The following is a 137086-nucleotide window of genomic DNA, read 5'->3' as shown; positions in this document are numbered from 1 at the left end:
GGGCTCCCGGCGGGGCCCGGATCTTGTCTGTAGGCGGCCGTTCCAGCTCCGTGTTTGTAGGGCGCGGTGGTCAGTTTCTCCACAGCCTCGCTGAACACCCGCGAGTGGATCCCGCTTTTGCCGCGCCTGGGGGAAGCGCCGCCCTCTTCCCGCGGACCGGCTCTGCACTCAGCCCCGGGCTCCCGTGCGCTGCCCCTGCGTCTGCGACCCCCGCGAGAGCTCGGCCGGCCCCGGGGAAGGCTCCCGCGGGCACCGTCGTGGCCTTCGCGTTTGCCCTGGGTGAGAATCGCGTTGCGCTCCGAAACTCAGCCCGCTGGCCGAGTCCTGCGGGGAGGCGTCGGCCGTGTGCTCAGATTTGCGGCTGATGACAGAAACCACCGCCCTGGCCGCGGGAGCCCGACCCGGACCGGCGCCTGAAGACCGGCGGCCTGCGCTGCCCGTCTCGCCTGCGCGGAACCAGGGCTTCCCTGGGTTGGGGTGCGCGTGTTCTGCAGGAAGCCGGCCCGTGTCTGCTGGGTCATTTCCACTGATGAAGTAAAAGATGTGTTTTTTAAAAACGTCATTTTAAACATTAGGTTGTTTAAAACATCATAAAATGAAGTTGGAAGATTATGTTACTGGAGTAAACTTAACTAACTTGATACCTCATAAATTATCATCTAGTGACGTTTTAAAAATAGAACTGATGTTGACATCAGGGAAACTAAGCAATAATTGTTCATTTCTAGTTAGAGGATTGAAGGAAATTGTGCAAAATCCTAAGTATTTAGGCTGCTTTCTTAATAAAGGCTCTATTGGTGTTGTCTGTTTTTTAAAGACTGATAAATACCATGCGATTTGGAAGTGGAAGATGTTCAGGTTTAGTTTTCAGAAGGATGCTTAACCACAATCAACAAGCTGTGGGTTTTCTGAATGGAGGTAAAAGGCGCGCAGAGATAAAGTGCCGTGCCTCCTGGGTGTGCTCTCGGTAGCACAGTGCCTCCCCAGGTGGATGATAAATGAGCCCCGCTGTGCTACCCCAACGCCAACCCAAGGACCCAGGTGGGGCCAGAACACTTACAGGTGAAACATGGCCCATGGACGTGGCCCCCCGAAACAGGCATTGCCTCTGCTCCCCAGAAGACCCTAGCTGTCAGGACTGACACATCTCAGGAAACCACCAGGGCAAATTTCGTGCAGCAGGAGCTCCAGTTGGATTCACTTGGTACTATTTTACAAGGAACAACTTCAGTATGCTGGAGACTGGAGAAAGCTTCATTTATAATGAAAAGATACCTAAAAGCCATCTGACAAACACACTTCCACTTAAGTCGGCAAAAACTATTTCTGTCCACACAGGTGTGGAATCTGCCTGACAGGATACATTGATGGTGTCCGTTCCAACATCAACATACGTGGGTATTTGCAGCACTTATTCCCTGTTTCCTTAATTTTTAACTTTCAATTTTAAATGTCTATTAATAGATTAGAAGGGGAACTCTAGTGGAATGAATGGAGCCAACTGTACTGCTGTGTGCAGCTCCGGTAAAGGAATTTAAAGGAGGTAGGGTACATCCGCTTCATAGTCTTAGTGGCAGAAAGAGATGGAGAGTCAAGACCTGGTATAACTCCGACGTTGAGTGGCCTTCCTTTACCGACTTCTTGCCTCTGCCAGCTGCAGCTTGAAGCACTTCCTGTGTTGACTGATTTAGCTGGTGACAGCAGTGAGGGGCAGGTCTTGTACAGCTGAGGAAACAGGAGCTCTGGGAGGTCTGGCCCTTCCGCATACTCACCAAGGCAGTCTGTTTTTCACAACCCATACTGCCTGGCACAGGACTGCCCAGGGCAGGGGTTGGGCAAGTGCAGACCTGGTCAGTTCACTTCAGACCCGCAGAACCTGAAGCTCTGAGCCAATCCCTGGCAACGAGGAAGGCGGTGGCAGCATTAGTGATCTCTCTTCATGGATTTGCATTCTAGAACAAAGGCTACAGTCGCTCCAACACACAGCAGGTGTGTTCCCAAAGTTGAAGACTCCAGGTGTGGTGGCCAAGCTGCAGAAGCCAGCAGAGAGGTGGCCAGGGCCTCAGGGAGAAGAGGCGTGCTGCTGCGTCTCAGTGGGCACCCAGCTGTACCTCAGGTCAACCTTGCTAGTTCCCTCGGTGTGTTTTGTTATTTTGTGAAAACTCTTTTACTAGCTGTAGAACCTGTGTATTCTTAAAACATCAAAAGAAATTCATTTGCTTTTTATTTTGATATTATAATAAACAATTTTAAAGGTTAAGGAAGTTTAGACTGAATGAGGCCACACCCTCGGGAAGTACAGCATGAACAAAGCCTTGCTCTGGTGGAGGTTTTCCTCACACCATGGGTTCTCAGGAGGTCCCTGCCTTGGCAGAGAGTCAAATGCACAAGTGTCCGAGCCTTGTTACACTCCTTTCCACCAGCTGAAGAAGGCGCAGGATGAGCATTAGAATTACCAAGCTGTAGGGACTGGGGATATAGCTCAGTGGCATAAGCACCTGCCTGGCAAGGGCAAGGTCCTAAGTTTGATTCCCGGTACCAAAAAAAATAAATAAAAATAAAATGGATAAATAAATAAGAATTACCAGGTTGCGATTCTGAGGGCCACAAGTCCGAGTTTTTTCTTCATGGTACTTGGCACATAGTAGGTGACTATTTGTTGAATCCATTGATTTGTTCATTGATTGAGAGGGGCAATTCTAAGATTGTTCAAGGATTTGACGCAAAGTGAACCACGTAAAGACTAGCTAGCCAGAGTGATGACCCATAATCAGAAATACCGTGAGAAAAACATCAATATTGTTCTGCTCTAGCAAGAGATTCCGTCGCTTTGCTGAGATGCCCAGTGGTCAGGGATGTGACATCCTGCATTACAGCCCTTTAATGGCATGCAAAGACCCCATCTCCTCTGTGGAGCAGAGACAAAACGCGTGCCTATCCTAGGGTAACTAAGAATGAATGCAATTATTCATGTTGGAACTCAGTATAACGTCATTCTATCTCAAATTCATTGTTGTCATTTTAAATCAGGATAAATAGATGTTAACAAAGGTTTTATGCATTTGTTTTTATCTAATTCCTTTGACTCTCCTGTAGCACACTTGTAAATATCAACCCAGATCTGTCTTTTTGCCCCTGAGTTCACCTTTTTGCAATGCTGGGGCTGTAACCCAGGGCCTGGGACTGCTAGGCTAGCGTTGGCCACTGAGCTGCCCCACCAGGCTTCATGAATTAATCTGAAAATATAAAAGTCCTTTCACTGCTCAAGAAGTAATTATTATACTTTTAACATTTGATTAACACATTAACTTTTAACATTTGATTTGCTTTAAAATTAGCCCAAAATTTGTGTGTAAATATTTTAGGTGTCTTATGGGGGAAAGTTCCAGTTGCACAGCTGAGAGGTCTTGAGCAGTTTCTGCCTTGTGACCCTTAGGGGCTCAGGTCCACCTGCCTCTTCTCTGCTAATGACCCTTCCCATCTTCTCCGCCCTCCAGCCCTACAGAGTTCCTGACTTCCAGACAGCCCTCTCTTTCCTTCGCTTAGAGAACTGTTCTTTCCAGAGGTTTCATCTCCAGCAGAAGCTCAAAGGGTACTGCTTCCCACCTGGTCACCACAAACGTACAGGACAAGGAGGACATTTTTATGCCTTGTGTACCCATACCCATTATGATTCCTTGATTGTAAAAGTGGCCCTATGTGTTCTTAAAAGCCAGGCTGTGGGAAGCTTTCCCCTGAGGCCTGGGTACCCAGCTCCCAGAAAGTGGACTGGGCCTGAGGCATCAGAGTCTGCTCTGCCTCTCCTGTGGATGCCTTCCCACCCTCTGTGACTCTGATCCTCGGCTGGTCCTGGGGTCTGTGGGGTGCGGCATGTCTGCCTTTCTAGAGACTCAGAGCATTCACTTCAGGGAGTGAGGGAAGAGCTGCTATCTGTGTGCTGTCTATACTGAGTACCCAGTGTGATCCAATCTGTTTAAAACACATGGAGGGTGGTGATATAAAATGTTTGAGGTAAATATTTAGAGTCATACTTGTATAATTGTTCTTCATTTATATTCCTTCATTTTGCTTGCATAAGAACCTCCTGACTAAGGCAGCGTGAAACCCACATGGAGCATAGTGGAGTACCCAGTTGTACTGCTCACAGCATGGCTGCAACGCGGACAAGCGTCCCCAAGGCCACATGTGGAAGGCTGGTTCCCAGCTGGGTGTTGTGGGGAGGTTTGGTACCTTTGAGGGTGAGCCCAGCAGGATGTTAGGTCATGGAGCACATGTCCTTGAAGGGAGCTCAGGGACCACAGACATCTCCCCATCCTTTTCACATTCAGCCCTGAGGTGAGAGGTTTTGCTGGACCACACACTCCCCACTATTGTGCATGGCCTCAGCCTGGGTAAGAAACAGCAGGGCAAATGACCAGGACTGGACATCCAGCATGTAAACCAGAAGAACCTTTGTAAGAAATGAATTTATCTTGTGTGTTCATCCCCATAAATGACTACAAATGTATATGAATGTTGCCTTTCAAAATAGGTAAAATAGAGTTGCAACATAGATTTGTGTTATGGTTCATAGCTAGGTGTCTCCCCAGGAACCCTCATGCACTCGTAGGTGGGCTTTGAGGGTGACTGGACCATTCAGGTTTATAGCTGAGTTGGTCTTAGGAGGTAGGCCACTGTGGGAATGACCTGGAAGGTTTCTCTGTCTCTTCCTGGCTCCTCCCTTATTGTGTCAGGGTTCACAAGGGAAAAGATGTAATCAGGACACATAATTTGTAGGATTACTTTATAATATTCACCCAAAGAGTCAAATGCAAAAGAGTACAGGAGATCTGTCCACACACTAGAAACTCAAAGAATCTAGCTGAGGGCCTGGCTCCCATGGCAATGTCCTGCACAAGTCCAGGTGAAGACCTAGAGTCTATGGCAATGTTCTCCACAAGTCCAGCTGAAGGCCTAGAGCCCACGACTATGTCTCGTGCAAGTCTGTACCAAGGATCTGCACAGGGAAGGCCCAAAGGTCAGTGGCGGAAGCTAAAAAGTGTGTGCCAGCAGGATGAAGGAGCTGTGGCAGCAGGCTGAGGGATCTGCACTGGAGCCAGGAAGCGACACTCAAGGTAAGGACCAGAGCTCCTCCAAAGAGTACCACAGCCACAATGAGAACAGCTGAGCTCCTATCAGGAAAATCAGCATGGCAAGCTTCTCCAGGAGAATCAACAGCACCATCTTCCCCTCCAGTTCTCTTTTTATGTTATTGGCAACAATCCTGAGGTGGGCCTTCCACACTCAGCACCACTCCGACCCAGTTCAGCTGGGTGTTCCAAGTTGACCATCAGTTAATCCACTACATCTCTTCTTTCTCTACTTCCCTCTGCCATTGCTGTGAGCAGCACTCCTCCACCAGGCCCCTCTGCCATGCTGACTTCCCTTGGAGCCAGCTGACTACAGACTGAAACATGAACCAAAATAAAGCTCTCCTCCTTAAGTTGTAGGTGTCAGGTATTGTATCTCAGGGACAAACAAAGTAAGACAATTTATTTGAAAGTGGTACAGAGTTGGCTAGCCTATGAGCATAAGGCTTCCTTTTAAAAACAATTTTCCACTTTTTTTTCCATTTTACTTTTCCAGTATTCCACGGATTGATCTTCCAATTAGCAATGACCGAATACGTGAGGAAGGACGCCTGAACCCGTATCTCTATACCTTGATGTTCTGTCTCACCTTGGGTCCAAGACGCTGGAGCTGTCAACCAGGGACCAAAGCTTGTGAAATGGGAGCCAACATGCTTTTTTCTTGCCTCAAGTTGTCTTTCTCAGGTATTTCTTTTGGGGGGGGCGGTTTCCGGTAGCAGGAATCAAACTCACCACGTCACGCTTGCCGGGCAGGCGCTGTGCCACTGAGCTAAATCCCCAGCCCCTTTCTCAGGTATTGCTCACATAAATGAAAGGCAAATACCCTATTAACAGGCCTTTATTACAGTCAAAGGGCAATGTGAGTTCTTGTCAGTTGAATACTTGGCTTATGAAAACCTACTCAGGGGCACCCCCCACGTGTCAGCAACATTTCCTCAGCTCGCCTCTGCCCCAGTCCTGGCAGGGCCTTACCATGCCAGAAAGCTTGCAGAATTGTGGGGAGTTCAGGGGTGCAGCCGGGGCTCAGCTGCTGCCAGGGATGGGTTCCATCATCAATCCCCCGCACCAGAAAACAAACAAACATGAAAAACCTGGCACAAACACAAATGTGGCTTCTGAAAGCCCAAGGCCGCTTCCTGGGATGATCCTGTCCCTCGACAGTGGCCGCCTGAGCCAGCACAGGGATGACCTGCTGCACCGTCTCCACTGGGCGCGTGGCCCGGCCCCTGGAGCACCAGGCGTTAGCACATTCACTGAGCAGCCTCTCTCCTGGCGTTCGCAGGGTTCTGCTTCCCTGTGTCTCCAGGGCTCCTGCCCATGCCCCTCCTTCCCTCGTACAGGTTAGAGTTGGGGGTCCATCCTCTCCAGGCTCACCTCTTTGCTGCAGTGTATTCTGATTAAAATCTTTTCTTACCACTTATCATAGTTACTTTCTCATTGCTAAAATAAAATACCTGACATCCAAAATTATACGAGAAGTGGTTTATTTTGGCTCACAGTTTGTAGATGTTTCAGTCCATAGTTGGCTGGATCTAAGGCAGGGCCACATGGCAGAAGAGAAACAGCTTCTGGAATGGCAGGCAGAAAGAACTGAGCCTTCTGCAAAAGTAAAACAAGAGAGAGAGGAAAGAAAGAATAGAAGCAAAGCTTTTGTAAATGGAGAAGGGAGGAGGAGTAGAAGGGAGAGTAGGGAAATGGGAAAAAAATCAAGTTATATTACGTACAGATACAAATTCTCTATAATGACTATGATCATATGGATATCTAAAATGTACCAATAAAATCTGATTGAAAAAGGAAAAAAAAATTGAGCCTTCCTTCTTACGCTTTTTGTTCCATCCAAGCTATAAGCCTATTGGACGGTACCACCCACAGCCAGTGTGGGTTTTCCCTCGTTAGTAAGTGCTAAACCAATCAGTGGATGGACTCAGTATCACACACCCATGACCTAGTCACTCCCAAAAGCCCCACCTAGGAGCACATGAGGCTTTGAAGGACAGCTAGATAGCAGCCATAACATTACTTTAGTGTCTGACCTTATTTTGGACACTACCAATCTTCATTTAAATAAAGAAACATTGTAAATGTGTTTCAGTCAACCGGTGCTAAACACAGAGCCCATGGAAAGTTGGCTTTCGGATGTGCTCGTTAGATTTAGAATATTGCTCTAAGAGACCAAGTGGTATTTGTGTGGCGCATTTCTTTAGTGTCACACAAAGTGCCTTGGTGTGCATCATTGCTCCAAGTTTTGCCAGTTTCCTTACACTGAGGCCAAGGCCATGAAAAGTACCAGCAGTAAGGAAAGAGCTCTTTCAGTTCCTAAAGAAATTATGGTTTTAGGGGCTGGGGATTTAGCTCAGCGGCACAGCGCCTGCCTGGCAACCACAAGGTCATGAGTTCGATTTCCGGTACCGGAAAAAAACAACAAAAAAAGAAATTATGGCTTGGGGAAAGCTTAAACAGATGTCAACAAGAGTAATTTAATACAGAGGCAAACCACTATCTAAAGTTGCTTTCATCTCTGCATAATTCACAGTAGGAGGGATGAGTTTTGAAGTGTTTTCTCTTCATGCATTTTCCTTCGCAAATCAAAAACGTCCACCCACCTCACCCCCAGTGCTTGTGTTTGCAAATGCCAGTGACCATGACGCCATCATCAACCCCTCAGGGCCTCTGAGCAGGAAGAGAAGGTTCAACTCTGGTGCCTGTGCTCTGGCGAGGGAAGCGTTTCAGACTCAGCAGCATTCACAGGACAGCACCCCTCTCCCTCTGGAATTCTCAGGAGAGAAGACAACAAAAGGAGTTCCTGGAAGCTGTGATTGAAGAGGGAGGGCCGCAGACTTGCAGAACCCGTGACAGAAGTGTGTCAGGGATACCAGTGTCCTGGGACCCTATCTATCAGGTGGAAGATTAAAACCTGTGGTGAGGCTTCTGACAATAAGTGATGAATAAACAGTTGTAACTCCCAGATTTAGTCACTGATTTAGCACGTATGTGAAGAATAGCAGTGAAAGAAATCTGAGTTTTTAAACTTAGGCCTGCTGGGATATTTGTGATTAATGTTGGCCTGGGGCTGTGAGTGAGTGAAGACGGGGACCCTTTGCCTCCGGGGAGTCGCTCAGCACCCCACAGGCAGGGCTGGCGGCGGAGTGAAGCCGGCAGGCCACCTACAGAAGCACACAGGGTGAGCGCTGTTGCGGGACAGCTCTGCCCTGAGACTGACCTGAAGGCAGCGTATTAACTACCTCACAGCGAGGGAAGTCTTTGGCATGTTCCACTATAATGTTCCACTATATCTATGTGTCATGTGATCGCAACCTGCAAGCCTGGTGGGCAGGGTGTCCTTCAAATCCTTGAGTGTGCTCTGCCCACTGGCCACCATGGTCAGCCCTTCCCCAGGTGGGCAGAGTGCTGGACCTTTTCACCCCCAGCGTGGCTGAGGAGGGGCCAGGTTGGTCCCCCAAGGCTCTCTTGCCACCCACACTCACAGTGAGGCCGTTGCACTTTGTGTCACGAGCTCAGGAGTGCTGTGACACAATTTTCCCTGCTGCTCAATTCGGCTTACTTTCCAGCACCAGGGCGGTTGCTCTTGTGCCACAAGTGTGAACCTCTGACACGACATCACCAGGAGGTAACATGGTGCTGTGCCAGTGGCTGCAGCAGGGAGTCTTCCATCTCTTGAAGAAAAAAACAATTTGCAATCCATAGACAGGGGGGCGGGGGGAGGAGGGGCGCAAAGCAAAGCGGTGAAGAGCAGAGGGTTTCTAAGAGGGAGGCAGCAGGCATCTCCAACCTCTTCCGCCAGGCAGGGGAAGCTGAAAGCAAGACCAGAGACATCCCGTGGCTCTGGCCTAGGAGCAGCTCAGCTTGGAAATACAGTGTCTGGCCTTCATTTTTTCTGTTCCAAGTTTCCACACAGGAAGCAGGGGGTGCGATTCGCATGGGGGCAGGCAGAGGTGGGGGCATCTTCATCCCAACCCTGACTGTCCAGGAGGCCACCCCAAGGTGTCCACAGTGGCTCTGGGTCCTCATCGCCGCAGATCTGTGAGGCAGATCCAATCTTAACCACAGGGGTGAACAGGGAAGAGTAGGAGAAAAGCAGCGCAGAGGCTAAGCCCTGTAATGTCTGCTTTGGGGACACCAACAGGCTGTGGGCGACAGGGCATGGATCAAGTCCGCCATCCTCATGGGGTAGGTGACAGAGTGAAGCCAGCAGGCCACTTACAGAAGCACATAGGGAGACATGCTGTCACCCAGCTCAACTCTGGAACGACACTTGCGGACAGATCCAAGACCAGGAGCGAGGTGGGCCTGGCCCCACCTTGAGGCCAGAGTTGGGGACATGGGGCAGGATTTTAGCAGGTCCTCCCACCCCCTGCCGTGGGGACAAGGGTCCTGTCCTGGGGGGCGGAGGCTGTGAGTCTGGCCCGGCCAACACGTGGGGACAGGGCGCAGTCAGGCTGGGGAAGCACAGCAGCCACCCCAGCCGCTGACTGTCCAGCCGCTCCGCTGCTGCTTCCATGCTTCTGCCAGGCTCAGGGCCAGAGCCTGGTAACCACGGCCTTCACCACCGTGGAGTGCTGGCAGGCCAGCGCAGCACCCCTGCACCTGTCCGTCAGGACACCAGAAAGAAATGGAGCTCCACTCCAGGGTGTTGACTGCAGCCGCTGGCTGAGCTCCCGCCCAGGTTCTCCTGAGACTTCGGGCCTGGGCTGCACACCCTCCAAGGAGGGAAACAGACAGCAGTCAGTGTTGTCAGGTGACGCCTAATGCAGGCCGCACTGTGCGTGCAAGGCAAGCACTCACCCGAGCCGTCCTCGGGGATCACCCTAGTTTTACTCCTCAGACTTGGGGTACAGAGTGATCAGCATGGGGTGGGGGCCACACTGTCAGGCTTTGCCTTTAACTTCAGTCCTGAGAGACACAAGGAGCACAGAGAATCCAGGACTTAGGCACTGCCAAGAAGCTGGCCTCACTGGAGGCTGAGGCAGGATAGCCCTGGAGCCCTCACTGTGGGTGGGTGGGGCAGCTCCTTGTCTTCTGCTGGTAGCATCCAGGTCCCTGAAAAGTAACGGTGCCATCAAAGTGTGACATAGACTGTTTACAAGATTTTGATCAAAGATAAAATTTGATGCCTCTCATTGTTTTTTGGATTTTTGAGATGGGGTCTCACTATTTAGCCCAGGTTGGCCTTGAACTCAAGATGATTCTCCTACCTCAGCCTCCTATGGGCTGAGATTACAGGTGTGCACCACCATGTCTGGGTAGAATTTCACTTTCTCTTAGAAATGCACGCCCCCCTTCCCCCCCCGCATTTAAACTCAGCCGAAACGTGATCAGGCAAGCCAGCCCAATGGTGATGGAGAGGCAGCGCCCTTCTCTCAGGCCCAGGATGTTTGGAAGCAGCCCTGCTCCTGCCTACCTTGCTGTTGATCTGTGCAGGGGAAATGTTTGGGGAAAAATTGCTTGGATAGGAGCCTTCGGGGCGCTGGGCCAAAATCTGCTGCCAAGGACAGCGAAAGCGTGAACAATGCAACAGTGCGTGAAGGTCACTTCAGGGCCCCAGGCGCAGGGAGGGCTGTATCCTTGCTGCCAAGGCATCTGCACATCTGAGTCCCGCCTGTCCCCTGTCCTCCCGGGCTTTCCAGTCCTTCAGGAGCCCAGGACCAGGCGGGCTCCTCATGCTGTGGGGACTTGGTGGTATGGGTGCTGGGGGAGCGTGCTGGCTGGTACCTAAGGCTGGCATAGGGACTGTCCCAGCTCTGTCAGCGCCTGGGCCCACAGGGTGAGCTCCAGAGCCACTTTGATCTTAATGACATGCCTGAGAAGTAAACACCTACCGCCAGGGCGGGGAGGAGCTAGCGTCCCAGACCCTGCGGCTGCCCTCTGCCGGCAGTGCAGAGCCCTGGGGGCCCGGAGCAGGGACCCTGGTTATGCGGCCCTAGGCCTAGACCTGCGGAGGGTCCAATGGGTATCTGGGGCCTGCTGGGGCCTGTGACAGAGGCCCAGGGCACACAGAGGAAGAAGTCACAGCAGACCCTCTGGGAGGCCGAGGGGTCCAGACCTCAGGGGTCATCTTGCGCTGCTCCCGTCCTCTGCCAACCAATCCTGTCCCTCACTCAGACCCTCGAGCTGCCTCCCTCTTCCATGAGGGTACCACAAGGCACGGCATCAACAGCTGTCTGCAGGCCTTGGTTCCTCACTGGGGACTGCACAGAGACATGGCGCAGGGCATCAGCCCCGCCCAGCCCATCAGGGTGCCCCAGTACCAGGCTCAGGTCTGCCCTCCTCAGGAAGCCTGGGACACTTGGGTTAGCTTGGAGTCAAGACTCGGTGACAGCTGTGACCTCATGTGAGGAGACCACTGACAGCAGGAAGACGCAGAAGCAGAGGGAACCTGGGGTTGGCACAGCTGGGTATCATCCACATGTGTCCTCTGCCCAAACCCCCACCTGATCTGTGCCTGTCCAGGCAGGAAGAGGGGAGGGGCCATGGGTGCACCTGGGCTGCCATATTTTCTGTCCCAGTGGCACAGCCCACAGGGCACAGCTGCAGACAGGGACACCCAGGGTCGTAGGAGTATCCCTGTTGAAGCCACTGTGGACTGGGGACTGCTCCAGACAGTGCTGGTAGCCACACCAGGGCTGCAGGCCAAGGAGGAGCACTTGGATAATTCTTGTCACTCCTCTCTGTGTGGAGCTGGGTGTCTGGGATGCAGCTGCCACCAGGGCTAGGCTCAGGGCAGCTCTTCAGCTGGCCCAGCACCGCCCTTCCTGTTCTGACCTAGCTTAGGCATGTGGACTGGGTCTGCACTGTCATGTGATGTGGGCAGAGTCAGAGGCCACAGGTGATGTGAGTGACTGTCCCTCCTGGAGGAGGAGTGAGGTCTTGGGCCTCTGCTCTGGGGACAGCATCGTTCCACTGCCTTCTCCTACTCTTTCTGACAAGAAGAAACAGACATGTGCTCTGGTGACTTTGTGACCTGTGGGGCCTCCCAGAGCTGTGGGGACAAGAGCAGAGGTGAAAAGAACGTTGGGCCACAGCTGCTGGACCTACAGAATGAAGGATCAGGACGCAGAAGGCATCCCCAGGGATGTGGGGGTTTCTCAAGGTCTGCACCTTTGCCTACCTGGAACTGAAGCTGCTCACAGTTGTGGCACCAGAGGGCCACTTGGGCCTAGACCTCAGCTGCCCATCAGCAAAGGCATTGTACCTGCAGCCCTGAGGCTCCTGGCTCCGAGCCAGGGTCATGGTTGAACCCCATACCAGGCAGAGAATCCAGGGTGAGATGGAGCAGGGCCCAAGTCCACACTGACCTCTGCAGGTCTCCAGCCACAGCCTCCTAAGGCCCTCATGGACACTTCTGCCCAGAGCTGCCTACTCCTAGATGCCAGCAGAAAGCTTCGTCCTGAGAAAGGAGTCATCAGTGTTTCTATGTCCCTTGCGATATCTGAGAAATGCTTAATACCAAGCAAATGATTTGTTGTTGTTCTGAAACTTAGATGTAATTGGGAATCCTGGGTTTTGTGTTTGTGAGGCTTTTGTTTGTTTTTGGTGCTGAGGATTTATGTCTGAGCCTTGTGCGTGGCAAGTGTTGCAAATTGGCACAACTCTTGCTGGTCCCAGGAAAAAAACGGCCAGGGGATTTAGAAAATACAGATGAGATGAAAGCCGAGGTTGGGAGGAGTGGCCTCTTTCTGGATGGGAAAAGACGACTGCACAGTCACCATAGGGACGTTTATTTATACTTTTGCAAAGTTAGTATCATGAGACACAGGGTTGCCTAGCAACTAATGACTGCGATTGTCTCAGGCAAGATGTTTTTCTCAGAACTGAAGTATTTCCAGCTTCAGCTACTTTCTACAGGCAAGCACATGGCCTGCTACCAACCAACCCAAATGAAAATTTACATTTTATTTATGTATTTAATTTAGGAGACAAGGTCTCACTATGTTGCCCAGGCTGGCCTCAAGCTCCTGGGCTCAAGTGTCCTCCTGCCTCAGCATCCAAGCACATGGGATCACAGGTGCCCAGCTGGTCCTACATTTTTGTTTGCTAAATCTGCAACCGTGATCCAGTGGGGCTCCCTGTGCTCCAGCCCCTGACTACGGCCCATGTCAGCAGAGGTCTCCAGGTGGCAGACAGGGCCACCTCTGTCCACTCCCAGAAAAACTTAAGGCCAAAGGTGGCCCAGGTGTTCAGGGTGAGTCCCCTTCTGGCATTCCTGAGTGTTGCAGAGGACAGCGAAGGGGAACCTGCGGGCTCTGTTGTCCCTGGCTAGCTTTCTTTTCCAGATACCTAGGGTAATTCTGGGCACCAGATACCACCCCAGGGCACCAACCTAGGATACCCACACAGGACATCCATACACAGGACATGGCCACAGGATACCCCCATAGGACACCCCACAGAACACTGCCACCCAGAAGCTGCTTCACAGAACCCTAGGATGCCTGCCTGGGTCACAGGTGTATGTTATGGACACTGGAACAGAAGACAAAGTCCCTGCAGGTCAGGCAGAGCTCTGTGCCGCTTCCCTGAGGACTGTAGCTCCTAACCCCATGAACACAGGCTCCATGGCAAGATGATCTTTCTCAGCCATCCTGCCTCAATTTCTCCACTGTGACCAGGCAGAGTCAGTCCCCCAGGCCAAGACCCAGGACACATTGCACCAGTAGAAGGTGCTAGTGGGCTGGACACACTGCCAACACCACTAGGTTCAGGGGTGGTGGTGACCCTGGTGGGACTGGGTGGTGACCAGCTCACCTTGCCCCCATAGTCCTAGCTGCCCCTCCCAATGGCCCAGGTGGGGATGGGGATAGTGGCTGAGCCCTATGGGAACCCCCTTCCCCTTGGGGACAGGATGGGAATGACCTCTTCCTGTTGGAAAGGTGGCTGAAGGTCCCTTCCGCCTGGTGGGGCTGTGGGGCTAGTGCTCTGGTCTGGTGTTTGCCAGGCTCTGGCCTCAGGGATGGTCACAGTGCAGGTGATGCAGTGTCCCCTGAACTGGCCCAGGGTGTCCACACATGTGGGCAGATATCACTTTGACCACCTCGGTGAGGTGTGACAGAAGAGGTAGCCTGAGAGTGGGTTGAGGCAGGTGGGTCTCCCAATCAGGGCTGTATCCCTTTGCATCCCATGCAGAGCTGGGCCCCCATCTACCTCCCAGATGGAGGACAGACTGGAGGAGTGGGCTCTGGCTGGAGATGTGGTGTCTGAGCTGCCTGGCTGGGTGGATGCAGCTGGGCAGAAGGCACACATGAGGCCCAGTGCAGTGAGAGGACACAGTGCTCCAGGGGAACATCGCTGGGAAGCTCCTCCCACAGCCAGCAAATAGCATGCTTGACCTTGAGTTGTTCTGTAGTTTTCCTTCCAGCGCTGGGAACAGAGCCTGGGGCCTCACTGCATGCTGCACCACAGAGCAACCCAGCCCCACTTGGGCTATGTCACCACCATCGTTCAGCTTTGGACAGCTTTGGAGAAGGATGTTATTCAGCGTCCACCTCTTTCCACATTGCACAGGCTGTCCCAGGCCCCTGATACGCATCGCTGGGGCTGTCTGATAACAGTTTTGATCCCATAAGCATCCTGACCTGGTGCTACATGTTGTGCCATCTGTCACAAGGGGGCAACTGTCAGCACACAAGCCTGTGTCCCAACGCACATGTCCTCTGCAACTCTGCTGGGCCTGACCTGGCCTTGGGTGCTACTGAGGCTCTGGGAACCACCTGTCTTCCACTGTGACCTCAAGCCCTTGCTTGGCAGCAGGACAGCAGGATGGGCCTTGGAGAGAGGATCCTCTGGGTGCTGATGCGTGGCACGAGGTCTGAGAGGCAGCCTGGGGGCCAGGGACAGATCTTCCTCCCTGGAAACAAAGGGAGCACAGCACAAGGAGGACATCTCCTCTCCAAGTGGTGCCATGGCTGGGCCCTTACGGGGGATCCAAGGCTGCACAATAAGGCGACTCTGGACCCCCTTGCATCTGTGTTCATAGTCACGAGATCCCTGGCCCCTCCTTCATCTGCGTTGGTCATCATGGGAATCCTGAACCCTCCTGCATCCCTGTTTGTCATCATGGGAACCCTGGATTGTATCTGTGTTGGTCGTCATGGAAATCCAGCACCCTCCTCCATCAGTGTGTTGTCATGGCAACCTTGACTCTCCTGCATCTCAGTTTGTTGTTATAGGGACTCATAAACCTGTAGTGTAAGATCTAAAACTGAGACTGATACTTTGTTGCCTTAACATTGGGTGAACTCCAGAGAACCCGCAGGGCCCCTGCTCACTCAGCCCCATGGACAGGGACCTTGACACAGAGGAACAGAGGAACTTTTGCTTCCCTCCACCTCTAGCCTGTGGAATGCTTCACTCAGCTAGTGGTACACTTCCATGGAATAGAGCCCACCCTCTTGAGTGCTGCTGGTTTGTCCTGTTCCTAAGCACAGTCCACGCTGCCCCTGATGGTGCAAGTACAGGGGACCAGCAAACCACTGTCCATTGCTCTGTCCAGGGTTGGGCCATTGGCCCCAGCCCAGAGTGGAGTCACTAGTAGGACGGAGGAGCCAGCTCATCATGACTTCTGGCCAGTGTTTAGCCCCAGTGCCCCATGATGCCAGTGACCCTTGGTTTGATTGTCTCTCGTGGGACTCACTCCACATGGACTCAGGACAGCAGCAGGCTGAGGAGTTGACTATTCCTGGCATCCATAGTGAGAAAGGTCCCAGCCTGGTCTTACCTCACTGATGTCACTGCTCTGACTGCTGCCTTGGGAGAGAGGCCACTTTCCCTCCTGAAGGACCATGTGTGGGCTCCCATCTCCCCATCAACACACTTTGGATGGAAGACTTTCAAATGGTCAGGCTGTTTTCCACAAGGGATCTGCACAGTGGAAGAATGTGGACCCAGATGCCACTGAGGCTTCTGGCAGACAAGGACTGTCACTCATTGTTTGTCTTCTATCCTCGAGCCCTGCCGTCTATGTAAACCAGAACCAATTTGGGTCTCTCCTTAGGACTTCTGGCCGTGCTGGAAACTGTAAGTACAGATCAGTTTGCGCCCGGTTTCAGAGGAAAGAGCAAGTGGCCACGAGTCCTTCCCACCCTCTCGGGCCCTCGTCACACCACCCAGAGGCTCCTGCACCACCCTCGCACCTTCCCAGCCTCTTGCACCCCAGGCCCACAGGTGGTGGTCTCTGCAGAAGTCCCCATGACCTTGCTCTTTCTGGAGCTGACCCTGCAGGTTTCTGAGGGACTGGGTCTCTACTGTCCTGATCAGCGATGCTGTTTCTTCAACACTTTCTGTACCCTGCATGCCATGTGTTGGACTTGCAATGCAAGTTCTGTTTGTAAACTAATAAAAGCCAACCCATCCTTTGCTCCTCTCCCCAGCCCACACTTCAGAAACTTACAGGCAGGGGCAAAGTAGTAAGTGCTTTTCCTTCTCCCACTTCAGGCAAGGATGAGTGAGAAGGATCAGGAGGGTGCTGCTTCCAGAAACTTGGCCCCATATCCCCTATAACCAGCACTCCAATCTCAGTCACCTTGATGAGGCGAGGTGCCCACAGCTCATACCCCTCTGGCTTGCCTTTGCCTGCACATCTCCAGCCGCCCTGAGGTTTCATGTCTCTATCATGTCCCTTGTGTAGCTCTGGCTCCAAGGCATCCAGGCTGCAATGAAAAGCATCCACACCCCTGAGTGCAGGTCAGCGTGTGTCCTACCTGCACTGTGGCCCCATCAGTGCCATGTGGTATGATCTGAGTGTTCCTAAATTGGGTCTAAAAGTTTGGTTCCCAAATTGCTAGAGCCCAGTGGGAGTAAGGAGAGTCTCTGGGGCGCCCTGGAAGGGGATTTAGGACCCTGCCCCTTCCTCTCCTCTTGCTTCCTGGTCACCATGAGGGGAACTGGCCTCCAGCAAGTGCTCTGCCATGATGTTGCCACAGATCCAAAGCCAGGGTCCCAGTGACCATGGGCTGATACCTCTGAAACCATGACCAGCGTGAACCTCCCTTCTTGTAAATGGGCTACCTTGGGTGTTTCATCATTGTGACAGGAAGCTAACTTTCAGCTGTTTAGAAATGTGGCTGGTAAAAAGGAAACAACTCAAGTTCCTCTCTGTCAGCCTATGAGCAGGGCCCAAGCCTCCCGCCTGCCTGCCTTCAGCTCAAGCAAGCAAAGACGCCCCGCAGAAATTTAAGTGAAGCCTTTAGGACGGCCACATCCTTCATGTTCACATGCCAGCCAAATCCTCACAGACCAGGCTCGTGGTGGCTTCTCTGACAGGTGTCTGGGGAAGGCTGGTCCCCTGGCCCCATGCCTGGTGTGGCTCTGTAGGCACAGCGCTGGGTCAGGAACACTTGGCAGTGGGGAGACTTTCCTGTCTTCTGTGAGGACAGTGCTGGGCTCCCATGCATGGTCTGGCACAGGGGAGCAAAGCAGTGTGTGTGACCCACTTGGGATGGCAGTGGGAACACAGAAGATCACCTGGCAAGCTTTAGAACCAGGCCCATTCTAACATCCAAATCAGTCAAGGGGACCGTCATAGCATAAACCTGAGGCATTCCCCAGACTCAGGCACCGAGGGCTTGATCCCAGGTGCAGCAGCGTGCAGAGCTGACCACACCCAGTGGTGCTGGTTCACAAGAAACAGCAATAAGCACTAGGTGCTGTTAGCCTTGAAAAGCTAACCAGCAACCTACAAAGACCAGTAGCACAACCCAGCACTGCACTTTTTTTTTGAGACAGGTTCACTCATGCAATTTAGACTGACCTTGAACCATGTAGCCCAGGTACGCCTTGAACTCATGGCAATCCTCCTGCCTCAGCCTCCCAAGTGCTGGGATTACAGGTGTGCAGCACCACAGCAGAGCGGCACTTCGCCAATTCATGATTTACATCTGATCAAGGGAAAGAATCCTAGCAATATCTTTTTTTTTTTTTGTCTTTTTGAGATAGGGTCTTGCTATGCAGTTCAGGCTAGCCTTGAGCTCACTTTGTGGCTCAGGCTGGTCTTGAACTTGCAATGATCCGCCCCAGCCTCCCGAGTGCTGGGATTACAGGCGTGCACCATCACGCCCAGCCCCTAGGCAATATCATATTCCTTTGGTAAATGAAGAACAACTACTAAAATGACTGTACCTCTCCTTGAATCAAGTACTTAATCTTTTTATTTCAAAAGAAGCAAGGACACCAAGAAGCAGAATGAAGTAGCTAAGATCAGCAAAGCTGCCAAGCAGAAAGATGGACTGGATTTCAGTGAAAGTTGTTCAGTGCAAACTCAGTGTTCTGCAGCTGCACACCTACATCACACTGAGCCCACCAGTGACGGGGTCAGCCCGATGAGAGCGGGTTACACGCCCAGACGTCAGGTACGCGAGGCTCACTCAGAGCTGCGGGAAGCCCTGCGCTGGGAATAGGCACAGCTGCTCTGGCAACTCCCCCTTGGCTGGCTCCCAATGGTGCCTGCTTCTCATTCACTTGTACTTGAAACACGGTTTGAAGCTTCAGTGCCAGCTCGTCCTACTCTGCCAACTACCTTGGCTTCACATCTGGCCCTTTGCCACTTGCCGTCTTCCAAGCAGATGTCAGTTTCAATGGTGCCTCCTGTGAGCTCCTGCTTTATTTACAGTATGTTGATTTAGCCCAAGTTTTGACCAGTTTCCTTGCTTCTGAATTCAGCAGGGCCTATGATTCACAAATTCCCTGAGATAAGCTATGTGTTGGGCACCTGTTATGATTTCTAATTATCAATAAACACAGCTTTGTGCACATTCTATGTCAACTGCTACTATGTGACTCCAGTGTGCCCTGTGGACAGAGGGCCACCCCAGTGCACAGGGCTGTAATACTTATCACCTTTAGCTGAGAAAACAGCCCTGCTCAATCTTTCAAGGATATGCATGTGGATTTCTAACTTTACAGTTGGAACAAAGCAGGATTACATGAGATTCTACATCCAAAGTATGTGACAGGTCACAGGCCCCATCATTTGGACCATTAGAAATGTCCCCTTTAAGTTTTATGTAGTGTTACTCTAGAGCATGTTTTTGGCCTATTAACTTAGTATGTGTAAAGATAGAAATATAACGAACTTTTCCTAACTATGTATGTGGTTCTTCAGCCAGAAAGGGTCATCACTGACTCCCTCAGCCCTCAGAAAATAAAAACACCAACCAAGCTTTCCTCCCATTCATTTCTGTGCTCACCCTGATCCCAGAAGGGATCTATGAAAAAGTTAATAATATACTGTAATATACTACACTAAGTATATTAGAAAAACATTACCAACTACAGAGATCTCAAGAATTTTCTTTCCTGCTCATTCTCATTAGAAATATTTGATTTACCCTTCAAAAGAAAAACACGTCACAAAAAGCGTGTCTTCCTGCTAAAAAAAAGCCCAAACACATACACTTTCAAGAACCAAACTAAGGTGGTCAGCAGAATAGGACCCAGCTTACCAGGCTCCCATTCCGGTCTCAGCCTTGTCCAGCCATCGTCTGAGAAGGAACTGCTGGCCTAGCACAAGGACAGAGGAACCACATTTGCAGACAAGGGCAGCAGCAGCACCGTCCCTTGCTCCTCTGAGGATGACAGGAGAGCAAAAACAGGGAAGGCTTAGAGACCCAATGCTGCTGAGCTACACTACCCAGAAGGGACCTCACGGGGCTGAGAAGGAAGCCGCGCCCCAACCTGAGCCCGACGACCTTCTGTCCTTGACACTTCCGGACTGCAGTGGTCTCATGTGACCCTACTGCTCCGAGACTGGTCTTGTGCCCCACACAGTCACCACCATTGAGCTGTCACATCCTTCACCGAGGCTGCACACACTCCAGCCTCAACATCATCCCCCGCCGGCTGGGACCTGCTCGAACTCACACCCAGTACAGGGAGGCAGGGTCAGCCCAGCACAGGGCCGTCATGTTCTGCCGTGCATGCCAGCAACACAACAGCCCCGGTAAGCACAGGGCTCAGCCAGGGAGTAGGAATGAGATCTGAAGCTGGTTTCTCACCTAAAACAGTGAAAACTGGTTTTTAGAAAGTGACTTATACTTGATTCCCAGTAACAAAAAAAGAAAAAAAAAGTGCCTTACATTAAAAAGGTGTGTGTGAGGGGGCAGGCTCAGAGGTTCTACAGATGCAAACGCAGAATATGGAACGCCAGACGTAGTAAGGGAACATGTTTTTAAAAGACTTCTGTAGTGTATTTATTTCACTGGTTACAACAGAATTTAAAATATTTTGTGGTGCTGGGCTCAAACATAGGGCCTTGTGCTACATTACTAGCCCTAGAGTATATTTTAAGTGTAAGGCAAGAACCTACTTTGTTTCTGTCCCCTTGAAGGGAAACTTTTGGATTGTACAGAGAATTAAACATCCCTCAATACAAACACCTATCAATGTAAATTTCCTTCTGGTTGCTATTTCTTGTGCAATCTAAGTGCATGTCCACCAGTATATTCTAACACTTCTTGGAAGAACCTACCCATAACTTTATTCACTACCTTACATTAGTCTCTCTCTCTCACACATGCCTTTTAGAATATAGAAAATCTGCTAACAAAGCCTTTCTGAGACTCAAACCAGGTGAAACAGACTTACAACAGGATAAGCTGTTAGAACGCCACTTATATGAACTTGCTGTGGGACAGATGCAGGCCAGCAAACAGCTAATGAAATATATGGTTTTCTAGTATTTTGCATTAAAATGAAAAGCTGTCTTCTCTCAGAACTTAATTTTGGTGAGAAAAGCTGGGTTTAGTAACTGGTTCCTGGGCACACCTGCAAGTCTGCACCCTTAAACCCAGGCATGCAGAGGGTACTCTGGGCACTCTGAGCTCAGCAGCTCAACAGGCAGGGCCTGCAGGGGTTCTGTGAATAGTCTTCCCGTTCCAGCATGGTGAGCTCAACAGAGAACATCTGTAACCAAGGAAGGGCTTTTCCCTTTCTGTGATCTTCACACACAGCACTCCTTCTGATTTCCAGAGAAAAATCAATAAATTAGCAAATTCTTGTAAATTTAAGCCATCATGACCAAATCACTCCTACAGTTACTTTTTAAAAAAATCCTAGAAATTATTTATTCTTAGCAGTTTTCATATCTACCTCCTTTGCAAATGTGTTTTTCCTTCTCCACTGACTTGACCTTTACACCCCACTAGTGCCTATCTGTGAAGAACAGAATGACTGCAACCCGCATGTATTCGTGCTGTGGATGCAGCATACCTGCATCAGAGCTCAGCAACACTGGGCTCAGTGGTGCATTTTCTTGAGGTCGCTCACTTTCCAGACAGGCTCACACTCAAGGAAAACTCACTCTTACACATAAGTACTCTCTACTATGTCTTTATGCAGTCAGAGGTGCCCACAACAGTTTTGTTGACTGTCACGGAGATTCCTTATCAATGCCTCAAATTTTGACTTCAAAAGCATCTGATACATGGCTTTCAGTAAAAAGGTCAAAAGTATTAATTATCAGTGGTTTCTTCTCATTTTCTTATGAGTTTTAGGGAGGTATACAGATACTAATTCACCTTTCTACTAAAAACATAAAAAACACTGCGAGGAGCATGCTTAAAGTAAAAGTGAATGCTATTTAGGAGCGAGGATTTTACTACAGCTAAAAGGATTCAGGAGCTCCTACAGCATTCCTCATACTTTGCTTTATCTAGTGTCATTTTTTTATGCATACAATGAACAGGGTTTAAGGAGGAACGGGGCTACAAAGTATGATGGTTACATAAAGAAAAAGAGCTCACACCTTTTTAATGGTCCGTCATTCTCCAGTGGCACTGAAAGTATACATACAACTTAAAGACATAAAATTCGCAGCTAGGAAAATTTAAAAGGTTAGCATCTGTTGCTTTTTATTTTTTAGTACTGAAGACCGAATCCAGGGCCTCAAGCACGTTAGGCAAGCACCCTGCCACAGCTATATACTTCAGCCTGCATAATCCTTTTTAGTTTGTAACAAACGTTCTGACCAATATGTGAAGAGAAGCGCAAACCTAAGCAGGAGAGAGAAAAATCACTTGGTATTTTAAAAACCATATGTTCCACAATATCTGCAAATGTGAGTAACTGGGTAGGAACAGTCCATGCAAGTGGAGAAGGTAATGAAAGGGAAGAGAGGAAAGCTTAGGTCTGGTAAAAAACAAAGAAGTGGCGGCATTTCTAATGAAGACATTAGATTTTTAAAATGGAACTCTAAATTAATACTATATAATGAAGTACAGCTGCTCATTAGGTAGAACTGGTTTTAAGACCTCAGCATAATGTACAAACACTATATAGATTTTACATTTACAATTACTTGATAATACCCTTTACAAGTCCTTTACCTTGCAAACTATATGAAGAAAACTTAACTGCGTAAACAAAGTATCTGAAATGTTATAGAACAAATATGGTGTAAAATAAACATTCACACCTATCTTGAGTCTAAAAGACACTGTGTTAAGTTGTGCTGAGAGGTACAACAGGTAGGGAACTTCAGTTAGGGAACACCTTACAGTTACTTCAAACAAGCAGTAGATGTATTATTCCCTATGTGCCTTAATTAGTATTCTTAACTTTTACAAAATCTTTAAATAGTAATGTTGTATGTAAACTTTAAGTACAGAAGTCTTGGTTTAAGAGGGTTTTTTTTTCCTCTATGTACAATATGACTTATTTCAGAACAAGTTATTTCAGAAGATCATGTCAGTATCACAAACAAGCAACACGTACACACTGTAATTTTATTTCAATCTCACAAATGAAGTTAGCATGTAGGAAATTTAAATGAAACAGTAACAGTAAAAACAGCAGAGAACTGAAAAACCTACAAAGGAAAGTATACCTAAAGCATGAGAAGTCAACATTCATTAGTGTTTCATCTTCAGTTTTGATTGACATTTGATGCTTGCGAATTTTTAAACAAACTTTTAAATCATGATGACTATTCTGAAGAGATTTCAGCACCAGCACTAAGATTTATACATTCAGTTTGCAGCTGACTTGTTAGCCGTTTACAGAGTGTATAGTACAGATGTGTCACAGGTCAGATCACAGTGTTGAGGACAGCAGTACCTTCCTGTAACTAGACGGGATCCCCGAAACTGTACTCAGCTGAAGACATTCAACTACAACAGCACAAAGCCATCACAATAATGTAGTTCTAGGAACACAGTTTGACAGGAAAATAACTTAAGCATTTGTTTCTCATTTTCATTACTGAAATCTCTAATGACATCACTGTCATGTATGTCAGCAACATGGCAAGTGTGTAGAGTAATTTCAAACTTCCTGGAAGGAACACACTTAGTGTCTGGTAGAATGTAGAATGATGTACAATGTGTAGCATGACTCAACACGGGTTCTCTTTGTCATTTTACACAGATATCATGTTAATATCAGACCAAGGCACAAACGTTTAGTGCATAAACTGGCTTCTCTTAAGATTTAGCATTTTATTTTAGTTTTTTATCTCACTTTGGACCACTTGTACCCAGTACTCTACTTAGTGTAGACTACCTAATTTATCTAAGAAAACCTGGAGTGATTTCTCGCCAGATTTATAAAGAACATAAATGTTTATATTGTCAAAAGTGTCTACATAACCCCAAGTACAATAATAAAGATGAAAATGCCTCCCATTTCTTTTAGAGAACAGTAATTTATGAGCTTGCTGCATCCACAAAGCCTTTTCTACAACTGAATGACAGTGAGTACCTGATGGAAAGAGGAGCTGCACACTTGAGCTACGATACTTCACCCATCAGTTTTGCCTAACATGAAGTTCCTACAAAAACCAGTTATCTTAACACGGAAGAAAACCCTGACCCTGTCAAATAAACTTCTCTGTAGTGGAAATGACTGCACAGGTGCATCATTTAGAAAAGAATGCTATCAACAAGCTTTGTCTTAGGCCTGGGATTTATAAAATCTAGAAAGCAGATGAAAATGGATTATTTCACAAGAATTTTAGTAAAAGTTCCAATAATCAAAGATTTGAAAACAAATATGGCACATAACAACTCAAGCATAAATCAAGATGGAGAACTTGAAGAATTTCTGATTTCTTAAAATTTTCTAAAAAGCTATCATTGCAACATAAAGGACTTCTCCCCTATTTTAATCTTACCAGTTTCAGAGAAAACGGAGTGTATCACACACAGCACACATACTAGCGCTCACCCACCCACACAACACAGGGTGGGAACAGTATTTGACTCTTCCTTTCCACCTATGCCTGGCTTCATGTATCGAAACTGCAGGCTCCTCCTTGGTTTCCCTTTACCCAGCGATTTCTGTGACCTTAATTGCTGTCAACATTGTCATTTCTTGTATTTCAACATAAAATTCAAAAGCACTCTCATGCCAGACTATGTGTCTGAATACCTGTGTCACTGCCAGTGATGGTGACACCGGACTGAGTGTCACAGTAAGATACATTTCAGGTGAAGCTCAGATTCATGTTTCAAACTGTTGGAATTACTGGTTAAAATACAAATAGCTAAAGACATGATGTAGAAGATACATACTTGGTTTTAACATGTTTACCAATTAAAGTCACAAAATAGTCCTCATTACTATTCATGCAGGTAATTGAGAAAAAAGTGCAGAAATTAACTTCAAATAAAAAGTTATTCCTTCCCTTCCTCCCACTCCCCTATTCTCTACAAAATGTTTTCCCTGGGACTAGGCCTTAAAAAAGCCACTATATGTTAGTGTGACATGCATTACTGTCTGCAATTAAAAAAGCTAACTTTGTGGTGACTGTAATTACATTATAAAAATGCCCACATGCATAATCTAAAAAAGGTTGTAAACCTACAGTAAATCTACAATATACTGTTTTACATTTGACCACTGGTTTGTGTTATGTAGAAGTCATAGATTTGGTAAAGCATTGTAACAATTTAGGAAGGCATCTAAATCTTTAAATTCTGGATGAATTTTATGTTTTAAACTACAAAATTGCATGAAGGCTAACTCGATAGACTTCCTATCATTCTAAAATTCCTTAAGCTGGACCAATCATCTTTAGGACACTTTCTTATAAATGTCATTCTTTGAAAGCATATACAATCCTGTTTGTTCCACATTTTATGATCTTAACCTACACAGGCTGATCTCAATTATTCATGGAATATCAAATATGATAGGAAGACAGACCTGAGAGAAACATTTACAACAGCAGAACTTGCGAAATTCTTCATTACCATTCTCTGAAAAAGAACTCCATAAGCCTTTCTCTTTATTTTAGCAATGGGCTGTGTAAAATGTGCAGCTTTATCTCAACATGAAAATATTTCAATGCACGGTGTTCTTATCTGATGGACGGGCTTCGTATTTTCTGTGCAACTGTTGGAGGAACTCATCCACTGCTCTTCCATTCTTTTCAGTCAGGGAAAAGCAGCCAGTGGGGAGGGACAGCGACCACTGAATCACAGTGTCAGGCTTTCAGAGGATGTTGGCTGCTTCCTTCCAACTGCTTGTCTCTGTTTCCTTCTCACAGTCACAAAATCATATGGGTTGTTTTAGATGGTTACTGTTTGTAGGATTTTTTTTCCTCTCCAGATTAAAGTTCTCTCTTTCTCTCCTTTTGCTTTTCTATGCCATATTTGACTTGCTCAGTTCCTGCCTAATTGCTGGGAAGAAAAAGTATTGAAAATAAATAAAGTGATATACATTCATGATTTATGTGTAAGCAATCTTAAGGACTATGTTCAAATTCACAGTAATAAAGAGACATAGATTTTGCATCTTTCATTGTGCAGATCTGTTTTGATATTACAGTGATACCGATCCTTACATGTGTTTATAGTTGGTATTTTCTCCCTTTGCACACAGAAAGAGCACACTGGTTCTTGAGGGCTTAAGAACAAGGGGGCCTCCAGAGAGATGGATGAGTACAGGTGACTGAGATTGTTCCCATTTTTCCATCTAGTAACAGGCCACACTTGAATCCTAGGGACCCTGTTTATCCCTATCTCTACAAGCAATTTCCACTAATAAGGGAAACTTCCTCTCTGACCTCCTAAGGCAAACCAAGCGCAGAATAATGTAGAAAACTAATTGCCCTCAAGTAATAAAATGAGTATTTCCTATGTGCATTTTCTTAAAAATGACAATTCAAAAAGCAGTGTTTTAAAAGGGTAGCAAATTTGTTCACACACTTACCATCAATGAGCTCTTCCTTTAGTTTTGTCAATTCTTTTCTCATTTCATCTAAAATGTCCTAAAATATCAGAGAAAAATATCAGGAAACAAACAGTTTCTCAGTCAGATAAAATTTTAAGCTGGGCATGGTGGCACATGCTGTAATCTCAGCACTCAAGAGGCTGAGGCAGGAGGATTGCCACAAGTTTAAGCCCAGCCTGAGTTACACAGTGAGTTCAAGGTAAGCCTGAACTATATAGCGAGACCCTGTCTCAAAAAATAAAAAAAATTTAAGAATGCTGTAAAATACGATGAGCAGTATTGGGTTTCCAGGGTCCCAATTCTCCTTCTCAGAAGACTGGCTTGTTTTAATATTTTTCTCTTCCCAATCTTTGCTTATTGTAGCCTGGCGAGCTATGAAACAGACACTTTCTAAAACTATAGTAACTATTCTGCTGTCCAGTGCAAGGTATGCCGCAGAGTTTCTAGGAAAGGTAACAGCTCTGCTGTAAACCCTGTCCTCTGGCAGCAGCTGAGAGGTGATGGGGAGATAGTTCCAGGAGGCAAATGCTGCTGGACAGCTGGCTCTAGCAAATGTGCCCCTGATGGGGACCACTATGAAGTGGCTCTGAGCAGGATTTAAAATTAACTATTTAGCTTTCCATGTTTACATGTGAGTCTGTCCAGGGCCTAGGCCCCTTGTCTGGAGATAGGCAGCAGACTCGTAGTAAGTGAACCTCTATGAACTGGTCCCTGCTGTACTGGCCTGTCAAGCTGTGATACCTCCAACCCCAATTAATTGAAAGGAGACTACAGCTGCAGACTCCACATGCCTACAATAAATGTCAACCTGGAGATAAGACAGTCTCCCAGTACTTTACCACCTGAGGAAACCTTTGAACTGTCTCCCAAGATCTGCTCAGGTTCTTGTGTTTTCTTCAGTATCCCCCTCCTTTGTTGGAAAACCAAATTAATACAAATATGGACTGTAGAGAAGTTCTTTGCCTTAGCACATAGAGAATCTCAAATTCTATTAAAGGGTTTTGAACGTCCTGCAGCCCTAAAATTATACCACTTGACTCATTTCTTTAAGCCTTTGCCACACACTCTTTTGGGAGACTGTGGGCCTGATCAGTCTTCAATAACTAAGGGGTATTAACCCGCTATTCCCCTGGCTCAAGGTGTAGGGTTTCTTAGGAGCCACTGCTGCCACCAAACTATAGCTCAAAGAGCACAGGTTGCCCCACAGGGCCTCAGGGCTCCCAGGGGGCTGAGACAGATGTGGAGGGGTAGGAGCACCTGACAGCAGCTGCTTCAAAACAGGGTATGCTACACAGATTGCAAAGACAGCATAAAGAAAACACAAAATAACCCACTACAATTCCAAAACATTCGCTTTACATTGAAGTAATTTTATCGAAATTAATTTCTTCTCTTTAGTTTTTTAAAAATGTGACTACTACAAAAATTTAAGATACATCTGCGACCCATATTATATTTCTACTTAGTGATGCTCTGGACCTCCTTCAAGAAGGGTGGGTTCTGAGGAGACAGGGCCTTTACAAAGTGATCAGCTTCCTTTTTTCGTGGTGCTAAGGATGAACTCAGGTGTCTTATGCTTGCTAGATAAGTTCTTAGCTCAAGACATACAATTTTAAGGGTTAAAAAAATACAGCCACCTTTGGAAGGATTAGGTTTAAACTGTGTGCCTTTCTGTAACATTGTATAGCTTAATTAAGCTGCTGTGTGAAGGTGAAAAGAAAAAGCTATCAAATTGCAAATTCCTCCACTTATCAGGCAGGTGCTGTGCCGCTGAGCTAAATCCCCAGCCCCCTCCACTTATCAATGAAAACATTGAGGCATGTAAGTTATTACGTGAAGTAATCTTTCGGTTATTCCAAAAGCCAAATCTATTCCTCTTTCTACTTCCTGAGTTAAGGTAACAAAGAAGTTACCATAAATTCAAATGTGAGTTTTTGTTTTAAAGTGTTCTCAAGACTGAGTGTGGTGGTCCCAGCATTTGGGAGCCTGAGGCAGGAGGACTGATTTGAATTCGAGGCCACTCTGGGTGACATAGTGAGTTCAGGCCCAACCCGAACTGCATAGAGAGAAACTCTGTCTCACAAAGCAGGTGTTCGTGGGTTGGGGATGTAGCTCAGTGAAACAGCACTTGCCTGGCAAGTGTGAGGTACTGAGTTCGATTCCCAGCACCAACAAAAAAAAAAGCAAGTGTTCTCAAGAAAACCCATCATTAGTACATGTAAAACAAGAGTTAATTATCAATGACCACATGATCCCTTTATAAATTATATAACAATTTTTCAAATAGTTTTGCAATATAAAAATTAGATTTATCTAAAAAAATTATGTCAATACTTGTAGAAAAAGATTTTTTAAAAAATCTGTAACCTTATCAACTCTTCCTGAGTATTTATGTATAAAATATAATGCACATACAACCAAAATATGATCAGTATCTTTTTATTTTACGAAACTGAGACAACTTCATGCACTTGTTTCATTACCTGTTTCACTTATTTGGGCAAGTGTGCACAGGTCACTGTTAAAATACAGTATTATAATTTCTCAGTGGCTGCAGAACCTCTGCTCCTCACTGTATATTTGTATGCATTTACAATATTTTGTATACATTTATTTGCACAAGTTCCTTGAAGTGCAATCTCTGAAGCCAAAGGCTTTTGATCTGTATTCCTAAACTGTTTTTTGGAAGGCAGAAGTATATGAGGTGCCAATTCCCTCTCATTTGTGCCAAAATCAGATCTGTTGGGTCCATTTTACCACCGCAGTAAGGGAAAAGTGGAAGCTGCTGTCTCCCTACAAGGGCACACCTTGCTCTTGTAGACGCCACACTCGACCTCCCCACTGGACCTTGGTGTGAACTCACTGGGCAGAAATGAGGGTGTGAAAAGAGTAATATAGTACAAGTGTTCTGTACTGTTCAACTTGTGTAGAAATATTTTAACTGTGGTCTTTTATTTTTAAGTTCTGGGGACTGAACTCAGGGCCTTCTCACAGAGCTGCACCCCCACCCCTTTCTTACTTTGGGACGGAATCTTGCTAAATTGACAAGTCTCAAAGGCAAGGCTTGAACTTGTAATCCTCCTGCCTCACCTGGGATTACAGGTGTGTAACACCATGCATGGGTGACTCCATGGTCTTTTAAAGTACATTCAAGAGCCATGACCAACACATGCATGAGGCATTTTTAAAAGAGCAACATGTAAAATGCGGAGAAGCTGTACTGCACGCCTACCTGCTTCAGCCTGTCATAGTCGAGCCCTTCTGTCTGGACGCCATTGGCACTGGGCTGTGACGCAGGGGTGGATTTTGGTCTGTACAAATGAAATTGTAGGACAGGTAAACAACACTGATGATATATTTAATGAGTTCATACTTATAAATTTACCAACCCAACACCAGACTTAAATAATTTCTTAAATGAAACAAATTTTGTTAAAAAGTAAACTGCCACAGTTGTTAAGACTGACTGGAACAGAAAACAAAATATTTTTCACTTATCTCATTATTTTAAATTATTTATAAAGAAACTAGAAAAGGTGACAAGATGGTGAGACTTCTTCGGCTAAGAGTCAAAGACGGCATTCTTTGGGCCTGAGGCAGGTGACCAGGTAATGCGGCTTGTTGACCATACTGCAGTGGAGCGCCCAGCAGACCCTTCCAACACCCAAATAACACAACTTGTTTTTTCCCTCTTCTGAAATTTTACATTGTCTACCAAGTACCAGCAAATCAGAGGAAGGAAAGAATAAAGACCTAGATATTTTACCCTAACATAAATTAGTTTACAAATTTCTATGTATTGGAAGAAAACATTTTAGTAAGCATGATTTCTCTGTATGTATTTTATTCTATGCCAAACATTAAAATAAGAAAGAATGTTGAAAAACAATTATTAGGCAGAACTACACTAGTATCTAATTGGCTCTTTCCCTATGAAGGTTTCATGGAAACATAGTATGAACGGTATGCGTCAGGCTAACTGCTCCAGAAACTTGCTTTGTTTTAAAAAATAAACAGGACATGCAGATGCAGATGCAGATAGAAGGAGACTGTAAGTTATTATTACACTTCCAACAACTGAGCTTCTCTTAAAAATTTTATACAATGAAATGTCTTAGGGAGTAAGTTTTTGTTTAGAGACAGGGTCTTGCTCTGTAGCCCAGTCTGGCTTTGAAAGACATATCCTCTGGCTTCAGCCTCCCAAGTGATGGGGTAACAGCTGTGGGTCACCTGGGTCAAAGATTAGGTGTATTTCATGATTGTTTTGTTTGTTTCATTTTGAGACACTGTCTCTCTATGTAGTCCAGGCTGGCCTTGAATTCATTATATAGCCCAGGATGGTCTTGAACTCTCAGCAATCTTCCTGCCTCAGCCTCCCATGTGCTGGGACTACAGGCATGTGCCGCTACTCCTGGCTAGGGTTAGGCACATTTTAAACAAACATTTCAAACTAAATAAATTAGTAATGGCTTCCCTCCAATTCTGCAATAAAAGCAAATCCTCAATGGAAAACCTAGAGTTTTATTTGGGTTCTCCTCTATTTTCTGGTTTAGGATACTAAGTGGCTACTCTTTAAGGGCAACAAATCAATATAATTTTAAACTATTAATTAAATAGCAGATATAATACTGAGCTGATCTGCTTTAACAGTAAAACATCATTGTTTAAGATTATTAAGCAAGCCAACCAGTGTTATTTTGTTAGGTGTACGCGTGTATGAAAACTGAAGAAGTTATAAACTTTCAGAAATCATTGCTGTAGTGCTGAGTGGGGTGCTGGAGGCCAGGGGAGGTTTTTGCAGGAGCCTCCTCCTTACTGAGGAGCCCGCAAGCAGCTGCGGCCCAGTGTCTGGGGTGCAGGTCTGCAGCAGTTCTGCAGGTCTACCCTGTGCATCTCACATACTCATATCTCTATCCCTGTTTTCCAAAATTAAATTTGAATTACTTTCTTTTACTTCTCACATTTAAATGATGTAACTATTTTTTCCTATGCTAGATGATGAATACTTCTGAAATTCATGATACAATCACCTATAATCTGCTCCTTAACTGTGTAGTATGCACTGAATATATCTATATTTACTAAGCAATTAAAGACTGTGATGTATAATTAACAACTGTAGAGACATGCAAAATTTTAAAAATTTAATTCATGCTAACATGCAATCCATCATCACCACCACCACCACCACAAGAATTGATTCAAGGGGGGAACTTTTCATACTGAAGGAAAGAAGTAATCACCACTTTTTAAAAAGGAGGTTTTCAACATTACCCCAGGGATGCTAAGTGTGAAAGCAGGAAGATAATTGTGAAGATGTTGTTGTTAAATACTATTTTTCTCTATGTTCTACCAAGTTTTCTTAATAAATCTTTCATTCACAACAATTAATCTACTTCAAAGAAAGCAGTATTAACATTTTCACTAGTGCAATATTAACATTTTATGGAGACTTAACTGGCTAGCAAAAGAATAGCTAATCACTAGCATAAAAAAAACTTTTAACAAATTTGACCAGTCTGGTGACAGAACTCCTACTCAGTGGCACACATACCCCTCTATACACTTGTTTAATTCAAATGATCAGTAGACATGATGTGTATTTTACAAAATAGATGCATATGAGACCATAACTATATTTTAGTTATTTTTAAACTATGGGTTTTTAGCATAATTGGCAACAAAATATGTGTGTTTCTCAGAGGTTTTTACTCCTTTATGAAGTGAAGACTGCTTCTAGGTACCTGTCTATAAAACAACTGTGCTATACTGTTCAAGTTCCTATTTTGCCAAATTCTGTAAGTAGCTGAGCAGCACTCAGGGTTTTTTTGGTCTTTTTTTTAATTGAGAGAGGAAAAGATGGTTTATACTTCTTGGTAGGACGGGTGGTGCGCTAGGACAGAATCCAGGCCTTAAGCGTGCTGTGCACACACTCTGTCACAGAGCTGCACCTGAGCCCTGGACAACTGTCATCCTATTTCCTTAATTAAAAATGGTACAATGGGACTCATCCTAAAAAAAACCTAGTGAAGACGGACTGAGGTTGTTTAAGGTACTCAATAATACTACAATGTATCTAGGAAGCAGATTTTCTTCAAATAATACCCAAACTTGGCTAAGAGACTGTCTCCTGTTCCAGGAACAACCAGCACAGGATCTTCTATTGCACCTTTTAAAGGCTAAGGCTTTGTCTCAGAACCACGAAGAGAACAACCTTTAAAGGAAAATGCCAAAGCTACCAACAGCCCTAGACAATACACAGAGCCCTGCATTCCATCCTAGTATTCTGTGGTTTACTACATATATGGATCTTAATCCAACTATAAGGTGAGGGTAGGTTTTTGTTTTTATGTAAATGTTCAAGATAAAGCTAAAAATGACTCAACCTACATAACCAGCTCCCTCGTGGTGATTACCAGTCCAGGTAGAAAAGCTCAGCCCTGTCCTGAACATGTTATTAGAGTCTCAAACCACAAAGCCACAGCAGGGTGATACCTGTGTAATGAATCATAGGACCTGTTGTCAAAAACAATCTGATTTTTCCTTGAAGAATCCCGTCTATGAAGGGGAAAGACCATTTAAAGGGGTATACAATAGAACTTTAAAATTAATTCTCATGATGTTATTTACTGTTTCACAAGTTTCTAGTTATAGCAGACAAAACAAGAATTAAAGGATTTCATTATCCTTATAATAACCATTTCTCCAATAAAGAGAGGATATTTTGAAGCTAATTTTAGTTATGTAAATATACTTTTACTTGAAAGTTACAGAGAATTTTTAAAAAGTCATTATACAATGACTGACCCCTATAGGCTACAGGCACAGTAAAACTCACCAACAGTATCAAATACACATTTCTGTTACAGTGACTATGAGGCAACAGACTCAAAATTATTGTAGCCTGAAGTATACAAAATTATCCCCAGGCATGGGAAGAATATTTTTCTCCTATCAGGAATAGAGTATCTATAAGCTCTTAATAATTTTAGTCCCGATTCAGAGAATTTTTACAACTTTCTTGCTTTTCCTTTCCTGACATCCTCCCTATAATACAGCATAACGCAGTATCTTGTGGACGCCATAATTCTGAAATGGACGGTCTGCAAAGAAATGGTGCCAAGGCTACAGCAGGGCAAGACAAAGTGTGCCTAGTAAGAACAGAAGGCATCAATGTACTTGCTTCTCTTAAGAAACAGGGGAGATACTTAGGAAGAGTTGTTTAAATATGTTTTAAAAATCTTTTATGGTTTAAAACTGCCTCCCCCCCAATACATATGTATTAAAATTTACGGCATATACATTGGTGGTTGGATTAAACCTATCAAAAGATGTGCAAGTGGTCAGAAACAAGTGTTTCAGAAGTTCTAACTTGAGGGGGCTGGGGATTTAGCTCAGCGGCAAAGCGCCTGCCTGGCAAGCGCAAGGTCGTGAGTTCGGTTCCCGGTACCGGAGAAAAAACCAAAAAAAAAAAAGAAGTTCTAACTTGGGAAAGGTGAGGGAAACCATCTAACAGAGTTGGAACATGATTACAAGATTCAACAGATCTGTACGAAATTATTTTCAAAATGGTGACCATTAAAGCACTTATTCAACTTCCTTTAGAAGTCTGAAAAATCTTTCAAAGAACACGGTTCCTTTCCTAAATGAGACCAACAAATCACAGGACAAACTCCTTTGGGTGGACGCTCTCAGGTCTCTCCCTGCATCAGTGCAGCCCTAGCTTTAGGCAAGGCACTGTGGAGTTCCTCCCGATGAAGTCAGGATACAGGGCAGAAAGAACTTCCCTTTATTTGAACTCACACCCTCAAAGGGAAAAGGCACATCACAGTTCTGTTGTTGTACACAGTACTTGACAAATGAGGGTTCCTAATGTGCTACTCAAGAAAATCTGTAACTACAGAGGAGTGTCAGGAGGTCACTTCAGTTATGTGTCTGAGAAAAAGGAACAATTTTTGTGCTCTACTGAAAGGTCATGTCCACCAAAAACAAATCCCTTCATTTTCTTCTGATGTCATACATAATCATCCTATAGTCAGAAATTGAGAGCTTTATACATTCTACAAAGTCAGGCATGGTGGTGCATGCCTGTAGACCCAACACTCAGGAGGCTGAGGCAGGAGGATCGCCACAAGTTCAAGACCAGCCTGGATTACACAGTGAGTTTAAGGCCACTCTGAGCTACACAAGCCTGGCTTCTTTGTAGAACTTAATTGTCATCAAATCTTCTTTATTCTTTACAGAAAAAAAAAAACAAAACACACAGAAGCCAAATCCAAATGTGAACTTGGGCTAACACAGAAGAGGTCTGTGATCATATGAAGTCTATTTGTACTCTTTTTAAAAAATTAGGTTTCTATAGAGAGTCAAGTTTTCTTCTTATGAGGCAAACATAAGGTAAATATCTCAGAAAGAAAAGCCAGCAACCCCTAATAGACTTTAAATGCATACCATTTTCCCCCTTGGGAAAATACATGCCTTTTAAACTGTCCCATAAACCAGGAAAAGGTTCCACCTATGTCAAAGACCTGTGGCATAAACTCAGTTATGATGATGAAGTACACCTCACAGAGGACAGAGAACTTGTCTGACTGTGTCCATGTCCTAGCCTTGATTATGATTAGAAGTTTCAACTGAGAAAGAGCAAATTCCTACCTTGTAAATTCAAGGTTTTAAGCTTTATTTTGCTTTCTGAGATTACAGCCTTTTTCTCCAGCTGACTTTCAGTTTAAAATATGAAACTTCTGTCATTCAGACAAGTGAGGAAATATGACTATATACTGTTTAAATAATATCACTGTTCAATGCTAAATTCCTTGGGAGTTGTAATGCCATTCTGGTATGCCAGAGATGACCCCATTCTTTGAAAAAATGTTCTAATATTTAGAGTGAAGCAGCATTTTGTTTGAAAACTACTTTCAAATTATTCAGAAGGGAAAACGCTTTGATATATGGATGGTCAAGACACATGTGGCAAATGCTAACAACTGGGGAGCCCAGGGCGAGTGTTTCCTGTACTATTCTCTCAACTCTTCTCTAGTTTGCATTATTCCAAAATATTGGGAGGTATAAAGCTGCCCTAAAATTTCAGACAATCTGGCTAAACAAATGTAGGATGAGTTTACCAGATACAACTAGTAAAATACAATGGGCTCAGCAGTGACTGTCCAATAGTAGGCGGATTACAGGTATTCTGTAAGCTCATTTGTACAATTTATAATCTACAACTGGATATTTTCCTTTTTAGATACACATGTCATATAAAATTTAGGAAAAACATTGGTACCTGGAGATGACAGGGGACTTGCTGCCATTCACTGCATTTGTTCTTTCCCAAGGCTTTCTGGTTGGTTCTTCAAACACAGAGAACAAATGTATTAAGTGTCCCATATATTTCCAGAGGTGCCATAAAACAAACAACAAAATACTAGAGCCAGAGCAAAATACTGGTTTATATTGTGGTAACACAGATAAATAAAAAAACTGTGATTTAAATTTTGCACATTAAAGATTCTAATTTGTACATTTTCAGACCTTTAAGTGAGAAACTAATAAGCACATTACTGTTTCCTTTAAAAAGTCCTTGAGTCTTAATTGTGGGGACTTGCAGATAACGCAGTTAAATATAAATAAGCTCCCTCCAAGCTCTTACTACGAAGGACATGCAGCAACCCACTGGAGAGCCATCGACTGCTCATTTGAATTGTTTATGTATTTTGGGAGGCTTGGCTGATGTGTCACTGGCCTAAGTGGATGACTGGACTGGATGACATCAGAAGTGGAATCCTGTCCAGGAGGAAAACCTTTTGTGCCACATGAAGTTTAAGTGAGGTATGAGCTGTGATGTGATCTCACCAGTTTTTTTTTTTTTTTGAGGCAGGGCATCACTGTGTAGTTTAGGCTGGCCTTGAGTTCACTATGTTGCCCAGGCTGGCCTCAAACTTGCAGTGATTCTCCTGTCTCAGCCTCCCAAGTGCTGGGTCACCATATAGTTTTAACTAAGAAACTGCTCTGAGTATTGATGAAACCCCTTAATGGGCCTCTGCATGTTCAAAGGTATCTTTACAGTCTCCTTAAAATATACACATGCAGAACTAAATTCAAACTACTACTTGAAGCACCACCCTGTTTCTGCATTTCTGCTTCAAGTCAACATCCAGATACGAACCTTAAAGTTGCCACTGATCTTTCTTGACTCATCACTCACGGAATTCTTTCTTTTTTCATTAAATGTTTTTATTTACTCTTGTGTACTCTTAACAACTAATACATGCTCTCATTGACACCACAGTGGTGTGAAGTTCCAGAGTTGGCTGGGGACCACCAAATAATCACACCGTGCCCTGATGGGCGAAATCACAGACCCAACCACACATCATCCAGGCAGCTGAAGAGGGAAGTCCTGAATAAAATTAGGGATTACTGGGCAGACATGGGACCAGTCATCAGGACACTGTCACCAAAGAAGAGGCAAGTGGAAAGATGGGGAGTACTTCCAAAGTGGACCAGGTGTAGCAAGTGCTACCTAGTGGTGGCTGAGGTCCTTTGTCGATTAGACAAATGTGAATGCTGTTCATCTTTGAAGGGCAGAGGGCTGACCACCGTGCCTCAGGAGGAAGAGCAGAGCAGACTGCTCTATGGGGCCCAGGAATGAGGCCATTCTGGGCAAAAGTGCGTACCTTAGGAGGAAAGGCTGTGGCTGGTTCTCCACAGAGGTTCTCTGAAAACACACTGGTTGCCTGCAATAGAGCTTCCTCACTGATTTCCCTGAGTCAGCCCTCCCTGATTCCACATCACTCTGCTCACAAGTGACATCTTTATGTGCCTCCAGCAATTCTGGCTGATGAAGTTAACTTGATACTTGCAGTATAAACCATGAACACATTTTCTCATGAAGGGCTCTCAGCACTGTTTCTCCCCCTTTCCAACCTATTTTCCCAATGCTCACCAGAAAGAACTCTTTGCTCTAGATTGTATCTATTTACCACTTCCCAGTCTCTTCCTGCTCATGACACACAGCCTTCCTCAAGTATCCTTCTGTCCCCTATGGCAGTCATACCCAATGCTCTACTTTCAATTTGCAGTGGCATGTCACTCTTTCCCCCAAAGATGGTCCAAGTGACTGCATGATCTCTTCCTTCTCTGGCACATCAGTACCCAATGTCCAGTCATAAAAGATTAACTTTGCCTCACCATGCACAACTGTACTATGAGTTTAGTTTGCTGTACTTAGGACCTCACTTCTTTGTGGCCTATCAAGTACCTGACACAACGTCAGTTTAAAAAAAGAATGAAACAAATAAAAACAGCCACAGGTCCCTCTGAATAAATTCTTGATTTTATACATGGCAAACCCATACAAAACACAGGCTTTAGTTTTTCATATTTGAATTAAGGGGATGTGGATTTGGGGTCCGTGGCGAACCTTCAGAGAATCATGAGCAGGTCTGTACCCAATGAATTCCCTCTCTTGGGAGAGAATCCTCTATTCTTGTCATATTTTAAAGATTCAGTGACCCTAAATCTGATTCTGTTCTAAAGTATCTAGTCTTAATGATAGTATATATGATTAATTTCATAAGAACAATAAAGCTAAAGTGAGTCACAAGCCCGTGAATTTCTCATAAAGATAATGTAAACTTATATAGTAAATACAGTCCTACTTAGGACAGAAACAAAGTGGGCTGACCAAAAACTAGTTCACAAAGTTACAATATAATCATAATACAGCAATCAGACTACTAAATGTTTGCTGTTCAACCAATCCATTAGATCAAGGCAGTGTGTGTATGTGTGTGTGTGTATACACACACATTACAATCACAAAAACAAAAGTGTGCTTTAAAAAATTATCAAAAGAAAAAAGGAAAGCAGTTCTACAGGTGGCTGGTAGTCTCTAAATTAAAATATGTAGAAATTAATATAGATGTTTTTGAATACTGTCTTCCTGTGGACCATTCTGAATATGAACTCGGTGAATTTATTTATGTCATTTCATTCCAAAATAGGCATGGAAATAAAGAGCCCTGTTTGCGATCTCTGGCCAACACACAGCAAGCAGCCTCATGTCCCATAATGGATGTACTGCTCTCTGGCAGCCTCCAGGAACATGTGTTTTGTTAATATTTAGATATTCTGTGTCCAAGGGTTCTCAGTGTTAAAATTTTACTGTATTTAAGAATGTTTCCCAAAAGCTTTTAAGAGATTCTTTTTAGCTTATAAACCAGAACTTCATTTCCTGGATTATCAACTCTACTCAAACAAATGATTAAAATGACAACCTTCTCAATTTAAGGATGTTTTGAAATAGAACACAGTGCTAGCTAACATGCTCACTTAATTTTTACCTTTAAGAATGATTAAATCACTGACAAGAATATACTAAATTTTACAAGTATAAAAATTATGGTTTTCAGGGGCTGGGGATTTAGCTCAGCGGCAAAGTGCCTGCCTGGCAAGCGCAAGGTCGTGAGTTCGGTTCCCGGTACCGGAGAAAAACCAAAAAAAAAAAAAAAAAAATTATGGTTTTCAAAAAGTTGAGAGAAAAAAAGTTGAGTTTTAACAGATGTCACAGTGTCAGGGGTAAAGCAACAGCACCTTCTGAGATCACAAAAAGCAGAGAAAAAAGGCCAATATATTCATGTATGAAAAGGAACTTTAATTTAGGGACCAAGCAGTTAGTCAGTTCAAATATACGAAAAGGGATTTTTTTTTTTTAAAGGGAAAGTTTTAATTGGACAGTATTAACATTTAGGGAAAGCTGATAAAGGTTAAAGTATTTCTCCTGAACTTACCAGGTGTACTTGTTGAAGAGGCCTTTGAAGTTACAGGCTCAGAATCTTCCTAAGTGTACAAAAACGCATGAATTAGCATCCCCCACAGGCATGAAACGCTGAGTGTGAGTGGTACACTCCCTGCCCACACCTCCCATCTTCCTCAGCTTGAAACTCCTCCTCCTTCTCTTCCTCCTGGCATTCCCCTCTGCTCCCTAGAGCACCCAACCTGATGCCTTCTCATTGTGAACTTGTGCTACCTACTGCTGTCACAGGAAACAGAAATGACCCAGTGGTGTGGGGAAAACAGTTACACACAGAATAGAGAGAGTTTACCCACTGGACTGGGGAGGATGGCAGGAAGGTTTCACACTAAGGGACACACAAACCTTCCTAGGAGAGGACACTCAGTCATTTTAAGGGGTATACGAATAGAATTAACTCCATGGGCTCAAACCTTAGTGCTTTTCCCAAGACTCCACATCATCAACTCGTTTTACGAAGAAAGCCACTACAATTTTATAACTGTAAGACCTAACTGGAAAATAACCACTGGTCCTCACTGCAGTAATGGCCACCAGGGTCATGCAGAAGATTATACCTCTTTAGTCTATCACATGGTGGCCACTCTGTAATAGCAGGTAAGGCAAAGTGATTTCTAGTTTTCAAGGCTGACTAGTTTTCAGTTAAGTCTTATTTTTGGGGAAACAGGGTAACACAGCAAGGCATTTTAAGTATCTGAATAACTGAAAATATGCAACTGTAACTTTGAATTAATTAAAGTCAAGTTAAATAATCACTGGTAGGGTTTTCTGAATGGACTGTGCTAGTATCCCACATTTTAAGGTGGGTGCTGGCTTTACTCACGTACAGTTTTGTCCTCTTTTTGTTCTGCTTCTATTGTTGATCCCTTTTCAGCAATTCTTCTCCTAGAAAGAAGGCAAATTGGGCTCTCTAAAATATCATATAACTCTTAGGATAAAAATACCTTAAGAGGGAAAAACTGCATCTAGTTAAATTATATGCAGAACAAAATCAACAAAATCTTCCAGATTGTGGACATGTCCCCTACAGTGAGATTTCTCACCTTCTGGCCAGGAGGGCACTCATTTCTTCCATTAAGCCGCTGCCCCCTAGAGGAAGGGGCCCATTCCCGCGCCCAGAGTCGGCTTTGGAGGAAGCTGCGTTCACACCAGTGGTACTCCCTCCACTAGGGAAAGAGGCATCCTCCATCTTAACAAGAAGATACACATGATGATTTCCTATGTTAGTCATATCAATGTTAATTTTTTAAAAATTCGCAAATATTTTAAGCCTTAAGAATCAATAGCGTTGACTTTGTATAGCCACAGTTTTATCAAAGCTAACACGATCAGTAATGGGGTAAAACTGTCTCCCTGCATGATACACTAAGCAGCAGTCAAGTGTGGTAGTCTTTCTGCTTGCAAAATGCTTGAGTCAAATGTTGAGGAAAAAAATGCAGATATGCCAAACTCAAAATCTAAACAAAACTAACAGACTTAAAAAATGTCAGTATCTTGAAAGATTCAAGAAATGTCACCATCTTACTAAAGCGACATCACACCTAAATGCAACAGAAGACCTTGAAAGAAAACTGCCATAAAAGACATTGGAAAGCAGATCTGAATACATTTCAAAATAAATTTGAAAATATTGTTAAATTTCCTGATTTTGGTAACTGTCCTGTGGTCATGTATGTGACTGACCTTGTTCTTACAAAATACTGTACATACCGAGGTTATTTAGGGAGACTGGCATGATGTTTCCACCTTATTCTCAAATCACTGACAAAACTGTGTATATATAAAGAAGACATACACAGAGAAAATAAAGAGGCAAGTATTGGTAAAATTTAACTGGGAATGTAGATGATGGATTCACAGAAATTTTGTATATGATTTTTGCAACCTTCTGGTAAATTTTAATTATTTTAAATTTTTAATCAATAAAAGTAATACTACAGGCTCATAAAATTAGAACCAATAAATCCAGCATTTTAGATATTTAGAAAGAATAAGACATACATTTAAAAGGCAGTAGTGTGGGAATGTATTTACCCGTGACACCTTCCTAAGTTTTGCTCCAGCAATTGCAGCTGCAAGTCCAGTTAAGGGGCGATTGTCTTCTGATATAGGTCCAGAGAAAAATCCAGCCACAGGGAGGGGTGGGGCAGGAGGTGGTGGAGGAGGAGGGGGGACCTGATTGGGCAGAGGAGGGGGAGGAGGAGGAGGGGGAGGCCCAGACGATGGTAGTGGGGGTGGTGGTGGGGGTCCTGGGGGAGGAGGGGGAGCTGGGGCTTGGGCAGGTCCTGGTGGGAGAGGAGGAGGGGGTGGAGGTGCAGGTGGTCCCAAGACAATGCCTGAGAGGAGGAAATGTTAGACCATCAATTCGAGACCTGAGCAACTGTACTTTATGAGGACAGGTATGCAGAATGCAGCAGGAAGTTAGGGTGACTCAAACACTTATGACATAGGAATTTATTACAATGTTTACAGTCTAGATCAGTTTTTAAAGATATTAACATATAAAGTCAATGTGTCTATGTAAGTATTATGTCAGACCTTTAGTAATGAACTATGCAACATATTGCCTAATTAGATTTTTTACACGGGGATTTGAAAAATAAGCAAAATAAATCCTTATAAAACTTGGGAGAACGGTAGCCATCCCTTAAAAAAAAGAACAAGTATATGTAGCAGTAAGGACTATTTGAAACGCCATACTCCAAATAACCCATGTGAGTACTGAGACAGTATATCCTGATATCCTACTATAATGAAGACAGATGTTTCCTGTTTACATGGTCAATGTGACTGGACTCAGAATGTGAAGGAAGAATGGGTCCCAGGCCAGTATCTTAAAAATATTGTACACTGAAATTCCAGATGTAGCCAATGTTAAGAATCACGGAAGTAAGGGAATCTACTAATGCAAGTAAAATCTTAACATGACTTTCAGAAGTAAGTAACAGAATTTGAGTACAAGTTTTAGCCTTCAAGTTGGTGCATAAGAAATGTTTAAATCTCATAAAATCACTGAGAGATTGAACATGAATTTACTCAATATCAGAATACCAAACGAGTAAGCAACTCTCCTCTTAAAGACTTGAAGAGTCTCTGGGACAAAGCATGCACAGGTATGACTGTAACTCCTCCAGTTTCACGAAGCCACAGGCAGTGGAGCAGCTGTCCCCTCTTGAGGGGCACAAAGTACCACACCTCTGTCATCCAGTATTACTGTTTTAGTTCTAATCCTGGGCCCTAAATTGCACATTCTGGAATTTGACTCCATTTTAATGAAAGTTTTGTAAGTTAACAACAACAAAAACATTCACAGTAATAACAAGACATTACAGTAGTTTAAATAATATGATTTTTCAAAGAGGTATGTTTAAATTGAGATTAATACTGCTAACTACAATTTTTTTCCAGTACCCTCTTGTAATCCTCACTAAATTCTAAATGAAAACAAAACAGAAACCCCAAATAGGGTCACAGGCACATTTTCATGTTCCGAAACAGGCCCTCTCTACTTACACATTATCAGGTGTGGAGGCCATAGCACACGTGGGCACACTGTGAGCCCACTGGCCTCTGCACCCTCCTGCATAGCCAGGGTACTCCAGGGCTCAGGGTGTACCCCCTGAAAGCTTGATACTGAGGTCCCCAGATCAGAACTACACTAGGGGAGACTCAGCACAGCATGTCTCAGGAACATAGCTAGCCCTAAGTGTATCTCTGAGTCTCCCAGGAAGTAAAGGAAAAGAGTTCAGACTGTAGAGTGAGAAGATCAAAAATAAAGATTTCCTAGTAAAATTTCAAAGAACTGGGTGACAAACATGATCATGCCATCTTTCCTGCATGAATAAGAACATGGTCATCTTTTCTAGAATCATAAAACAAATTAAGTTATTGAACCATGGCACCACTGTATTACTACTTCTAGTATTACTAGAAAACACCACTTATGATAGTATAGAAGATACTACACAGTACAAAATGGAAATTCCCCTTATTGACCCTCCAAAATGCAAATGATACAACAGAATAAACAATATTCATTTCCACCTTAATTCTTCAAATGGAAAACCCCACATGGTACACTCTGACATCTCAACATCCCACTATTAAGCCCTCCTTTCTCCTTCCAGGTGGCAGCTGTGGCCACCAGCTCTTCTGGAGGTAAACTGCCAGCAGCAGTAACAAAAGCCTTACCCTGCAGGGCTGGAGTCTCGGCCGGCTGAGAGGCTGCCTGCAAGCCTGGCTCAGAAGCAGAGGAGTCTCCCAGCACAGAGTTTAGAGGAGTCTCCGCAGAGGCAGGGGCAGCTGCAGAGGGAGAAGGGAGAACACTGGGCTTGGATGAGGGGGTTGAGGCAAGGGGGGTGCTGGGAGGGGCAGCTGAAGTTCCACCATGGGACAGTGGTGCTGGGGGCGGCGGCCCTGAGGTAGGTGGTGGAGACACCGGGCACGGCACAGAGTCCAGCAGCCCAGTGGGTGCTGTCGGTGATGGGAGCATCTGGGGCACAGGAGAAGAGACACAGACAGGAAGGACGGGCCTCGGACCAGTAGCTTTGCCGGGGGGGCTGCTAATCATGATCGGAGGAGATGGAGGGAGAGGAGAGAAACTAGAAGGGGACCAAGCACAGGGCTTTGCTGCTGGAGGCTGAGAAGAGGGTGTGTTCACAGGAGAAGAAGGCTGAGAGTTTTTGTTCAGAGGACGAGGAACTGTAGCATAATGAGGGAGAACAGGGTGGAAGGCTGAGCCTAGAGATGTCGCAAAACGTGTCGCTGAGTGTCGCAGTGGTGGTGTAGGGGGTGTGGAAGCAGGTGGCAAAGCGGCCACAACAGCGTGGTCAGGAGTGGCATCTGACACTGGAGCTGAGATGACTTTGGCGTGTGGTGGAGGAGGTGCTGGAGAAGGCTGGCAACTGGGGTAGTCAGGAGGTGGAGCACTATACAAGGGGCTGTCTGGAGACGGAGCTGGACAGAGGTGGGAGCAGCAGCAGAGACAGGATACAAAAGGAGAGAGAAAAAGGAGCAAGTGAAGCCACAACACCAGCAATCAGACAACTATATAAATGCAGACTACAGTTAGTACAGACTCAGGCACACGTGCACGTAACTGTTTTCTCCTGAGAACTTTCACTTGTAAACACACAGTTTGAGATCCAGAGAATGAAATTTTCTTTTACAAGTAAGTACATTAATAAATTAAATAGATTAAATTGTCCTTTTTAAGAAAGGAATAGTAGCTGTCTTAATTTTCATTATTTAACCCATTAAAATATTAAAATCATATTATAAATAAATTTAGTTTTTAAAAACAAAAAAACTATCAAAGTGTTTACTGCAAAGGGTGAAGAACTTCCTATTTAAATGGTTACTTATAGAAAAGTTGTATAGTTAGCTGTAATTCCAGAAAATAATTAGGCAGTCAAAACTAATAGATTAACTTAAACAATCATTATCTAATCAACCTACATTGAGACTTTTGATACAAGCCATGTGGAATAAAAATTCTTAGATCCTATAACAGATATTAATTTTAATGAATGTGTCAAATTTTAGGCATATCTATGTCTTTCAATCAATTCCATCAGATTTAGTAACTTTTTACAATACTACAAAATATATTTAGATATCCAGTCAGTTTTAGAATACTTTTCATCTATTGCTTTAATTTTTTCTTCAAAAACTTTAGATTATAATCAAGCTAATTTCTTGCTTTCTGGTAATTACTACTTCATACAGTATTTGAGACAATGTGAGCAATTTTATGAGAGGAATATCTTCCCAGTTCATCTAACATAAAAAATTTCCATAAAAATACACTCAATACTCTATAGCCAGTTTATATGGAGGTTAGAAGAATTTGAATGCCAGATAAAACAGCCAAGAGTCCTTTAATTTTCTAAGCAATAAGAGCAAAACAGAAATGAAAAGTAAATGTTCAAGTAGTCACGGCTCATGCTTAGCCCAGGCACCTGACTCTTAAAACACCCTAGTGCACTGCAGGCACACAGCAGTGTGGGGTCCTTACCAGCACCCGAGACTCTGCGCTCCCGCTCCCATTCGAACTGCTCCCGCTCCAGCCTCTCCAAGCGCTCCAGGCGCTCACGCTCCAGCCGCTCCTGCTCCAGGCGCTCCAGCCGCTCCCGCTCTTGTCTCTCTCTCTCCAGCTGCTCCTGTTCCAAGCGCTCCCTTTCCAGCCTCTCTCTCTCCAGCCTTTCCCTTTCCATTCTCTCTCTCTCCAACCTTTCCCTCTCCAGCTCCTTTTGTCGTTGCTGTTCTTGCAGTTGCCTAAAATTATAAAAAATTTAAAATATGTATCAATGGCCCATCATCCCTACAATAGAACTGCTCTTCTCTTTATTTCTTCTTCTTTTTTTTTTTTTTTTTTTTTTGGTTATCAGACTTATTAACTTTATTTCTGAATCAAATAAAAGGAACACAAGGCATGAGATTAACATTGTTCCTCTATGTAAAGAAAGGCTGGCTACCTTGGAGATAACTTGGGTTTCAGACAAGTGAACATAGTCTCTTAGCATGGGATTGGCTGGATGCTTCAGCATGGCACAGTTATGTCCCACTTCATTTTCTAAGTCTTGTGAATAAAGTACTGTAGGTAAACGAATTTCTCATGTAACCAAACATACCACCCCAATAATCAGCATTTTACTTGCTTAGTAAAAACATCTCTAAGTTTGCAACTTTCTTCCTAAAATGTAACATTAAATTTTTACTGTACAAGAAATAAATTATCATTTCAGAAAAAACAAGGACCACCCACCACAATAGCTAAACATTTGCTGGATTAAATACACACAATTACATATGAAGGGAAGAAATAAACTTTAAGTCATTCAAATTTCATATCGAGGCAACTATCACTAACACTGTGGTATATACAAGTTATGTTCTAAACTTTTCCTCACCTAATAATATACACATAAACTTTAAAGACCAAAAAACTGAAAGCCCATTTCCCTACTACTCTGTTCTCTAGTGCACTGTGGGGTCACCCGAAGGCAGGGTGTGCAGCATTTTCTGTGAGAGCACACATCCCCTTGTTTAGCTCTCCAGAGTTCAAGCAGGCTCCTACTGTAGGATGTAGATCACCCCAATGTGACTACTGATACTGCAATAAGCACCTCATCTTTGAATCTTCTTCCACTGCTTCTATAGGATCAATATTGACACACATAACTGCTGGGCAGAAAGACATGTATCTCTTAAGATTTTCAATGTGAGGTGGGATTAAAAAAAAAATTATTACAGTGACACAGTTATTCCCCCCCTCCACTTTGAGTACACCTATCGTATCACTCTTGTCACACCCTGCAGCAGTTCTGGAAGTCCTTTTCCATTCAGTATCTTCAGTTGCACTATCCTATTTGTCTTGATGTCATTTTGACTTAGGGAAGAGCCAGAAGTCACACCAGTGCCAGTGAGTAAGGTGGACGATACACTGTGATGCTTTTAGAAGCCTGCCTTTCCCAAGGGAAAGATGAAGTGGCATTCACCATACTTTTGATCATATCTACAGGATTTTCAGAGCTGCTTCAGCAAGTGGCTAGAGTGATGGTTAAGTGTGCTCAAAGTAAGGGGGAGGAAGGACTTTGAGGGGGATTAACAGCAATGTGTCTTTTTTACTGTAATAAACTTCTAAAAATTAAAATATTCACATATTTTTAGATCATCCCTGTATATGCTTCCAAATTACCTTTAAGAAAAGTTGTGTCAATCTTCCCTAAAAAAAGAAAGTTAGGCTCTGCACATACATTTCATAGCATTGTAGCAAAAAAGAAATGAAGTAATAAAGCCTCTTTACCTGAGCATAATATTCAATAAACATGAGCTGTAATGGTAGTTACTGAAAACCTCACACTGGAACTTTCTCTGGACTAATGAACCAGGTGGGCTCTGATAAGAGGTGACATTACATGAAAGACCAAAGCAGGCTGCCCTTTGTTCCTCCCAGAAGCATCAGTAACCAACATCTTTCCAAATCTTCCTTCTAACAAGTAAATCCATCTAGTTCTCACACAAAAGCACACAGCCTCTCTGAATATCTCATGTAACAATGACTCCAAGAAGGCAAAAGCATCCTGCAAGAGTGGCTCCTTATAAGTGGCTAATAATAATAAAGTACATTTTAAGGACACAGTACTGACTTATGCTATTGGGTAAATCTCTAGCTGCCCAGGTTTTTGACAGATAACTATATCATTGTGGTAATGATGGCATAAATTTAAACCCAAAAGTAGAAGAGTATTTTAATGGAAAAAAAAAAAACTGGACAGAGAAAAGTCACTTAAAAAATTACATCTACTGAATAAATTCAACTGGGGTTTATAGTACAGATGCAAAAATTTTAGGTCTTCTTAGATTTCTGTGCCATTTTCATTTGTATCAAAATAACACACAGGGTTTTCTTTAAAGCTCATGCCAAACAACAGTTCAGTTGTCAGTGTTCCTATTGTCTTCCTGCTCTCTCCCAGCTGTTCTCACATTTTTGCATTGTCTCTACTCTCCAATGACAGCTTGCTCACAGGACGCTGAGAGTTACATGACCCACAGAAGAACTACATTCCGTTCACAGCTGAGCCACATGGTATTCTGACTATATATTGTGTCGAATTCTTAGTTTTTGTTACTCCTTAGTCCACTCTGTTTCCAAAACAATCAGTGATTTTAGCACAGGCAAAGCAAACAATGACAGGGCAGGCAGGGGGCCAGGCAGGTGAGGGGTGTGTGTGTGTGGGGGGGGGTGACTTAGGGAACTGTTCCACAACTGCATCATAGGCTCACAGGCCATGGAAGACAGAGCATCTACAAGGAGAGTACCAACCAGAATGCATCTCCAAGTTCACTGAGAGAAGGGTAAAACAGGCAGTTCATATGTCTACAGATTTTTGTTTGAAGAAAGAACTGAACATCTTTAGCCAATTTTTAGTTTGCTCACTGAAAAGATGCCCATCTACACACAATTCTCAAGGAAGTGTGCCAAACAGAAAATTCTGACTTGCATATCTTTGTAAGCAATAATAAATTGCTACCATCTTTGGTAGCAATAATAATTCCCAGCAAAATTGTACTGTTTATGAATCAGACAATGCTGTAGCCTTTAACGCTAGAGGATAAGCTTGGTTTTCTCACAATTATCATGCCAGTTCTCACACAGGAAAAGCAGGTGCCCCCAGCCGCATTCTAGAGATCTGTCTACACTGGCTGTTTTCTTCAGTCATAAATAGGATGAGCTCCAGATTTTGTCAAAATACAGGTTTCCTAATTTTAAACTATGAAAAAAATGCTGATAGGTTAATTTCTTTTAGGATAGAATATACAGTTTGCAGTAATCTGAAAATTTCTGGGAAAAAAATGTGTATTTCCAGAAACAACTGTAGTGCCAATGACCAGTATTATAGCCATTAAAGAATTAGTTCTTTCCCACCAGTAAAATAGTTCTCTCTAAAAGAGCTACTCCTAAATGTAAGCAGGCACAAAAAATATCAGCTTACAATGAGATTAGCAGTATATATATTAATAGCATACAGAGTCAAACAATACTTAATTTATGACTGACTCAAAGACTTATTTTTTTGAAACATGTACAAAATAAAATTTCAAGATGGCATTTCATCCAGTGTTGCCCACAATGAACAGTTATTAGGTAAATACAGAAGAAATTCAATTTTAACAATGAAATAGGGCAGCAGACTAGGAAAAATATACTGAGTTGATAACATTCAGTAACATTAACGCTATTGACATTTGTCAGAAAATAAAACCATATAGTACCTACAGTACATGTTTTAATTGTATAATGGGGTATTTCACTTCTCTATGAGTGAACAAATTAAAAAACAGGTAAGTTTAAGACAGTAGAGTTTTAACATGACAAACAAGACAAAAGGCAGTACTTACAACAGAAGTCGGTCAACTTTGGGTCCATCCTGCCTCTGAAGGCTAATGGGGGTGCCATGGACTCGCATTGCTCTAACCCTCACAGTCCTGTGCTGGGGTCATTAGTCCCTCTTATAACTTCCAGATAGTAGCAGTGATTCGTGAAGTATTTATAGGTATTATCTAAATTACGTTCTACGTTGAGACTAACATAGGACTGGCTCATGTTTCTTAGAATATGTCTTTCCATCACAACCAAGGAAGCCAAATCATTAAAAAGAACTGAAACTAATATAACAAATGACATACATATGTACAGAAAACTGTACTATTGTGTTATTATAGTAAAGGTACTAGATCAATAAAGTGTAACATACAAAGTAAATGTTTTATTAACTCACCTTCACTGATTAAAAGTTAAACTTATAAATGTAATACCTAGTTTAAAAAGATATTATAAGACTCAAAATAAAACAGCATTCTGCATGATGGCGCACACCTATAATTCTGGCACTTTGGGAGAATGAAGTGGGAAGACGGCATATTCAAGCCAAGTCTGTCTCAAAATAAAAAATAAAAAAGGGCTGGGGACTCAGGTCAGTGCTAAGGCCTTAGGTTCAGTCCTCAGTGCTTATCTATCCTTACCACTTTTGACTTCTCTCCCTAAAAGGAACTACTTTCAATACTCTGGTATTTATCTCATGTTATCAAACACAGCAATTTGTTTAGAACAATTACTTCTTGACTTTTCAGATTTAGATGCTACCTACTGACTTCCTATTATACAGATGATTTAATTCCTGCAACTCTGACCATGCCCCCTTTCTTCTTCATTCTCCCAGTAATACTGCAACGCCACTTTGAACACACCAACACTCAGGTGCCCTGTTATTCACTACTTATCACATTTATTTTCCAGAACAATTTCTTAGTCTAATCCTTTCCTATGTCCCTATCCTCACTCATCCCCAATGTGTCCTCAGAACTCTGAGCCCTCTCTCCAGGCCTGGGGTGGCTCCAGTCTCCTCAGTTGTACGTGGAGTCACTTTCTCATTTCTTGGCCCTCACAGGTTATCACCTTGGTTTGCTCTTTCATTTTAACACACACCTTCCAGGGGCTTCATAGGAAGTTGTGCAGATAGGATGAGATTAGGGAGGGCTTCCCTCAGGATTCTGCAGCTCTCTCATCTCCCTCTGCCCAAGCTTCTGACAGCTCTCCCTCCCAGAACATGTGCTAGGCTGGGGTCATAGCTCAGCATCAGAGGATCTGTCTAGCATGCTCGAGGCCCTGGTTCCATCCCTATCACCACCAAAAAAACCCAAAACCAAAACACAAAACAAACAATCCCACTGCTTTCATCTAGTGACTAAAACTCCACAGCCCTCTTTCTTGGTGGCAGGCCTTCTTTTTCTGTTTTCCCCACTTGCAGGGCCAGGCATTAGAGAGCCTTTTCAGTGTAGACCATAGCTCAAACCACTGCCCAAACCATTGGCCATATCACTTACACGAGGATGTGAGCAAATGCCACAGGTACTTTAAGGTCTACAAACGCCAAAGAATGTAATCTCTGATCCTTACAGAAGAGGTTTGCAAAGTTTGATAAAGACAAATCACTGAGTTTCATTACATTTCTAAGTTATATATTTGTAGACTCAAATACCTTATTGTTTTGTTCTTTTTTTCTCTCCAAGAACTCTTAGTGGATGTTGTACCACCTATTCTAGTCTTTATTTTCTTTCACATACCATACATGCAAGTTTTATGATTATCAGGGAAATTTCCTTCTTCCCTTCCTTTCTTCTTCCCCCTCCTCCTTCCCTTTTCTCCTTCCCAGTCTAATTTCTTTTTAAAAATTTTAGTGTATTTTCTTATTCTCTGAAAGGTTCTTTAAAATTGACTACCAATTTTTGTTAATGAAACACATTCACCCATTTATTTACAGGCATTCATCTGCTCCCTGCTTTGTATCAGTTTTTTGCAGTCTTTCTTCTTCTTTTTTTTACTTTAAAGAGTAAAAGAAAGATAACATAGTAATAGGAGGGGCTTACCAAATTACAGACAGAGTGGTAAGAAATTATCAATGGTTTCACATATTGTTATCTATAAGATAGTTTCTCAGGAAAACAAATAGACAAATAATAGTGAGTTACAGACAAATGAGGTATGAGATTATCAATAGTTGTTGTACTATACTTTGGTATCTTCAAAGTGGCTTCTAAAGGAAATAAATAGAGCTATACGTGAGTGACCAATTGAATAATCATTACTTATTCTCAATGGCTATTGTAGGAAACATAATAATAAACATACATCCATTTATGAAATAGCATAGGAACAATACAAACATTACAGAGTTATGGACAGATTAGTAGGAAAATATCAATGGCTGCTGTAACACATGGTTGCACAGTCTTTCTATTGCACATGCTTTCTATTGGCCAGTCTGTCCTCAGGTCCCTGGCATATGGGGTCTGTTCTCGTGTAATGGACCTGTCCTGTGGGGCCTATGGGTTTAGGAGGTCTATCCTCAGGTTATGGAACTTTCGGAGTGCCTGAAAATCTCTGGGGTTGGGGGGGCTCTTGGCAGGACCAACGTGCCTGTGAGCTGCAGGATGCCAATCCCTCGTTTGCTGTGCTGTGCTTTCAGATATGTAGCCACCATCCTGAGGCTGCAAGGGAGCTTTCCTAACACACCCTGGAGGAAGTAAGATGTGCTCCATGCATCAAAATCCATGCCTAACACATACAATGTAAAATATCTCTAAAAGTTTTAATTGATGACCTATTAAAATATTTCATATATAGAGTTAAATGTATTGTGAGAATTTATTGTACTTGTTTCCCTTGAATTTTTAAGAATGTGGCCCCTACAAGATTTTGAAACCACAGGTGCTTGCTCACACTTTCACTGAATAGCAGTGGTTAGAGGAACTCTGCCCAGCCCGTGTGAAAGTGCCTGCTTGCCTCTCTCGGTGTGGCGGAGGAAAGAACTGCAGACCTAACCAGCCATAAAGCACCATGAGATGGCTCATTATTGCTGGGCGCCACAGTAACTCGCGCCTCCTCTCCTTTTGTGTCTGCTTAGATTTACGCTTTTCCTGACCTACTAAATTCATCACCACTTGTACCTGCTTTTTATTTTGTTTTGTTTTTTGTTTTTAGAAGAAAATGTAAGTGTCTGATTAAGTTACAGGAATTCAGAAAAGACAGGTATTAGTGTGGGTGGAGAAGAGTACAGAAAAGGACTACACAGGAAGTATGAGGTGGGCATGGCAGAGGCCAATGCTACACATACCAGCACAGGGTAAGATGAACACAGTCTAGAGGGAGGCAGTTACAAGGGATGCCAGATACCACCACAGGCATGCTCCTAAGCGCCCGGCTGTGACAAGGGGCCAGAGAAGGCAAAGCTGGAGTGTGGTAAGGCTCTCCCTCAGGTTGGCAGAAAGAATAGCTGAAATACCTTCCACTCCAAAATTCTACTGCAATTCCAGAACCACAGAATGTGTACAAATGCACCTGTGACAAAGCAGAGCTGAAGGAGGGCTATCATTAGTACAGTGAATTTATCACCCCACTTCTGGAGGACAGAAAGGACCGAAAGGAGCAACATGCCCTGTCTTCCTTCCTAGCCTTCTCTAGGCAGAGTGGTGCATCTACTCCACAGCTCTGCTTGGATGCCAGGTGAACACCTCAACCCCACACCCCTAGCATTTGTCTCTGATACCCTCATAGACTGCTCCCCCCAGCTCAGCCTGAAACCTTAACCCCCCTTCTTGTCATACCTGCCCCCCAAGGGTCCAGCAGGACGGGGGTGGGCGCTGAATTTTCCCACCTGTTACTAGCCTCTTAGCTACCTTCCTGTCCAGTTACTTTCACAGTGCGGCCCCTACCTCTGTCATCTGTGGACTGATTCCATTAATGTGTAAGTCACATCACTCCTCTGCTCAGAATGCTCTGATGCTCTCAGTAGCATCAGATCCCTGTCTAGTCTGGCCCCACCTTGGACCTCATCTCCTGCACTCCTCCTTTTTAGTCTTGCTTGGCTCCAGCCTCTATGGACCTCTTGCTCACATGATACCTTCTGCCACTGCACTGACCATTCCCTCTGCTTCCACAGGTACCTGCTTGGCTAAGTCCTTCTTTTCTTTCAACCCAGTAAGATCTATATCCAGCACTTCTCCATGCCCTTCTGTAGCACACAGTTGCATTACTTTTTTTCCCTACAGCACTTATCATCTGCCATACCACTGTGTGCAGTGATGATGAAGATGACAGACCACTCCTACTGCCTGTCCCACATGTCATAAGCATTTAGCAGTGCCTGAGTGTAACTGGACTGAGCCATGGAGGCACTGGGGTCATGGAGTGCAGCTGTAAGTGTGCATGGGAGGAGCAGCCTGGAAGACCTCACCCGACCAAAGAAAAGAGCAAGGAGAGAGGGCAGGAATCAAGATGAGTCACAAACTCATGGTCTATAGGACACCTGGTTACCAGGCTCCCCTCACTCCCTGGTCCAGTGAATGGAATGGCATACCCACAGAAGACAGCTTGCTATAGGAAGGGAGGTGTGGGCCTTCAAGGTCACCTGTGTGGTCCCTCAGGAGAGCTCACCCATCTGCCTTCATGGACCAACAGATACAGAGAATCACTGCACAGCAGAGCCATGACATGGGCCACTAAGGATATTTGGATTTGTGAGCATGGACAGCAATTGAAGGCTCAAAGCTGGGCTGTAGGTTTGAAAGGCATTAGCAGACACAATAGTGCTAACAGAGAACTACAACATTCAACTGCTCTGGTTGGACAGAGTCTGTGCCCTCTAAGTGGTCATGATTTAGAGGCATAGGCTTGCAGGTAGCAGTGCCGGCAGACAGTGTCGATCTTTGAGAGATGGGCCTAATGGGAGGTTCCTTTGGCCTACTAGATGTGTCCTCTGGGAATGGATGATAGATCCCAGACAAAAGCACTGACCTAGAGCTGAGCCAATGCCAGCACCAGGCCCTAAACCTCCAAAGCTGGGAGCTGATTAACTCTCCTCTCTTAAGAAAGCAATCTTCTTCAGGAATCCTATCACAGTAATGAAAGATGGACTAATACACCAACTCCAACCTCAATTTTGCATAGAGTATGCTGTACGCAGAAAGAAAAAGCAAATACCTAAAGACGTGTGAAAAAAATCAGTCCAGGAAAGGACAGAAAGGAAGATGAATCAGCACTGAGAAGAGACTAGAGTACCAAAGAAGACACAGGAGGGCAAATGCGAGTCAAGAAATGTAAACCAGGAATCAGTCTGTGATAAAAGCACCATGGCTAGCAGACTTGTGAAGACAAGGTAGGTCTTGTTAGACTAAAAAGAAATGGGTAGAGCGCAAAGAAAAGGAATGGAAAAGGAGAGGAAAGAAATTGATTGGTATCTTACAGAAGAGTCATCTAAAGAAAGAATCTAGTGCATGATTATGGACAGAAAATCATTTAAAAATCAAACCAATGTTTTGGAAATTTAAATTTTACTTTTCAAAATGCTGGATAAAGTCTTCAACTAAACAAATGAGTAGTGAAACTAACAACCTTGATTTTAAGGAAACTACTTTCAAACCCTATAGATCTATGTGCATATAAACAGAAAAACCAAATCCAAAGGAGCACTTCTAGGCAAGCACAATGACAAGAGAAACAATTAGTACCAGGCATGGGGTTTCCATAATGACTATGAGAACTGCACTTGACACTCATTTCTAACTAGTCTGTTCCCTATGCAGTGGCCCACCCTCTGACCTTACCAAGCCAGCACACCCTGGGATGGCTCCTGCTTCTACCCTTGAGGTTCTAATCTTTGGCAAGATTGCAGGAGCTACTTTCTGGGCCACATGGTAACCAGAGATTCTTCTATTTTGTCTGCACTCTCTCCTGGTTCTTCCTTATTACTTACACATGTGTTATTCTCAACGATAGTACGGTCCGTCATTTGTTATTCATTATTTCTCTATTTCACTGTACTCCTCACTCTTGGAATTATTCTGGTATTTTTAAAACTCTCAGAACTGAAATTACTATATCCTTTAAGCTTATTTCTACAGAGAGAATTTTATTTATATCTGTTATAGCATCATTCAAAAGGGTGGATTTTCACTAAATTTGGAAGCTATTTCCAAAGTGCCATGACTGAGTATACCAATATATGTAGGCTCTACGGCAAAAGCAAAATTCACTCCGGAAGATCTTAGGGGAACTTCAAGAGCTAAGTAGCTATCCTCCAGAATTCTCAGCCAACCACAGGAATAGAACACAAACATTAAACCAACACAGAGAAAATGAAAAATCTTTGAAATGTGAAATACCAACCAAAAGCCACAGTAAGAAATGCTTGTGTGCTGTGGAACAAATGTTCCTCATGGAAAATCCCATATAAGAATGGTCCATCAAACAATAGTGATCAACCCTCCAAACAAATGGAGGCGATCTAACAGTGATAAAAAGCAACATCAACATCTATAAAATTGTTTGAAAATGGGACACACAGACTGACTAGTTCAATTTTAGTTAATGAATATACCAGAATTTTAGAAAATAATCTTGACACAAAGTAGCTTTACAATTCAAACTCTTCACTAACTCAGAAAAATCTATCTCTACGTGAGGCTGCATTATAATTTCAAGTGTATTTCCAGGCTACATGGAAATAATGACCTTGATTCACCAGCATTTAGTTATAAGCAGGATAGTTTTGTATTCTACTGAAATTTACCACAGTATCTCAAGATCAATATATTATAGAACTATTAATTTTTCAACTTTCTGGTTGGTCATGTGCAATCTATACTGCCCACAGACTATTACACAAAGAAGACTTACTGAAGGGTAAAGACATTTTGTATGCTGTTAAGTATATTTAAAATAGGGGCTGGGGATTTAGCTCAGCGGCAAAAGCACCTGCCTGGCAAGCGCAAGGTCATGAGTTCGGTTCCCGGTACCGGAGAAAAACCAAAAAAAAAAAAAAAAGTATATTTAAAATATTTTAAATGTACTGTATGTTTTTTACAAAAAAGTAGGTATGAAATTTTATAATGTCTGTGTCCACTGTAACATGTATCTACTCAGTAATGATGGTTTCAAAGCTTACTAACATAAAAGCTGTGACTTTCAAAGAGCTGATAATCTACTCTCAGTATTAGTGGGGTCAGAGTTTGGTCTTCTGAAATACAAAGACAGAGTACAAAAAGTAACTTGAAAATTTACCTTCTCTGAATTTCCAAGTCTTCTTGGGATGGGCCATTTTGAATTTGAGCAGGTAGTTGTGAATTTTGTCTAGGCAATGTTGGGCCTACAAAGGGAAAACATTACAGGTGAATATTACCTATATATGTAACTTGATAGAGGAGCTAAAAATCATGACAGTAACATAAAACCATCACATATTTACAAATGTATCTTCTCTTTGTCTAGCAAAATAAAATATAAGCTTTATATAACACAGAGCAAATGAAAGACTGCAACATAATGCTGTCATCATCTCCAAGAAGATGGAGATCATTTCCACTTGAAACAAATGGAAAACATCAACAATAAGGAAAAAAATAAACATTTATATATGAAGAGCTTGAGTAAAACAAGTATTCAATGAGCATCTGAATAGGCACCTAGGTTTGACATTTTCTAAGACAATGAGACATTCTCTTTGGGGCAACTGCTCATGAAGTGGAGAAGGAGAACTTAAATGAAAAATCAGAATTCAAAAACTCACCTAAATAGAACACTGGAAGTGAAAAACAGGAGAGAGAGAGAGCATGAGAACCTTATTACTAGACTGAAGTAGGCTAATGCATTTATCAAATTTGCCCAAATTAGCTGCCATTTTTGCTTAATGACCTGAAATTTCCAGTATTGGTGGAAACAAAACATTTGCTACATTTCCACATACTAAATTAACCTGCTTATCTGAATTTTTTAATGTAACAAAAGATACTCTTAACTTTTCACTTGGTGTAAGGGGAAAGAAACCAAAAAACCACCTACATTCACACCAACATGATTCTGCCATGAGAATTAATGACCATCCATTCCCACACACCATGCACAATGCAGATCCATTTTTAGTATCTTAGGATGCCACTAAGTGATAGGACATCTTCATGTCACTGCATATTAAAATTTAATGAGATAAAAATGCTGAGCCTAATATAAAACTAGAACAATCTTGAAATCTAATCCAGTAAATGAGAGAGTAAAGAAACAGTTATCTCCTGTTCTTGGAGAGGAATAAATGAGAGATGATATACTATATATTTTTCTTATCTCTAGTGTGCCACTAAATGTGCTAAGCAGAAATTCTGAAAGATTTTTGTAGACAACTAATATTAAAAAATAAGTAAATAAAACCTTCTGTGTGTAAAGCAAATTATTGTAATCTATGGGCTAAGAGCATAAATGATCTACTTTATACTAGTAGAGTAGGCTTCATTATAAGAAACAAAAGTTCATCAGGATGTAATACACTTCTGGTGTATCCCAGGAGTAGATAAACAGAGATAATTTTATCTAAACTTACCTACTTTTTCCTTCACTGTTTATAATATTTTTAGATTAATCATTTAATTTGCCCTTGAATGACAAATTACACAATTACAGTGACATGTTTCATTAGATTTCCTAAGACTCTGAGAACCAAATAAAATATAAAAATATTTAATCCCATGTAATCATTAACAAAACAAAAAAATCAAAATTCTTTAAATCAAAATTAAATAAACACATAAATGTTTATATAAATAAAAATATATAATTATTGCCTAGTAAACATACTAAAATACTTTCCCGGGCAAATTAACATAATGACGTACCATATTGGGCCATAATATTTTATAGAAATAGATACCACCTTCTGGTAGAAGGTCAGGTATATACAATGGGGGAGGGTAAATTTGAGAAAGTATAAAATTTTGCAAGAATGTACTTTACAAAGTACATCCACAGTTCATTTAAAATTATTACAATACAAACATCTGGCACAGGCAATCTACAGAACCATTATGATTTAACTATTTTTTTTAAAAAACAATATTTGAGAATTTAAGTGAAGGGGCTGGGGATTTAGCTCAGCGGCACAGTGCCTGCCTGGCAAGCGCAAGGTCATGGGTTCGATTCCTGGTACCAGAAGAATAAACAAAAAAACAAACAAACAAAAAGAGAATTTAAGTGAAAACATCAGGCTGTATAAATAATGATAAAGCTGAATGTCAGTGAGTTATAGACTTGTTTAATGCTTGTAGCTATTTTGTTCACATCTAAAATATGCATTCTGTTTCAACAGTAATCTTCGTAATTTCACTAACTGAAATCTTTAACTGAAATCTAAGTTTTAACTCAAATATATAAATTTAAGAAAAAATGTCAAAATTTCAACTCAATCCTACTGACTTCATTGAACAGATTTTTTTAAAAAGCACAAATTTGATATGCAATAAAATGAATGAAAAAATCTTTCAGCAATTTACAAAGCATGTTCTGAATGTTCAGCTTGTTAAAAGTTTACTCAATACATCTGTTTAGAAAGGCTTTTAAATGTGGGTAATATTTTGTGGCTAATATCATTAGTTATAAAAATTATTTACTATAGTTTATTCATGCATATGGTATGGGAAAAAACATTTAAAGAAGATCCTTTTAAAATGGGGAGAATCCCAGTCCAGGAACAACTTTTAAAATTCTTTGCTAAATGGTTCTTTGTGATAATGGGCCATCTGTCTTTTCATTCTATAAATGGAGAAGAGGAAAGGAATCTCTCCCCTTGTCATTTTCTCACACTGATATTTAATCTGACTTTTTGTTTTTTTCTTCATCAATTTTGTCAAGTTGCAAAAATTAGCCCGGTGAAATTTATGTTCCCTTAAAAATGAGCACAAATGTGCTGTATTAAATAAAAGTCTCAGGTAAATTATGAACTACAGGTACACAATTACCTTTTTCCCTGCCGCTAACAGACTAACAGGTGATAAAATTGGTAAGGAATACCAAAGGCTATAACCAGAAATGTGAAGCAGCAGCTAAGATTAGGCAAGGCTGTCAGCTACCACTACACTTTGTGCTCTGTAACTATGACTCCACATAGCTTATGTTCCTGCATGGCTATCTGTGCTCATAACATATAAATGGCTAATTTCATAACCATCTTAGGGGGTAAATGACGATATTTTATGAACATCATGTGGTGGTTACATCAGTGACCCTGCCTTGTTCCACTACACAGCTGCTGATACGTTAGGGTCACTCTCTCCATGTTTGATTAGTAGAGCCAAAAACAAAGTTTGACTTTAATTTGTCCTAGCTGAAGGAGAATACGTAGAAAAGTGTGTGAATTTTTGTTTCTAATAAAAAAAAATATGGCAATGTCATTGACACAGTATACTATAAATAATGGAACTCCAATTAGAACCTCTAAATTAGGAGTGGCCATTTCAATCTTGCCTTCGATACTGAGTTTTGGTTAAAGCCCATTTCACTTACTGTCCTTATTTAAATTTTCACAAATCTAGTTTCGCACTTAATGACAGAATATTTTAAAACAGGACTAAAAGACAAATAGGTGTTATTATTCACAATTCAATCAAATTTAAATTTAACAAAGTGGCAATTATATTGTTTGTGTACAATTAAAGGTAACAATGGGGGAAGAAAAAAATCTGCTTTTTAAAGCTTTTATTTCATAAACTTTAAAAGTATCATCTTTCGGGGGTCAAATCAATCTTTTTCCCAGGAGTTATTTATTCTGCATGTGGCCCTCAAATTTTTAAGGAGAAAGTTACAGTCTTTTCAAAATCAGCTAAACAGAATCCTACTAACACAAATATCAATAATCACTTGAGGCTACTTCAAAAGATGGCCTAGTAGGCAGAAACTTCAGAAATAAGACTACTAATTAATCACTTATTCTGGAATATTTAACTATGGAATCTAGGAAGGAAGGGGAATTTATAAAAAGTCATGTAATTGGTTCACTGCTATTAACTGTGTCACCTGGGGCAAATCCAATCACTTTAGGTGAGTAAAGAAATACATTAGGATTTTCTTTTCTTTTTAAAAATTTGTAACTTTTTTTTTTTTGCCTGTACCAGTAATTTAAAAATTAAAGAAACAATATCAATAATATTACATTACTGATATTAAACCACATTAAAAAGTTCTGAGTCATGTGGCACCCTACACAGCTGACTCACTTTGTCATTTATATCTTTATCTCTTCCAGAAGATAATGTGGCCAGTCAAGGTATACATGCGTCAAAAGTACATATGAATAAAAAAAGAAAAAACTCAAATAATTGACTTTTTTAGAACCCGGGTTTTTAAAACAGGAAATTTCAGAATCAAATAGGTATAAAAGGAATTCAGATAAGGATATATGTATCTCCTCACATAAGGATAAGAATATGTATCTATTCACTCTAAGCTGAGTGACTAAGTGACAAGCCTAGTGTGTCCCTGCAGGCAGTACATACATGTGCATATATGTATAAGAAAGCAAGTGAAGGAAAGCACTCCAAAAGCCTAAGCTTACTCCTAACCAACAGACACCTAACCTACTAAATAAAGGAGCCTGTTACCCAGATATCAACCTATTAAGGCAAGTAGTAAGTTTACATCTTTCTCTTACAGTTGCATAGCTAAAACTAATTCAACTTCAGCAAAAACTTCTTTCAAATAAGGCATATATACATTCTTCACATCATATTTAAAATGGACATAAATTTTTTCCTTGAATTCTAAATTTAAAGTTTGCTCCCAACAAAAATAGTTAAAAACAAAATTGAACAAATAAAATTATGTCTCATTTCTATTGGAAGAAGTAGACAAAAACAGTTTTAAGACTAAATCCTCATTAATACGCCAACTCAAAAGCTGACCAAATCACCTACATGAACCACAACAAATATCACAACATAAAAACAGCAGCTTGCTCTACATCCCAGATACCACAGACCAGACTATGGCCTAAGGAAACAAAAAGTATGGAAATGCGCAAGTAGTATGTACCACAGCTTGAAAAAGTAATGTAAACATAATGTTGCTTACCACAGAAAATACATCGCAAATTAGTGCTGTCCTGGGTAGCAGTAACCTGGCTCTGGGCTGCAAAGACACCTTGGTGTTAGAAGCTTCAAGGACAGTGGGCCATCTGAAGAACTTCACATTAACTAACAGGTGCTTTGAAAGGCTCAAAATGTGTCTATACATACGTCCTATCTAGATCCTCATCCTGGAAGCTCTGTAATTTAATAAGAACGCATCCTCTTTAACATAACTTGTAGAAATAATTTATACGTAATCTTATTTGTGGATCTAGGATAAGCCATAGATCAAATGATGGTCTATAGCCTAATTATTTCCTGAGTGGCACAATCAAAGAATGCAATCTGATTTTAGGATTACATTTTTAAAAAGTTAATAAAGATGAAGTATAGGAAGTAAAGATCTACGGCCATTAGAGTAAATTTCATTAGGCCTACAATTCCACTTAGGAGAATTGCATCTGAATAAAATTTAGGGGAAATAAGGCTAGCTCAACATGAGATTAACTCATTTCCGTCAGTTGGGGAAAACAAGCCATTATAAACCATCTGCTGCAATTAAAGAGTTGTACATTCACTGATATAAAGTATTTTTGTTTGCTTTGCACTTTGAAAATAACTACTCATTGTTATTTTAACAAGCCACATTTTACTGGTTTTTTTCTCAGCATGGACACATATTTGAAAAAATATTATTAAGAATGTGTGACCACCTTTTGGCTATTTACATTAAAATTGACCTGAAGTGTCAATGAAGTAAATTCTTTTTAGGAGGGAAAAATCAAAGAGAAGGTAATAACTTATAAAGAGAAAGGGCTTCTCTGAAATCAAGGTGATAAAAATAAAATGTTTTCTTGTATTATGACATCCAAAAATTTCCACCAATAAATAATAAAAATTTTCTATAAAATCCTAAAGAAATTATTTTCAGCAGGGGGAGACTTTCTTTTTTCCATTGATATTAACAAAGCAGTTAATAGCTTACAAATCTACTGTTTAAAACAGATCACAGAAAGGCAAACAAGACAGCATTTTATATTTCCCTGAACCTAAGTTCTTTAAATAATATAACTCCTGTTAGCTAACTAAAATGTTTCCATAGAAAAAACCAAGCCAATTTGTATTTAAAGAATACATACACAATAATGGTATGTAAGTCAAATAATCAAGAGAATTTTTTCATCAGTTTCGAAATAGACAACATAATTAAATTAAGTTTTAAAATATTACATACTGGAGATATTTGCCAACATAAAATAAGACTGATAAATGTCACCTTTGCTAAGTACATCCAGCCACCCAACCTATTAGTACTAAAGTTGCATGCACAATATTTATAGTAATGACCTAAGACATACAAAGACCACAGGCATATATATAAAATATTTAACAAACTAATGAGATTATCCCAAAGAAGATAAATAAGTTACAAAAATTCAATGATTACATTTTAAGTTTAACTGCTTTTTTGTCTTACTGAGGTTTATAAACAGCTACTTCCATAAAATAAACTTTTTATTAAATAAAAAAACGTAACTAATTTGCCAGTTCTACCTTCTAGGTCCTTTAGTCCATATTTTAAAGGAAAAACACATAAGGACAATCAGGAAAAAGAAAAACTTACAAGAAAAACCTACAATGTATCTTGTGTCTGACAGAAAGAAATTGCCACATTCCATTACCAATAGTTTTAGCAAACCATCATCTGACAATTGTCAGAATTATTACTAGGACAAAACAGTTCCAACCAAGAACTCTCAATCTTTCTCACAATTTAAACTACTAAGAAACATTGTTGCACTAGATGTCTTTCCACTTTTACTTTATACTATTAAGTAAAATACTGATCTATATTCTGATAAGGTTGCTAAAATTTTACTGCAGTCCAAATTTCCTGAAACCCTAAATTATACATGCTGTCATATGCACAAGCTGATATCATTTCTTGCTTAATACTGACCCTATTAACTCTTCACTCAGTTGAGGGAGAAGGGAGAAGACAAGAAAGAAGATTCACCACCCAGGTTAAGTCCAAGAATATCATTTCAGCATAGTTGGATGACTTGCACTGATGTTCCATCTACTTTTATTCTACCTATGAAAGGATATCCCACTTTTTAAAATAGCCCTATTATTGATTAGGGCTGACAGCAATTAGGGTGAGCTGCAAATAAAAACATAAACTCAGAGGTTAAAATGTATGAAAAATGTAAACAAAAAGACCTATAACAACATTCTGGAGAAAAAAAGACTTACCCATCAACTACTCTGGCCTTCAAGTCATGAATGTTCCTTCCTGTCCATAGCAGTGTGTGGAATGGCCCTCTGGCTTTATCCCAGCCCTCAGTACTTTATACTATCAGATGTTTTATCAGAGCAGAAAACAAAAGTCTTGGGTCAGATATTAGCAGTGCAAAATAACAGGCTGTTAGGCTTAGTCTCCATTACTGTATAAAATTACTATGCAGACTCTCAGCATTCATGCTTTTTTTGTTTTTTGTTTGTTTTGGTGGTACTGGGAATTGAACCCAGGGCCTTTTTCCTGAACTGTATCTCCAGCCCTTTTTATATTTTGCAAGAGAGACTCATTACCTAAATAGCCTAGGCTGGGATCAACCTTTTGATCCTCCTGCCTCAGCCTGCCAGAGTGCTAGGACTATGGGTTTGCACCATCACCTCAGCTGCATTCACACTTTTCACAGTAGAGGTTTCTATTTCTAGCAGTTAGTTTCAAGGCAATTTGTAATGGTGATATTCCCATTGCAGCATTTTCACTGAGGATTAAATGAATTAATATTTGCTTCAAGACTGGTTTGGAACTGATTTGCACTCTCTAGACAGCTGGTCTACTGAGTGCTTGAGTGAGCCCAACATCAGCATCTGTGCTGGCAGACTACCCGTGAGGCCTGTGGTGTTTCCAAAGGACTGACAAGGAATAAAAGCAAAGGGTCTGTGTTTGCTCTATGCTACCTAAGGGAGGCAGGTACTACAGTGGTACAGCTACCTGTATTATAAAAAGCACAAAGAAAACAAGTGGGTGCCCTAAGGTAGGGCACTGTGCCAGAAGACATGACAATCATGAACAGTACATTTCAAGCAAAGCAGCGAGCATTTTAAAACTGCATCTTGAAACATTTTCACAAGCACTAGTTCAAATTTTAATATAAGAAACCTTTGCATATAGCTCAGGAAATGGAGTGCCATGCAACTATACTCACACACAAAAAAAATATTATCATTTAGAGCTTCTCTCATTTTTTCACCACAATCTTAGGCAAAACTGTTTATGTCCAGTCTTTTCCTCTCCTGTGTTTCTGGAAATCCTCCCCCAACTTACAACCTCAAATGCACTGTATTCTCCTCTAAGCAAATCTGATGATGTCAGCCACTAGCTGATAAATTGCTGATCATTCATTTGGCTGTGCTGGCAACAATCTTCATACTCCTCAGTCCATAAAGTGTTTTGTTAGCCATTTATTTTTAGTTGTAGAATCAATGACTCTGCTTCCAGCTAAAGAAACCTCAAGACTCAACCAGAAGGTAAAGGGCCTGAATTTACCCATCTGGCCACCAGGCAACACCATCTGTCTCCATGTGTATTTCTTTGCTTGCTCTTCTTTATGCACAGCTCAGACCCTTCCTTCACCACAACACACCTGCCTTGATACTCTAGGCACTATCCAGTGCACGTTCATTCTGGTACACTGCTACTCTAACAAACACAATTAGTTTACTACAGATTATCCGTTCACTCTAACCACACTCTAACCCACATAGTTACACCAACCAGAAATATAGGGCCCCTCCCCACTTCCTTCTTTTTCACTCTCACTAAAATTTCCAAATCCTGTCAGTGCAACCTCCTACTTTCTGTCTTCTATCTCCTTTGCCATCATTTTTGTTAAATGGCCTATTGTTTAGAAGTGCTCAATGTTAAGTTAAACATACACTGGGGAAGGGTACAAAACAGTAGTATTTCTATTTGTTAATTTTTTTCCTAATGCTTTTATTTTCTATTTTTTAATGTATACACTACATTAACAGGCAAAGTCTTTGGATATATGTATGAAAAATATATACTAGCGGACAGCTCACAGGGGATGAGAGATCAGCCTAGACAATGACAACAGTATCGCTTAACGAAACTCACCGTTCTAACCTTGCTATCTGTCCGCTTCCCCACAGCAGCCAGCAATCCTTTAATAACTCAACCAGATCATATTGTGCCCCTGAGAAAGGCTTCTCAATTGTTTCCATTGATAAATACCAGAGGATGCACCTCTTCCCCAAGATATGACCACTGCCCGTCCTGTTCTGGTCACGGAGTCACTCTGTACTCCAGCACTCCATGCCACAGACAGCTGCACAATCCCTCCAGAGGACTGTCTGAGCACCTCCCAGGCCTTCTACTATTTTTCTCTTGGATAATGGTAAGCTTCCTTTTGCATCAATGAGAATTTTTTGACAGTCAACACTCAAATCAGAGTTACTATCAAGCCCCAGACCACTCCTCTACTAAGAGTTACTTCCTACTTCATGTTTTAGTGTGCAGCTTTCTTCCTATCAGCCATGTCAAAGGATGTGAAAGGAGTTAAGCATAAACATAAAATCAGACAGTATCAAATTTTCTAAGAAATGTGAGTTTGTCTAAAGACAGGAGAAACGTTTTAGCACAACAGTAAAATCAAGCAAAAAGGTCTAATCTTGTATTTGGGCAAGAAGAGAATTCATTTTGATTTGTTTTACTATCAGCCTCACACCATTACAAGGAAACACAATTTCACATCCCCATCCATATGTAAAGAGTCAAAGCTTATTTAACCAAGAAAAGGGCTTCATTCTAAAAGTATACACCAAAGACTCTCAAAGATGATACCTGCTTTTTCCTACTTTTGTATGAGAAAAAAAGAATTAAGAGAATCAAGAAAAATATAAAGTTTCTAATACTCTAACACTCTTCTGTGTTGGTAAAAATGATGGCCATGGAGATAGGGAAATTCTAGGCATGAAAACTGAGCCTGGGGACTAAAGAGAATATACCTCAGAGTCCAGATTTGGTCAAGCATGCATTTCTATTCACATTCAGTTTGGCATAGAAAATTGCTATGCAGCCTTGCCTTCCAAAATTTGTCAAGTCTTAAAATGTTGAGTTTTTAAAACAAAGACTCTTAGGAATGCTTTTTTGGTTTGACTTTAATCTCTTTATTTAAAAAAAAAAAAACCTTAAGGTTCAGTCATTAGCTTCACTATACACAAATTCACTCAACTTTAAAACAAGAGCCAATTATCAAAACATGCCTAGATGTATGAATATATGTCTTGTGATAAGATTTACTTTTCAAAATGTCATATGTGATAAATGTTATAAGACGTACGAATCTTGAAAATACTATGGAAATGGAAGAAGCCAGTTACCAAAGACCATATACTGAATGATTCCATTTATAATGAATGTCCAGAAGAGGCAAATCTTTATGGACAGATAGAAGACGGGAGGTTGTTAGATGATAGGGAAGGACAGAGGAACTTTGGAGGTGGGAAAAGATGGGGTGACAGTTGCACAGTGTGAGCGTTCCCTTTGGTGTGGTGAAAACATTCTAAAATTCTGGTAATGGTTGTACAAGTTGGTGAATGCACAAAAACCATTGAAGAGTACACTTTAAATAGGTATACTTAAATGAAACTGTTGAAGAAAAGAACAAAAGTGCCAGCTGCACATGTATTCAGCATCTAAGAACACAGAGTTGAAGCATACCTCAATGTCAACCCCTTTTCCACTAAACAAAACATTAAAACTGACTGATTATTCAGGATAGTAGAACTATAGATATTTTGTTTTTGTTTTTATTTGGATTAAACCCAGTGCACATGCTAAGCAAGTGTTCTACCCCTGAGCTACATTCCAGCTCTGTTTTTAATGCTCTTTATGACTTTCTGTCCTGCTTAAATTTTCTGTAAATACCACACAACATTGCGAACAACAACAACAAAGAACTTATTTAATTGGAATAACACAAGCCATGCCAGAACTGACAAGAGAATTTCACATAGACGCAGTGAAGTTACAAACAAGTTAATCAAGTTAACCAATAACACCGAAGTGACCCCACCTGCCTGGGAGCAATTCGGTCCCAGGCCAGGGGACACCCTCCCAGAAGAGGAGCAGCTGGTGTGAACAAGGCAAATGGCAGGTCCTCTCCAACAGGCCACTTCCCAGCAGCAATGAAAACAAAGGCACCTCAGGTCACGACTGAATATACATCCATTCAGGAGGGCTTGTCAAAAGGCAGGTCTGTGTGAGCAAAACAAGACCGACTGTCTCCTTTTCCTTTGCTCTTCTCTCTGCATAATAATTCACAACACTGCAAGAGCTTGCTTACCAAGAAGCAGTCTCTTTCTAAAATAACACAGGGTAGCTAATATATAAATGACAAAGAGGCCCACATTTACTTTTGAAATTTAAAAATATGTAAAATTTTATTGCAAGAATAGTTTTGTTAAATATGTCTTTAAAAATAAATTGCACTTAGTGTGCATGAAATTTGTTTAAAAATTAAATATAAAGTTAATTTGGTATGAGGTATTAGAAAGGACATTTGTAAAAAACTACTAACTGACCCTCATTTTTTACATTTTTCCCCACTAGGGCTAGGGACAAAATAAAGGCCTGGCACACTTTAGGTAAAGGATTCTCATGGAGGCATACTCCCAGCCCCGAACTGAACATTGTTAACCTGTGAGATGTAATGTAATCTTTAAGAATATGTATCTTTCACTATTTTTTAAAAAAAACACATTTTCTTATAATTAGTACATCATAAATTGACATGCTCCCTTAAAACGATGTTGTTTAGATGAATCATAAGTATTTCAAAGAAATGAATACGATAAAGTTATTACCTATACTGCCAAACTGTAAAAACTGAGAGAAATTTTAATTAGGAGTGCCATGTTCCTATTCTTAAAAATCAATAAATGTTGCTCAATACAACACTTCAGCAATATTTTTAGTAGTTTAGTTCAATGTATAAGCTTTTATTATTTTTTTTCTTTGTAAGACATTTTCCACATTAAGTCTTAGCCTTTGATTATCTGCCTTAAGATATAAGGCTGGGGGATGCAACTCAGTGGTACAGTGCTTGCTTAGCATGGGCTAGGTACTGGTTTGTGAACCAGTATCACAGGGGCCAAAAAAGATACAAAAGCAGCAGCACTGCATTTCTTATTTAAAAACAAAATAAAGCATGGGAACACTGGGGGGGGGGGGCGCGGTTAGCAAGACCTCGGAAGAAGATATAGCATAAAGCTCCACAGCAACTGGCAGAGCCTAAGGTCTCCCCCACATATCATGTAGTTGCTGAGTGATCCCATCACTGTAGTCAGTTGTCTGCTCTCTAGACTTGAGGAAGGTAACATATGTGCCATTTTTACTCTCCTACTATGAGCAACCATCAGAGCATTTGGCACACACAAGGTAATCAATACATCTGTTAAAGCTGTGTTACACAACTGGTACGACTTCAAATGAGAACTTGCTGGAGATACGCCACGTGCCAGCTGCATTCCAGGCACCTATGTATCAATCCACCTACCTAATGCAGATGGAGGGGGCAAGAGTATAAATACGAGAAGGAATGAATCTGTATGTGACTTTAAAACAAAGAATATGGAGAAATATGCAAGATTAGAAAAAGCTTAAACAAAAATCTGGGAAATAAACTTTTCTTAAAACAATCTTTATGTGGGTAAAAGTGTGTGGGTTCTTATAAAACCTGTGAGTGATAATATAAATAACCCAGAAAATCTAAATTTGAAGTTTTTAATGGATGGAAGGTTGGGATTCTGTAAGCGTTAAATGTTTGTTAAAGCAAGGAAGATGCTTTCCGAATTAAGAAGCAGGGAAGCTGGCTGCACCCCAGGCCTCATCCCAGCCCCAGGAAGGTAGGCACAGGGTGGTGTTTGCAGAGGCTGGGTGCCCACAGAAGGCCCAAGCACAGCCTGGGCAACGGCCTGCGACTGAGCTTGTCAGAGCAAGTCAAGATTGAGTGAGGCAGCTACAGGGACTATATAATCAGTGTGCATAGGAAGATGAAATCCACAAGAAATACTTGGAGAGTGTTTTAAATAATAGTGATATGAACTCATACTTCAGTGAATTAAAGGGTAAATTTTGGCAAAGAAATCACTGCTGGGCTAATTAACAATGTAGAAATACCAAAGTCCTGAAAACCTTTATCTTGTCAGGGACGTGAAATTTTGAAATAATTCTATCTTAATAAAACTACAGAGTTTCACACAACTACTTACACAAAACAAGGCTATTACTGCATTAAATACACTTTAAAGCTATTACATATCACAGCTTAGTCTAGATTAATAGGACTACAGGTTACATTTTTAAAACATGTGTTTTATGGCCTGATGCAAGAGACACTTCAAATAATTTGATTTTTACATACAAACGAGCACCACTATATTGACATTACCACTAACTTTAGATTGGCCAAATTTATTTATATAACCGAGAAAATATTTTAAAGTGTTTTTAAAAAACCATAAAGTTAAAGATATATCCCCTAAGTACAAGTACTGCAAGCAGATAGAGGAGGTGAGGGCCCAGGGCAGTGTTTCCATGATGCAGGGCACTCGGGTGCCCACAAACCCACTCTGCCTTCTTCCTTGTAGTGCACAGTTGGCTCCAAGACAACCTGCAGAAAAGAGACTCGGAGATCCACTTCCTTGATGTTTGAGCCACTCCTCCAGGCAACATCTTCAAATGGGGGGCTATGACTCTAAGGTTTGAGAAAGTTTCAAGTTGGAGGATCAGTTTTAAAAAATCAGTTCTGTGTTTAACATATTACCACAGGAAATATCAGGATGGTATTTGCAAATAAGACTCCTTAATAAACATTTCTTTCTCATGAATGGCACCATCATAGCAAAATATCCCTTAAGTTTTCCCATATGAACCATCTCAGAAATTAAAAGTACTCACAGAGCTGGAAATGGTGGTGCACCCCTGTAATCCCAGCACTAGGGAGGCTGATGCAGGAGAATCACTGCAAGTTTGAGGCCACTCTGGGTTACATAATAAGTTCAAAGCCAGCCTGAACCACAAAGCAAAACCCACCTCAAAAAACAAAAAATAAACCAGGCATAGAAGTGCAGGCCTATAATCTTAGCATTTGGGAAGCTGAGGTAGGATGATTGCTGTGAGTTCAAGGCCAGCCTGGGCTACATAGTGAGGTCAAGGCCAGCCTGAACCAGATAGGGAGACCCTGTCTGGACAAACAAACGAACAACAAGAATACCAGAGAAATAGCAGGTAAAGCTTATGAGATTTAGTTTTGGAACCTTTATATGGATAGTATGTTCTATTTACTTACTACAGTTCCTCATGACCACTGCCTGCCATTTGTGACTCTTACACAGCCTTTAGAACATTCCCGACCATGTCACATCTTCTCTATATCAGAAATAGCCCCGAAGGCTGACAGTTTCAAACTCTTTATTTATGCTTCTCTCATATTATATAACATAGTACCTTAGCAGGAATATAAATAATTCAGTTCACCATAGCTCTTCTTTTAGATTATGAGACCATCTACTTCTTAGGAATATTTCATGGATTAATGAAATAATGTCATAATATTTTTACATAAAATACTAACTTCACAAGATCCACTACTTAATATTATCTTCTGAAGATTGGCTAGAATTTTTCTATCTTGTTTAGATTATAAAAAGTCACGCCCAATATTAATTCAGAGGTAACACACCTATGTGCATGGGGGCATGCTCTTCACTGGATGTGGGCAACCTGGTAGCATACCAATACAAACCAACACCCCAACACACCCTGGCACACACCACCACAAACCACCACACTGACATACTGACAACAGACCACCACACCAACACATCCCAACACACACTGACATGAAAACGTTCAAAATTAATCTGTAAAAACTGTAGAACCAGTCTGGTTACTATTGTGTGTTGCGATTAGAAGTGATTCCTACAATTTGCTTCTATTCAGTGGGCAGAAGACAGATGCTATTCAGTTAAAGGCTCCCTTTATCTTTGCATACAAAGATGAAAACATCTCACACAGAAACATCAGACTTTCAGACTATTTAACATCCAGCAAAATTCCAATCTAACTCATGAGCAACAACTGCTACAATTTACCAATATAGGTAAAGCAACTGTATGCAAATTACTATACTTGTGCAGGAGAGCATGCAAGTAAGGGGGAGACATCAGCAGGCCCTGCAAGCTGTTCTTGAGTATAGAGCTTGCTGTGAAAGAGGTCTGAACAGTAAGGGTCACCAGGTGGGCTTGCACCAGACAGCCATCACAAGGAGTCCAAGCCAGGCCAACACAGAAACAAGACTGCAAAGAGGAGTCCCTGTGTCCACAGACTTCAGCCTAAAATAACTTTCTTAGGATTAGGAAATTCAGGTTTATCACAAAAACAGTACCTGCTTCTTTCAGCCGTTTTGCCATTTCATTTTGGAGCAGGATAAGACCTCTTTAATCCAATTCTAAGACTAAAGCTGGGCTCATTAAAACTCAAACTTGATTAACGATCAAGTTAATGCAGCTTTCCCAAACAGCTGGTGATCAGGGACTTAAAAGTCATGAAAGAAACTATCTTAAAATGTTTATTGTAGTGGTGTAAATAACAATTACAGGAATATGTAATTATAAATAACGTAATTGTGAAAAATTCAAGAAACAAGCTGGCTGTGGTGATACACATCTGAATCCTAGCACTCTTGGAGGTGGAGGCAGGAAGATCACAAGGTTCAAGCCCAGCCTGGGCAATTTAGAGGCTTAGCAAGACCCTGTCTCAAAGTTAAAAGGTCTGGGGCTCCGTGCAAAGGCCGTGGGTTCAATCTGTACTACCTCAAAAAAAAAAAAAAAAAAAAAAAAAAAAAAAAGCAGCAGTAAAAGAAGAAGGAGAAAATCACAAACAAGAAAGTCACTAACATACTGAATAACTAGAAAGTAGAGAGCCAGGGCTCCTAAGAGGGAGTGCTGAGATAGCAAGAGGGTGAGTGGTGGAGAGATAGCAACTGCAAACCCACTTGTACACACAAGTATGACAATGCCCCAAATGCACACCAGTGCTGTCCACCCGCAAAATCCCATTTTAAAATGCTAGCCCCTTCATCATGTCCTCTTCAGGGGGAGAAAAAAAATACAGAAAGAGAAAAGGACAAGAAGGAGCAAAGGTTTTTCAGTTGTAGGCTAAGCAATGCATGTCCACCTACATCAAAGGGTTAGAAAATAAGGAGCATTCAATTCCTATCCAACAGACAATTTTTAATGTCTTGCTAGGCTGTCTGGAAAACATAAAAAGATTACATATAAAATTCTGTTCTTAGTCATCAGGAAGCTCATAAGTTTTTTATTTTTTATTTTTATTTTTATTTTTTTTATTTTAAAGATAAAGAGGGAAACATTAACAGACATACAACATTTTACAACGTATCACAAGCACAATACAGACAATACAGAGTTACAAACAAAGTGGTAGGGAATTAACAATGGTGGTTGTATTACATATTGATATCTTCAAAGCGGAGGAAGCTCATAAGTTATGGCAGTAGTTTTCCAAGGTTTTGGTCTCAGGATCCACTTACACTCCTAAAAACTAATGAAGATTCTGAGGCTCTTGTTTTACATGAATTATATTTACTGTGCTAAATAGCTAAGTTATTTCAGCTTTAATTTCTAATAATTCATTTTGAAAAGGATTTAAAAGCTGTTATAGCTGGGCATGGTGGCGGGCCATCCCAGCTACCTGAGGAACTAGAGGCTGGAGGCCTGCAGTGTAGCTCAGTGGCAGAGCCCTTGCCAAGCATATAGGAGGCCCTGGGTTCCATTTCCTCTGTGTGTGTGGTTTACATTTTTAAAAAGTAACGTTTTATGAAAAATAATTATTCTCTAAAACAAAAATACTGGTGATTAGATGAAAAAGTTTTACATCTTTACAAATCCCACTGCAGTCTGCTCCCCGAGGGCTCATGAGGCAGAAGCTTAGTCTTCAGTGTACCAACGCTGGATTCTGGAACCTTGGTCAGGCATGGTTGTGCTTGTCAGTAATCCCAGTACTTGGGAGGCTGAGGCAGGAGTTTGAGACCAGTCCCAACTACATATACATAGTGAGACCTGTCTCAAAGCAAAACAAAACAAAACAAAACAAAACAAAACAAAACAAAACACGGAACCCAGCCAGTCACAGGGTCGGTCACAGCCCCAAAACTGATCCCTCAGTTATCCTTCATAGGAGGGGAAAGCCTGACTCATCCTGCTTGCTCTTTGGCTTCCTGTCTAGCAGTGTATTTCTAAATGTCCAACCATTACTGTGGTGCTGCTGTGGTGCTAGCTAAGCAGAAGTTTGTGCCATGACCTGAACCACAAATGTGAGCTAAATATCTCTTTTCTTTACAAAGTAGCCTGCCTCAGGTATTCCATTACAGTAACAGAAAAGGGATTAATATGAAGCACTTTGTTGTCTGGTTTTAACAGACAACAGCAGGACTATTTTATCTCCTTTCGCATCCTGTTTTATATGGTTGTTTTATATCATCCACTGGTATATTATTTTAGTTGACACATGTTATGGTTTATGTCTAGATGTCCCCCAAGAGCCTCAGTGCTCACAGGTGGGGCTTTTGGAAGGTAACTGGATCACAGGAGCTTATAGCTTGCTCTTAGGAGCTGGGGTCTAGTCAGAAGACACAGTCAACAGGGGCACAGCCTGAAGAGTTTACCTCCCTTCTTGGCTCCTCCCTTGATCTCTCTGCTTCCTAGATGCCATGACATGGTATGCCCCTCTGCCATGCTATTCTGCCTTGGAGCCACCAGACTATGGGCAAAACTTCTACAAATATGAGCCAAAATAAACCTTTCCTTCTTTTAAATTATGAGTGTTGGGCATTTCTCTCAGCAACAAGAGACTGAGATAAAGCCTAATTAAGAGAAAGAGGATCTTTCAGACCCCCTCAAAAAGGTATAAAGGAGCACTCCTAAGCCACACTTTCTGAATTCCTAAGTGAGGATTTATACTTCAAGATTCCTGATTCTGTATCTGGTTTGATCCAAAAAAAAAAGCAGAATATAGAGAACCATCAAATACAGCATAATCCAAACATTAATCCCTCTCATGATGAAGAAATCTGCAGGCTTTAAGAAGGTTAGCTAAATAGTTAAACTTTCCTTTCAATGACTAAGATTAGAGTAACTTCAAGTATTAACTACTACAAATATTAGAAGATAATGCTAAAAATGAACAAATGAGAAAGATATGTAACTCTCATGCTGACCCAAAGTCATTTTTTGGTCCCAATTCTTGCCTAGAATTTAAGGCAGTTCTTGCAGGTAATCTTATAGGGGATCATAACATAAGAGGCCAAAAAGGGAAGCCAAGGAAAACAGAAAAGAAGCAATCCTACAAGAGAATGTGGTTCTAATATATTCACAGGTTAAAAAAAAAAAATACCTAAGTATTCTCGCTTGGGAGAAATGAGACATCAGTCACCTAAATCATATTCCCTAGAGCTTAATTCTCTTATTCTAACCAACCCCTCCGAACCTGATGTTCAGAATGAATCTGTCTAAAGAAACTGTTTTTGTCATTAATCTCTGTTCTCTCATAAGTAATCAATGATATATAAAAGTCATGTTCAATTTAGGTACTGTGACTATTAAAACTTTTCTTAATAGTATTTGGCACAGGGCTGGGGATATAGCTCAGTGGCACAAGCGCCTGCCTGGCAAGTGCAAGGTCCTGAGTTTGATCCCCGGTACCACAAAAAAAAGTATTTGGCACAATTGTAAGATCAAAAATTCCTAAAATGTTAACAGCAGTTAATTAGAACTTCTGGTTAGTTTAAGGTAAGTGTCTCTATGAATTGGTAATTTTCAGGCCGAGATAAAGCAGCTTGGTTTTTAAGCTAGTCACTGAAGTACATGATGTGCATGATTTATTTAGCTTCCCAAAACACTGAAAATTATCTCCTATCTACTCTAGTGGTTTTGTGGATACTAAGTTGATCACTACTTTAATCAGAACAGAATTACAGTATCTCCAAAGGAAACAGATATCACTCTGTTGAAGTTATTCTTCAAGTCAACTCTGTTGAAAGATTACTAAACTATGGATATGACATACAGGTTCTCTAATTTTACTTTAGTGTCGATTTAAGAAAATTAGTGGCATTTCCTTGCCATATTGCAACATATTTAACTTTTTTCCTTTAAATAATATCTGGACTCTAAATTCAAACTTTTACTGAACTACATTTCATTTTTCACCTACTTCTCTCAAAATACTGGTTTTCATCTTATAGACAAAATAATTTTAGGTACCATATAACGTTCAAACAAACATGTTCCCAGAGATCCTTACTATTCACATGTGAGAATGGGTAGCCAGAATTATTTTTCAATGACAAAGGGGATAAAGTAAAAGCAGTACAAACACTGGTTTCTTGCTTGAACTCACTTCATCCTGTACCTGTTTGAATTTCATTCTCACTTTGTATTCTTCCAGCCTTTTCAATCAACAGCCAGCTTTCTGAAGTTCTGCTTGGCTAATTACTATCCCCTTTGCTCGAAAACTCACATCAAATCTCCAGTGTCCTTCTTGGTCAGATCTATTTTTCTGTACTTATCCCATCAGGCCAAACAACTCTCTGCTCCACAAACACTTCTGTACTTGTATGCTAGTTCTCAGCCTGGCATCCTCTGTCCTTCACTTCCTATGCCTACATTTTATCCATGTATCATCTTTTAAGCTCTGGCTCAAAGGGCCTTGTCATTTTACCATGTTGCCTGACTGCTCATCTCTTCTTCCACATATATGGCATTTCATGTCCTCAGATACAATTTTGTTGTTCTTGTTTTATGCTATGGTTGTGTCTTATCTCCCCTTTAAGAATACAAGATCCTGAGCTGGGCATGGTGGTGCCTGCCTGTAATCCCACCACTTGGGAGGCTGAGACAGGAGGACTGCTGCAAATTTAAGGCCAGCCTGGGCTACACAGTGAGTTCAAGACCAGTCTAAACTACATAGCTAGATCCTGTCTCAAACAACCACAAAATACAAGGCACTTAAGGACAAGACTTGTGTCTAATTCCCATTTATATACAGATACACTCAAATAATGGATGAATTAATCAGTTTTTGATGAAAAAAAACCCTTAAAATATATCTTTACCAGAGAACACGATGAAGAGGTTGGAGAAAATTTGAGGTCTGTCCACCAGTTTTTATTTCTCTAAATAAGTCACACAAAATTTTCAGGTTTTTAAAACAATAGTATCCAAAGCTAATGTTTCCTAATTTAAGATTAATGTCCTTGCCTTGCACACTAACAAAAGTATCACCTCCATCTACATTTTATAGCCATGGAAACAGCTTTAGAAGGCAGCCTGCCACCAGAGGGCAGCAAAGCTAAAGCCCTCTAGTTTAGATCCACAGCACTCCCCACACCAAGCCATCAGGACTTCACTAAAACTACACACACACACACAAATAAATAAAAATGAAAATACACAGCAAAAAGCAAATGAAAGTTTTCGTTTTTTTTCTCATCCTAAACTAACTTCCCTCAAAAGCCTTTTAACACTTCATGCAGATCTTGAACAGAAAGCCAGAGAAATATAGTGAAAAAAGAAATCCGCCTTTCTAAGGCCTGACCTCCTTTATGCGTCCCCTCTAGGTTCATCCACCCTCAGGAGAGGTCTGTCCTCCAAGTCTGAGTGACAAGGCACACTCACTCCCTTCTTGTCAGACTGCATAAACGAGAGACTGGAAAGAGCAAGCGTGAGATGAGCAGGATGGGGAACACCACAAAGAGCCCGCCATTCACTGATCCTGGGGAGCAGTGAGGCTCTTTTGTTTCAAAGCTCTTTCTTTTCAATAAAATTAGTAGGTTTAAGAGAGCTAAGAGTGAAAGCAAAAGCAACACTCAAGATTACCTATGAAACCCTTTTCAGGTCCAAATTTGTACGAATATTATTGCTTTGCTTTTGTGGTGCTGGTGTTAAACCCTGGGGATGTAGTGAGCTACATCCCCAGCCCTTTACAAAATCAACAAAGCACTCCAAATACAGTATGTCCAGAACCAAATGTGTTAATTCACCACAGAGAATTAACAAATCCTCTAAAGAAGCCTCTAAAGCTGCTTCTCACCCGCCTTTTCTGTACCTCTCATTAACAGTACCACCTTCACCAGTGCTCCAAACCAGCATACCTGGTCTCAATCTTAAAACACCATTTTCTCCTTCCTCACATCATATCTCAAGACACAGTGGAGAAAGACTGGATTCTAAAGGCAGATCTGAGTACAAACGCTACCAACACCACTGTCTGGCTGTAGTCTTTGGGCCAGGACACAAACCTTCTGGGACCCCTGATCCTGTTTCTAGAACAAAGCTAATGCCATGTACAAACTGTTACAAAGATCAATAAAGCATGTGCCACAGTAAGGGCAGGCAATCTAGAAGACTGGAAAATATGACTGTCACTATGAACAAAATACACTTACTTCTATAAACTTTTAAAATCCAATTAATCCCAAACTAATCTTAAAGAGAGTAAATCATACTGACAATAAAATTCACAGAAAAGGTCATATATGTTGCACCAAATTAGCATTAAAACAATTAAATGAAATTCCAATATTCATTATAAAAATTTCAATCACAAGGAAAATATATATTTGGCTACATTCTTATTCCCAGTAGACAAAAAAGTAAAACAAAAGCAGTCTTTTATTCCATAGTATATTTTGAGTTTTTCCTTCTAGAAAGATACACTTAATGTTGGCTAAAGAGAACAGATGCAGAATAATGCTCCTACTGGCTATGCATATCACTTTCTTTTTAAATAGCAGATTTGAAGAATTATTTCCTATTTTCGAATGAGTTAAACCTTTTACAGACTGTGCAAATTTACCTCCACTAATTACCATAAGGATCAACAATGTAGTTATAATAATTATCTATAAAAACTTACAAATGTATGTGGTAACTAAATCAAAAATACCTCTCTGCATAATGTACTTAAAATTAAGTCAATGTCTTTTAGAGAAATGGAAAGATATACTATATAGCTAGACCATTAATTTGGTTCTTTCTCAAAAATGTTAGAATATGTGGTTTGTTTTTTGAAATCTCAAATATAATCTACTGTATTTAGCACCTCCTGTCCTTTCCAAGATATCAAATAATTGCACACCACACTAAAAACAAAATAAAGGAAAACATTCCTACCACCCACCTTTTTCATAAAAAATAGAAATATTACACATACACACAACATCTTGTAAAGGTCAAAATGACTAGCCCCAAAGAAAGTTGTTTCTCCTTAATTTAAAAAAAAAGAAAAAAGAAAGAAAAGAAAAGAAAATTTAGAGGACTTGGAGTGGGGCGTGGGATCACTGATTTTGGCAAAAAAAAGGCTTAGTAATTTTCATATCCAGTTCTGGAGATCCATGTAGGTGCCTTGATGGCTGTACCCCCAACTCCCTGTTAATCAGAGGTAACTGCATGGTTTTGGGCCCATTTATCCACTGAGCTTCATTCAGCAAAGACTGTTCAAACAGAAGTGACCATAATTTTAAAAATTAACACTTCATAAACTGAAAACATAAACAATATTGAATATGGAAAAAATGGTTTTAAACAGTGATAGAACATTAAGAACCAGGTAGACTCAGCCTTAGTTGCTTTTCCTTTATGAATGTAAGTGTGTTCTTTCAGTGCTAACCAGTTTTATCAGGCTATTGTTTGTTTAGGGAAAGAACACACAGTTAAGCCTCCTCAACTTGGCTTTGGCAAAAAGGTAGCTTGCACAGCAGGGTATTGGCTGTGAACTCAAAGCAAACAGTTTTGGCAGGCAAATATATGATTAACTGACATTACCGGGTATTCTTGTTTAGATGAATGGGAGAGAGCCCACTTAATAATACTGAGGTGGGGGACATATCTATCTTAATTTGAGAATCTGTACTAGAAATGATATCCCTTCCCAAGGGCATTCCTAATTTTTAACAACTACCACCCCTCCTATTCTTCTACATCTAGGTCAATTAATGCCAACAAAAAATCACAAATTGGAGTTTAACAAAGTAATATATGAAAACAATCACTTCCTAAACAAATTAGACTATTTAGAAAATGAATTATTTTAATGTTTTGTTTTTTCTGATGAAGAAACTATAGATCCAAAGCTTATTTGCCAGTGCCTTGGCCCACACGGCAGAAATGTCTACCACTGACTAGCCTCTCCTAACATTCTCTCTCCTTTACTCCATGGTATTACTGTTGGAATTGTGACAGAGAAGTATCAAAACCACCTAAGAAGAATCCTGTAAATTTTATCACATGAAAATGTTGTTCAGCTAGTGAAACTATGGACAATTTTCCTGTTTGCCAAACTTTCTGTAATCCAGAACATTATTTTTTTAATGCTTATTACTTTACAAGAGAATAGAATCAAGTCTCTCCATATTAAGACTCAGTTGGCAAAGGATCAAGAAGGGAAAAAAAACATTATTAGCATTTGTGGTTTGAAAGCAAATTATATGAATACTCAGAGATAAAAACAATACTTTCATTTGGTTAAAAAATAAGATAAACAGTAGTCTGGATACATTAATGTTTACTTCTTAATATCACTGGATACTTTTCAGAAGGCTCAGAAATAAAAATAACAGTATGTTCCAAACATAGGGAAGATAAATGTTGCTACACATAAACTCTCCAAACTATGATCTAATTTAGTAATACACCAGGGCCATGACAAGTCTCATTTCTTCTCTGCATTAATGAAAGCAACCCTACATCCAGGACAGAATGCTGGGGAGGTATTGATGCCCATAATGGTGGCACACAGCCCTATCAACAGGGGACCCAAACATGAGACATGCAGACTTTCCTATCTGACGCTGCTCTCTGGACCTGGAAACAAACCAGAATAAATTCAAGTCATTTATTTCCTCAAAATGGGTAAAATATGAAAATAAGGTCCAAACTGCTATACATGTTGATTTCCTCCAAAAAAATCTAATGTAAAACATGCACAGGTAGAACAATCTAAGTTTCAAAATGTCTTTTTGCTCTAAAACTCACATTTGAAACCGACTGACACATGAGCTAGATGTTCAACCCATTTGTTTGTTTGCAGTGCTGAGGACTGAATCCAGGGCCTTGTGCATGCTAGGCAAGTGTTCTGCCACTGAGCTACTCCCCACCCCTCAATCCTTTTTAGGAAAGATAGAAACACAAGTTCACATATTTATAATAGGTTTTGAAATTCTATATATTTAAGAAAATATCAGCTTTTCCTGTGATAACTCTTTCCTATTAAAATACATAAATTTTGCTCACATACATTTACATCATTACAATCATTACTAAATATACAACACAGACAAGAGTAACTGTTTTTAATATGTAATAATAATTTTTTAATTATAAAACCTATCTCTTCAAAGAAATAAGCATACTTTGGTGTACTTCTTTTCCTACTTCTTAAACCAAGACAAAACTGACCTAATCCCTGCCACACAGTTTTTAAATCCTGAGGTTAAGTGAATTCTTTCCACATACCTTTCTTAGCTACACATAATGTGAGAGGGGACACCATTCATGGTTCACACCCTCCTAAGGCACTCTGCAAATTTTCAAATATCTTTTAGAACCAAGCTTTTACAAATGAGGGAAGAGACCTTGTTCTACTTGAAGTTCAAGCGGTCAGCAGTAGATTAGAAAATGTGTTTCCTCAAAAAAGCAAGACACTGTTAAAAACACGTCCCTCTGGGCACTGCACCCCTTCTAGGCCTTGTTGGCAACGAAGTCAAGTTTCTAGAGCAGGAAAAACCACACTAAGCAACTTCAAGGGAGAAGGCTGGCAGACAGACTAAGCTCACAGGGTTACCCTCCTGGACTACACAGTCATGGACAAACTGAAGCTCACACTTTTGTAGAAAACAAAGCAAATTCAAAGATTATTTCAAATAAATATATGATGTAAATGCTGACAAGAGTGCCTTTAGCGTACACACAGCACTTCAGCTCAACCCCAGGAGGCAAGAGGCTTACCTGCTTCCTGTGAATTCAGCACTTCTAAGGCATGCATCATGGCACTTGCGAAGACATTGGCATCTTCCTTGCTGCCAAAGTTGAGGCCATACACCTGTCTAGCATCTCGCCACTGGTGGAAAGTCTGTGTAGCTTGATTATACTTCAACCCTTTAGGAATGGCACAATTTATCACGACCTAAAAGACAATAATTCTTTATAAAGTCAAGCTAACACCTTGCAAAATCAAGGAACAACTGAGATAGTGTTTTAAAAGGCTGTCCACCTGATCCAGTGCCATCTTCTAACAGCCACAGCTTACCTTTTACCTTTTTTCACACTTCAAATGACTTGTTTTGTCCTGCTGATCAACATGTCTAACTTTTTGCCAATATCGCAGTGTCTTTAATGACCATAGCTTTACATTAAATCACAAGAGCCCCTGGGCATTTCTCTCATTTTGTTCCTCAATATTGCTTTGGGTGTTCTCAGTCAAGCTACCATTTTATATTCTGGTTATCAATGTCCACTAACTTATTTTTAGAATTTTGATTAAGGTTACACTAAACCTAACCGATTAATCTGGGAAGAAGTGGTATCATAAAATTACCTCCTAATATGTGAATATAATATACAACCTTTTATTTAGACTGACTTTTAATACTTGGTACCTTTCTATATGATGGTCTTGAATGTTTTCATTAGATTTGTTAGCTATTTGATAAATTTTTCTTACTATTTATTAGTAACAATATTTAAAATTTTTAAATTTGTCTTATGAAACTGATTTTTGTATAATGACAATGTCCTCAGAAGCCTTTTGAACTTGTCTTTTAATTCCAATCTACTATTAGTCTGTTGGTTAATTCTAACCATTCTAATCTATTAATCCTAACAATGTATGTTCAGCTGCCCCCCATACATATCCGTAACATCAACACACGATGGCTTTATTTCTTTTTTCCAATCTTTGTACACAGTACTGTTTCTTTTTCTTACCTCCACTACACTGACTAGGAATCACAATCCAGTGCTAAAAAAATGTGGTGATACCAAGTATCTTCCTCTCTTACCTGATACTATGGAGGAAAGTTTTCTTAACATGACCCTAGACACAATCTTCCATGAATTGTTTCCCATACTTTCCCCCAGTGTGTGGAAGCATGCTGACCCTAATATCTTTATATTCTCGAGTAAAATTAACCTGTAATTTCCTTTCTGTTGTATTCATAAAAGCTGTAGTATCAAAGTTATGCTGGGCTCAAAGGGCATTGAAAACTGATCCTTTTCTTGGTCATTTCTGGAAAAAGGTTTGTAATGTTGGTATCATTTCATGAAAGTTTAAACACATTAAATGACTAAAGACACATACAAACAAACCAAAAAGTCACCTGAATCCAAAGTTCTCTTCTTTTGAAATTTTTTAAACTATGGTCTTAATTTCTTTAAAAAAGTAAGACTGCCCAGATTTCCTATTTCTTCTCATGAGTTTTGTGAAGTTCTATTTTCCCAGGAACTTATACAGTTTACCCAAATTTTCAAAACTGCTGCTCCAGACCTGCTCAGGACAGGTGTCCTCTTCTCATGGTATGACTTGATTCTCTCTCTCAGTTGGGGATGTTAGAGCAGATCCTCTCCTTGGTATACCTGCTTTCCACTGAATTTATTTCAACTCTTAGCTGTGCTATTATCCTCATTCTATTTTACTAAGCTTTAATGGCCTATTCTTTAATTTCTTGGATCAATCTTTCATTTACCTAACCTTTGAGAAGCTACAATGTAAGTAATCCTTAAAACTAAGGGGAAAATGCTTATTTTCACTTAATAATAATTACAGTAAATCCCCAACTTATGGCTATTTGTGTTGTGAACTTTCACAGATCCGAATGGACCTCAACTTACAAATATTTGTAGATTTGAACAAATTGTAGAAGTAGCTCATACTGTCCCAGGTGTGTTCCTCTGCACTTACTATAGAGTGCAATAGTGTACGGTAGTACTATACAGTTGGGGAATTACTGTATTTGTGTTTTTTTATGCTTTACATGGTATATTTGTGTCAAAGGTATGTAAGAATCACTTTGTCAGACTTATGAACAAATTGGACTTGTGAGCTTTCTTGGAATAGAATTGTATTTATGGGAGATCCATGAAGTTGGCTTGGAGGTTATCATCACCCAAGCTCAAGCTGCAGATCAGTGGGCCCAAGTCAACTGGTGCCACAACAGATCACGCAGCACAGGAAACGTGTTCTCTTTCTTGTGACTTGACTCAGTATCAATCATGTCCATGATGCCTTCCATGCCCATTTTCCCTATCCTCTCAACAAACATGATTCTTTCATGCCATGTTGTCCTATAATTTATAGTTTATCACAACTGTATTAACAGTTCTTCTTTGCTTACAGGCTTTACACCTACATTCTTTTTTTTTTTTTCCTCCGGTACCGGGAACCGAACTCACAACCTTGCGCTTGCCAGGCAGGCACTTTGCTGCTGAGCTAAATCCCCAGCCCCTACACCCACATTCTTAACTGCATCTTCCCTTCAAGTTCATAAACTTAATGAAATTAAGCATAGTTTAGAGCATTATAAACAATTAGTGTGCTGTGTGTGGTGATGCACAGCTGTAATCCCTGCACTCAGGAGACTGAGGCAGGATTGCTGACAGTGCGAAGCCGGCCTGGGCTACAATGTGAGTTATAAGCCAGCAGGAACTGCATAGCAAAACCCTTTCTCAAACAAACAAAACATAAAATAAAAATAATTAATGTTATGCAGGAAAATGGAATAATTTGCACATAATTATATAAAGAATTGATGTGAGTGATTTCTTTAAACAGTGTTACTACAGAAAATTTAGATGTTTAACAAATTGTAACAACATATTTCCACTTGGAAAAGACTGATTACCAATAACAGATACAAGAAATATAGTCTGGAATGAGAAGAAACCAATTACTATTAGATCCATTTGTAAGTAGTATCATTATAAAATGGTATTTTCTAGTTGTTTATTGGTAGTTATTTAAAAAAATATTATTGATTTTAAAATACTAATCTAACAACCCTGCTGAATAATCCTGTTAGTAATAGTCAGTCTGCAGATACTCTGGGGATTTTTTTTGATATAAACACTTCTATCACTGGTGAATGAGGCCCACTGTTGCCTCCGTTTTCATCCTTAAAGCTTCTGTTTCTTTTTTGTACTGCAAGCTAGCTATAATATTCTCTACAACAATGAATGAAAAGTGGTTAAAACTAAAACCCTAAACCAATTCACAAGTTTAACAGAAATGCGCTCAACACTATACCATCCAGTAAAGTGTACTTAAGCTTATTTACACTTCTATCACTGGAAGAAAATCTGTTTTTATACCCCACGTGCTGGGAATTATTACATATTGATTTTAATTTTATCACTTTTTCCCTTGAACCTCACTTCTTACAGATTTTGTCCTAATAAATTACATTAATAGGTTAGCTAATATTAAATTACCTTTCAATCACTGCAATGAAGAACAAAAATCCCCATTTGAGCCAGAGGTGATCTTTTGCTTTTTTCATCACACAACTGTATTTGGTCTGTGAATCGTATTGAGGAGTGCTTCTATGTATGTAAGTGTGTGTTCATTAAGTGAGACTGGCTTATAATTTTCCTGTCTCAAACTGTTCTTTGTTAGATACCAGAACTATACTGGCCTTATAAAATACCATACTCAGTGATGATTTGACAGGCAGTATCCTGGAGTTTTAAAACTTCATCTGTAAAATGCTCAGGACTCCCCTACATCTTTTTTAAATTTTAGGGCAGATTAGTAATTATTGATTTATTTTATAAATAGGTTTATTGTGTTTATCTACTTTTTTTGTATAAATAGGTGTATTGTGTTTTCCTTTTTTGTATAAATAAATAGGTTTATTATTTTTCTACTTTTCTGTCAGTTTTTAAAAATTTTGTTTCTATAAAATGACCCATTTATTGGCATAAAGTTTCAGTTACAATTTTTCATTTCCTTCCTGTAATTAGAGTGCTTTTTCCATTCTTACTATAACCTACTTATAGCTTTTCTTTTTTTTTTATTCTGTTAGTATGTCTTGTTTCTCTTTTCAATGATGTAGATTTTATGCTAATTAGTTCTATTTATTTTTGTGTAGTTAATTCCTTTTTGGTATGATTTTCTTTTTTTAGGTTAAGCTCCTCACCAACACAACAAGGCATGTGTTGTCAAGACTTATCCATCTTACAACAGTTTAGATACTTAGTATCTTATCACTCCAGTCTAAGTATTTCCTTATTTTCATAATAATTTCATCTTATTATTTATCTATAAGATCTATTTTGAATTTCCAAAGATTTTATGGAAAAAAACTACGTCATAGGATAGTTTAATTTTCTTATGAATACATGTTGTAGTGGAGTCCTAGGGATCTACTTCTCTTTAACAACAGTTTAGCTGGGCATGAAAGAAAATTTGTTCTATTTTTCTTGCATAAGCAGGACAATTTTAACATCACTTGATTTCCAACATCACTGGAAAATATGCTTTAAAAGTATATTTAAGGGGGCTGGGGATTTAGCTCAGCGGCACAGCACCTGCCTGGCAAGTGCAAGGTTGTGAGTTTTGATTCCCAGTACTGGAAAAAAAACAAAAAAAAAAAAGTAGTTTTAAGTCTACAACTCATGAAAGTTCTTGTTGTTGTCAATATATTGCTAATGCTAGCAAAACCCTATCTACTTTTTCCTTTGTCTACTGCTCCTGATCTTTTACGGTCTAAGAAATCAACTAGCAGACAAATACACAATTTCTCCCTAAGTAATATTTAATATCTGTTCAAAATTTAAGCTTCTCTTTATTTTTATTACTAGTTTATGATACATAATCATTACATTCATCTTGGAGAACAGATTATTACATATTGATCATTTTTTTCAGTTAGTTCTTATTTAGTACATGTTTGCAGTACATAATGATTATATTCCTTGTGTGGAGTAGGTACATGTATGTAACATCTCAATTTTCATCCCCTTCCCATTTGAAAGAGATCTCCCTACTTCCCATTATCATTTATTTTACATATTATTTATACTTTGAGTTTCTTGTGAGATATATGTTGATATTTAAGCTTATATTTCAATCCCCCTTTACTTTCTCCCCTTCTTAGACTGCAAAAACTAGCTACTTAAAAAATCAGAAGATCTAATGAAGACACATATAGAAAACCACATTTATGTTTTTGTATAATTAGTTCTAAATCTTTGTTTAAATTCAGGCTTTATAAAAAATAAAAAGGGTGGAGAAGCAAAGCTACAGTTTTTTTCCAGAAACATTATTTTTATCAGCATTTTCAAGCACTGATTTATTTCCTGACTATACCATGCTCTTCTGTGATATAGGATCACCTTCCAGCAGCAATTTGGCTAGCCCTTACCTGGTGGTCCTGGATCTTCCTGCCCACCACTCTGAACGTGTTGTTGCCTGTATGGTGATAGATGTGGACTCTGCTGAACCCTGTGGAGCCACCAGCGGTCGACACAGCTTCTCGTTGCCATCTTCCTAAACCATCACAGCAGCTCTCGCCTGACAGATACTCTGTTCACTGCAAAAAATTATAATGTTCAGACTTAAAATATTTGAAAAAAGCTAGGTGTCCCACATAGGTATACAAGCAAGTACTGGTCAAACCGACAGTCAAGCAACATTAATGTTGTACTGGGTGCTGCAAAGAGTGAGCAGAACAGAGGCTTACCTTGCAGGAGAGCCTGCTGGGAAAAGCAGAGACACAAAGAGTGGTAAGGGATGAATGGAAACCAGGGAACGCAGGAGCACCCAAACAAGGTACACAAGAGTTATTCTCTTCTAAATGTGACCATCTAATTCCTTCATTAACTGAATATAATTACAAGTACAAATCAATCATCACTTGTTTAACTGTGCACATGCTTTTTATATTGGTGACCTGTATGTGATTACCATTCTTTCATCTTTGGGTTTACTTCATAGCCTAACAAATTCAAATAAATGCCCTCGGCCTAAGACATGGGGCTGTTACTCACAATCAATGGATGGCAGTGTGAGTAAATCTCAGTTCCTCAAGCAAGTTCACAACCTACGCTACAACTCTCCTGAAAGTGTAAAAGTAAAAATGAGATGATTTCTAAGGATCCTGCTAAATTCAAAATTCTAACCTCCACAGACAGGTATTGAAGAGGAAAAGATCAAGTCTGTGATAGTTTTTTAAGTCTTTGCTGCATTAATTGCAGTTATTTGTTCCCAAATCAGACTAAGATATGCAAATATAATTTAAAGAAGAAATCAATTTCATATTCAACAGTAAGCTCACTTTTCAAATACACTATAATACTCTGGAAGAGAAAAAAGTGATTGAAATTTTACCTTATTCCATCATATATTTTATTTATTTATTTTTGTGGTACTGGAGACTGAACCCCGCAGTAGTCGGAGAGATGCTCCTAGGAAGTGCACACAATCGCATCCTTGGAGCACTGCTCACTCTACCAGTTCAGTCTCAAAGATTTTAAACAGTCGTATGGGTTCTTCCCAAATATGCTCTGGAACCAGCCACCTCACAGTAGTCCCTTCCCTCAAGCTTCAGCTGCGCCTGAGATGAGCAGGACACTGCTATGCCGCTCCCTAGTCCTCAGCCTAAGGACTCCACTGTCAGCCACCTGAAGATGTCACAGCTCTGCACAGCAGATGTGCTTCAGAATGGAGGTTAGAACTGCTAATAATTTTCTATTATAGAAATTTTACAAAAACTAATTTGTGACAATATTTGTGTAGTAAACCCAGTAGTACTACCTAAACTTTAGCACTGTCCTAAAACTTTTTAGTAAATATTCTTTTGGACTAGAAACAAGCCAATAACTAAAGCACAAATTATTTTTAAAACAGTAACGGGTATTTGTCCATATAGCAGTTGAAATTTCTTCATCATTCCCAACAGAAATATTGACAACTTTTATATAACTCTACAAAGATTGACTAGTGACAATTCAACAAATAAACCTGTAAATTAATTCAGAACAGTACTTTGCAGTTTTCAAAAATTAATATTCTGAGCCTATATTCTGTTCCCATGGTTCAATAAATAATGTCTCTTCAAGATGCTCCAATACAAGCAATGGTCCATTTTGTAAAGTAAGTCACTCTATGCTTAAATTTTAAAAAAGAAATATGGAAAATATAAAACTGAAGTGATACAATGCTCCAAAGTCTTCCTCTACCTCTTTACTACCCATTGCTATACAGTAGGTTGCTAGAGAAACTCCAAATACTGAAATACATGCTTAACTGAACACCTCTGACTACTTTTAATCAAGAAACAGTCTACCCTTCATAGCCGAAGTTTCTCAATCTGCAAATTCAACCTACTCTGTATCAAAATATTTTATTTGCATAAATGTGTGCAGACTTTTTTCCATGTCACTATTCCCTACATAATACACAACTGCACAGCATTTACATTGTATTAGGTACTCTAAGTAACCTAGGGATGATTTATAGCAGGGGTATCTAAAAAGCTGGCAGAATGCTGCCCTGAAGAGCTGGCAACGCTTAGCATTATTTGACTTTAGTGACATTTTTCATGGCTCAGTTGTGCAGTGTTGGGCATGGGCTGTGTAGGACAACACAAGGGGAGGTGCAGTGTTTATGTCACTTTGATGCCCACCACAGTCAGGGGGTGGGAACCATGTGTATCAGAGTTCCATGTGTCTGTGAACGTACAGAAAAAACACAGTAGTAATAGCTGGTAATGTTTCAGCACACTACGCATGTATGCCTGTAAAAACAGTTTACTGTTACCAAGCAGACATGCAGGTCTTCTTATTAAACTATGCTATTTCATAAAATAATTTACTGAAAATACTTTTCTGGAGCTGTGCTAGAGAAAGTTGTTTCAAAAAGTTTTTTGCTCATAAAACCCCTAAGCAGAAAAGGTATAAAGAGTACTCAATGAAAAATAGACAAGAGTAGTTTTTTTGTTGAGACAAAATAATAAGGCACTATGCTTAATCTGCAGGGAAATTCTGTGTTTCCAGAGACTGCAATGTAAAAGACGTTATATGAAAACATATGCTGCCAAATTTGATGTGTATCAATGAAACTTTCAGGGACACAACAGCAGAACTGAAAAAGCCTATCATCTCAACAAAGAAGTTACAACTCAAATAGACTCTGATAGAAAACCTATGTGGTAGCATGTTTGACTGCCCCCCCAAAAAAATCACAACTGTTGGGCCTGGGCTGTGGGAGGATCAAGGTGCTGCCCACAGCGTGCTCTGGCTGTGCTGGGAAAGCTCATATTCACAGCCTCTGAAGACAAGAGAAGACTGCAGCTGAGGACATGTGGCTCTTCCTCCTATTCCAGGGCAGCAGTAACTGCCAACCTTAGAGGGAAGACAGTTCTCTTAAATTAGTAAGACTTAACTGCTTAGAATGTCTTTGTTCTAAGTTCTCCAGGCCTGCTCATTTTCAGGGCTTTTGCTTCCGAAGTGCCCTCCACTTCCTGAACCCCCCTGAATTATTAAGGACCCAGTAAATATGGGCAGTCCAGAGAAGTCTTGGTCTTATGCCCAAGAGAGTTCCGACCTTCCTGGACCCCCAAACCACTTTTATTTAACCCCATACACTCGTTTGAGAAGATAGGAAGCCAGATCAGCTCCCAATAAGAACCATTTACTAAAACAAAAAAACAAAAAAACAACCATTTACTGATGGTGAGTAAATTACACAATATATAGAAAGCATGGCAGATATAATTTGTTCTGAAAAAATTAGATTTTTCTTCAGGTTTTAGCCAGGTAAACAGAAGAAACAAGAAAATCTATCCAAAGAAATTTGGAGAGTAAAGCTGTTGATTGCAAATTTTATGCCTGACTACTGATTAAAGTGCTGGAATTACCAAAAGGCTCAACTTGTCCTTTTTATTAGCAGTACTGATAACAAACTGCTAACTGAAGAAACGGCTTCTTTGGTGCCATTAAAAGACACCACTAAATCTCTTCATCTGCATTAAGCAATAAAAATTACATTAAAGCAATTTTCTTTAACCTTTGTCAATACACCTGCTATAGTTACTGATGATAGCACCCGAGTAATGGCCGCTTAAGGATTTAGGCTGGGCATGGTGGCATGCACCTATAATCCTAGCACTCTTGGAGAATGAGACAGGGGGACTGCAAATCTGAGCCCAGCCTGGGCAACTAAGTGAGACTCTTATGTATTAAAGTTTAGGCTTCAAGTGTCTCCCTAAAGTCTTATATACTCAGAGGTGGGGCTGTTAGAGAATGACTGAACCATGGGGATGCTATACTGAATGTGCTTTTAAGAACTGGGGGCTGGTCTGAAGATGTGGTTCACTAGGGGCCCGACCTCAAGGGTGTATCTTGTTGTCCTCCCTCTCCTCCATTTCCTCCTGAGGTGAGCAATTTTCCCCCATCATGGACTAAACAAATAAACCTCTCAAGTTGCAATTGTCAGTTACTGTGTGCAACAACAGGAAAGCAGATTAATATACTGTCACAAAATAAAAAAGAGGGCTGGGGATGGATCTCAGTGCCAAGGCCCTGGGTTCAAACTCCATTACCAGCACCACCAGAATAACATGGGGGCTGGGGATTTAGCTCAGCAGCACAGTGCCTGCCTAGCAAGCACAAGGTTGTGAGTTTGATTCCCAGTACTGGAAAAAAAATCAAAGCAAACAAACAAAAAAAAACATGAAATGTTTTGTCATGAAAGCTGTGAACTTCCTAAAGCTGAGGGCCTGAATCATTGCCAGATCCAGGAGTTCACCACAAGTACAAATGCTGACTTTAGTAACGCTGTTTACTTTTTTAAAGATAGACAAATCAGGGTGAATGTTGTGAAAAGACTATATAATATACAGCTCAAGAGGATTCCTTTTCATTTAATGCAGCTAGGGATGGCCAACAGGTTAGACAATATGTGTAGGTTATATGCAAATACTATACCACTTTACGAAAAAGACTAAACACACGTAGATTTTGGTATCTGATGGAGTCCTTAAACCAGGCTTCTGTGGATACCAGGGACAGTTATATGTATATAAATCAGTCACTAGTCAAGTACATAGGGTGTCAATTCCCTGGGAAAGCAATAACCATAGTAACAAGAGCATCTCCAAATAAACATATCCAAGAAGCCAATAAAGGTAAAAAAATGAAAAAAAAAAGTGATTATTTTCCTGACAAAAATAAAACTAAATTTTCAAAATGAGATGTTAAGGATAAAAATCTAGCTCTAAATAAAACCAAGAAGCATCAGGAGAAGCCAAAGATAAAATGAAGGAAGGATCAGATATGGGTAAGAGTTTAGGTATTATTAGAGAAGTAGTAATAGCCACATGAGTCTGTGGCAAGTTGAGAAGGGACACAGTAAGGTAAGTCTGCATTCCTAAAAGAGAAGCCACAGGAAGGTCCAGTCAGAAAGAGACAGCATTACCCCTGAGGTTTGGTGACAAATGCACTCAGTCCTCCCATCTCTTCATAGCATCTGAGGACCTCTCTGCAAGGGCAGACATGCTACAGTACAATTTTAAAAACCAAACAAACAAGAAAACAAGGGCTGAAGAGTGCCTACAATCCCAGTACAGTACTGTGGGAGGCTAAGGCAGGACAGTCACAAGTTCAAGTCAAGCCTGGCCAATTTAGGGAAACCTTCTCTCAAAATTGGGGGATGGGGGCAGCAACTCGGGTCTTTAGGAATAAAGTTCCTAAAACCTCTGACCTCTCCAGAGTGATTAGGTCTCTGGTTTGCTGCAAAGATATGCCTTGGCTAAGGGGTTTCTAGGTAGCTTCAAATGGGGCTTGGTCACACTCAGCCACCTTATCTTTGACAAAGGAGCCAAACATCCACTGGAAGAAAAATCTCTTTAATAAATGGTGCTGGAAAAACTGGCTTCCACATGCCTTAGACTAAAACTAGATCCATGCCTATCACCATGCACTAAGCTAAAGTCAAAATGGATCAAAGACCTAAATATTAAAGCAGAAACACTAAAAAAAAAAAAAAAAAAAATGTAGTAGATTGATAACTGGTAGTCAACTAATAGTCAATAAGCCCCAGCTGGTAGTCAATAAGCCCCAGCTGAACTGAGTAAGCGTGGTGCTGGGTGTGGGAGGCCCACCTGGGGACTGCTGCAAGCAGCATAAGAGGCAGACCTGGAGAAGAAGAAAAGAGGCTTTTGGGAACTGTGGGAACTGAAGGAACTGGAGGCTGCTGGGAAGGGAGAAAGGCTGTTGGAGCTGGTGGAAGCTCTAAGAAGCCGTTGGTTGTTTTGGAGAAGCTCGTCATGCTGGCTTTCCTGATGAACTTGGCTGTTTTCATCCTCCGAGGAACTCAGGACCTCGCTGGCACTGAGAATGGCTTTGGTTCACTTTGGGGGAGCTTTGGTCCTCACTTTGAGCATCGCTTCCTGGCTCCGGAGGGTTAGATGGTACACTGCCTGTCTCCTGCAGAAGCTTGCTGCATTCGCTTTCCTGATGGGAACTCGGCCATCTTGATCAGTGGAGGAGTTCAGGACCTCACTGTTGCTGAAGATGGCTGTGGTACTTTTTGGGGGAGCTCTGGTTCTTCTGAGTGTCGCTTTCTGGCTCCAGTGCAGATCCCTCAGCCTGCTAACACAGATCCTTCATCCTACTGGCACAGACTTCCTAGGTTCCACCACTGACCTTTGTGCCTTCGTAGCACAGATCCATGAAACAGGCCTGAATGAGATATTGTTGTGGGCTCTGAACCTCCAGTTGGATTCGTGGGAAGCACTGTTATGAGCTCTGGGTCTTCGACTGGACTCATGTAGGACATTATTGCGGGATCCAGGCCCTCAGCTAGTTTCCTTGGTCTGTGTGGATAGATTTTCTGCACTCTTCTGTATATTGTTCTTTGGATGACTATTATAAATAATGTTATAAAATATGTGTCCTGTATTATATTGTTCCCCTTGCAAAAATAAGCCCCAAACCATAACACCCCAGAAACACTAAATATACTGGAAGAGAAAATAGGTAATAATCTTGAATACATAGATATAGGTAGAGACTTCATGAACAAAACCCAGACTACACAGGAAATACTACAAAGAATCAACAATGAGATCTCAAGCTATTAAAAAGCTTTTGCCAACAAAAGAAATCACCAACAGAGTGAAAAAACCAACAGAGTGGGAAAAAATTATAGCCAGTTGTCTCTCAAAGGACTTCTATCTAAAACATGTAAGAATTGAAAAAAATCAGGCCCCCCAAGTTCAAAGACCCAGTCTAAAACTGGGCATCTGAGATGAATGCACACTTTTCAAATGAAGAAATACAAACAGCAAATAAATGTATGAAAAAATGCCCAACATCACTGGTCATTCGAGAGATGCAAATTAAAACACTGAGATTCCATCTCACTCCAGAAAGAATAGCTACCATTAAAAAACAACCAATAACAGATGCTGGTGGGGCTGTGAGGAAAAAGGAACTCTTCTCCACTGTTGGTTAGAGTACAGACTGGTGCAACCACTGTGGAAATCAGTGTGGAGAGTCCTTAAAAAACTAAGGATGCTTCCCCAGCTGTGGGAGGGGCCAGGCAGGAAGCAGGGAGGGACTCATGGAGGCTGTCGGGAGCGGGAAGGTGCGGCCAACTCCTGGAGAGCCATCAGGCTTGGAGAGCAACACCAGGGTCTTGCGCAGAGCTGAGTTCCTGAGGAGTTCGCCAGATGGGAGGCAGCCCTGCCATGGGACACAGCCCTAGCACTGCGCCCATGCCTGGCCAGTCCATGCAGGCTGAGACCTGGAGCCAGGCCAAGGATGACATCAAGAAGGTGATGGCAACCACTGAGAAGGTCCAGCAATGGGAGAAGTGCTGGGTGACTGTGGGTGACACTTCCCTTTGCATCTTCAAGTGGGTGCCTGTGATGGACCCCCCAGGAGGAGGAGCAATGGTGGGCAGGTGCCAGAGCAGAGAGATCCCACGGCTGAGAGTGGCAGGGCAGGGGCACCAGTCCCCAAGCAGATGGCCCTCTCGTCCTTTTGGATCTCAATGATGAAAACAGCAAGCACAGTTTCCATTCTGAAGGCTTCCTGCAAAAGGGCACTGAGCCCACCCCTGGGGCACCCCCCAGCCCAGCCGCTCTGTGTCACCTGCTAGACCCCCAGAAGGGATCACCGAGGAGGCTCAGCCCCCACCACCAGGCCAAGTGAGAGAACCCACGGTCATATCTGCAGGTGGGACTGATGAATCCCCCAATGCTGACCAAGGAGGAGCCTATTCCAGAATTGCTGGAAGCTGAGGCCCCTAAAGTTTGACACAGAGGACTTGGAGGGCACCCCCCACCCAAGTGCATCTGCCCAAATGCTACCCCTGAGAAGCTGGCCTGCCTGTCTTGACATCCCAGGGGCCCCTTTGGCTTTTTACAAATAAAGTCCCTTTTGTAAAAAAAAAAAAAAAAGTAGGATTAGAGCTGGGAATATAGCTCAGCAACCTGCCTGGCAAGTGCAAGGTCCTGAGTTTGATTCCCATACCAAAAAAACTAGGTATCACACTATAATGATATATGCACACCTATGGCAACAAAATTTGTAATAGCTAAATCTTAGAAACAACCCAAATGCCCATCAACCAAGGAACAGACTTTAAAAAAAAAAAGATGAGGGGTTTGTTAGTATATAATGGAGTATTACTCAGCCATAAAGGATAAACTTGACACTTTTATAGGTAAATGGATGCAACTTGAGACCATACTCATAAATGAAATAAATCAGACCCATATGTGTAAACATCACAATGTCTCACTAGTCTGAGGAGCTGAATGCATAAATAAGACACAAAATGTACAATAAATATTCACAATATTTATACACACATGACAGTTACGATATATATATACACACACACAAGACAGTTCCGATAGTTATACAGCCAGTTTCTCTTGTTCACTGAAAAGAAAGATTTGTGTTCATATTGCTTTAGACATTACGTCATGCCTGTATCTTGTATTCTTGAGTAACTATGAAGATAACAATGAATTAATTATTGTTACTCTATTAGCCTGATTTGAAATTGTTTTATTTCTATTTTTCTTCTCTTAAAAAAAAAAAAAAAAAGGATGGGGCTTGGTGACCAGAAACATCCAGGGAAGATTACAGCACTGGAACTCAGCCCTGCCCTTCAATAACACACACTTCTATGGGGAGAGGGCAAGGCTGGAGACCACATTCAATCTCCAATGGTCTCACTAAGCATATCTGTGTAATGAAACCTCCATAAAAAAACCCAGAGGTGGTACAAAAGGCACAGCCACCAAAAGAGGGTTCACACCAAGAAGGAGGAGGGGACTCTAATCCCCAGACTACCCAGCAGTGCTGGAAAACTGGTATGCAGAGGGCATGGAAATTCCCTCTGCCCCATACTGTGACCTCTGCATTTCTTCCACTTGGCTATTCCTAAACTGAATCCTTTATTATATCCAGTCACAGCAAAGTGCTTTCCTGAGTTCTGGGAACCATTCTAGCAAATTCTCAAACAGGATGAGGGATAACTTCAGAATTTGTAGCTGACTGGGCAGACATATGGACAGCATGGGCATCCCATTTGCAGCTGGTGTCTGAAGGGAGGACAGCCTTGCAGACTGAGTCCTAGCCTATGGGATCTATGCTAGCTCTGGATAAATACTGCCAGAATTGTACTGTTCAACACCCAACTGGCTAGAGAGAGTAGACTATTGTCAAGGGGCAGAAACACTCACATACTAACTCTGACTACAGGAGTGATGCACAAAATAAACCAGCATATCCAAGTTTTGGAGGTCATAAGTCTAAAAACGTCAAAACAGACTAAGTGAGTCAATACAGAGTTGGTTGTCAATAGTTTAGCCTACTTGCCAGGTAGGCAATTGTGGACCAGCAGAATAACTTACTAAAGTAAATGTCTTTTTTTGGAAACTACAAATAGAAATTTTAAAAAAATCTCAAAGACAAGTCATCAGATGATTTCCACACAATTCTCTATACTGATCATAGATTCCTCCACTCTTGCTACTTCTACTCAGTCAAGAACCTACCTTCTTTTTTCTCCCCACCACCCCGACTCCAGGGATTGTACCCAGGTGCCCCTGTACTGAGCTATATCTCTACTCCACCCTGCTTTCGAATTCTGAGACAGGGTCTCACTAAGTTGTTCAGGCTGGGCTTGAACTTGTAATCCTCCTGCACTGCGATCATAGGCATGTGCCATCACACCCAGCTAAGACCTGCTTTATGACTGTCCTTAGTAACAACGAAGTACTGCTGCTAAGCTATCAACAACAGAGCTATGTATCTTTATATAGCCATCACATCTGTATCCCAACAAGGTTCATAGTGAAAACTAGTCAAAATCTTCAGGATTCTGAGTCAGGAAAGCAACTATGGGAAAAAAATAAATTAGTAAATCACCAAGCTGTGCTTTTGTAAAGATCTGATGCTAAATTTGTTATAAACAAAAACTGCATTTCTATGACCCAGTGCAACCCAGCTGATTGTACTTCATCTTCTTTATGTTAATTTTGGAATTTTTCAATAAAATAAGGCATGAGAAGACTAGAGACAGGTGGTCTAAAAAAAAAAAAAAGTCTAAAACCCATGACATTATATTGTAATTGTGTAACTTGTTCAGATAATGCATTTTTAACATAGTCAAATTTCCTGAGAAGGTATATATAATAGCAGAGAATGTATGCCAAATTCTATTCTCACAGGTACCAGTGAATGAAATGTTTCTTGATTTTTAAGCAGACTAAGGAATGCTCAGCTATTCTTGTACATATTAGTAAAGCTAAGTAACAAATAGCATCCTTCTTTCAATGACATCCTTCCTAGCCATTACTGAACAAAGAAAGCATGAGTGTGACAGCACCTAGCACAAAGCAGGCACTCCATATGCTTGTCCAGCACATAATTTCATCTGACAAAATCCTCAAGATCTGTATCAAATACTGTTTCTTGTATTAAATCATTCTGAGGTCCTCAAAGCCAGAATTAATTGTTCCCTTCTCCTCCAAGTTCTCCCAGTATTCCTTAATTTCTCAGCAAGCAAGATTCTCTAGGGAGGTACTGTTTGAGTCACAGGAACGAGCTGTATTTTATTCCAAACGTACTGGGAAGCCACTGGAGAGCTTTAAGAAGAACAGGACTCACATTTTTAAAAGATGCCTTTAGCTACTGTGTCAAGATGCAATACTGGAAAGTGATGTGGACATTAAGAATGGACACACAAATGACAGACTATAAAACAGGAAAGGAAAGCGTGTGGGATATATGTTGAAAGTACAGCAGAAAAGATTTGCAGAGATAAAATGGAAGAAATGGGAAAGCAAAAAAAAGTTATAGATGCAAAAAAATACATTATTATGGCTGCATCTTGCATTTTACCCACAGTTCTGTTAACAAAACTAGGAGAGGCTGTTGCTTTGGGCTTAGCTCCTACATTAGGCCCCAAAGAACCAGAGCAACCAAAATAGAGTCACTCACGCTAAATGTCATACAATCAAATTGAAATTGTAAGGAAGCAAACAGCTCCCCAAGCAGAACAGTTTTTCCTGAAAACAGGAGATACCACTCCACCTCAGTCAGCACAGAAGGAAGTCCCTCTGCTTTACCCTTACAAAAAAGTAACGTGTTAATCCAGTTCTCTTGATCTGTTTCCTTTTTCCCTACCTTTAAAAAACCAACGTTCTGCCACTGCTCAGGAGACTTCTTCCCTGTTATAGGGTTCCCTGATGCACCAATTATAGGCAAAAGCTAAATAGAATGAAATTTTTTGTGACTTTGTCTTTTAACAGTACTGGCGACCAACAAAGGGACCCTAGAGTCACTACTAACTGTCCCAGGACCCTCAAGAAATGCAGAAATTCGTTGAAGGTAACAGTATATAAGGTAGCAACCACTGTTAATTCCTATCATTTTGAGGCCATGTGTCACTTTTGTTGTTTTGATTTTGTCTTCATTGTTGTTTTGTTAGTTTTTAATTTTTAAAATAAAATTAAAAAAAGAAACTCAAGAAAATACCCCAAAAGGCTCATGACTCCCTCAGAGTTCCCAGCACACTCTGCTCCTCCTGCACCAAGTTCTCTGTGGCTTTCAAGCCTTGGCCTGGTTGGCTGTGCTGTGACAGCACAGGGCCCTCTGGGCTTTGCAGCAGTGCTGAGAGTTCACTGGCAAGAGCTACAAACTTTACAAATAACTGCAGGCAGTTATAGTCAGGGTTATCCCCACAGGAGGTGTGAACTCTTGACCTTTGGAATAGGCAGTTTTGCTTGCTTTCTGAAGTAGGGGGAAATCATCGGCTAAATTGACCAAATAGATATCGAAGTCAAAACTACAACTTCACTGGTGGGTGGGGGTCAGGCACTTCAGAGCCATGAACATACTCAAGACTACAGAGTAATAAGTCTCCTGAGTTAGGGTCTCAGTCTTGTAGCAAGCTCTACTCTGATCCTTTTATCTGTGAGCTGTAAGAGATTGAAGATTAACATTCAAATGTGCTCCCTAATTTCTCTCTCAGACAATCACTAAATTGCCCGGGCTGGCCTCAAACTCACAATTCTCCTGCCTCAGGCTTCTGAGTAGCTAGATTACAGGTTTGCAAGACACAATACTTAATTTCTTTTCTCCCCTTTCGTCCCTCCCTCCCTCCCTCCCTCCCTCCCTAACCCCTTCCCTTCCCTTCCCTTATCCCTTCCATTATCCCTTCCCTTATCCCCTCCCTTCCCTTCCCTTATCCCTTCCCTCCCCTCCCCTTCCCTCCCCTTCCTTTCCTTTCCCTTCCCTTCCCTTCCCTTCTTCCCTCCCCTCCCCTCCCTCCCTCAGTTTTTTGTCTCACTGTATAGTTCAGGGTGCCCCTGAACTCACTATGTAGCTCAGGTTGTCCTCAAACTTGCAGCAATCCTCCTGCCTCAGCCTCCTGAGTGCTGGGATTACAGGTGTGTGCCACCACGACCAGCTCTTAATTTCTCAACATCTAAGTATTCCATATGCTGCCTACCAACATCTGCCTTTTACAGGTAAAATATGCCAAAATAGTTTTAAAAGGTGAAAGTCCCTACTATGTTAGAAGGGAGCAAGAAGATGGTACGTGGGGCTGGGGATTTAGCTCAACGACAAAAGCGCCTGCCTGGCAAGCGCAAGGTCGTGAGTTCGGTTCCTGGTACCAGAGAAAAAAAAAAAAAAAAAAAAGAAGATGGTACGTGCAGGGCCATGAGGGACTGCAGAGAACAACCCTACTGTCTCCTTGGTCTTGGACCACCAGCCTCCAAAACAATGAGAAAGTAATTTTCTTTTTAAGCCATATAATAATAATGACAATAGCAAAAATAAAATGAAAACTTTAAAAGTATGGACCAATTTAAGAATAATAAATTACTTCAATTAATCAACCAGTGTTAGCAGTAGATTATATTATAATGAAGACTTCCACTAGGCATACATTTATGAAATAATTGTCCTCCTTTGATATTCCATTTTTTAAAAACTTGCTAAAAATCAGGTAAAAACCTGCTTGTTAATAACATTGTTTTTTTCATTGTGATTGAGGAAAACAGCAAAAATATTGTGAATACCAGTAACAAATGGCAGATACAAATTATGGCACCAACAAAGTTATTTTCTGCAAGGCAAGGAAACCACCTGGATGCAGCAGCTCCAAATATTTAGAAAGGCAAAACTTTAACTAAGGAACACACAGCTGGTTTTTTTTTGGGCGGGGGCGGGGCGGGGGTTTCTTCTGGTACTGGGAATCGAACTCACGATCTTGCCCTTGCCAGGCAGGCGCTGTGCCGCTGAGCTAAATCCCCAGCCCCAAGAACACACAGCTGTTTACTGTTCACCTTTCTGAGAAACATCATCAATTTTTAAAAGGCAAAGTATCAATGTCAGTACTAAACTCTCTGTCCTACAATAGTCATATTCATATGCAAAGTACAAATGCAGCCTTGTTTAACCTAGCTTAACAACTGATTCAGTTGCCAAGAACAATACAAAAAGTGATTAGTATATCTAAAGATAGCATGTTTTAGAAAATATGTCAACAGATCTGCAGGCTCTCCTCCAGGATGATAAAAACTCTTAAACTATGAAGAAACTGTTAAGGTTAATACTACGCAGGAATATGACCTTCAGGTATGTTCAGGAATGGTGTGAGAAATCTTTTAAAATAACGCCTAGGGTACTATTTTGACTTTAATCTGAAGTATCTGTTACTTGAATAAGTATAGAACCTTCAAAATTTAATGAACATGACTCAGCCAATAAAAAGAATTTGCCACTGTCAACAATGTACCCGGAAAAAGAAGTTATTAAAACTAACTGGCAATGAAAAGGCACAATTTCCATAATCTTGGAAACACAAGAAAGAAAGATAAACTGAGATAAAATTTTTAAATTGTGGAGAAAAAAAAAAAAAACAATGTGAAAAGAAACAACACATTAGGAAGCCAGAGAGGCCAGCAACGGGCACCTGCCTTCAGTGTGTGACTCTGTGAGCATATACTATGGGGTCAACACCACTTCCTGTGACATATATGACGTGTTAACAAAAATAAAAGCATTGTTACTTGAAAAAGTTAAAGCCAACTGTTTCAGAACACACTCCATAACTATCCATAGGTATTTCCCTAGGTTATAACAGTAACTTGTTTTGCAGTATCATTTAACAGTAGGTACAAAATATCCTAACAAAACCAATGAGAGAGAAAAAAAAAATGATGGATCACTGTCTACAGTATCTGATATGAGTTAATATATCCCAATTATTCACAGTCACCCAGAGCCCACTTCTCAGGGAGGCCCTTAGCTCAGTGGCCGAAGACTGACTGGAGTGTGCAAGCCCTGGGTTCCATCCATCCCCACAGCACCACAACAAAACACCTCGGGGTCACATGACCAAAAGACCTGGGCCCTGAGATAAGTGAGTGACATAAGTCATTAATTACCGACTATGCTGTGGTAACAATGCCACCAGAAATAAACACTAATTTAATGGTAACACTAATGCTACCAGTAATAAACATACTTTTCAAGTGCCATATGTGCTTTTTCTTTATTAATTTATGTACCTCCTCAATAACCTTATTCATCAGATACTAATAATATCCTCATTTTCGTTTAGGGAACTGAGACCTAGAATGACTGAGAACATCCTAAAGGAACAGGCAGGAACGGGATTCCACTTGCAACAAGACTTCACTGATGTTCTTTTAGAAATAAGCAAGAGTACTTTTAAGAGATTTTACTACTGAAAATATCCTGTTAATCCGTAACAAAAGTCTAGAATATGACAGACTTTTTTGAAGGCAGCAGTAAAAAACTTGTTCATAAAATTAATACCCTAGTGAATCTTTCCTTCAAATAAAACCCCAACCTTCTTTAATATATTACATCAAAGACAAATATTGCTGCCATGGTAGTACAGACCTGTAATCCCAGATACTTGGAAGGCTGCAACAGGAGGAACACAAGTTGTAGCCAGCCTGGGCAACACAGCAAGACCCTGTCTCAAAGTAAACAGGAGGAATGAAGGAATGAAGGGAGGGAGAAAATGAAGAATAATTCACTGAAAAATAAACACAAATAAAACAAAATCTGAGTAACAGCCTATACTAAGGAAATTATTACACAGACTTCCCCAACCGTAAATTAAAACTAGACGGGATGATTCCACCAGTGAATTGTTTCAACCACTTAAAAAACAGCACCAATGTTATACAAATTCTCAGAACACAGAGGAAATACTCTTAGCTCGTTTTATGAGAGCAACCTGATCTCAATACCAAAAACTACCAATAAAGAAAATTACAATATTTAGTATAGATGCACAGTAATATATTAAAAGGGTAATATATTAAAAGGATAATATGTCATGATCAAATAGGGTTTATTCCCAAAATGCCAGTTTGGTTTTAATACTTGAAAATCAAACTAATTCACATCAACAAAATAAAAGACAAACTGTATAATACAAAAGATACAGAAAAAAACTTAGTAAAATGCAACCATCTGTCAGGACAAAACACGCAGCAAACAAGTAACAGAAGGGAATTTCCTTAATGTGACAAAGATCATCTACAAAAATATCTGTAACATCACACACTATTGTGAAATATCAAATTCCTTCCCCCTAACATTAGGTACAAGGCCAGGATGCCCATCCTAATCACTTCTAATTAAGTTACATATTAAAAGCATGGGTTGTAGGGGGCAGAATGCATACACAGGCAAAGCACAAAAGAGGAAAAAATATTTCAAAACTATAAATCTGACATGTATTAAGGATATTTTTTTAAAATTCCTGTAACTAAATGATTAAAATACAGACAATTAGTAAAACACTGGGCAGATAATTTGAACTGATGTTAGGAAACAAAATATATAAATGTTCAGTAAATTCATATAAAAGTGTTAAACATCATTAATGATCAGGGAAATGTAAATTAAAGTCACAATGAAATGCCACGAATGGCTAAAATGTGGTGCAACTGTAACTTCCATGTACTGTTACTGGGAGTATAAAATGGTTCAACAGCCTTGAGATAAAAGTTGGCAACTTCTCACAGAACTACACATACACCAATCCTCTGACCTGTCAATTCTAAATATTGCCAAAAGCTGAAAATGGCCCAGATGGCCATCAACAAAAAACAGATCAGTAAGTTGTGGCCTATCCATGCAATGGCGTAACAGTAAGCACTGATACATGAAACAACATCAACAGTGAAAACATCATGCTGTGAAAGAAGCCTTACACAAGAGTATATATTCTAGCCCTAAGGGATTAAATTCTGGAACAGGAAAAACTAACCTAGCACGGCAGCTGTGGATGAGGGAAATTAAAGCAAAGAATGGCAATGGAAAAGATCTCAGTGAATTCTGCAATCACCTCCTGAATGTTGTATTATCCTGAAAGGAATCTGAATTTCACATGTGTGTGTCCATCAAAATCATCCAATGATCTGTGTCCTGCCTGCAGTGTGTGTGTGTGTATAGTATTTATTAATATATCACTATAGGAAAATGGAAATGTAGGTAATGATATACAACTGATGTGAAACAGTGTGCTGATGGCTATAATTTAATATTTTGAAATGCAGATACCTAACATACATAAATGAATATGGACCTACATATTTTCATGGAGCAATACTTTCACCTGTAAGGTATGTTTGAAATTTCTCATAAAGGAGGTGAAAGAATTAACGTGTGTGCACTCCAGTGCTGCTTCCTCTATAAAAGTACTACTGTATAATTATGCATAGACTTCACAGGTGTAATACAAGTTACATAATAGAATATTTTTATATCTTCATTAATAAAATGGAAAGACAAATGACTGGCATGTTTTATTTCTCATAGTCATTCAGATAAGAACTTTAAATTGAATGGGTGGAGAAACAATGTGTACTGAAAATTATCAAACTTTGATAGGTAGTATGGTGATTAACCCTTTCCCTTTTGTCCCCAAACACACACAGAACCAAGGCTTCAACACAAGAGTCCATATTCATCAGAGTTTCAACACACACCTGTGAAAATTCCAAAGACGTACTTACAATCCACATTTCTCTGAGCTTTAAAGACACATGGAAAACAGTGTGGTATGTATTTGTACCTAGATAGCACCCACACTTTAAAATGCAAGCTATTTTCCTCCCTTGCCTTATCTGCTCTTATTTCCCTCTCCAGGTGAAACATACGAGTCTGGCTGCAGTTAGAACCCTGAGCAGCACCCCAGGCGCTCCTGGCAGTCATTCCTACACCATTCAACAGCCCTCAGCTCCGCCATCCAAAAGCCTCTCTCAGTGCCTCCTCCACCCCACTTGAATTACTGCAGCTCCCCAAACAGCATCCTTACTCCAGTCTCTCCTTGGAGAAGCCCACAGTCAGCCCTTTCTGAACAGGGACAAGTATCTTGAATTACCTCATAAATACAATGTCTTCCTATTTCAGTGTAGGAAAATCTAGTCAAGAGTATTTTAATTAGAGGCCAGGAGGCAGCTCAGTGGTAGAACACTTGCCTGGCATGCCCTATGCCAGTGATGAGAAGGCAAACCTTTCAGAGCTCTCAAAGATAACAAACAGCTGGGTGCAGCACATGGGCAGGACACGTACCATAGGCTCACCACACTGCCCTATGTCGTGGGTTCCACATGCTATACTGAAGAAGGAGGAGACAGAGTATAAGACCCTTTAAAAAGAATAGATATACATTTTTGTTGGTTTCACTGCCCTCCCTTATAGCTAAACTGTTAAAAACAGCTTATTCACATTACCATATCACTTTTGTAGTTAAGACCATATGAGACTACATGGTTTTTCCCCATGCAGCCTATAATTCAATAAATGCTTCACATTTCTTTTTGGAATTGTGAACATTAGTACCAAATTCTACAAAGCAAAGTGAGAATCTTTAGAAACACTAGAGCTTGGAGGTTAAGACTAGAGATGAAACTAAAACTAACTTTAAACTATAAAAGATCATAAATTTCTTTTTTTAAAAAAGCATGAAATTAGGAGATCAAACAGTATTTACTGAGCACTGGGAGGATGGGAGCCAGTAGGAACTGCAGGGAAGAGTGTGAGCTGGAAGACGGCCTGTGTGGCCCCTATGGCGCAGCAGTTCAGACTCTGCAGGGGCCATCCATGAGGGCCACAGGGAAAGGGAGCAGTGGGGGAAAGGAGGGTGAGGGAAATGTTATAAACATCTGAAGAGGCACACAATAAAATGCGTCCTGTTCTAGCCAGGACAGTAGTGCACACCTGTAATTGTTGCATTCTAAGAGGCTAAGGCCGGAGGATTGCAAGTTGGAGCCCAGTCTGGGCAACTCAGTAAGACTGTGTCAAAATAAATAAAAAGGGCTGAAGATATATTTCAATGGGAAGGCCCTGGGGTTCAATCCCCAGTACTGAAACACAGACACACACACACAGACACACACACAGTTTTGGTTACAAACTGCATCTTTCTCAAATATGCATTTTTAGATATTTTATGAAACCTTATAAGGCACTGGATTTCTGTAAAGATACAGGCCATCACAGGTAAATATTTTTACTCAGTTGAACAATCTCAATGTCTCGGTTTGGATTTCCCTAGAAGCTCATGGTTAAGACATGGATTTGAGTAACAGCGGCTTATTTGAGAGCAAAAAAAAACAAAAAACAAAAAACAGAAACAAGTGTGTTGCCACACCAGTTGCCACTGTGGGCAAATGGAACATGGTTATGCTCAAACACCCTGAGAAACTATAGAGACAAATGAAGTATCCCAGCGGAGAGATGAAAAGGCCTATGTACTTCTCTACCAATTTCCATCCTTCATTGGTTGAGCGCTCTTATAGGGACACTGTTTCTCTGAATTCCAGCTCACCTTGAGCTTGGCTGTCAGACAGAAAACCCAGGGTGGGCCTGAGCAACATGTAGCTGCAGAGACTGAGAGCCATGTGGCTGTGTTTGAGCAAATCATGTCATGTCCAGGCTTTCACTTCCACATTTGTAACATGGGGACAATAAACTTGCTCTGAGAATTACCTGAGATACAGAATTTTTCTGGCTCTTAGTAAGCACTCAATGGTAGCTTAACTCATGAATTAGTTGCTTCAGAATTTATCTGAAGGAAGCAACTATTGGTGCAGAATATGTAAACATAGTTATAATATTGCTTGTGTAATAATATATTCAGAAATTTAGTTATAATCTTAACAATAAGAAGTGTTCATCACGGCAAAAGATTCAGAAATATATAAAACAATAGCAAACTAATGAGCAAAATAGGTTATAAAATAATGTGCATTACGACCCTACTCATATATGTATGTACACATATGTGTGTATATAATGCATAAAATATATAAAAATACTAGAAACTCAAATTGTTTTCAGTAGTCATCTGTAAAAACTGAAAAAATTAAAGACTAATTTTCTGTAAGGGGCGGGGAACAGGATCTATATCCCCTCCACTTTTCTACAATTAACATTGATTTTGTAAAGAGAGAACCATTTAAAAAGCAAACTATTCATTTTATTCTATTCCATTAAAATTTTAAGGTTTTAATCAAGGTTTGCAGTAGGTCTTACAGGACTGAGCATACCAGTAGCAGTCAATTCAGCAGCTCATCTCAACCCATAGAGAATCTGGTATCAAACCTAAATGAATTTCAATTCTAACTCAAACAATTCCTAGTTGTGTGACAGCCTCTAAATTTCAGTTTCCTGATTTCTAAAGCAGAATCATAACAGCACTGCTTCATGAAGCTGTAGTGAGAATAAAGCCCTGCAGAGAAAGCACTTCAAGTGCCTACATATGCTGGGCATGCAGGACTTTTAGCTGTTGTTAGCACCAGCAGCATCGGCACTTTGGTAAATACAGTTCTAGAACCACAAGTGAACAACACACAGTTACAGTTCACACATTAACATTTCATGTGCTGACAAACCGGGCAGTCCCTAGCCTGCCAGCTGACAGAGCTAAGGTTCCCACCAACTGCGTGCATTCACTCTGTGGAGCTTCTTCCATTTCTACCACCCTCAAGTGTCTACTGTATGTGGCGGCTGTCAAGCTATCATTGTTATTTGTGAATCTGGGAACTCACAACACGTCTACAACCTGGAGCTGTCACAAGCATTACTACAAATGCCTGTGGCTTAGCACATGTCTATGCCACTGGAATACAACTCTGAATTCTCTACTTCAATTAAATGGCTACTGTAAATGACTACATCACAGTAAAGGATTATGGACTCCTCAAGTCCTAAGAAACTGCTTTTCATTATTTTTTAACCAGAATAGTATTCAGGCCCGCTGGGTATGCAGGGACACTAAATCAATTACAAAGCAATGCTTCCCATGCTCAAATATAACCACCCAAGAAAACCCTGATTTTTCTATTATCCCAAGAAAACCCTCAATTTTCCAAGAATATTTCTGGGACATTCATAGTTCTAGACCAGATATTTATGGAGTTTAGCAAATACATTTAACATTTACCAGCCACCAGCTCCCGCCTAAAACTACTTTAGAAGTTATAAAATTCTGTCCTAAAAAGTACTCTTGTCCACTGCACCTGGGAAAGCACACTTCCTGTCTTTTTCTCCACATACACAGTAGTTCGTCATAAAGACCAAAATTTAGGCCTTAAACATATCAGCTCACCCTTTGCATAAATTTGCTAAATCAAACAAGGTCCAATGCTTCACTTCCAGTAACCAGACTAGGTGTGATGACTACCACACAATGAGAATTCCAGAAAAGATTATCTGAAGATCACAAAATGGTACATCATAGACCTTCTACCCACATACACACAAAAGAAGCGTAGGAGCCCTGAAGAACTGATAGGAAAAAAAATTCTTGGAAATATCTTATTTCATGGTAAAATCTAATGAATATTTCATAATTCACTTCATTATACAGCTGTTTCACTATGTATCCACCAAAAATCTTTCAGTAAAATTGACATTCCAGGTAGATCTGCTACATTTGTCTTACGGTCTGCTCCTCAGTGGGAACGAAAGCCCCAGTATGAGAACACAGAAGTACGGGGGAATACCAAACTTTTAGGCAGGCTTTGGGAGGTGGGACAGTAAGTACAGAATTCAAAGTCAACAGTCTCTTGACTGTCACTGAAGAAAAGATAAACAGGACGAGACCTAAAGGTGATTTAGAAATCACTAGTACCTGAGGTTTTGTTCACCCACTTTGCCAGTGCATTCAGAAAGTAATTACAGCACAGTATAATAATCAAAGAGAATTACTGGCTGTAGTCTAAAAGACAGTGGCTTATTTTAATCAGTCTTCAGCCAAATACTACATGACATTCAAGAGATTTTGGAATTTCTTTCTTATTCTAAACAAAAAAGGTACAATGTAACTTTTCTAAAGGGCGTGATTAGGCCTTGATGCTATGCTTTTCTGGTGATATCAACAAAATGGAGTCAACAGTCAATGTCTGCATGTAGAAAAGACTGCTTATTGGAACCCACTGAGAAGTAACCAAAACAATGTACCTCAAGAGGACATCTGCTATGCTTACATACTACCAAACACTAAGACTCTTTTTCAGCCTACCTTATGAATATGCTACAATGAGTATACACATATGCATTAAATGCTGAGGTAAGGCTAGAAACTCAGAAATGATATTATACTGAAAACCAATTACACTGCTCTTCTGACACTCTGCTACATTCCAAGCTTAAGGGAAAACTGTTCTTAAATGCTTAGTAAAGTGTCACGCATATGCAGTATTTATTATTTCTAATTTGAATGAGGACATCTTTAAGCTATGCACAAAGTCTCAGTTTCTGAGATCTCAATAAAACTATATCATTAAAACAACCTATGAGGGGCTGGGGATTTAGCTCAGTGGCAAAACACCTGCCTAGCAAGCACAAAGTCATGAGTTCGGTTCCCAGTACCGGAGAAAAACCAAAACAAACAAAAAAAAATCTATGAAACCCTGTCATCTCCCTGGGGCAATAGCCTATTTCTTCTCTCTAATCCTTTTATCATACTATTCCTGAGTGATTATTTCTTTTTATAAGCTAAGGCCTCTTTTCCATCACTGCTTTCTTGTTTTCTATCCCCAGTTCATATCCAGATACTCTTCCCATTCCATGACTCACGCAGCTCTGAGCACCACCAGATTCCAGATATACTCTAGTTACAGCATGCCCAGGATCAGGAATGAACAATTCCTGTGTAGAGGACTGCATCACCTCCATCTGCACTATTAATATTTAAAGCATACTCAGGGATTTGCTGAATGTCAAATTAGCAAATGGATCATGATCCTCAGCATAAACCAGAGGCAACCACTACTTTAAACTGCATTAAAGACAGCCTTCCATGGAAATTGCTAGTTTTGTGTTCTCCCACCCAAAGTTCATGTTTGGAAACTTAGTCCCAAATGTAATCATGTTAAGAGGTGAGATCTTTAAACTGTGATTATGTCATAAAGGCTCTGCCCACAGGAATGGATTTGTGCCATACTGCAGGTTGTGGCTAAACCCATGCCCCACCCTCAGCCCCACCCTCAACCCCACCCAATCAATGCTCTGCAGCCCTTCTGCCAGGGGGTGACACATCAAGGATTTTCCCAAAGGTGGGCTCCTTCATCTTCAATTTCCCAGCCCTTAGAATTCTAAGAAATAAACCTCTGTTCTTTATAAATGACCCAAATCCAGGCATTTTGTTATAACAGCAAAAAATAGACTAAGACCAAAAAAAGTGAGCTATTTATATTTGAAGTCAATGGGAAATTTTACTTTATAGAGATCTTTGGCTATCGGTACAAAATGCAGCTTTGCTCAAAGAATAATCAATGGAATTCAGAAACTACAATTATACTAAAGAAACATACAGAATTGATATAACAGAAAAAAACAGGTATATAGAAACAACACATAACACTCAAGGATATTTAACTGAAGCTTAAGAGCAACATAATCTACTGAATTAGCAAAGGCACAAAAAAAAATCAAATTTAATATTTCTTGTTGGTTTCTTTTTGAGACAGGGTCTCATTATGTAGTTTGGCCCAGCCTTGAACTCATTATGTAGGCCAGGCTGTCCTTGAACTCATGGCAATCCCCCTGCCTCAGTCTCCTAAGCGCTGCAATTATAGCTGTGTACCACCACACCCAGACAAATTTAGCGTTTCTATTAACCAATATACTTTAATCAAGTAAAGTGTGAAATCTGAGTTGATTTAATGAAATGTATTTTGCCATGAGTAGGTGGTAACACATTCAAATTCCTAATAAAACGAAGAGGAAAATACTCCCAGCTTTCCAACAGAAAAACCAAAGCTGATCTCCCCATCACAAAATGTGTTTGGTTTTGACAGTCTACTCAGCACATTCTACCCTTTAAGAACTTTCAGTCTCACATGTTAGTGTCTCTTCATTTGCAGCAGCTGACTTAGGATCCACCAGCTCAAAGTAATTCACATACATCTCTGAGGGACAGCTGTTGGATCTTTATAATATATCTAAAATGTAAAGTTCAACCTAGACATGGTGACACACACCTGTAATCCTGGCACTCTGGAGGCTGAGGCAGAAGAATCACTTTGAGTTCAAGGCCAGCCTAGACTACACAGTGAGACCCTGTCTCAAAAAAATAGATACACACACATATATATATACAAATGAATTAAATAAACAAATAGTAAAGTATAAAGTTCAAAACACTATGTGATCCACTATTTAGGATTCTGAACAAAACAGTCAACAACTCATGTTAAAGGAGTAAGTTAGCAGAAAGCAACATTCAAAATGATGAGTAATCCAATTCATAAAAACGAAACTGTTTATGGGCTGCATTTTAATTTTAGAAATGCCCCATTTTCCTCAAGATATGCAACTCCTATAATCATCCCTTTTGGTTCTTTTCTGTTGTTTGTGGTGCTGGGGCCTTGTACATGCTAAATATGTATTGTACCACTATGCTACATCCCCAGTGTTAATCATTCTTATTATTTCCCTGTTATGAAAGAAGATAATCTTTTTGGCTAAAATTTAGAAAATACAGTTATCGCAGTATCTTGACATAATTTTATGTCCTCCCACAACATCTGTTACTGAAGGGGCCGAGGCATGACAGGCACACCTGTAATCCTAGCACTTGGGAGGCTGAGGCAGGAGGACTGCTGCGAGTTCAAGACCAGCCTAGGCTACATAGTGAGTTCAAGGCCAGCCTGGACTATTAGTGAGACCCTGTCTAAAACAAATCTCTATCGGTATCTATATCTATATATGTCTGTTACTGAGAGTCTCCTGATGCTGGTTCATTCTTTTCTTGGCTGACCATATAAGCCACTTGGCTGAAAAAGCTTATAGCATCTTTTAATACTCTATCTTGGAAGTCCCATTGCTAGTGAGACAGTTGAGTCTACCACAAAGTACTCCTCAGTGAAAAGCCCACTGTTCAGATGCTTTTCTCCTCACAGACAGCAGGCGAAGTAAGCCTGCCAGGCACACCCCTACCCTCCAAACCCCCAACCCCCCGCTGGCTCCTCTTATAATATAAATCAGACCTGACCATGATCAGCAGAGGCAGCAATTTAGCCCTTTCTGGCCTTCAATTTCCTGCTCTCTTAAACATAGTACAGAGTTTCTAAACTTCTCCAAGCCTTCTTACAAAACTAGCAGGACAACGTAGAGCTGTGGGGAAGATATAAAACTGTAGATGGGGGTAGGGTGGTGGCTTCAAAATGTATTTTTCAGAAAGAGAATATGAACATTTGTTTCCAATTACTAAGCTTAAAAAGAGTAGTTTAGCTTATATACACTGCTTTAAAACTACTGTAAACGTTTCTGAGAAATTTTACTTAATGTTCTATGAATAGAGTTTGAATAACAGATCTTAGAGACAGTGGTCTCATTTCAAAAACCACAAAATAAAAATATCATCAGGTGACACAGACACAACTTGGGCAGGAAAAGGCTAAAATGTGCAATGGGTATATTTATCCTATAGTTGGGTAGGGTATTCCACATGGCTGCCATCTCCAAACTTTAATCTTTCTTCATAAATTTATGTGAATATTGTAACACCTGACCACTGAGATAAAAACAGAAAATAAACTCAGTAAGTGGACATAGCTATTAGGTTATTCTGACCAGATTCAGGACATAAGACCTTTAAATTTCCCTTGTATTTCTCCCGTATTTCACCCATACCCTTTGTCTTAGTTACTTTTCTCATTGCTGAGACAAAAACACCCAACACCCAAAGTTAAAGGAGAAAAGGTTTATTTAGCTCACAGTGTGTAGAGGCTTCAGTCCACAATTGGCTGGCACCACAACAGGGTGGCTTCACAGAAGAGAAACAGTTCATGGTGGGATAACAGTAGCAAAGTAACATACAGCTCTTTCTATCCCTTGTATCTTACCCAGGCTACTTAGGGCAGGTAGCACTCACACCTTGAACCCTAATCCTAGTGCCCTTGATCCTAGCACTGCACCATGAATCAATTCCAGCATCACACACTCTAGATACAGCCACCTCTGAAAAAGCCCCACGGATGACCACATGATGCTTGCGGGGGCGGGGGGTGGTGGATCTAGACATAGCCATAACAGCCTTTAAAAAGCCAACAGAAGTTCTCTAGTCAGGGCTGGGGATTTAGCTCAGCGGCACAGAGCCTGCCTGGCAAGCACTAGGTCGTGAGTTCGATTCCCGGTACCGGAAAAAAAACCAAAAAGAAAAAAGTAGTGAAACCCTACATGAGGCACACACCCTAAATGACCAATTATTTATGCTTCCATTCTACCACAGAGCAAGCACTCCACTGTGGGCCATGTGTAAGAATGTAAATACACAGTGCGAGATCATTTCACATGGACAGTCTGTGTGCTGTAAGAGTAGTACTTTGGAACCAGGTTAATATTAAAAACCAAAAGGAACCCCAACTGGAGAATATTATACAAAATAAATCATCTTTACTTGTTATGACTTGTGTCCATATGTCCCTCAAGCCTCACATGGACATAGCTGGAGCTTTTTCAGAGGTGGCTTGATATAGAGTGTGTGATACTGGGTGTGTCACCCATCCTAAGGGTAGGTGCCTGGGTAAGATATAAGGGACAGAAACAGAGTCACTGTTTGATGCTTGTCATGATTTGCCCCTTGTGGCTTGCTGTTTTTGCTATCTTTTGCCTGCCATGAACTGTTTCTCCTCTGTAATGCCCCTCTGCTGTGCCACCCTGCCTTGGAGCCAGCTTACTATGAACTGAAACCTCTACAAAGTCTGAGGAGAAATAAACCTTTCCTCCTTTAACTTTGGGTGTCAGGTATTTTTGTTTCAGCAACAAGAAAAGTAACTGAGACATTACTTATAAAAAAGGCAAGGTTAGAAGAGACTAAGGAATTGTTCCATATTAAAAGACATTGAAAATGGTTGTGGTGGTGCATTTTGTAGTCCCAGCTGCTTAGGAGACTGAGGCAGGAGAATTCCAAGTTTCAGACCAGCCTGAGACTCTGTCACAAAATTTAAAAAATTTAAAAGGCCTGGGGACTGTGGCTCAGTGCTACTTGAGTTCAATCCCTGATACCAAAGGGAAGACAGGGGGAAGGGGAGTGGGGGTGGGAGAAGGAAGAAGGGGAGGAAAAAAAGGGAGGAGGAGGAGGAAGGAAAGAGAAAGAAGGAAAGAAGAAAGAAGGGGAGGGGTGAGAAAGAAGGATAAAGGGGAGTGAAAAAAACAGGGAAAAGAAGAGGCAGAGAGTAAAAAGGGGGCCACTGCCCTAGATTCAATCCCCAGTACCACAGAAAAAGGAAAGAACACTGATGAGATGCGACATGGGAACCCAATATGCCATCTGAACTGAATCTTGGGTCAGGAAAAAGAAAGTAAATTTTTCAAAAGATTACCGGATAATGCACAGGTCTACTGAAGGTACATTCTCGGGTTATATTCTACTGAGATCTACATTTCAATTCAGCTTATTTTACTTTTCATTTTAAATCTTTTTATCAGTGGCATTTTAAGAATTTCCTTCTGTTTAATCTTTTTTGATTATTAGTACTCTTACCTAGTTCTATGCTTCCATATTACCACAATCTTTGCACAATCTCTACAAGGTCAGCGTTCTTCATTCCTTTTATAAATTAAGGAAACAGTCAGTTACAAAAAATGGAAAAAAACCTACTCAAGTGCATCCAGCTGAAACCAAAGCTGCTTCATGTAGTGTTCAATACACTAATGCCCATGTTTGAGGTAGTGAGAGGAACTAAGCTCTTTTGAGTATTCCTACACCTTCATACCTAAGTATCAAAGCTTTATTTCTGTTAATCACTTAGAAAATTATAAATACATATTTTTAAACTATTCTAAAAGAACTGACACAAAGAGTAAATGAAACAAGAGAGAAGGAAGGGAAGGAGGGAATAAATGTGAGGTAGATATAGTGAAGAAAAAGACAAAAAGTACATCCACAGTAAAAAAATTAAAAATCCTAGATAGTGTCAACTTGACTAGGTGAGAGGAAAATGAGAGTATAATAAAGCACCTGTTTTACTAAAGTAAAGATACAGATATTGGTAAAGTTTTAAAAACAAGAGTGTTTTCAATTAAGAACAAATAGCTAAGAACACAAAAAAGAATTGTAGCTTTTAAACCAACAAAAGAAAACTTCATCTATTTAGTGGAAAGCAAGACCTGTAATCCCAACACTTGGGAGGCCAAGGCAGGAGGAGAATCACTGTGAGTTCCAGACCAGCCTGGGCTACACAATGAGTTCAAAGCCAGCCTGAACTACATAGCAATATCCTTCCTTTAAAAAAAAAAAAGCTACTAAGCACAAAACTAGGATTCAGATTTGAACAATCCTGATACAGTGACCACCACAAGGACAGAGGACAAATGAACTCCAGGGCCCTGTTACTCATTAAAAGCATGATTTGTGATTTCTTCAGAGGCAGTCAAGAACTTAAAGAGGTTTTTACTAAAAACCATGACTCTTCACATGAGCCTATAGATGCCCAAAAGGTAACTAAAAGTAGAACAAAGCTTGATCTTCATTTTATAATACTCTGGGTCAAATCTCAGACATGTAACATATTTAGGAAATGTCTGTTTAAAAGTTGGCAAAATAAGGCTTATCACCCCTAAATTTACTTAGCCAAATGATGGTAAACCTTTCAGAGTTTTCAATGATAACAAACAGGCTTGCTGCAGCACATATGCCATAGGTTTGCCACCACTGACTAGCTTATCTCATTCTCCTTCAAGACAGAGTACACCAAAAGGTAAGAAAATAAATTCCAGAGACATTGTACAAGGTTTATCCTCATGCATTAGAGCCCTTGAACATAAATACTCACCGACTCAACAGATTACAACGGTGTGGGTTTCACTTAAAGTGTCTTCTGTAAAACTTAAAAGAGGTTAAACTGAACTGCTGACAATAGTCAGAAATTCCAACAAGAGACTGAATGAATACATTTTTAGGTTGAATCTATGTAACTGCCACATATTCAACCACAGGCAAACAGAAAAAGATACTTCAATTTTTTAAATGATATGTATCTACACCTGAAAATTAATACTTTCAGTATTTATTGGGGTGGGGTACGACACAGTATTTTAGGGGAAAAAAGAAAAGACTAATAACAAGGGCCTCTGAAAGTCAACTCTGTACCAGGCACTTTAACACACAGTGTTTCTGATTTCTTACCAGCACCCTGTGATGTACTCTGACCTCCGGTGCACAGATTTGAAAGCAAGTCTCAGGATTAAATAATTTAGGAAACTATTAAGAGGCAATGTAAGGATTCAAACAAACCAGCACAGGCTACTGTAATTCCACTACGTCATAGCAACTGAAACATATTACAAATACTTTTTTCAAAGTATAAGAGATAATAAAAATATTTGCTATGGGCTACATTGTGTATCCCCTCCCTAAAATTCCTATGTTAACGTCCTAACCCCTAGTATCTCAGATGGTGTCTGTATTTGGAGACAGAAGCTTTAAAGAGGGAACAGGTAAAACAAAGTCATATAGGTGGATCCTAATCCAATACTCATGGTGATATCCTTAGAAAATGAGATTAAGATGTAGACAAAGACACTTAAGTAAGACCACCTTGTGGACAGAGAGAAGGTGGTCATCTGCAAGCCAAGAGGCCTCAGAAGGAACCAAAACTGGCAATATCTTGATCTTGGACTTCTATCCTTCAGAATCATGAGATTCTGTTTAAGCCACCCAGTCTGTTACTGTTATAGCAGTTCTAGCAAACTAATAATACACACTCTTCTTCCCTTTTCTCTAAAGATACTGGAAAATCCTAAAACCCTAATCCTCACATCCTCTTTTATTTAAAAAAAAAAAAAGTTCCTTTTGGACAGATTATCCATAAAACTCCAAAGTATAATTTTTTTCAAATATCCTTTTAATGTGTTATTAGGCCATTTTATTTATTTATTTATTTATTTATTTATTTGTCTGTCTGTCTGTCTGTCTGTCTTTTTGAGACAGGGTCTTACTATGCAATTCAGGCTGGCCTTGAGCTCATTTTGTAGCCCAGACTGGTCCCGAACTCACAAGGATCCTCCTGCCTCAGCCTCCCAAGTGCTGGGATTACAGGGGTGGGCCACCATGCCTGTCTTAAGTCATTTTTTAAAATCTGATAAGAATTGGTAGATTTAGTTATCTTCTCCTCACACTAATCCAACCAATTCACTAAGCACACACCACGGGCCAGGTAATGTAACTATGTGTGCTGAGCACAGACCTGAGTAAACCTCTCCAGAGCTGGCCGCCTGCTCCTCAGCAGAGTGGTAAAGGTCTTGAACAAACAAAAACACAGAAAAGGCACTACCTTGGACTAAAGATATTAGCACAACTGTGACCTAAAAATCAGGTGGCTTTGTGATAACTGACGTGGTGGGCAGTTATAAAGAGAAGGTACCAAGAAGAAAGCCCAAGAAGCTCAGGAATTGGGAGCAGGTTCACAGCAGGCTAAAGGGATCTACTAAAACACTACATAAAGAGCTATTCACCAAACCCCTAGATACCATGACCCAGTGGACCCACCCAGAAGTGGATCCTTCACTCTGGAATGTGCGCAGAGGTATAATGACAGGGAAGAACAAGGAGAAGGGAGTCTAAAGACCATGTACTACCCCACCAGTCACCTTCTGCCATCCTCCTTCCCCACTCAGCCGCAAAATGCTGGGGCCAAATTTATCTTCTCAGAGGAAAACTCCTCTAAACAATAGAGTCCAAAGGAAAACAGGTCTGCAGTGACTGACAGCTGAGGGTATCCCAAAGAAAGCCTGACTAACCAGTCTACCACTCAATAAAAAATGCCACTCCAGAAGCCCTGCCCATGAAAACAAACCTCCAATTCATTTTAAAAGAAAAAATGAGGAGCTGAAGGTATACTTCAGGGGTAGATGCAAGCTTAGCACCCACCCCCAACTTCACACTTAAATATACATAGCCAAGGATCACTCACTATTCAACTTGAAAGATATCACAATATCCAACTTGGAAATCTACACATCCATAAGGACAGCAAGGTACTGACATAACATACGTGTACATCCGTGTAACCAGGTGTGATGACAGACATCTGTAAGCCTAGCACTGTAAGTCCTCCTGAAGCTGGAGGATCACTGAGTTCAGGGTCAGCCTGGGCTACACAGTGAGTTCAAGGTCAGCCTCAACTACATAGCAAAACCTTGTCTCAAAAATAAATAAATATTTTTTTTTAAATTTTTAAAAGGACATGTAGATGAATGGAATAGAATACAGGCAACAAACACACAGCTACAGACATACATGTCATCCTTGACAAAGGGGCCAAAACTATATACAGAAATAATAGTCCCCTCCGCAAATGGCACTGGATTTATGTGCAGAAGACGGAAACAACATCCTTGCCTCTTGCCCTCAAAATAAATAAATCCAAGTCCTACATATAAGACCTGAAACTTTGAAACTTTTAGAAAGAAACATAGAGGAAACACTTCAAGACACAGGCAGGAGCAATGACTTTCTTTTTTTTTTTTTTGGTTTTTTTGGTTTTTCTCCAGTACCAGGAACCGAACTCATGACCTTGCACTTGCCAGGCAGGCACTTTTGCCGCTGAGCTAAATCCCCAGCCCCTGACTTTCTGATTAAGGCTGTTAACAGCTCAAGAAACAACAGAAAGAATCTACAATTAGTATTGTTTGAAATTAAAAAGCTTCTGCACAGCAAAGGAAACAACCAACAGACTAAAGACAGCGCCTACAGAATGGGAGAAAAATCCTTGCCAGCTACTCTTCTGGTCCCAAGCATTAGATAAGACATACTCCACCTGTCCTTATAACTCAATACTGCATCCGAAAGTGGAACAGAGGAGCTGGGAGTGTAGTTCACTAAGACCCTGAGCTTAAACCCCATCTCTCTCTCTCTCTCTCTCTCTCTCTCTCTCTCTCTCTCTCTCTCTCTCTCACACACACACACACACACACACACAAATCAGGATAATATCCTTTTTCTGAAAGATTCAAAAGTGCTATCGTGCCAGCAAGATGGCAACACAGCTCTAATCCCAGTACTCCGGGAGACTGAGACAGGAGGATCACAAATCTGAGCACCGCCTGAGCAACTTAATGAGACTTGTCTCCAAAAGTAAAAAAAGGGCTGGGGTGTAGCTCAGCAGTAGTGGCTCTGTGTTTGAGCTCCAGTACTACCAAAACAAAGTAATACCACCAATCATAATTAGAAAGTCAACATGAAGATCTCTGGAGGGGATAATTTCAAACTCCAATAAAACACAAGAATTCCAACTTATGGCAATTTTCTATTGGAAAATTGGGATTAAAAAACAGAGCCCATACCCTAAATCAAGGTTTATGATCCCTAGTTTGTGCCAAACATCCAGCTGAGCTCAGGCCAACAAATGCATGAGACCTTGGCACGAGAAAGAAAAGGATGTTTCCATCTGTCATACTATGGATCACATATACCAGCCCCCTGACAAGTATGGCATCAATTCTAAAAGTGAATTTAAGCTCTACTCACAAAGGAATAACCAAATTAAAGCAAATATGAAAATGTACATCCAAGCCTTTCTGGGCTTGTACATACCCTCCTGGGCTCTCAGAATATCATCTATATACTACAAAACACTTTGTAGTACTGACAGCTTGTAGGCCAAGCCTAAGTACACATTGGGGTTATTATGATCCTGACTCAGGATGCAGACACATTATGTGATACATACACATCAGCATACACGCAAATTAGAAGCACCTTCTATGGGTTCTTATATAGTATTTGTAATAGTGCAGTAGATATTCACTAAAGACAACCATGTAGCTCAGTGGCACAAGCGCCTGCCTGGCAAGCGCAAGGTCCTGAGTTTGATCCCTGGAACTGCAAAAACAAAAAACAAAAGTACTGAGGAACTGAATGCAGCTCTTAGGGGCTGGAGATTTAGCTCAGTGGCACAGTGCCTGCCCGGCAAGCATGATGTCATGAATATGATTCCCAGTACCGGGGGCCGAGGGGGGGAATAACCAAAAGGACCTTTGCCACAATATTCAGCAGGCAATGATCCCAGGCTGGCAGTTGTTTTAGTCACCTCTCTAAATTCTAGATATAATTAGCATCATCACAACTGGCCACATGCAATCCCAATGCCAAGAGTAATCTTAAGAATCAGCCAGCAAAGTAAATTCTACTGTTAATGCTTCCAAAGTTTATTAAAATTTACATTCCAGCACAATATGGATACATCTTGTTCGACACTCTCAGCTAAACAATCAGAAGGCTGGATTATCCACATGAAGAAATTACCATTACTAAATTGGTTAGATAATATACAACTTTGAACTCAAACAGTCTGCTACCACCAATTTATGATTAAATTACAAGCAAAAACTAAGAAAAGGCAGAGTATCATTTTACATTTGCTCATGGTAGCTGTCAAATGCTCTTTCAAAGAAATTCCCTTGAAGGGAAAGGTTATCAGTCAGAGACATTACCAGCAGCCAGAACTAAGTCAATGTAACTGCAGCAAGCTGGAAAGCATTCTCCTTGAGGCAAAATAATGTAATTTCAGAAACCAGAAAGCAGATTTCAACTACAGACCAACTTGCACCTAATCCCCAAACAGATTGTTCAGCAGCTGTTGCCCCTCCCAAAGTAGTCTTCATTCTCATCAAAACATCCCCCTGAAGGAAAATGACAACTCACTAAAAGCAATCAGCCTTATGACCAATCAACTCCAGTAACTGAGGAGAAAGAAATGAATCATGGGCCAATATCCCTAAAAACTAGTAAAATGTCATCCCACCAGCAATGCTTTATATGTATGGCTTCCCCATTTCTCCTAAGAATGGGCATCCAGATATACAGCTGCTGATGGGTGTGGTGGTGCTTGCCTGTAGTCCTAGAACTTTGGAGGCTGAGGCAGGAGGACTGCTATGAGTTCAAGGTCATCCTCAGGTCCATAATGAGTTCAAGGCCAGCCTGGACTATATAGTAAGACCCTGTCTCAAAAAAAAAAAGGAAAGAAAAGAAAACATATACAGCTGGTCACAGAGACTTCTTTTACTCACCCCCCATCGCCAGTCTGAGATTCCTTTATCCTTATCTCTCTTTCCCAAAGAGTATGGAATAGAAATGAGGCTATCATCAGTTTCTACCATTACTTCTGCTTCATCATTTGCTAAGATATAATTCACTAATTTTAGGTAAGTGCACAGGATTGTCTCCATTCACAATTACTTAATGAGTATCTACAAAATGTCAGGCACTATTCACTCCTATTCCTCTAAAATACAGATGAATCCTCAGTGATCACTACCAAACCTCAATTTGAGAAGATCTGTGTTCTATTTACAACACTGAAATGAAAAAGGAGAGTCATCTCTGTGCCTTAGGTTTTCAATTTTTAACTACCTATATGACAGCCAACTACTAGTAATTGACTTTAAAAACAAAAACAGCCCAAGTGTGGTGGCACATGCCTATAATCCCAGCACAAGGGAGGCTGAGGCAGGAGGATCGCTGCACGTTCAAGGCCAGCCTACAGTATATAGTGAATTCAAGGGCAATCTAAACTACAGGATAAGACCCTATCTCAAACCACTCCCCCCACAAACCTACAAACACAAAGAGGCACATACTTTTAATCCCAGCATTCAAGAGACTGAGACAGATTGCTGTGAGTTTGGGGACAACCTGAGCTACATAGAAAGACTCTCTCACAAAACATAACAAAACAAAACCCACACAACTCAAGTCCAAAGAATTCTGTTTTGCTACACTACATTTCATTACCTAGCAGGTAAAAGAACAAGAGCCAGCGTTAAGAGGAGTTTGGTGGCACTAGTAAAATGACAAGAGGGCTACCCTTCTGGCTCATGGAGGAAGACCAGGTAAAGTAAGCCCCAGAACCATAAATGGCTTACCTTTGGTCTCCAACATACTCAACCATACCCTTTCATCTCTCCAAACAGTATTTCGCAAATGGCCAGTGATCAACACATGGTATATACTACAACCCACTGTGCACACAAATACACACAATTACAGAGAACTCAGTTTTATGAATTACGTTTCCTACTACCATGTATAACATATTTTGATATTTTCTACTATCTTTCATATTACTAAATTTTAATAGCCCACAATTTGGAAAACTATTGCTCTAAAATATTTCCTCTTAGACAATAATATGTAAAATGATAACCATTGATAATTTCCTACCATTTTGTCTGTAATTTGCTAAGTCCCCCCTATTATTATGTTATCCTTCTTTTATTCTTTAAAATAAAAAAAAAATAAAAAAATAAAATAAAATAAAATAAAATATTTCCTCTTGCCTGGTTCCTGACCTACTTTACAGATGGGACATGGAGGGTGACTATTGGAGAGAAGACCTACCAGAACCTGTGGGAACAGAGAACTCCTGTTCCTACAGCAGGTGAGGTAGCTAAGAAGAGCAACATCAAAGAAAAGTGGGAATCTTCAACCTCAGGCCTCCTGAGACACTGGCAGCTGAAGCCTGGGCATAGGGTCTAAGTTGCCCAGGCTGGGCTCAAACTTGTGATTCTTCTCCTACCAACCATTCATGTTATATTTATCGCCCATGTGAGTCAGTATGACCGTAAGAATTACCTCTTAAACTTCCCACTTATTCAACCATTAAGATTGTTCTACTATATACCACAAGAATCCTGTCACTGTCTCCCAAAGTTTTCACTGGGTTTTTATGTATATACTTGTGTGTGCGTGTGTGTACATACACACACACACTCTACAACTTTCCCTACACACAACATGGGGCTTTAACAACTGAACATATTCTACTTAGGCACTGTCACTTACCATCTAGCGCAGCCCCTAGATTCAATTCAGCTTCCCTTAAGACACACATATGCACTAGAACATCCTGCCTCCCTCTCAAAGCTCTATTCTACCAGCTCCTGGAGACAGGAGTATTATACTTGCTTTGGAAGACAGAACAATTCAGAACTACTCTGCTCTTATGCCTTCTCTCCTTGCTTCTCTCCTACAACCTCTTTCATCAAAGGCAGGTGAAAATCTGTTTCCAACATAAAATGATCTGTGTACTACCATGCTAGACTAGATGTGTAAAGAACAGACTTCAGTATGAACTTGCTGAACTTCTCAAGAAATCTTGGGGCTGGGGATTTAGCTCAGTGGCACAGCGCCTGCCCAGCAAGCACAAGGTTGTGAGTTTGATTCCCGGTACCCGTGGGGGGGGGGGATCTTACTGTTATCATAGGCAATGTAATGACATGGAAAAGTGCTCATAATACTGTGTTAAATGAAAAGAGTATCAAAGATTCTACAAATTGCACATTACCGTTTGAGTAACTTAGCTTTTCCTTCTATATTCCAAATTTTTGTTCATGTGCTTACATTTTTTTCTTGCAGTACTAGGGACTGAACCCAAGGCCTTCACACAGAGCTACATCCCTGGCTTTTGAGGGGCGGGGAGGTTTCGCTAAGTTGCCCAGGTGGGTCTTGAATTTGCAATCCTGCTGTAAATCCCAGTAATGACATTATAGGGGTGCACCACTACACTTGGCTTAAACTATCTTTTAAACTGAGGTGATGATATGTTCATTATCTTGACTGTGGCAATATGTTCACTGCTATATACATTGTCCTTATCAAATGTTATGCCTTAAACATGTGGTATTTGTTGCATCATTATAACTCAACAGAGCTGATAAATGTGTAAATTGTATTAAATATTTGATAAATTATGAAACCTTAGTCCATTAAAGCTATTTTATCAAAATACCTTAGGCTAGGTAATTTACAAATAACAAGAAGGCACTGTTCTTGGGCAAGTACAGGATCAAGGTGAAAGAGAACCTGGTATCTGGTGAGACTTCTTCACCACAGATGATGCATTCTCCAAGGCCTCCATAGAACCTGGGGCAAATAGGATCCTTCAGCCCTCTCTGTAAATACACTCCACCCCCAGACTCTAGTCACGTCCCAAAGGTTCCACCTCTTAATACTCATGCCTTGGGGTTAGGTTTCAAAAGATGAAGCTTAGGAGGATACATATGGAGGCTGCAGCACCATGGCAAGAATGATATTAACCATAAGCTTTAAGCACACTGGGAGAGCTCTGTAGGAAATCAGAGGACTGCAGAGGGAAATCTGCTCCACAGAGTAACTCAAAGGATGAATTTCAAAAGGCAGAAACTAAGCCAGACATGGTGGTACAACCTGTAACTCCAGCTGGGAGGCTGAAGCTGGAGAATTATACACTAGAGCCTAGCATGGGTGATTTCTCTCTAGAGACACTGATTCAGAATTTTTAAAAAGAAAGAAAGGGGGGAGGAGGGGTGTGCTTTTTAAGAGAAATTCTCTCCCATACACCCACCCAGTTTACAGAAGCTTCCCTACTTGAAGGAAAAAAAGACTTGCAAGTTAAGGCTTTGAAGAACGTATTTTTATTACAGAAAAGATTCTGGGTTATGCTAAAATCCAAAAGAGAAGCAGTCCAAAACTTTTTTCAAGTCACTATAGAGTTCTTACCTAAGATTTAAAAGATCTCCAAAAAATTAACCTTAGAGTTTTGTGTGTTTTCTTGTTTGTATGTTTCTTGTGATTACATTTTATAATTTTTTTGTATTTTGCCTATAATTAGCAAAGCACATTATTCTGTTTCACTTGCTTCTTGAATTACTTTTCCCAACTTCTCTGTTTGCTCTTTGATGAAATACTTCCACTGCGCTCTTGGAATAGATCCAAATTAATCCATTATTGTTGGTTAGCTCCCTATGATAATTAACCTTATGACTGAAAACTGAGGAAAGGAAATAACTAAGAAGTCTTTTTTAATCCATCAAAGATGCACAATTTCACTGGTAAATTCAAAGTACAGTGACACTTCCATTAATAACTTGCTTGGAAAATATATAAAATGTTAAAAATGTTCATGATTTAGTGGTGGCCTGACAACTTCTCCTAGGAATGAAAGTAGGCTCTCATTTCCCCAATATCTAAATTCCACAGAGGGTGAAGAAGCCAAGAATTAAGGTCCCAAGAAATATTCCAGAATCCCAATGCTTTTGGCATTATCACAAGGTTGATTCATCCCAGGCCATGTCTCACAGGGTCTCTGCACCACTGCATCATCAAATACATGGGGAGTGGCTGGGGGTGAACTGGCTATTTTCTCAGTCTGACAGCTGATGGTAAAGTGCTGTGCCCCACACCCTGAATGTGGAATCTTCAAATTCCAGCATTCTTACCCTCACATACAATCCATTCCTGAAAAGCACGAAAGCAGATATGTAGAGCTGAGCAACAGGCTTATTTTAAACTTAGGTTTTCATTCCAAGAGTTGAGATATCTTTAGTTATCTTGGATGAATGTTTAGTTTTAAAAACTAAGCTACAAGCAATCACTTAACATAAAGTAAATATGAGATACAGACAAAATTAAGTTTCTTAAGCAGTTCCTACTTCTAGTTTTCTTGGCATAACTAAAACCGTACCTAGTAGAAAGAAATTTTTTGAAAAACTAATCACAGACTTCAAGAAACAGGATGTTCTCTTCTTTTCAGTTTTCTTTTAAAAAAATTTTTAGGATAAAAAAACCCAGCCATCTATTGAACTCCAGCCATCTATTCCTTCTTTCAAAGTGGAGTGGCAAACAACATTTATCAATAAGCACTATGGTCCTGTCAATCTAACAAATCACTAAAACAGTAATTCCAATTTCTTCCATCACAAAACCTTACCTGTTAGACATGCTTCCTGTAATTTTATATATAATTTTGCTATTGTCCTCCTTACCTGAATATCGTAATAGGTATCTGTTGCCAGCACTCCTTCTCCCATTTTACTTATTTACTGTGGTACTGGGGATGGTACCTAAGGCCTCCCATATGCTAGGCAAACACTCTACCACTGAGCAAGTAAATCCCCAGTCTCTTTCTCCCACTTAAAACAATTGCTCCTCCCTACCCCAAGGGCCTATCACAGTACTCCACCCCAATGATCCAAGCAGTCCTCTTACCAGTCTTTTTCAGGATTTTTCTCCCTGAAGATTACAGGAAACATTCTTTGGCTCTCAATTTACAAAACCTGGAAGTTTGGGAACCTAGAGAAACCATGCAGAAAAAGGCTTCAGGGAGAAAGAATAAAGCTAAGCAAAAATAAAGAGCAGAGTAAATCCCATTCAAACAAACATCAGCTCTGTTCTTATCTCTGAGGTCCTAGAGCTGCCCAGCACACTGACTCTCCTTCATCAACTAACTTGAGTTTGTCAGTGTCAACCAAATCTATCTTGTCAGATAGGGAAAATGCTCAGCTTTGCCAATAGGACCCAGCTCCACTGAGGCCTAAAGGGAATGCAGTGGTCTGAATGTGTCCTCCAGAATTCCTGTGCTGAAACCCAATCAGGGAGGTGACTAGATCATGAGGGCCCACCCCTATGTGGGTGAATACTCCCTAAAAGGACTGGCGGGAACAAGCTACCCTCATGCCTCCCACCTTGTGAGGACACAGCAACAAAGTGATGCATGTGAAGCTGAGAGCAGGCTTCATGGGACACAGAATCTGCTGGTGCCTTGACCTTGGGCTTCTAGTCTCCAGAACTTGAGAAACTGTTGTCGTTAATACCTAGTGTAAAGTGTTAGGAGTAAAGTTATAGGAGCAAGAATGGGCTAAGATACTGAAGAATTACCACCTTTAGAATGCCTAGTGACTTCCACCTTTATCTGAGCTGTGTGAAATTAACATTTCATTTCTCCTACTTTCCTCTCATTTTTTAAGGGGAAAAATACAAATGCCTATAAAGCACTCTGCTGGCAAAACTGAATTGCTAAGTAGGTAAGCTGTACCACCACGCAGGGTCCAAATTACTGTCTCTCAGAGAACGGTACAGGTACAAGCAGTAATCAAAACATATAGCGGACTGTTTAACTTTTTTAAATTCACTACAGTAAAAGAGACACGGTCAAAAATGATGGGATGAGTATGTTGGAAGCAAGGGGGAACATTCTGAGGAGAATAAATGGCAATATATCTTTTTCTATAATACATTTTTAAAAAAATTTTAATAGTGACTTTATTTTCTGATTACCCAGCATTGATCATTGTGTATGGCAATTTCTAGCATATAAAACATATAATGTATCCTCATCCACTTTATTCACCAGATCTGGGACTGACCTCTTGCTTTTACACAAAATCAAAATGTAATCAAAAGGTAAATGGTTTGACTTGATTCAGGCAGGACATCGAGGCAGTGTAACTAATGATACAAAAGAGTATATCCAGAACAGCTTCAGAAAGTAGGAAGAATAATGGAATACACAAGAAAGAATATTTTGAAGGAGATTAATGGTAATATGTATTTTACTGTACTAAATTTTTAAATTAAACATTCACTGTATGTTTTCGCCGCATCTCATATACAGCATATGAAAACTCATACTAATAAAATTCTTTTTAATTTTATCTTATGGGGGGATATTGGGGGAATTGAACCCAAGGCTGCAAGCATGCTAAGCAAGTGCTTTTGCAAAATTCTTTTTAATTTTATCTTATGGGGGCATGTTGGGGGAACTGAACCCAAGGCTGCAAGCATGCTAAGCAAGTGCTTTTACCAAAGAACTACACTCCCAGCACCTTTAATGAGAACTTCCCTACTCAATCATAAAGAAAAATAGGCAAACTTTCTCCTTGCTTATAAGAAGAAAAATTGTAGGATCTAAAGCATACAATGTGAGAAAGATACTAAGTTCAACATCACAAACCTTAAATTGCTATTATTTATGATTTAATCCTGTTATTACTATAGTTGAAACACTAAGTAAAAATTCTCATGAAATGCCTATCAGTAAGAATACATATGTAGAAAAATATCACACACTCTGATTTACACATACATTTAAGGTGGCTCCTACTTATACAAAAGAATGAAGGAGAGATAGCTAGAAACATAAATCTTGGAATCAACAGCACATAGGCTGGAAGCACAAAGGGACATGGTGGGCGGGGGAATGAGAGAACAGGAAAGGACCAATGAGACTGAAGATGAGAGAACCAAAAAAACCTTAAAATTACTGAGTCAGAATGACTGGGGACAGGATGGCCAGCTGTGTTCAATATTATATGTGGCTAGGGGAGTCCAATCTGACCATCATTATTAACATTTGGTTAGGAAGGCATTGCTTGGATTTCCTTCTGTCCATACATAATACTTCTAGTTCTCTAACAAGCTTTTGGCAACAGCCACTTTCCCTCAAGTTGTTAATGATTTCCCACCCACAGAAGTAGCAGTGACTTTGCCTATAGCTGCCTCAGGCCAGGCAGTATTGAACCTAGCTTCAGATCCTCCACAGGCTCAGGCCTGAAGAGGGAGGGAAGCCTCAAATCTGTCCTGCTTTCAAGGAAAGCCAGTGAAACCTACATTGCTTTGCCCCTACCATCTAACTAATCAGAATAATTAAGGAGGCTGAAAGGGAGAAAAAGCCATTCATCCAAAAAGATGCACCTTCACTGGGCACTGAATGCACAGAAACAGAATTTAAACCCTTTTAGGAGCAGAAACTGATAAGCCAGGTCCTCCTCCTCTGGAATCCGATCACAGCCACAACTACAGTTCTAAGTATAATTCAGGATAAAACTCAGCAGAGCCATAAGTCAACTGTTCTTAGATTTCACTCCCATTGTTACTGGCTGGGGAGAAAGGGGCACTCCATAGATTTTCTGGCTGGCCTGAAGACTGGTACCACACATTTAGAAAACATTTTGGCAACATGATTCAAGAGCTTTTAAAACTGCTTCTATTTCTTCAGAGAGCTAGTACTATTTCTAGATGTCTATCTTAAGGAATTATTTTGCAATTTGGAGGGGGAAAAAAGCATTATTCATTATATTAAATCACTCTAAAAAAAAAATCACTCTAAACCATGTAACTATACATTTAAAACGAAACAGGTAAATTACAGTGAAATACGCAACTAATAAAATTCTAAATATTTTTAAAGCACAGAAAATGTGAAACATCAGGTGAACAAAGAAAAACTACATTAAGTGTAATCTGCATGTGCATATAAATGCACAAAAATAAAAGGAGGGATTTTTACTTATAAGTCGGTTCAACTATGAAGAGACAAGAAAAGTAAGTTGTCTGCAGAGTGAATCTGGCTGAGCAAGACAAGAACAGTTAAATCCAGATTAGACCAAGGCCTTGGGCTCCCAAGACAGAGCTGAGGAAACAGGCACAGTGGGGAGAAGCCACCAAAGCGGGAAAAGTAAACTCCCTAATTAAAGAGGGAGAACAGAGATGATGTCCATTAGACAGCAAGCATTTAGCAAAATCCCATTCTTGGCTTCAACTTGGAGTTCAAATGGCCTTGCAATGCTTTTTTCCTTTTTTATCTCTGCCTACTGTTCTTGATTCTAGCTCACCAACAGTACAGTAATTCCAGATTATTCAGGAATTTAAAAAAGCATAAATTTAGAAAATACTACACAGACCAGGCATGGTGGTGAACATCCATAATCCCAGCACTCGGGAGGCTGAGACAGGAGGATCACTATGAGTTCGAGTGGTAGCCTAAGCTACAACACAGTGAGTTCAAGGACCAGCCTGAATTACAGTGAGATCCTGTCTCCAAAAACCGAAAAAAAGAAAGACAGTAAGAGTGTGTGTGTGAGAGAGAGACAGACAGAGAGAGAGAGAGACAAAGAGAGAAAGAAAGAAAGAAACAAAGAAGTAATTTCTATAAATACAGCAGGCATTCAATGCCAATTAATAGCAGACTATAGATGGCATCATTTTACAATTCTCTAATAACAAACTTTCCTATTTGTATTTGTAATTATGCTACCAAAAAATAAACTGCATTCTCTGTATATGCTTCAGGAAGGAACAACAAGGGAAATGGTCCAGAAATAAACTGAAAAAGGGAATTACACTTATGTAATTAACGATAATGTGTATCATTTTATATACAATTAACCACAATGTAAAATAAACTGCATCCTTTTAAAAATATTTAGAAAAAATGTCTAAAAGGTTAGTGAGTTACAGCCAAACTAAATAAATTCATTAACCATTCAAAATACTGTAGAAGTATACTAACTTTACTTGAAAAAGCTATAAAAGGCAATTTTTAAAAATAATGTTCTTACCACTAAACAGAAAAGAAAATAATTCCAAAGAGGGCGGGCAGCCCAGCTCAGGGTGGAGCACCCAGTCAGCCTGCAGGCTGTGAAGCCTGGCTACACAGGTTCTGGCTTTGAGCCCTTCTCTACACCTCAGCCTTGTCATGTGGAAGAAAGTCACAGCACACAGGGCTGTCGTGAAGACTAAATGAGCTGAGTTACTGGAAGAATTTGGAAGACCGCAGAGGCTAAATTCTACTACATGGGATACAAAAGACTACTACTGTCCAGTTCTGGAGATGGACAGCGTTAACAGCTCAACAATGAGGTGCCCCTACTTCATGCCATTTAACTGTTCACCCAAAAATGGCTAAAATGATAAAGGTCGTATTATGTATATTTCAGAACAAAAAACACTCTGATCCATGACCCATTTGCTATTAAAACATTTTAACTTTTAAAAGCAAATAGGAAAAACATTTTAATAGAAATGTTAATTCTACCCAAGACTCTAAGTTTAGTAACCTATTTAAAAACCTTTATCAATTAAAGAGCTGTTAAGATACTGATATCAACTTTTGGGTTGATACTCCTCAGAAATAAATTTCAAAATAATGCACTATACTATGTGGTAAAGTTCTTATGTTCAAATTATGTAATTTTAATTCTCAAGCAAAAAATCTACTTTTTGGAAGTTGGCAGTCTTACCTCCTCTACAGTAACAAAAATAAAATGCTCTAACCTGAAACAACTTGGAAAAAGATCTATAAATCCCTTCTCCAAATACAAGTATTTCAGCATATTCTCTACGTAAGTACAGAAAGATTTCACAGACCTTAAATATAACCAATTACAAAATACCAACAAAAATCTTTAAATGCCTAATTTAAAATAAAATCTTGCAAAGTAGCCTCAAACCACTTCTCTCATTACAAAATGAGCATGCGGAGAAAAGGGACAGAGAATACCAATTTACTATACCCTATACTGACTGACAGTTTCTGTCGCGTAGCAACAAGATTCTGCAGTCTGAAAACAGCACAGAACTCCTTTTCTTGATTTGCCAAACCACAATTAACCCCATCAAGGCTGAGAAACTACACAAAAACAAATCTGCGTAAGCTACTCCCAACATCTGAAGCCAATGATATAAATTTTAGAACTACCAAATCACAAGCTCAAATTCCAACCAGTTTACAACTTCAAAGTATTGGTATGCCTTCACTCGATGTTTCTCTATGTCTTTACAAAATAACTGCTAAAGCTCATTTTTGAGTCAGACTTCATTTGAAACCATCATCTATAAAATATTTTTTTTAATTCCAGGTATAGCATACCCATACATCTTTTGTTTCATAATTCAAAATACATAATTTGATCTTTTAGTTTATTTTCTAAAAATCATAATTAACAAAAAAAAACCCTGTAATTTCCCAACAGTTTAAATTTTCCTTAGGATTGGACTGAACTATTTCAGTGGATTGCCTATATAGGGGCACTAGTAACATATCACAAAGTTTTAAGTAAAATTCTACTTCATCTAAAGTAACTCCTAACCTATAAAGGAGTATCAACAGATTTTTAGGATAGAAGCTGCTTTTCTTTCTTGTAATAATGTTTATCACTTGTGGCTTGGTTACCAGGCTAGCCCATTAAACTACAAGAAACCAAATAGATTAGTTGCCTTTTGTAATAGAAGGAGAAAATGACAGGAGTGTTACCTTTTTCCACTTAAACATAAAACATTTAAATGTTCTGAATACGACAGACATTTATAACCATTATTAAGTTATAAAGTAGTTCCTGGACTTAGAGGATTTAAACCTGGTCTCAACAGTGGTGATTTTGGTACAAGTGGACATTTGGCAATGTATGTGGACATTCTGGCTGTCACTACTACAACAAAAGGTTGAAGGGTATAGTACACTGGCATCTAGTGGGTAAAGACCAGGGATACTGCTAAACATCAGACATGTACATGACTGCCCTACAACACAAAATGGTCTAGCCGCAGATGTGTGAAATGCTGAGATTGAAAAATCAGGATTTAGAGGAAGGCATTGATATTGTGGGAGAAAAAGCCACTGAACTGGGAATAGTTTTCCCAGTATCATTTTTTGAAAAGATTATGTCCTTTCCCTACAGAAAGGTCTTGTCACTCTTGTGGAAAATCAACTGACCTATGTATGCAGGTTTATATCTGCATCCCTGTTCTATTCACTGGTCTACAGATACACCTTTATGCCAGTGCTTTTTTACTATTTTGATTACTACAGTCTTCCAGCAAGTTTGGAGATGTGTAAATTCTAGAATTTTTTTTCAATTTTTGTTTAAAAGAAAAATCATTGGGATTTTGAGGGACTACATCTGTATGTCACTTTAGGTAATTTATGAGCACAGATCTTTTGATTTATTTAGGTCTGCTTTATTTTTCTCCAAAAAGTTTTATGGTTTTCAGCAGACAAATCTTTTACCTACTTGGTTAAATTAATTTTTAAGTATTTTATTCCTTTAGATGCTTTTGTAAATGAAAGTGCTTTTCTTAATTTTCCTTCTGAGTGCTTCACTGCTCATACATAGAAACAAAATCTATTTTTGTGTGCTGATCTCATATTCTACAACTTTGCTAAATTCATTAACTAGTAATCTTATTGTGAATTTTTAAAATTGATTTATTTCTAACAAGTATATTCAAGTTTCCTTCTCTGTCATCTGAAACAGTTGTTAGGTCATCTAAAGAGATGGATGACATCAAAGTTGTGATAATTCAAAAGGGAAACCCAAGGAAAGAATTGCTAGAAAGAAATCTTAACTCTAGGAATGTGACCTTCTTTACACACAAGGTCACTGAAGAAGGAATAGGGTGATGGTTCCATAACCCAATATAGCTGGGGTGTTTACAAGGACAACGTCATGTTAATACAGAAGCACATGGAAAAGATAATCATGTGGCCACAGAAACAGAAGACTGAAGTCATACACCTACACATCAAGGAATGACAAGGATTTTAGCACACACCAGACGCTAGAAAAGCAACAGTGTAACAGAGGAATCCTGGCTGAACTGCCAGCTGAATGGTCTGTCCTACAAATTTCACCCTGAAAATTTAACATCAACTCTTGAGTGAGTTTCCAGCCCACAGATTTACCATCCCCCACAATTGTGCTGAACCAATTTCAAATGTGTAAGTCCTCCAAACGTACAGTATTATGGTAAATTTCACAACAAAGCAATTACTAATCCCATTTTGCAGGGAAAGAAACTGAGGTTTGGGACAGTCAAACCTATAGCCAGTAAAAAGCAGAACACTTTTGAGGTCAAACATTGTTCCTATTCAACTTCATTAACTATCCCCCAAATTGAAAACCTTGAAAAACTTCTATAGCCAGAAGAGTATAAAAAGATGACAAAATGATTTCCCTTAAAGTACAACAAAGCAGCACTTTACTGGAGCAACACAAAAATAACACTGGCATAGAAATAGCTGAATGACTAAAGCCAATAATAATGTATTACATATTTCAAAATAAGTTAATTTCAAATATATCACCACAAAAAAAAAAAAAAAAACATTAAGTGAAACAATGGATGTTGTTATGGTTTGTGTGTGGATGTTCCCCTAAAAACTCATAGGGTCATGAGGGGGCAGGTGTTTTGGAGGCGGCTGGATCTTCAGTTTGTGATTGGTTCATTGGCTAGTGCTGGGATTGCGGGTGTAAGTGCTCCACACGCCCTATGCTGAGTAGCCTACATACAATTTAAGGGAGGAAAAGAGGCTTGTTCCTCCTCTTTTGCTGCCTTCTACAGCCATGAACTGTTGCCTCTCAGCCATGCCTACCCTGCCTTGGAGCCAGTTGATTACTGACTGAAACCTCAACCAACTATGACCTAAATAAACCTTTCCTCCCTTAACTTGGGCACCAGCTGTTTTCTCTCAGCAACAAAAAAAAGGTAACTAAGACAGAATTTGGTACCAGAGAAGTAAGGTCGTTGTTGTGACTATCCTTTACCATGCGGTTCAACAGCCTTTGAAAATGGCTTTTGGGAAGAGATTGGAAAGGTTCTGAGATGTCGCAGCTTTAGCCTGTTCTGTATGGGAGATTCTGGTCAGAGCCGACAAGACCAGAAGGCTGACAGAAATCCTGCCAGTAAAGACCAGGATCAGGAGGTTTCTGCTGGGAAAGACCACATTGGCTGTTGGACTCCAGACGACGTGTGTTATGGCTTGGCAGAAAGTTTGTCTGCACTTTACTCATGTCCAGAGACTTTACCTGAGACCGAGATTACTGGCAGTGGACCAATTAATCTTGCAGAAGAAATTTCAAGGTAGTCTAATGTTGAGGCTGTGGCATGGCTGCTACTGGGGGCTTTTAGCCAGACTTTGTTGAAAATCAAGAGCAAAAAGTCCAGCCCAACGATTTAAAATTTGAGTTCAGCCAGAAAGGGAGCTCCAGTAAAGCTGTGGACTATTATTATGGTTGATATACTGTGTCAACTTGAGATGTTTAAAAGTTCAACTAAGTGATTCAGCAGGGGGCCAGGGGTCCTTACTTTGTAAACATCCTGAGCTTGTGGAGGGTGAGGGCACAGAGATGGTGTGGGCCTGGGCAGAGCGCTAGCATATAATATAAGGGAGGAAAAGAAGCTTGCTTATCCCTTTTTGCTCTTGTTGCTTTTGCTGCCTTCTGCTGCCTTGGACTATTGCCCCTGTTCCATGCCACCCTGCCTTGGAGCCAGATGATTATTGACTAAAACCTCCATAAAATGTGAGCTAAATAATCCTTTCCTTACTTAATTTTGGGTGTCAGGTATTTTGTCTCAGTAATAAAAGAAGAGCAGAGGGGAACCTTATTACTAAGAAGGAACAGGAGAATAAAAAAGATAACTTCAGGGCATAACAAGAAGCAATAGGACTTCACCCTTTGCAGCTTCATAGCTCTCAGGCATATTGCCTAGGCTCCAAGGCCTCCCAGGCCTCCCAGGCCTCCCACGCTTGATAGCTCTCCAGCATATTGCCTAGGCTCCCAGGCCTCCCAGGCCTCAAAAATACAAAAGTAAAGATTTTGCTTTGACGAAAAAGCCACAGAGCACCATATTCCAGAATGGCGGCAGCCTAGAGAATTTGTTCCTCAGATTTGGATTAAAGTGCCCAGCAATCCAGGCATTCAACCCCTACAGCCAAGAGAAAGAAAAGCGTGGCTACTGCTCCAACTGGCAGCAGACCTTGGCATCATCCACGCGGCAATGGTTTTAGGTGCATGCAGAATGCAAGAGTTGTGAGGTTAAGAAGGCTTCCACCCAGATTTCAGAAGGCCTTGGAGCCTAGGCAATATGCCTGAGAGCATGAAGGTGAAGCCAAAGGTGCAGTGGAGACCTCAGATGTTTGAAAAAAATCAGGAAGGAATGAGGATCATCTAAGGAAAGCTGCAATGAGAGAGCAAAGCAGGCCTGAGAGAGAAGCCATGAGAGCTGCTACCACCAGAACTGCCTTAGGGTAGAGCCACCCAAGCCTTTTGGAGTTCAGAAATGTCACAGACTGCCTTGGATGCCGCATGTTGTACTTACAGGATTTAACTTTTGCCCTGCTGGATTTTGAACTTGTTTGTCCCATTCCTTTGTATCGCCATTTACAACTTTTGGGAATGAAGATGTTTATCTTGTGCCACTAAATACTGGAAGTGCTTAACTTTCTTTTCATTTGTACAGGGGATCACAGCTAAGAGTTTTCCTTAAATCTCAGAGGAGACTTTGGACTTTTCAGCAATGCTGAAACTATAAGGACTTCAGCAACTGTTAGAGATGGACTAAACGCCCTCTGTATAAGGGATGTGCATGAGTCTTTGCAGGGGCTGGGGTGGAATGCTATGGTTTGTGTGTAGATGTCCCCCAAAAGCCTCATGTGGTCATGCGGAGGGAGGCTTTTTGGAGGTGGCTGAATCCAGAGTTTGTCTTTTTTTTTTTTTTTCCTTGGTTTTTCTCTGGTACCAGGAACCAAACTCACGACCTTGCGCTTGCCAGGCAGGCGCTTTGCCGCTGAGCTAAATCCCCAGCCCCAGAGTTTGTGATTGGTTCTTTGTCTAGTGCTGGGATTGTGGGTGTAGGTGCTACACACGCCCTATGCTGAGTAGCCCACATACAATTTAAGAGAAGATGCTTGTTCCTCCCCTTTTGCTCTTGTTGCTTTTGCTGTCTTCTGCAGCCATGAGCCATTGCCCCTCCACCACTCCACTCTGCCTTACAGCCAGCTGATTAAGTACTAAAACCTCCACAAACCGTGAGCTAAATAAACCTGTCCCCTTTTAACTTTGAGTGCTGGGTATTTTGTCTCAGCAAGGAGAAAGGTAACTAAGATGTTAATTAGCCTGATTTAATCACTCCACACTGTATACTACACACACTGCAATGTACTCTAAAAACAGTAAAACTATAGTCTGTCAAAAACTATTAGAGGAAGCTGAAGCCCGCGGGACTGAGGGACTGGCAGCAGCTCAATCCCCTGAATGGGCAAGTGAGAGAGCCTGGGGCTGGGAGGGACTGGGAGCAGAAGTGGGACCCCCACCACCTGGGACGGTGGGTTCCCACGAGGATGCAGCTGGCCTACGGGGGTGCACCACTCCCGGGATGCTGGGGAGGGTCCTCTGGGCCTGAAGACCAGAGTGGATGGACACGGAAGAGCCCTGAGCCTGGCTGAGAGACATGGCAGACCCCTGTGTGTCCGTCTCGTGGCTGGTGCTGGAATCCTGAAACACAGCCAACTCTTTCCAGGTGGGCAGATTTAGGAGATGCCTGGGACAAGGAGGCCAGCTTCTCGGCAGAAGGAGAAGGAGGTGACGATCCTTGAGGCCACCGAAGTGAACTCATGGCTAGGATCAGTTTTTCCTACCTCTGCCCAGCCTCCTGGTACTTCACTGTTCCCACAGTGAGCCCATTTCTCTGGCAGCGGGTGGCATTCCTGGAAGTCTTCTTCATATCCTGTCTCCTTTTACTTGTTAATCATGGACTTTCAACATTGGGGTGCTTCATTACCAAGAGATAGGCTATATGAAAGAATCCCTGCTGCTGTCTTCATGAGAGGGTAGATTTTTGTGTGGTTGAATTATTGTCATGAACAATGTCTTCTGTAGGCATTGAAATGTGCTGCTTCATGTCCCTTTGCTATCTGGGAATAGCTGGTGAGACACGTGTGCCAGCGATGGGCTTGCACTGGCTTTCCTTCGGAGTTTCAGTTAAAGCAAATAAAGAGGCATCAGGGCCCCCGGCGCAAGGGGAGCCACGGGCGGGGAGTGCCGGTCTTCCGGCTGGCTCACTTCCTGCCTTGTAGGCCCCCGGAGGGAGGACCCCAGGCACAGGGGAGCCATGCGGCCGAGAGCGCTGTGGCACACCAGCCTTCAGGCCGGCCGCTACTGCTCAATTGAGAACTAGCATGACACAGAGAAACAATGACACAATTGGCCCACCATGCACCGGCTACAGATGCCCACCTATGGACATGTGTGAATCATTCAAACATGGAAAAACCCCTGGGAACACGTGCTATACAATGGGTCACTCTTGCTCCTGCCATTGAGAACCGGAAAGGTCTAGAGTCAGCAGAGGAGCAGCTGCTGAACAAGGACTCGGAGAACATGAGAATGCGGACTAAGCCTGAGGGGTCAGAGGTCCTGTGGACTGGAGTCATGAGAGCCGCTCGGAAGCTGTAAACCAGGAGAACCTTGCACAATACATGCAGAGACT

The 137086-nt window shown here is 40.8% G+C and overlaps 1 protein-coding gene and 1 pseudogene across 1 annotated transcript; one reads left to right on the top strand and one right to left on the bottom strand.

The window, feature by feature from the left end:
• Positions 1-22843: 22843 nt before the first annotated feature.
• Enah (enabled homolog (Drosophila)) lies at positions 22844-87162 on the bottom strand. The gene is given in 17 exon segments (XM_013507016.1): positions 22844-25759; positions 26292-26349; positions 29545-29623; positions 32808-32870; positions 35599-35665; positions 39107-39155; positions 39957-40014; positions 40173-40318; positions 41164-41465; positions 43321-43431; positions 45146-45405; positions 56252-56336; positions 61079-61135; positions 81199-81376; positions 86610-86708; positions 86711-86777; positions 87152-87162. Coding segments are annotated over 17 exon segments (1728 nt in total). The 3' UTR covers positions 22844-25721.
• A 6803-nt stretch (positions 87163-93965) lies between these two features.
• Positions 93966-94509, top strand: LOC102029782 (annotated as a pseudogene).
• Positions 94510-137086: the final 42577 nt, after the last annotated feature.

This window comes from Chinchilla lanigera, unplaced genomic scaffold (genome assembly GCF_000276665.1).
Source record: "Chinchilla lanigera isolate Chin_1 unplaced genomic scaffold, ChiLan1.0 scaffold00119, whole genome shotgun sequence".
Classification (NCBI taxonomy): Eukaryota; Metazoa; Chordata; class Mammalia; order Rodentia; family Chinchillidae; genus Chinchilla; species Chinchilla lanigera.
Note: the sequence above shows the minus strand (reverse complement) of the source record. Positions and strands in the feature narration are given on the sequence as shown.